Source organism: Drosophila melanogaster, chromosome 2R (assembly GCF_000001215.4).
Source record: "Drosophila melanogaster chromosome 2R".
Lineage (NCBI taxonomy): Eukaryota > Metazoa > Arthropoda > Insecta > Diptera > Drosophilidae > Drosophila > Drosophila melanogaster.
Genome location: NT_033778.4, coordinates 1,327,823 through 1,472,001, shown reverse-complemented (window position 1 = coordinate 1,472,001; position 144,179 = coordinate 1,327,823). Strand labels below are relative to the sequence as shown.

General features: G+C 38.4%; 2 protein-coding genes and 2 long non-coding RNA genes across 6 annotated transcripts, besides 4 other annotated features; 3 read left to right on the top strand and 1 right to left on the bottom strand.

Moving 5' to 3' along the window:
- Window positions 1-28,066: 28,066 nt before the first annotated feature.
- On the bottom strand, window positions 28,067-122,610 carry l(2)41Ab (lethal (2) 41Ab). 2 transcript variants are annotated; one of them, NM_001110887.2, is made up of 7 exons: window positions 122,504-122,610; window positions 103,603-104,502; window positions 103,393-103,535; window positions 33,609-34,168; window positions 32,845-32,989; window positions 29,025-29,233; window positions 28,067-28,973 (listed from the first exon to the last, which is right to left on the bottom strand). In NM_001110887.2, exons 2-7 carry the CDS (start codon window positions 104,412-104,414, stop codon window positions 28,170-28,172), a joined length of 2,673 nt encoding a protein of 890 aa, NP_001104357.1. In that variant the 5' UTR covers window positions 104,415-104,502; window positions 122,504-122,610; the 3' UTR covers window positions 28,067-28,169. The 2 variants fall into 2 exon arrangements, with proteins under 2 accessions (NP_001104357.1, NP_001104356.1); NM_001110886.2 differs by lacking the exon at window positions 122,504-122,610 and having other exon boundaries at window positions 103,603-104,230; window positions 104,289-104,490.
- Window positions 47,353-48,460: a mobile genetic element.
- Window positions 61,208-62,316: a mobile genetic element.
- Window positions 74,474-75,524: a mobile genetic element.
- Window positions 97,319-97,741: a mobile genetic element.
- Window positions 100,534-103,081, top strand: lncRNA:CR44043 (long non-coding RNA:CR44043). Its single transcript, NR_074072.2, has 2 exons — window positions 100,534-102,851; window positions 102,919-103,081. It is a non-coding gene; the product is annotated as a long non-coding RNA:CR44043 (long non-coding RNA).
- A 224-nt stretch (window positions 122,611-122,834) lies between the features above and the next one.
- Window positions 122,835-123,835, top strand: lncRNA:CR44042 (long non-coding RNA:CR44042). The gene has a single exon (NR_074071.1). It is a non-coding gene; the product is annotated as a long non-coding RNA:CR44042 (long non-coding RNA).
- A 3,047-nt stretch (window positions 123,836-126,882) lies between these two features.
- Window positions 126,883-128,599, top strand: Yeti. Of its 2 annotated transcripts, NM_001300707.1 has the most exons (3): window positions 126,883-127,551; window positions 127,621-127,944; window positions 128,017-128,599. In NM_001300707.1, exons 1-2 carry the CDS (start codon window positions 126,917-126,919, stop codon window positions 127,709-127,711), a joined length of 726 nt encoding a protein of 241 aa, NP_001287636.1. In that variant the 5' UTR covers window positions 126,883-126,916; the 3' UTR covers window positions 127,712-127,944; window positions 128,017-128,599. The 2 variants fall into 2 exon arrangements, with proteins under 2 accessions (NP_001287636.1, NP_001137537.1); NM_001144065.2 differs by lacking the exon at window positions 128,017-128,599 and having other exon boundaries at window positions 127,621-127,850.
- The last annotated feature ends 15,580 nt before the right edge of the window (window positions 128,600-144,179 follow it).

Genomic DNA, 144,179 nt, shown 5'->3' with positions numbered 1-144,179 from the left:
AATACTAATACTAATACTAATACTAATACTAATACTAATACTAATACTAATACTAATACTAATACTAATACTAATACTAATACTAATACTAATACTAATACTAATACTAATACTAATACTAATACTAATACTAATACTAATACTAATACTAATACTAATACTAATACTAATACTAATACTAATACTAATACTAATACTAATACTAATACTAATACTAATACTAATACTAATACTAATACTAATACTAATACTAATACTAATACTAATACTAATACTAATACTAATACTAATACTAATACTAATACTAATACTAATACTAATACTAATACTAATACTAATACTAATACTAATACTAATACTAATACTAATACTAATACTAATACTAATACTTATACTAATACTAATACTAATACTAATACTAATACTAATACTAATACTAATACTTGTACGGATTATGAGCGGAGTCACCCGGTGCTACAGCTGTCATAACAGCGGATTAACATTCTATGTGTCGATGCTAATTGAACTCAACTGTATTCTTTCTAAAGGGAACTTGTAATTTTGCGGTCATAGCGATAAGACGTAGATTTCATGTGTACAAAAAAAGGGAATTTAACTGGAGAAATAAACTGAAGATAAATCGTGCGTATATGATTTGTATTTGCGAACCCCATTACTATGATGCCAAAGCAGTGAGGCATCACAACTAACCATTGGTGGCCCATGAGGGGAGCTTGCTCATAAGAATCATAATTAATAATTGCTAAAAGCTGTTTGGCAATTTTATCTTCGTTGTCGGCTTCATCCAGATAAATCAACGTGCCTACGTTTTCTATCGCGCTCGCTCTCATCACGACAGAGCAGTATACGCAAACATTCGCGCTCGCTCTCATCACGACAGAGCTAAGTCCCGTTGCCCTTCGATTCCGTTAGATTTGCCGAAATCTCTTTCAACTCAAAAACAAGACGTCAAAGAAGAACATAGATCACATACGAGCATTTGTGCACATTACATACAGTGGAGCAAAGTCAGTATAAATAATGTCGAAGTTTGATCAACTGGTGCGAGTTCAAACTGACCGCATTGAGTCTTTGAAGCGCTTGTTCAGTAATGTGAAAAAGGACTCGAGTGTGCGGAAAACGGAAATATATTTCGAAAAACGTTTGAATCAAATCGACGAATATAACAAAGAATTTCATCAGACGCATCACATACTTATATGCATGGCAGACTACGAAGAAAGTGTGTATAAGCAACAAAATACAATCAGCCAATTCGAAGACCTAGGCATGGAAGTTTACTGTTTTGTGGCAGAAGAAAAGAAACGAATCTATCCAGTTACAGTGACGCACAACGAATCAACTAACTCCACAATAACAACACAGGTAGAGGAAGTACGGATACCATTGCCAAAATTACCCGTTCCGAAATTCTCTGGCAACTGCGCGGACTGGCCAAGTTTTCATGATGCATTTTTATGCTTGATTCACAATAATGAACGTCTGGATAAGATTCAAAGGTTCCATTTTTTAAAGGAAGCATTACCAGTAGGCCTGGACAACGACATTCGCCAAATCGCTTTAACTGAAGCAAACTATGAAGTCGCTTGGACCACACTCCTACAACGGTATAACAACCCACGCATTGTGTTCGCCAGCCACATGAACATGCTCTACAACTTACCGAATCTTTCTAAAGAAAAATCTGCTGACATACGGTCTATGGTTAGTACAGTCAACGTCTGCATTGCCGCTTGCAATACCGTCAAGGCGTCACTACAGGGAGGAGATTTTTGGCTGACTCATTATCTAACAACCAAACTACCTAAAGACACTCACACAGCGTGGGAGCATCATCTGGGCAGCAAGATTGACGTTCCTTCATACAAAGATCTGCAACAGTTCTTCAATGATCGACTTGTTACGTTAGACGCTATTGAAAGCCGTAACGCGTGCAGCGGCATGAAACAGTCAAATGAAACTTCAGACGGTACTAAACGCGTGCGTGTGCACAGCTTCTTCATTGTGGTCAACGTCATCACACGATGTTACATTTTCCAGTAACACAGCCAACGCTGATAGCCTCCTCGACATCATGCCAAAGTTCGGCAGCCAGTTCAGAGGCCAAGCCGACTCTACAGTGCATATCAACTACAACTTCACCTATGACTCATCGAAAGGTACTACTAGCAACAGCTCGGGTTGTACTCAGTAACACACACACAGGATGCCAGGCCACGGTAAACGCGCTTCTTGACCAAGGATCAGAAGCAACTATCATTTCGGAGCATGCTGTACAGTCTCTTCAGCTCTCCCGAAGCACAACTCGCACTTCAATCACCGGAGTCGGTCAAGATTCAGGCCGACGCCGCAAATTCATCGTAAGTTGTTCGGTGCAAACAGCAACTAACCCAAATTTCTCGTTAAAGGTCGACGATGCTTATGTTCTGAACACGTTGACATCACACATGCCAAGTCAAAGTTTTCCAGCAGGAAACTGGATTCATATCCATGGTCTCATGCTCGCAGACCCCTATTATTATAGATCCAAGCGAATCGATATAATTTTTGTAGCCGACGTTATGGCACAACTCTTGTTACCTGGAACTAAGATCGGCTTGCCAAACGAACCCATAGCGCAGAATACTCAACTCGGATGGGTTCTGTTAGGCAATGTTGGCAACACGCATATTACACGCCACATTCGTTGTAATCATGCCATAATAAACTCCGAAGAGCTGCTTAAAGTATTCTGCGAGGTAGAATCAGTTCCAGAACGCCCAAAGCTCTCCAAAGAAGATCAATGGTGCGAGTCTTTCTTTAAACAGACCCATCAACGTCAACCAGACGGCAGTTATCAAGTCCGTTTGCCATTCAAGAGGAACTTTGATCCCAGTATGACGCTCGGAAAATCTCATCAGATCGCCCTGAACAGATATCTTCAACTCGAAAGGCGCCTTCAAAGGGACCCAGACAAATGGAGCAGATACTGCAAAGGAATTGAAGAATATTTTCAACTTGGTCAAATCACGTTAGCAGAGACGAGCGAAAATTCAACCATAACCACGGATTCCTATGGTCAGCATGTTGCATCATGCGTGCTACCACATCATGCAGTTTTCAAAGAAGAAAGCCTCACCACAAAACAACGTATCGTTTTTGACGCATCGGCCCGGACCTCAAATGGCAGATCGTTAAACGATGTACTATGTGTAGGTCCCACGCTGCAAAATGATCTGCCAGCCGTTCTCTTAAATTGGAGACAATATCAGTTTGTTTTCACTGCCGATATACAACGAATGTATCGCTGTATCAATGTCCACCCTGATGACACGCAGTACCAGAGGATTTTATGGCAGGCGGCGGATGGAGTCATCAAACAGCATTGCTTAACTACCGTCACGTTTGGAACAGCGTCTGCACCTTATACAGCTATAAGAGTCATCCATCAAATAGCTGAAGACACACAGACAAAATATCCTATGGCATCCAACGTTCTCAAAAATGAGATATATGTCGACGACATTCTCTCAGGCGATCATTCACAAGAGGCAGCAATACGAAAAAGTTTGCAAACTATGCTAGCTTTAAAATCCTCTGGCATGGAGCTACGGAAATGGGCTAGCAATGACCAGGATCTGATGGCAACGATACCTCTCGAGCATCGATGCAAGCAGACATCCCTCAGTTGGGAAATAGCTGAAGACACACAGAGAAAATATCCTATGGCATCCAACGTTCTCAAAAATGAGATATATGTCGACGACATTCTCTCAGGCGATCATTCACAAGAGGCAGCAATACGAAAAAGTTTGCAAACTATGCTAGCTTTAAAATCCTCTGGCATGGAGCTACGGAAATGGGCTAGCAATGACCAGGATCTGATGGCAACGATACCTCTCGAGCATCGATGCAAGCAGACATCCCTCAGTTGGGACGATGCGGACACCATCAAAACACTGGGTATGTACTGGTTGCCCAAGCAAGATTGCTTCATTTATAAATTACAAGCAAATCCTCCAGCCGGTATAACAAAACGGGAAATCCTATCGACCATAGCACGTTTATTTGATCCTCTTGGATTAATCGCTCCAGTTGTAATTTCAGCAAAGATTATATTGAAAGAAATTACACTAGCGAAGCAATATCGCGAGGACGGATCGAGTATCATCAATGGCAACAATTTCGACAGCAACTAATGAATGTTAACACGATCAAAATACCACGCAGCGTCAAATTTATACCACAATTTAGTAGAGAGATACAACTGCACACGTTTTGCGATGGATCCTCCAGTGCTTATGCAGCAGCAGTGTATGCACGCACCCAACAGTCAGATGCGTCTTTCTATACAACTCTCATCGTTGCAAAATCAAAAATTTCGCCAACCAAGCCGTTAACAATACCGCGCACTGAGCTATGCGGTGCAGTTTTAGCTACCAAACTCACCAAATGGGTGCTGGAGAATAACCGATGGACCAATGCACACATATCTACCCTTTACTGGACCGATGCTACCATTGTTCTGCACTGGATTAAAGGAGACATTACTAGGTGGAAAACGTTTGTAGCCAACCGGGTGTCTTACACTCTCGACCACACCTCAGCGTCTCAGTGGCACCACATAGACACGTCGGAAAACCCAGCAGATTGCGCAACCAGAGGCTTACCACCCAGCCAAATACCTGATATTTGGTGGCATGGCCCATCCTGGCTATGCAAACCCCACAATATTTGGCCAAACACGCAATCACAATTGCTCAATCCAGAAGAACGGGATCTGGAGGCCAAATCCATAAAAATTAGAGCCTACACTACCTTGTCAGACACAAAGGATTCTATTATTCACCGATTCTCGTCTTATACAAAACTGCTACGTGTCACGGCATACATGTTACGATTCTGCCGCAATGCTCATGCTCGAGCACAACGAAGTCACGGATCACTCTCTCCTGACGAACTGGATGAGGCCCTGTGCTGCATAGCTCGCCTTGCACAATCCGATACATTTCACGCCGACATCCAAGCGCTTAAAAGGAACAAGCCGTTACCACCCCGTAGCACACTTTCAAATCTTACACCGTTTCTTGACAACAATATCTTGAGGATTCGTGGCCGTCTCAAGCATTCAAATCTCTCTTTTTCTCGAAGACATCCAATTATATTACCTCATTGTCACCTATTTACAGATTTGGTAATTCAACACTCTCATCAGCTCACTCTACTGGCGGCGCTCAATTAACACTGGCTCACATACGATACAAATTCTGGATTCCCAGAGGCAGACAAGCAGTCAGGCGAATCATCCGGAAATGCGTCACATGTTTTAAAGTAGCTCCAGTCGTAGCGAAGCAATTAATGGGTGACTTGCCATTACATCGAGTCAACCCCCCAACTCGTCCGTTCATTACAACAGGAGTTGACTACACCGGTGCGATTGAACTTCAAGCCGCGCGTGTACGAGGATCTACTACCTACAAAGGCTATGTAGCCATTTTTATATGCTTAGCAACCAAGGCAGTCCACTTGGAAGCCGTCACTGGACTTTCAACCGAGCACTTTCTGCAAGCATTTACGCGATTCACCGGACGTCGAGGACAAGTTCAACATATGTATAGTGATAACGGCACAAATTTTGTTGGCGCGAGTACATCGCTTAACCAACCCATCACTTCCAAAGCAGCCCTAAATGAATCGACATGCCAACATGGGACAAGGTGGCATTTCACACCTCCATATTCTCCCAATTTTGGTGGCATCTGGGAGGCAAACGTGAAAGCAATGAAGCATCATCTTAAACGGATCGTCGGCAGCCACAAGCAGACGTATGAGGAGCTTACTACAGTTTTGATCAGGATTGAAGCATGTTTGAACTCACGTCCACTTTGCCCGCTAACCGCCGACCCTGACGATTTAGAAGTGCTAACTCCAGCACATTTCTTAATTGGTGACGCACTACTGGCACCGCCACAAGGTCGGCCGAATAATAAGCCTTTGCGTGAACTATTTCTTGCACAACAACACATGACGCGACAATTCTGGTCCTCGTGATTGGTTGTCACACTTGCAAACTCGTCCTAAGTGGTGCCAAATCAAAGGGAATCTTCACATCAACGACTTAGTCATTATAAAGGATGATAATTTACCATCAGCTAAATGGACTACAGGCCGAGTCGTCGAACTGCACCCTGGGTCGGACTCGCTAGTCAGAGTGGTTACATTAAAGACGAAATCTGGCATTCAAAAGAGGTCAATCACAAAGCTTTGTCCACTTCCTATTTCAACATAATTATGATCACCACACGGATCAAGAATAACAAGGAGCCTTCATGCTGGACGACGCATTGGCGGGCGGCATGTACGGATTATGAGCGGAGTCACCCGGTGCTACAGCTGTCATAACAGCGGATTAACATTCTATGTGTCGATGCTAATTGAACTCAACTGTATTCTTTCTAAAGGGAACTTGTAATTTTGCGGTCATAGCGATAAGACGTAGATTTCATGTGTACAAAAAAAAAAGGGAATTTAACTGGAGAAATAAACTGAAGATAAATCGTGCGTATATGATTTGTATTTGCGAACCCCATTACTATGATGCCAAAGCAGTGAGGCATCACAACTAACCAATACTAATACTAATACTAATACTAATACTAATACTTATGCTAATACTAATACTAATACTAATACTAATACTAATACTAATACTAATACTAATACTAATACTAATACTAATACTAATACTAATACTAATACTAATACTAATACTAATACTAATACTAATACTAATACTAATACTAATACTAATACTAATACTAATACTAATACTAATACTAATACTAATACTAATACTAATACTAATACTAATACTAATACTAATACTAATACTAATACTAATACTAATACTAATACTAATACTAATACTAATACTAATACTAATACTAATACTAATACTAATACTAATACTAATACTAATACTAATACTAATACTAATACTAATACTAATACTAATACTAATACTAATACTAATACTAATACTAATACTAATACTAATACTAATACTAATACTAATACTAATACTAATACTAATACTAATACTAATACTAATACTAATACTAATACTAATACTAATACTAATACTAATACTAATACTAATACTAATACTAATACTAATACTAATACTAATACTAATACTAATACTAATACTAATACTAATACTAATACTAATACTAATACTAATACTAATACTAATACTAATACTAATACTAATACTAATACTAATACTAATACTAATGCTGAAGGTTATGAAATTTTATGGTGTCAACCCAATAAACACGACTTACAATATAGGGGGACGCTCTGTGGACAGACTAACACGTGTTGATGGCCTTGGTTTTTTTTTTGCACCCTAAACTTAAATTTTCAAACCGTCTTTCGACTGTTGTCAATAAGGCTTGGTTTTATAAAAAGGTGGTCAAAGGAATTTGATGATCCCTACACGACCAAAAATCTATTAATTTCGCTAGTCCGTCCGATGTGTCCGATCCTCAATGTCTACCTTGCGGCGCCTAATAGGAATGCAAACCTTATATTTGCTCCTTATTTCAGTAGACTACTTTTAATTTATTAACCTTCCCTACCTAACCGTAGAACGATGCTTGGAACAGTCTTTATTTGTAAACTTATTCGTGGTGATGTTGATAGTCCCGGCTTGGTTAGGAGGCAAAACTTTTTTTTTCAAGTAAAAAAAAACTACATACCCCTAATCTTAAGTCACTATAGATCTTATTATGAGTTGCGTGGCCCCTACAGAGTATCTATCGAGATCCAGGAGCTGACGGAATCTAAAGTCTAGGTGCTTTATATGCCATCGCCGTGACCAGAAGGTAGCATACATCTAGGGCTGCTGTCCAAATCCTTGGCAGGAGGTGTCGGAATCTGGGTGAATGTCACACCAATGCACTATGGGGCATTTGGCCTGTTTTTTTTTTACAATAATGTGTTTTTCACAAGTATGCAAATTTGAAGTATTTTAGTATTAATACATTGGATATACATTGTTATGTTATACCCCGCATAAGTTAATTTAACAGTGCACCGTAATAATAACAGCTGTTAAAGTCGGCTGTTGCGAGCATATACCACGTGCCTGCATTGCGCGCACAATTCAGCTTAACGTTCAAAGTGTTATAATTTAAAAAGAAGAAGAAGAAGAGTATAATTTTGAAATGGATAATCAATCTTTAGGTTTTTTTTTATGTGTTGCTATTAATATATGGTTTATTGTGTGCGCCTATTTCTAACAATTTGTACATTTAGCAAGTGGTGTCAACATGTAGTTGTTTGAAAAAAATTTCAACTTTGAATAGAGCTACAACAATTTGTTCAAATTTGTTCAGTAAGTCCATGTCCATGTTGAAGTGTATTCAATTCCTAACTCATGTCAGGTAGTCTCTATGTGCGTTTTTTGAGAAATTTAATTTTTTAGGGAGGAATGTCTCGATTGCTGCCCTGCTGGAAGTGTTGGCGCAAGCAAAAGGGTGTTCGTCAAAAGGAAAATTCTATTTGCACATTTATCAGTGGGCATTTTTCTGATAGCAAGCTAGACTTTAATGAACGTTTAACGAATAATAATTAGAACGAATGTTATCTTTTGCGAAATTGGAGAAAATGCTATCGAAAAATAAATGAATTTTAGAAAGTTTTTTCAAATTGGTTAGAATATCACCTAGTCCTACAGGATGGTAGTTAAGCGCATCCATGCGGGCATCCATGCCGTCATCCAAGCTTCTTCCGACTCCACTAGAAAATATCGTCCACGTCCTGTTCCACAGGTCATTCCCACAGCAGATTTGGTCAAGCGGGGACATTTCCCGAGATTGTCCCGAGACATTGCCCGAGATCCTGGCTGTTGCGAGGAGCCTTAAAGCTAAAAAGGCACCAGGACCTGATCGGATTCCAAACAAGGCAACCAAGCCGCTGTTGTCAATACACCCGAAGGAGGCCGCCGATTTATTCAATAAATGTCTAAGTGCCAGAAACTCCTGCTCCTGGCCAGGCAAGCCCCCGGGAGAACCTCCTTCGTTCAAACCCATCTGCCTGCTGGATACGATTGGCCAGGTATAAAAGAAGGTAATTGCGGCGAGGCCCGACGAATCAATAACGACAGCAGGTGGACTTTCTCCCAACTAGTACGGATTCCATACGATCACCATCACGACTGCCAGAGCCATTGCAGACTCCAGGTGGAAGGGTAGTAAGAAGAATTACTGCCTGGTGGTGACGTTTGACATTTGGAATAAGTTCAATACGGCTGACTGGGCCAGAATTCTGGAGTCACTCAGGGTCTATAAGATTCTAGGCTCGTCCTGCAATCGAAATCGTGCTCTAGGGAGTTCGAGGCTACAGCCGGAGTCCCACAAGGTTCTGTCTTGGGAGGGCTGTTTTGGAACACCATGTTTAATGGTGTTCTAATGGTGTTCGCCGATGACGTGGATCTAGTCGCTAAGGAGTTGGGCGGCACCGTCGAAGCATAGCTAGCTGTGACAGGCCTGGAGTTGGTCTCTTAAAAAGCTGAAGCTGTCCTAATCTCAAGTAGGAGAGAATACGCTGACAAAAAGGCCAGCCCTTCTATTGGGTCTCTCCCGAGAATGCTTCTAAATACGAGAGGCCCAAAACCAGCCACCCGGGACCTCGGGGTCGACTTCTTTTTCCTTGTCGGACAAGATATCTCCGAGGAAAAAAAAGCACTTCTCTCTATTCAGTAGGACATAATTGTCCTGGAAGATCTTGCACACTTCTTTTACAGCAGAGCTAACTCCCATAGTCCAGAATGAGAGGTATCAATTATGTCTCGAAACAGGGCTTTTCTGAGTTTTTCCATGTCCTTGTCCTCGAGAGCTTCCGGAACTCGTCTCACTGGTTGCTGGACGAGTTTTAAATCATAATTGGTTTTTCAATTTAGAGAAAGGCGTCATTTCTTCAATGTTTTTCCGAATGGGTTCTTACGTAAAAGACTGGCTTTTCCCGTTACCATCTGACCACAGTCCTCGTGGCTAATAAGGTTAAATCTGCAGCCCGAGTCGATGATTAGGGGAATTTCACGGTCTCCCACTCGGCATTGTATGAACTCCTCTTCATCCTCGCTTGAAACTCTAAAGCTGTGTTCGTCATCTTTTTTATTTTGGGGCTGGTGGCCTCCTCCTCCACACGGCGTAAACACGTACGATGCCTTTTGAGATGTTTTCTTTATTTTCGACGGTGGGCTCAACTAGCGCATCAGGTAAAGAGTATACTACTAAATGTAGCTTGACTACTCCCAAGAGTAGTAGCTTATTCCTCTTCTGCTTTTCGGTTTCAATAACCTCGGCCTCGAGGCCTATTGCATGTATATGTTGGCTTGTAATTTTTACCCAGCCGTAGTTCAATAATATCTCCAACTTACATTTGGGGTTTAGTTGTTTTCGTTTGTTTATTTTTCCTTCATTGGCCTGTGGAGGGCAGCTTGCTACTCCCGACCTTTATATTATATTTTTTTGGGTTTTAAACTCAGATTAATAACCTAGCTCCTTTCTTAAAAGCTTTTAATAATTTCTTCTCTCTTTTTATACAGATTCGTTGAAAGGTTTTCGAAGCGTTTCCGACTATATAAATATAAGTTAACACGAACCAACGCACTATGGTTCAGAATTCGTTTTTTTTTTTTGGCATAAAGTATTTTTATGTCCGTACATAGACCTTTAGCAATTATTTTCTCAAAAAACATTGGCCATATAAAAGTGACCGAAAGCTTCACTAAAGCTTTTTATGCTGTGTATGTTTTTTTGTGTGTGTATGTTTTTGTGCTGTGTAACATCCAATTTATGTGTATTTTAACAGAAAATTCTAAACTGGCATCTAATCTGGCAAGTGAAAGTGATTACGACACAAGTCTTTTCATTCATGCAGCAACTGTTTCTGCTAGAAAAGAATACAAGAACGACGTTGCCTCTGTTCTTAAAGAATCTTTTAAAATACCAGAACTTCCAAGCGAATCGAGGATGCAAATTCAATGGCAAAAACCAACTCCTCTTTCAGCAAATGAAGCTCTATCTTATCTCCTAGAAAACACGCTGACAAAACAGCAATATATAAAAATTTCGGTCTTATTGCGATATAACTTTTTAACTATACAGTACAATGAGCTTAACAAACCCAGCATATTTGCGAGTCGAGTCTTTTTTTAGCATTTAAGTTCAGTTCCATTTTATATTCAATAAACTCTATTATTTCTTCGGTACGCCAGAAGGCTAGTGATTTAAAGAGGAAAGTTTCTCTCAACATAAATTCTAGCTCTAGCATACTGGACACTGAGGTTGCAAGAGGCAGCCGCTTCCTCTCAGCAAGTGCAGCAGCGCGTCTAGCTCCTCGCACCGCTGAAGATCTGGAGGAAGGAAATTTAATTAATTTATATATTCTAGATCAGGATCAATAGCCGAGTCGATCTGGCTATGTCCGTCTGACCGTATGAACGAGATCCCACGACCTACAACCGCCCAAAACGGACACGCCCACATTTTTGAAAAAGTTTTGGATATTTTTTATAGTTTTATTAGTGTTTTAATTTTTTAGTAGTTTCATTTGAAATGGGTACAATTTCTTGTTCCTTGTCCAGTTGGTTCTATAGCTTGTAAGCTCGTAAATGCGCTTGATAATAATTAATAAACAAAATTAATAATTATAGCAAAATCACTAACGCTTTGCAGCCAGTATGGCCAGCTTTCTTTACGGCTTGATAATCACAATAAAAAGCTACTTTCCCGCTGTGGTAACAAGACCACGTGCTTTGCATTGTAGTCGCCGGATGCAGTAATTCTCTTACCTAATGAATTAAAGAACTTAAAAAAATTTTCCTTAAAGATTGGGAAGTAAAGTGTACAAACCGAGTGAGACCGCTGCCAGACTGGACTCTTAAGCATTTAAAAGAGTGAGGGAGAGCTCGGGAGAGAGGCAAGCTTAGATAACGAAAGATAATGGTGCACAGCGGAGGTGCCGTAGAACTAAATTGTGTCTCCAAAGTTGTCATGTAGCCGTTGAAAGCGTGGCTTTTGTCACTGCCCTCTTCGTCAATCTTTTTGGTGACCTTAGCGCACCAACTCGAATCCATCTCTTCATAATGCAGGCTGCGGTTGTATGTGCTGATGCTGGACACACATCGAGCTTGCCGCCCGCTGGTCTGCAGCTCATCGTCATCCGCATCTTCCGCCACCAGAGCTGACTGCTCCTCGTTTTTCCATTTGCTAAACTTCTCGGCGAGAATGTATTCCAGCGGCAAAGTCAACAGGCCAGGCAGGTTTAACAAGCCAAAGAACTGGATCGTTAAATCCTCAATATCCCTAATAGTGCCCAAGTGCCATCAGTCAGCCGACCAGATCGCACAGACATAAAGATGCGCCATCCACCGCGCATACGCCCGAGTTACCGCCTCAGCATTCACCCCGGCGGTCCCCCACCAAAGTCGCCTCGACAACCAGAGGTCTAAGGGGGTGTGATAGGTTCAACAAGTAGTACGGTATTTTGGTAGTTGATGAAATAGACTTGGCTCTGGAGCTCAGAGCTTCTGCTCTGCTTGAAATGGTTTATTCGAATAATCAAAGTGTGCTGAAGTTGGGTTCAGCTAACCCGCACATACATTGCTTATATCTATGTATTCTTACTTACATTTATACATATACATATGTATGCAGAAGGCATTGACCACTTGAGCTGCAAAGTGCATGCTCAGCATTCCCACGCTCCGCGATCGGCTTATGTATAAGCGTTAGATCGTATTACTGGGGCGCTGGAGTGCTTACGTAGTTTTTGGTGGTCTTTTTGTATATTTGTATATTTATATTTATTATGACAAAGTGTCACAATGTATTGACGCTATGTTATACCCAATCATTTATTGTATTCTTAGGGTAGATTAGTCCAATATCCTACACCTCCCTTTTTAAAGAAATGACGTAATATATGTAGTCATTGAGTTCTCAATATTAATATTGTGTTTAGAAAGGAAAAATTTTTTTTGAAATTGATTTTTCTTATTAATTATTAGCAATGTTTTGTCTCAAAGCATTTTTGTATAATGACAGAATAATACAAAAAATGTATGTTGAATTACGATGTTTTTGGATTTATGTTTAACTTTCTTAGAAGGAAAAATAATTAAATTTTTTTTTGTGGTTTTTTTTTGTTTTCAGGTTGATCAGACCTTTTCTTAAGTGAAATGAAACGTTTCATTGATTATATATTTTTAGTCTATCCTTATGTACTTTTTGCTTCTTTTGTTTTGTATCTCTAATTACTATGTTATCTCTGTCTTCTATGGTTTCTACAGTATAAGGGCCTATATATACTGGATCTAACTTATGAGCCGATTCGTTCCTTAGTATAACTTTATCTCCTATTTTTAATTGAAAATCTGAAGTTTTCTTATCATAAAGTTGTTTTCTATAAGACTTAGCTTTTTCTAACAAAAGTCTAGCTCTTTTATATGCTATTTCTAATCTAAATTTTATTTCCTTTGAGTAATCTTCTATATTATACAGTGGTTCTATTCTATCTGTTTTATTAAAATTTGCGAACTGCCTTGGTAATCTTCCAAAGACTAGTTCATATGGACAGTAATTATGCATGACTGATGGTGTTGTGTTGAAACAATATGTAAAGTATTGTATCCAAACGTCCCAATCAGTTTTATCTGCAGAGATGTATGAACGAATGTATTCATTGAATGTTCTATGACTTCGTTCGATTGTCCCTAAAGTCTGGTGGTGATATGCAGTGGATGTAAGATTTTCAATTTTCATATATTTACACATATCTTGAATTACATTGTTTTTATACTCGGTACCCATGTCCGAAATGAACGTCTTCATTGGACCGTACTTTAGTATAAAATTTTCGAATATAGCTTTTGCGACAGTATTTGTGCTCTTATTCGCAACAGGTATGGTTACTAGATACTTCGTCAAATCACATATTAGTGTGACGATGTATTCGTTGCCATATTCTGATTTCGGTAGTGGACCAACTGTGTCCACTATCACTATATCAAAAGCATTTGTTGGGGTTTCTGTGTGAGTCATTGGGGTCTTTGTATGTGTCGTTGTTTTTGACATTTGGCATTTATGACATCTACGTATATGACGAGTCATATTTTTCCAATGATAGTGTCTTTTTATTTTCGCTAGCGTTCTTGTAATGCCTGTATGACCTCCTTGAATTGGATCGTCATGATATGTAGACAGTATCGATTGTATCTCTTTTTCAGTTTTTATAATGGTCACCGGCTGGAGTAGCGCTACTCTTAATGATTTCAATTTTATATTGCCCATATTTTTGAAATTATCTATTGAAATGGTTTCAAAGATTTTTTCACTCGGTGCCAATTTGAGTTGGCTGATTTTTAGTATACCGGCTTGCATTTCAAGCCTTTGGAAGAACTGACCTAAATCAAAAATTCCATTGGTATATAAATCGTCAACATCAATTCTTGCAATAACTTTATTTCCTCGTTTTAGTAAACAAATAGATTCAGTTATTCGCAAGGTCACTACTTTTCGTACTTCATCATTTGTTACGACTTCGTGTACGTTGGGCTTAGATACATTTTGGATACTTTGCCTAGGCAATAGTTCCTTGTTTGTTACTGTACAGTTTTCTTGTCTACTTTGTTGCCTGGTAGTGACTTTCAGGACTTTATGTTGCATGTCTTTGAGTTCCTTTATATTTATACGTGAGAGTGCGTCTGCTACAAAATTATCTTTCCCCCTTAGGTATTCTACTGTGAAGTCGTATTCTTCAAGTTCTAGCCGCATGCGAGTTAATTTAGAACTGGGATTAGTCATAGAAAATAGGTACGTTAATGGTCTGTGGTCCGTTTTAATGGTGAAATGTTTGCCATAAATGTATGGTCTAAAATGGGTAATTGCCCAATGAATTGCCGCTAGTTCTTGTTCCGTTGTACTCTTATTGCTTTCTCCTTTTGTAAATGAACGTGATGCATAAGCTATTGGGAGCTGAATCCCGTTTCGGTTCTGAGTTAGAACCGCTCCGCAAGCTTGTTTACTAGCATCCGTTATAATGCAAAATTCTTTGCGAAAATCAGGATATTGTAATAGTGTGGGGTGCATAAGATTTTCTTTTAGGTATTCGAATGCGTTCTGGCATTCGCTTGACCATTCAAAAGGGACATTCTTTTTACATAATCTAGTTATGTGCCGTGAATAGTCGGCGAAGTTCCTTATAAATCGACGATAATAGTTGCAGAATGCTACAATTATAATAATTTTTGATGACGTCATATTTCTTGTCATCTGGCAATACTCCTTTGTCTGTGCATTTGCGACCTAAGAATGTCACTTCGTGCATGAAAAATGAACATTTTTCTGGATGCAACTTTAAGTTATATTTCCTACATACATTAAAAACGTAAGTTAAGTTTTTAATCATGTGTTTTTCGGAACATCCTATCACCATTAAGTCATCCATGTAAAGGAATGCCTGAGAGGGTTCTAATCCCGAGAATGATATAGTCATCATCCTCTGAAATGAATTTGGTGCTATTTTAAGACCAAATGGTAATCGCGTGAAGCGATATGAGCCATTGCTCGTTGAAAAAGATGTTATATTCCTAGAGTTTTCCTCAAGTTCTATTTGATGGAAGCCTGACATCAAGTCAAGGCATGAAAAGTATTTAGCCCGACCTAGTTGATCTAAAATGTCATCAATTCTAGGGAGTGGAAATTTGTCAGAAAGAAGTTTTTTGTTTATTTGACGATAGTCAATTACTAATCGCCATTTTTTCTCTTGTGAATTTGGTAATGATTTTTTTGGAACTAGCAAGAGTGGGCTGTTATACTCAGATACAGACGGTTCGACGATTTTGTCGCTTATTAATTTCCCTACTTGTTTTTGAATTTCCTCAATATGGCTATGCGGGCTTCTATAGTTTTTTATATAAATGGGTTCATCATCTTTAAGTCTTAATGTTTGTTTATAAAAATTATTTGTTGATATAGGTTCGGTTTCCAGTCCGAACACATCACTATACTGTGTGCATAATTCTGTTAATTGATTTTTAAATTGGTCTGGAAAATTTTTCTTTAGTTTTGAAAGTATTTGTTCGCTTCTATTTCCAGTGTCGGTATTATGAATGTCATAATCTTTTAGATTTTCATATTGTATTTTATTTACTTTGACCACTTGGTCGAAATTAGTTGTATTTAGAAGTCCAACGTATACATGTTCGGATGCTGCTATTGTATTTCCAACATAAATCCCATTGTGTATTTCTTGATTAGGAACAAATATGAAATCATTTACAACATTAATGTCTATTTTCCGAATAACTTGTGATCTGGCTGGCAGAAGAACTGTATTGTTGCCAGCGCTATATGTTATCGGAACATATATTGGATAATTTAAATTTTGGGGTCTAATTATAAACCAGTCTTCACTTGGTTTGAAATCTAGTTGACAATTGAATTTCTTTATAAAATCAATGCCTATTATTCCATCACATGGTATTGCAAAATTTGGGTTTACCAAATGAAATTCATGTGGGATAATATATTTTGTTGATTGGAGTTCTATTAAGGTTGTTCCTTGAGACTTTATCACACCTTGGCCTATGCCTTCGATGTTTATTATTTTTTCATTTTGAATTACGAAGTTATCAGAATTTACTTTCAAAAGTGAGATATCTGCACCAGTATCTATGAGAAATGTTAGTTTATTTTCAGTGGAATGATTATAGAAGGTTACGAATATATTAAGACTATAATTGATGGAATGAACTTTTACATTTATTGGTTGTTTCCTAAAGGGTTCTGTTAGTTTTCCGACGTATTTTGCGCGATTCTCACACTGCTATTATTATTATTACCATGGTTGTAGTTTCCGCGGCCTCTCCCTTGGTTTTGGCCTCGCCTACCTCCACGGTTATTATAGTTATTATTATTGTTGTTATTGCTGCCTCGGTTGTAATTGTTGTGGTAGTTATTTCTTCCACGATTATAACCCCGGGCGCCTCTATTATAATTATTTGCATTTGGCATCATTCATGTTTGTGAATGTGCCTGCTTGCATGATAAGTTTTACCTTATCAATGGAGCAATTCTGTGTCATTGCTTTTACAGCTGTTGTAGTGCTGTATTTATTTGCTAAGGACTGGCTGAGACCTTCACTGATATAGGCACCTTCAAGGGCCTTTGTCAGTTTCTCCACCTCTTGGGTGTATTGGTTAGCCGTTTTATTTCTCTGTTGTAGATTCAGAAGCTTGGCAGATATCACTTCTACTGATTCTCCTTTTACTGCACTTGACAGTTGGGTAATGATTGCAGCAATCGTCTGCTCATTACTTATAAGGTTTCTTACATGGCCTTTAAGTTTAGTTTTTATTAGGCTTATTGCTGTCGTTTCATGTGTGCTCTTTAAGCTATCTAGTAGACCTAGAGCATCCAAAAAACTTTGTAGATTTTCTGGTTTACCATCAAACTCTGGTATCAGAGATGTGGCTAGCCTGATAAATTCTATCAATGTCTGTGCCATCTCAGAAATTTTTATTGGTTCAGATTTAAATTCAATTCGGTCGCTTCCTTCTAGCGTTTCAATGTCACTATCGGACTCAGCGCCGCTTGATTGAACAGATTCGTCTAGTTCTTTGAACTAGTCTGTGTTGAATTCAACCAATTGACTTAGACTTTCTGGTACATCTATCAGAATATGCCTTCTTTTTCTGATGTTATTTAATCTTGTGTTTAGGGATTTTATAACCCTCAAACATTTGTTATTATGTTCAGATGTGAGCCTATTTGCATATTTATTTACTAATGTAACTATATTATTATATTCTCCTACTAATATCTCTATATGATTTTTCAAAGTTTCGGATTTTATTACTGCCGGTCTATTGATACATTTATAAGACTTATCGAACCTGAAGCGAAATTTGGCTATTCGTATCGCTATTTCGCGCCATTCCATTCTTGTCGTAAAAAAAAGTTTTTATTAAGCTTTCTTCTAATCCATATTATTTTTTTTTTTAAATCTGGTCTAAACGATTTGCCCTATTTATATAACGTCTTTTGATGATCTTGTTATGCTTAACATAAATTGTAAGCAGAAATTGTAGAAGTAGTACTATTGTAATGATCAGCAATAAGATCCACAACGCATTTATATCGTCTGTGTGATCTATAATTTTTACGTTATTAACTACGTTGGCAGTATTGTCCTTTGCCTCACTAGAATCGCTAAACCATCCCATAATTTTTTTTGTTTATTTTCAATGAAATGTTTTTTTTTTCTATTTATGAGTTTTTTCTCATTATTATGATATTAATTTATTTTCTAGAAAATCAAAAATAAAAAAAATGTTTACGTTTAATGAAGATAAGAATTGTTATATTCTGTCATTAAAAAAAAATTTTTGCAGCTGAATATATATATACTCAGTAGCGGAGACGTGGAAATATTAGTTGTTAATAAATGTGGTTGGCTCACATATTTGTTTACAATATAAAAAAAAATTGTCCAACCGCATTGTTAGTAAAAAGCCTAACAGATATTAGTGTTTTTCAAGCAGCGGTTTCCCGCATCGGCTTGGGTTTAGAAATTAAAATTAAGGCAAATTGGGGCATTGGCATTTATTTATGCAGCCCGTTTGCGTTGTTTCGCACCTTGCGAAATCTTGCTTTCGATGTCCTCAAAACGCTCTTTGTAGCGTTGTCGGGATGCCTCGTCTCTGGCCAACTGGGTCATTTCCTTAACCAGTCGGCGTTGTTTAAGTAGCTTTACCCTTTTTCCGGAGCGTTTGTGCTTCTTTGGTTCCTTCCTTTTCTGCCTTGCCCGGTACTCAGCTATTGTGAGTGGGCGTGGTCCATCTGCAGGATTTTGCTGCAAAGCTTCTTCCAACGTTGGCAAGTCCCTTTGTGTCGTGGGCTGTGCGTTTGAGAATTGTGGCTCTTCCGCCATCAGTTATTATGTTTTATAATGTTATTTGAATTTATTAATTTATTTAATTTATAGTCGAACTAAGATCAGTCGACTTTAATTATAAGCACAATACTTTAAACACTTCGTGTGCGTCCTGCAATGGTCCTGTCACGGTCGCCATGTGATTCAACAAGTAGTACGGTATTTTGGTAGTTGATGAAATAGACTTGGCTCTGGAGCTCAGAGCTTCTGCTCTGCTTGAAACGGTTTATTCGAATAATCAAAGTGTGCTGAAGTTGGGTTCAGCTAACCCGCACATACATTGCTTATATCTATGTATTCTTACTTACATTTATACATATACATATGTATGCAGAAGGCATTGACCACTTGAGCTGCAAAGTGCATGCTCAGCATTCCCACGCTCCGCGATCGGCTTATGTATAAGCGTTAGATCGTATTACTGGGGCGCTGGAGTGCTTACGTAGTTTTTGGTGGTCTTTTTGTATATTTGTATATTTATATTTATTATGACAAAGTGTCACAATGTATTGACGCTATGTTATACCCAATCATTTATTGTATTCTTAGGGTAGATTAGTCCAATATGCTACAGGGGAACCAAGAAATACTTTGTTGTACTTTGTTGCGGCTCACTTAAAACGCTGAGACATAGTATCAACTAAAAATCCGAAATGCTTCATCGGCGACCACTTGAAACGCTGAGTCTTGGATCGATTACCATTGGAAACGCTGAATCGATCCAAACAACGGGCCACTTGACAACACAAAACCGCATCCGCTCCACTTCAACTTTTCGGTCAATCAGCATATAAGAATAAGCATAAATGTACCAAGCCAAAACTATAAAAACAAGGAGAAAGAAATAAAACATTCATTCAGAATTTCAAACTCAACTTCAACGGACTTTTCTTTTGGGATCAATACCACCAAATCTTCACTACTCAAACTACCGGACCTACGTTAGGAGATAGCTGGCGCAGTCGGCGGCTTAGCGTAGGAATGGCTGGGAGTAAGATGCACAGTACTACGAGTAAGGGAGAGGGTGCAGGACTGTCCGCAATTGGCTCCGAGGCTGTATCACACAGCCAAAGAGCTAGCTTCAGCATGCAGGGTGGTAGGTAGGTAAAGGTAGATTCGGGATACCATCGCACTGACTGTCCGCAATTGGTTGGAAGGCTGTATAGCACAGCCAAAAAACTAGCTTCAGCGTGCAGGATATTACAAAAAATATAAATAAATGAATAAATAAATAAAGAAGTAAATAAAGAAAAGAAAAGCCAGCGACAAGATTATTAAACCCCATTTTGCTAAGTAATATTGGACGTTAGAATAAAGAAATTTACTCATAATAATTCATTACAGAACTCCATTTCACACACGGACACTCGGGGATCCACTTTTAGATATTTAGATATATGTTCGGCAATTCAACACATATCTTATAAACTAAATCACTAGAACAAGTACACTGCTTAAACACAAGCAACACACATACACGTGGGATAATTATGTAGAACCCAACGGACGGACAGGACGTTAGAATGTCAACAACTGCAAGCGTACTAGAAGCCATCAAGGCGATAGACCTGGTGGAAATTATTCCGAGATATGAAGGTGAAGGGGGAAAGTTATATGGTTTAATATCAGCAGTTGAGCAGGTGTTAGTTATAGCGCTCCGGGCAGTCCGGAGCAAGATAGTAGGAGCAGCGGATAAAATCCTATATTTGGACGAGGCAGAGTTAAATTGGGATCAAATTAAAAGAATATTGATCTCCTACTTTAAAGACAAGAGACCAGAGCAAGACCTGATAATGAAATTGACCCATATCAAAGAAAAGAAGCTGAACGTAGAAACCCTTTACTTTACGGTTATGACTCTGAAAAAGGCATTGGTGAGTTTGACCGAAACAGGCGAAAACAGCATACTGTTGAGGAGCGAGAAAATTAAATGGTATGAGAAGATGGCGCTGAATGCCTTTATTTCGGCCCTAAAGGGACCGATAGGAGTAATCATAAGGAACATGGGGGTCCTGAAAATAGCCAAGGCTTATGAGATAGCTTGTAGGGAGGAAAGGTTAGTTGCCTTGGAAAGCGTCGACCCAGATTCGAGAACGCAGAGGTCGGAGTTGCGAGACAAGAGCACTGACGAAATTCAGAAACAGGAGCATGAGAAGGAGGAGCCCCAGGTGTTGGAGACGGGAATTTGGTCGCAATACAATTATAATAACGGGTGTAACAACAACGGTTATAGAAGCAATGGCAGGGGACAGCTACCGATCGAACCACCAACAAACACAGAAGGCAGCGGCCAGTCCAGGATGTCCAAGAATTCAACCAATTCGGGACAGTCCAGATAGTCGTATAACTCGAACAATTCTAAAGGATCGTTTAATTCAAGCGGCACTGCAGATAAAAACGACAGTAGAACCTCGGTCAGGGGTCAGCTGCATAACATTCCACAGTCAGCCGCGAACAACCCACAGGATATTTATGAACAAGGAAAAGTCATTCGACATTGCCCTATTTGTTAGTAAAGATGACGCCGGGAAGATCAATAATATTATTAATCGACACATGATCAACCTTTTCATTTATTCGACCAGAGTTAGTACAACCATAATTTATTAGGAAACTAAAAGACACAATAGCCATTAAAACCATCACACAGTCGCATGAGGTTCAGAGGGAAGCATTTATACCAATGTTCGCAGAGTTAGGAGGAGTTGGCAAAATAAGAATGCTTCTCTTTTAATTTCATCAGTTCTTCGAGGGGTTGATTGATATACAGAACGAATGGTTTGAGTTAGCAAACATGAAACAGAAGATTCAGTCTGAGACCTACAGACCATCAGAATTTTATACAATAGAAGCCGAATCGAAAAGAGTTATATCTCTTCCGGTGCGGCTAAAAGATGGGGATTTCCTGATAAACAGAAACATATTAAAAGAAGATATGGAGATTTCAATAGGTATCTAAAGGGCAGTGTCAGGACAAAGCCTGATAGAGGTGATTAACTACGCCGAGTCAGATCAGGAGTTATTTTTAGATGAACCAATAAATGTCGTTGAATTTAAGTCCACAAAACATTTTGAACTAAACATTATAGAAGAGGAAAGGAACGGTAATAGTAGCATTCCGTTTGACAAGATCAGAACAGACCATTTGAACAAAGAAGAACTCGGAGAACTTCGCAAAATTTTTAGGAAGTATCCGGGAGTCTTCCACAAGGAAGGAAACAAGCAGTCAAACATAAAATTAGAACAAAAGATGTCAATCCCATTTTTGCCAAGCCTTATAGATATGCGTTTAAAGAAAGACAAGGGTGAGAAGACAGCTGGAGAAATTGTTAGACCAAAAGATAATTAGACATAGCCATTCGCCGTGGAGTGCTCCGGTTTGGCTGGTGCCTAATAAGAAGGATGCCTCAGGAGAAATAAAATGGCGAATGCTGGTTGATTATAGAAAATTGAATTAGAATGTGATAAAGGATGGATACCCCTACCTATAATAAACGATGTATTAGAAAACCTAGGTAGAGCGAAGTACTTCTCGACGTTAGACTTAGCAAGTGGTTATCATCAGATTGAGGTTCAGGAGGAGGACATTCCGAAAACTGCTTTCTCTGCAGAGGGAGGTCATTTCGAGTATGTCCGGATGCCGTTCGACTTGAACAATGCTCCCGCAACCTTTCAGAGGCTGATGAATAACATCTTTGGAGAATTGTTGGGTAAATTTTGTCTCATTTATATGGACGACATCATGGTGTTCTCAACGTCCTTGCAGGAAAATATTACCGATTTGGGAAAAGTCTTTAAAAAACTCATGGAAGTTAATTTTAAACTGCAGTTGGATAAGACGGAATTTCTGAGGACAGAGGTGGAATACTTAGGACATGAAGTGACCCCACAAAGAATCAAACCGAATCCGGGAAAAATTTAATCGATTAATAAATTCACCGTCTCGAAGACCAGGAAGCAGATAAAATCCCTCCTAGGGTTATTAGGTTATTACAGAAAGTTCATTAAAGATTTCGCAGCAATAACAAAGCCGCTGACGAATCAACTTAAAAGGAAGAAGGCAGTACAAATAGAAGAGGAATACACAGAAGCATTTGAAGTGTGCAAAACCCTCTTATGCAATGACCCGATCTTACAATTCCCCGACTTCGAAAAAACATTCATCCTGACCACGGATTCAAGCAATTATGCCATTGGGGCGGTCCTATCACAAGAAAACTTGGGAACGGACAGACCAATAGCATACGCAAGTAAAACCCTGTCAACATCAGAAATAAACTATGCTGCGATAGAGAAAGAAATGCTTGCCATTATTTGGTCAATAAGGCTTTTCAGACACTACTTATTCGGCACGAAGTTGAAAATAGTGACAGATCATATGCCATTACCCTGCCCAATGAGCATTAGGGAACCCGGCTCTAAACTTGTAAGATAGAGACTCCAGATGTTGGAATATGACTATGAAATAGTATACAAGAAGGGCTCCTTGAACGTGATGGCGGGCGCACTGAGCAGAATCCAACCAAAGCTCAACGTATTGGAAAACGCCTCGGAAGTGGCAACAAACGGGGAGACGATGCATTCCGCGAGGGAAGACTTACAGTTGGGATTTTCAATTTCCGAAAAACCACTGAACGAATATAACATTCAGGTGGTTATAGAGAACGGGAGAACGGCTAATGTAGAGAAGCAAGTTCCATTTAGGAACAAAATGCGGAAAACTTGGACAGAAAATAACTTTGACGACGAGACAATATCGACAAATTTTGGAGATATGCATGGGGAGTAACTATTCCAGCCAAGGAACACAATATTTACGAAAGAGAATCGGAGAGATAAACTCACTCCTAGGTTCTCTAAACAGAAGGTGTTGGAAGATAATGAGCTAACAATAACAACAACCAAACCGCAGGAAATTCACAAGATCCGACGAATTAACAAACCAAATTAATAACATTTCTTTTTACAGGTGATCGATTGCCGTGGCCGAAGAAAGCAGGTTCGAAATAATACCCTTGAAGGGGAACGAACCATTGGCTCAGATAGAAATGAGGACGGCAAGGGTGATACAAACGTACTAAAACTGTATCCACATCGTAAGGCTGGAAGAACATAAGGAAATAGTAGGTGGGATAGAGAGGACATTTGGAGATATTGTAGATGAGCCAGCAACGAGAGGCTTAGTTAGATCACTGAAAAATAAATTACAGATGGTGAAAACTAGGTTAGAAGGAATGCCCAAGCAGAGAAGAGCGAGAGGGTTGATCAATGGATTGGGATCGGTAGTTAAAGCGATAACAGGGAATTAAGACGCAAACGACGCGGAAAAGTTGGAGGAGGAGATAAGGAAGATGAGAGAGAAAAGGCTAAGAGAGAGCATAAACTCACAAGAGGAAGCAGGCAGCAAGGTCAATTTCATGTTTAAGAACTTAACGAAATACATAAACGAAGAGCAGAGTAGGGTAAACACATTTATTAATAACTATAATAATGGGATAAGTAAATCATTTATAGAAGAAGACAGGAGGATTTATAGGTTAGAATATATCGACAGAAATTCACTTACTATAGATATATTGGCCTTGAACCTGAATGACGTTGCCGAGAGCCTGTTGTTGGCTAAGTTAGGAGTAATTTCTATTCGACAAGAAAGAAACGGACAGGTGTGTCCACGAATTAGAGAGTCAAGGGATACAATTATTATCCGACGAAAATATGTAGGAATTTTAAGATTTAAGCACTATCATTAATTATATAGACTACTATTTTTAATTAAATTGCCGTTATTTAAGAACGAAATATTTTCGTTCCGAAGATTAATACCACTTCCCATGAACAACACAGAACGAAATACACTACTATAAAGAAAAATGTCACTTAATAAGGAACATTTATATATGTAAAAACGATAAAAATATAAAGTCAAATCAATTCTAAATGTATGAAAAGACTGTTAAGAGGAAAGGAAGCGGAGTGCGAAACGAAGGATGTCGGATTGGTCGCAACGATCTTCGAACCGGAGGCCGGCTAAATCGCAATTTTCAATGGAGGATTGTAGCTTGCTACAGACGGATTGCGGAGTCGACAAAACATTGAATGATCAGCCCTTATAAAATTCACCCATTGCAAGGCAATGGTAAACAACGTGCAGTACGAAGCGGTAGAGAGGCTTGGCACAGCAGAGTTGAAGTTGTACATACCTCGGTTAGAGACGAATAAGAGAAACAGGACAACCCAGGAGCTGGGAATACACGAGCTGAGGATTGAGGATCTGGGAACGAAAATAAAGATCAGCAGGATACAGTGGGGAGCCACGATCCATACAACAACAACTTACTCGATGCTCGGTATACTACTGATAGTAGTATTCGTCGTGTTCTCAAAGAAGACAACAATTTTCACACCAGAGAAAAAAATCCACAAATCCCCAAAGTGAATAACATATCTCTTCAAGCTTTCGAGTGCACGGAACACGTAGAACCGAAACCCAAGTGTTACTAAATCCATTTAATAATCGGCAGTCTGAGGGGGGAGGAGCTACCGCCACAGCATTCACCCTCGGCGGTCCCCCACCAAAGCCGCCTCGACAACCAGAGGTCTAAGAGGGCACCAAGAAATACTTTGTTGTACCTTGTTGCGGCTCAATTAAAACGCTGAGACATAGCACAACTAAACATTCGAAATGCTGCATCGGCGACCACTTGAAACGCTGAGTCTTGGATCGATTACCATTGGAAACGCTGAATCGATCCAAACAACGAGCCACTTGACAACACAGAACCGCATCCGCTCCACTTCTACTTTTCGGTCAATCAGCATATTAAAATAAGCATAAATGTACCAAACCAAAACTATAAAAATGAGGAGAAAGAAATAAAGCATTCATTCAGAATTTTAAACTTAACTCCAACGGACGTTTTTCTTGTGATCAATACCACCAAATCTTTACTACTCAAACTTCCGGACCTACGTTGGGAGATAATTAGCGCAATGGGCCTACCCTACAGAACACTGACGAATTCTAGATTTAAGTTTGAAGACCTTCCCACTGTCACTCCTAAGATAAAAGCCATTCTTAATTTACGCCCTTTTTCTCCGCAGTCTCCAGATCCCAGCGATTTTGGAGCACTTAGAAGGAATATGAAATCTTTTCGTCACGTCAAAACCTACAAATCTGGAACGATTTGACGCCGTGACCGCTACTATACAACAGGTTTGGCGAAGGGTCAGCCGACAAGCTTCGAGGACGAACAGAATGGACGACACCATCATCAAACATTAGAGAGGGCGCAATGGCACTCATTCATGACGATAATCTTGCGCCCCTGCATAATACCGTTAAACTTCCACAGGAACCTTGTGTTCCTTGTGTGATGTTGTTTCTATTATTCACCACGGGCCACAGTCAACAAATTCAAATAAGCAACCCAGTTTCCGGCCTTGGCTACTTACTATTCTCAAGCAATCCAATTCAAATACCAGTAGTATCACTGTTACTGTCTAAGAATCAATATAAAGGAAATCGTGACATTGATTGATTGATCAGTGATTCTTTTGGTAACAAATTCCTAGACCCGCCCAGATTGAAATGAAATTGATTGAAATGGTTTCACTATTCATCAGCAAAACATAGTCTATTTGACATAATAGGTTCATCTTTTAAATTTCTTTTTGGCACACTTGATTAAAATGATAGGGTAAAAATTAACAAAAAAAAAATATAATTGCAGAAAATTCAATCCAACTTCATACACTAAATGATGTAAATTTTGTGAATGAAGGACTGCAAAAGCTTACTAACAACGAAAATAGCCGTTAAAGTATTTACACAATCGTTTATGAACTTATGCAATTTATTGAATACATAGACATAGAAGACATAGAAATGTGCATGCAACTTTCACGTGGGGCTTTTGGGATTTTAATCCGCAATTACTTAATTACGACACGTAATAAAGCATAACAACCAAAATATAATCTTGACTTGACTTGACCACAAAAATAACGAATAACTCATTTCATATTTCCCTATTAGTCAAGAAACCATCAACTCCATTAAAATAATTCCCTATCCTAACCATATCAGTTAGGCATTTCAGATCAACAAACATATTTTGAAGATGAGAATAAAATTTATAATCAAGACAAAAAAGAAGTTAATAATTAAAGACTTACTTACTTTAGAGGCTTACAGCCTTCGCAAGTGTTTCTGTGGCTGATTTAGTTTTAGGCGGTTTTTCGGAAAGGCATACGCATAAGAACTTAACCGATGTCTTTAAAAACAACATAACTTAAAACTGCATCCAAAAAAGTGTACTTTTGTTTATGTAAAATAACTCTAATAAATATTATTGTAAGTAGTATCTAATTATGTATTAATAAAATTAACATTGATTGCTTTGCGAGCGGCAGAGAGTTAACTCGCGCCTTCTCCTTCTTCACCAGCTGCACTCCAAGTCCGGGAATTCCTGAAGAATCGTATCCTGCGGTACGAAATCAGATGGCTGTCCTTCCTCGTTTTGAACTAGAATAATAAATCTTTCCTCAAATAGCTTTATCAGGCCATTGCCTTAAAGCATACACTAAAGAATTATTTACTGTTATGAAGCCAGATATTCGACCACCGAGGCAGTGTTAGACATAATTGATGGCTTCATAAGTGCAGAGTAATTCCCGATAGCATCTTTTCACTGTCGGTTAGTTTTCATGTCATAGACAAAGGCTCAAAGCTCAAAGATTGTGCCTCGTGTCTATAGCTTGAAACGCTACTAAAAAAGCTTTGAAATCTTTAATGCTAGAGTTATGTTTTGCTCTAAAAATTGCTCACTAAAGTGCTTACCGCTGAATTGCTTAGTAAAATGGCAAATAGTACAAAAGTAGCCAAAAAATTCCAGAATTTTCCGTTATTTTGGATAGGTTTTTTAAAGTTGCTTTAAACACTTTTCAATTAAACGCCCAATTATTAAGCCAAACTAATGTTTTGAAAACATTTGTATTAAAATGTTATACCAAGTTCTGCATTTTCGATATAATATAAATAAAAAATTCTTGAAAATTTACAAACTTGATCTGAGTTTTATTTCATACCAAACCGCGAGCTGTCAAACATCACAACACTATTTTTATTTGTATTATCACAATTTATAGTTTTCATTTTATCTCTAGTCATTAAGAACATGAAGTACTTTAAAAACATACGATTTCTTTTTAGGATAGTCTAGTAAAAGAGCCTTCGCTATTTCTGTGAGATCATAATTTAGCTCGCTTTGCTTTTGAGATAGCTGTTGAACTGTCAACTCTGAACGGAGTATTACTTGCTGTGATTTTAATGTATTAAGCCTTTTATAAGCTTTTGCTCTCATCTGTTTTCGTATTATTTGTTCCAAGTTGGCATGCTTAGCTAATATTCCTTCTTCTATTCGATCCTGAATATTGGCGTCCTCCTTAATGATATCGTTAAGATCTGACTGAATTCTACGGAGCATATAAATCATGCGTTCAATTTTATTAATGTCATCAATTAATTGCTTTTCCGATAAAAACGTTATTTCATTACTTATTAGCTTAGTCCTATTGTGAACTTCATCAAGCCTAACCTGAATTTGAGAAGTATTTTTTAATTGCTTAAATTTGGCTTGTAAATGCTCCTTGACCGATGCATTGACAAAGATTTGTTCACGATGCATAACGCAATGTTCTAGATCTAAAACCAGACTTTCCTGTGCTCGTTTTAGTTGACTATATCTTATATTCATGCGGTGTATTTCAGTTTTCATAAGACCGATTTCACCTTTTACAGAGCGCTCTAATTTCGCCCATTTAATAGTTTCTTCAATCATTTTGTATTTTGTTTCCCACGATAATGTTTCCCTATGTTTATCTATTACATAATCTTTGTGAAGTTCAATTTCGTTTTGTAGCTCAACAATTTTTCCTTCCAATTTAAGTATTTCCAGCTCCGCAATCTAAAAAACAAATGGCATTTATACAACGAATGAGTAGGGCGTAAAGCATACCTTTAGTTTTTGAGTTTGCTCAGCCTGTTCGTGGTCGAACTCAGTCTCCTCTACGTCATGGTGAATCCTTTTCTTATATATTTTGTCGTTAAGTAGTTCCAATTTCGATGTAAATTTTTTAATGAATATTTGTAATTCCTTTGCTTTTCTATGTGATATCTCCAGCTCTTGGTCACTTTTTAATGACTTTTGCCTAATAATGGATAGTTCTAGGGCAAAAGAAAATAATTTATTAGTTGGTTTAGTTAAAATTAAAAAATCGGCTAATTACCGTAACCATCGAAACATAAATAAGAAAAACTTATTGTATTTGAGAAGTTGACGGTTTACGATTGCTGATCACTCTTAATAAATAAAAAATAACCAATTCAAAGAAGTTTAGATGAGTATTGATTAAATTAATTGTCATTTCCATATACTTTTGATATATGCTTGCCGAAGGCGCCAGACAAATTCCGGTGTTATGGGCGAGTCTGAGACATCTTGTGGGCATCGTTACCGTGTAGACCAAACGACGATTTGAAAATAACGCTTAGACGTCAATAGAATATGCATGACTGAACATTGTTTCTAGATTTTGTGTTTATACCCGTAGTAAGAGGGTATGCTATTGTATATTTATTCAAAAGTATGAATTTGTAACCAATCTTATAATGTCTAGTCAATCTGGTCACGCCCGTAAAAACGTCTCGATTAGGTATACAGAATCTAAATACAAGACGCAGCACGCCTACTCTAACGCCCACAATGAAAAAGTTTTTGATGTTTTTTAATTTTTGTATTCGTTTTGTAAGTTCCTTTCGATTTGCCACGCCTACTCTAACGCCCACAAGCCGGCCAAAACTGCCACCCCCGCACTTCTGAAAAATGTTCCGACCTTTCTTCGTTTTATTGATTGTCTTGCCAATTTCTATCGGTATACCAAAAACTCTTTAGCCAAGTCCCTCCTCACACCTACAAAACGGTCACTCTCATACTTTTAAATCATTTTTCTCATTTTATTCCCCAATATCTAACGATATCACTGGATTCGTTGAAAAGTATGTAACAAGTAGAAGGAAGCGTTTCCGACCAAATTAATAAATATGAATATGTAACCGGTAGTTGATAAATTAAAAAGATAAATTAAAAAGACTTCTTTAAAAAAATAAAAGTCAAGGCATTAATTTCTATATTACATTTTTTTCTTCTAGCACAAGTACGCATACATATACATTATTCTTTTAACACACACAGCAAGAGCATTCTATTATTAAATTTTTACGCTCTCAATTTTACGCGAGCGGATTGAGAGCAATTTTGGTCGTCACCAAAAATGTGAATGCATAGTGCAAAATCGATGTATGGCCGTTATTCTAATGTATTAGCCCTACCACTGCGCTTGCTCTGCACCGAACAGGTTGTTCGCGTCGAAAAGACACATCGAACTTGTGCGCTTGCCACAGACTTGCTGCTGTGTGTGAGCGCAAGGTCAGACACTCATTTTATTGTTTCCGCGTGAATTCATTATTTTATTCATTCTTTTCTTCTGTGTATGTTGAGCTAATAATCTTTTCTATTAGCTTTTTTTCGAGCAATGAAAATACCATTTTTATTTAGTGATTTCGAATGATAAGATTTTATTGGTTCCGAATAATTAGATCATGATAATTAGAGACTTAATTGCAGAGCGAACAGCCGAACAATAAGCAAAAGGTGTACTTGCGAGAGGGGGGCTTAGATAACAGAGACATGGCTTCACAGCTATCTCCAAAGTTGGCTTATTTACATAGAACAAATCTCGGAATTGGTGGCTGCGTGACCCGACAGTGTATACGAGTTGGTTTTTATATTTGAATTATTCACATTATGTCTTTGTTTTTTGTACATTTATATTCTATTCCATTCATTTCCTTTTTTACACTTTGTACAACCACTTCGCATATTTTTCACAGCTACTGTGTTCCATTGATTTTGTCATTCCTCTGGGATTATTGTAGAGTTGTTCGATTACCGACTGCACCAGTTACCTGGTTCGGACGTGCAGTTGGTATTTATAGTAGGTGTCGGGTAAGATTAACGTAAATCAATCATTGTTTTCTTCTTGCGCTTTTATTTTGCCATTTATCTAAACAACCGTTTGCATACAGTCTAATCTTTATAAAGAGCGTCCGGGGAGACGAACTCTCTCAGTTTTGTATTCAGTCGTTTTACATACTTCGTCTGCATACAAGCGTTTTTCTCGCTGAACAAATTTTGAACAATAAGTGTTGTCATTTCAAAGGCGATCTATATACTCTGCATATTGGGTTCGCGCTAGCCTCAGGGAACAGGGTAGGGGTAATATGCATCGATTTGATCCGGACCTGGTGACTTGCCACTTGCTCCTGATGAGCATGGCTGCTCCTCCGCGTGCTCAGCCAGATGGATGGTTGGTATGGATCAAGTCATACCCTCTGATGTTAAAATTAGATCTGCGACAAACTGGGATTCCGATACCAGTACTACCTCGATGTTGTCTATTTTTATGAGATGCTCAACTTCAGTTTGCTCCTCTGCAGGATATTTCCGTTGCTGTGTCATCTGCGAGAACATCTTCTCCATCATTCCTTGCATGATGGCAAACATCGGTTCAAGCTGGTTGGGTTGTGGGGCTTCGTGTAAGATTGTGGGGTTTGTTGGGGATTCTTGTTGTTGTTGTTTTCCTTTTAGTGCGTCCCTGTAGCTCATACTATTCTGGATGGAAGATAGCTTTTGGCTACTCGCGACTGGTCTAGCTTTGGAAGCTTTGTTCCTTTGCCATTTTGTAGTCAGGGCATCCTTTGAACGATGCAGGGTAATCAGTTTGTCAATGTAAGCAGCATGCTTTCTCGTCGTCCTTCTTGGTGCCTGCTTTGGAGTCTTGAGGACCACCACATTTCTAATAGCGATATTCAAGGAGGCAATAGCGCTCGGTTTGTCCGAACCCTTTGCATCTGAAATACAACAAAACGTCGTTGAACTTCAATGGCGGCTCTATGGTGTTGACCAACCTGCAAATCATCATTATTTTACTGACCTCGGTGTTGTTGCTTGCTAGTTCGAAATTTACAAAAAATATCCCTATTTCCTGCCAATATAAATGTACAGATGCCTCACAGCACTGTTTGTTCAGTTCCTCTCTCCTCCGTAGAATGGTGAAGTCCCTTGATGAAGGGTGCGCTGTCTTAAAACTACTAGCTCCCCATTCTGAATCGTGCGTTACTCTGCGAGTAACGGGTATACAATTTATAATTGCCGGGTATATGCATTAAAGTGGGTCGCGAGATCTTCGGATTTTGCAGAATAGAACGCCAGCCGATACGCTTAAGATGTCAATAGACGCATCACCGACCAACAGAAAAAAATAAATAAAGGGCTCGCTGACGCACTACCACATTACACACAAGGGGGCTTTGAGAATCGAACGTTATAACGCGTTAGGTAAAGTCTTGGAGCTCGCTCGCTAATAATACATATTCCAGTTCCCATAGTATCTGCTGGTGTGAGAAAGTTTGAAAACGCCGCAATTATTTTTACGCTTATGTCATCCTTTTGGTTTTGGTTCAAATGCTTAAGGCCATGGCTCTAGAGCTCTCCCCTTTCTCGCATTTAGACAAAAACTCGAAAGAGCCTGGAGCCAGTTCAAGAGCCATCACCAAAAATCGAGTTACTCATCTTGTTATTCTAATGTATTTGACCCGACATTTCGACGTTCATACTCTACGAGTAACGGCTATAAAAACTATGTTATGCCCAAAAAGCGGAATAGCGATTCCATTGTAAATATTTTCGGAGACATAAATATCGTTTAATGACTTACGTTTTCGAGTGACTTGAATTTCATTTAGCTGATCGTTTCTTTTTTGGGACAGATTTACAAAATGGTTCTGCAGCATTATCCAAAACTGCTGATGTTCACGAACTTGCAATTCTCCTATATGAATGGATTTTTCAAGTTGTTTAATCTGAAAAATATTTTAACCAATAAATTAAACACGATCAAAAAACTAGAACTAATAAAAACGTATGAATAAAAAGCGGAAATAAAAATATTTTAAAACAGGATATACTTTATAGTCGAAGCCCGTTACTCAGCTACGAAATGAGAAAGCAAAATTTCATTATTTTCCTGGCATATCGATAGCTATTGGGGAATAAAATGAGAAAAACTGTTTTTGGTATACAATAAAACTAAAATAGGTAGATGGAAGCTCTTTTGGAGCGATATGATTACATCAAACTGTCTATATATTATTGTAAGCGTATAATTTTCATGCCAATTTCCATCGGCATGGAATAATAATTTGGCACGGCCCATTTGAGCTCTCCATAAATTAAGATTTTAAGACCTACCATGGCCAACGCAGTCTTAAGCATTAAATTAAATGGCTAATCGCTTTCATACCAGACGAAGCGTCCGCGATTTCGCCGTTCATACGGAAGGAAAATGCAGGATCTACTCAGATAATGGTGACGTTTAAAAATATATATACCTTAAGCTTCCTTCTACCTTTAACATACTTATCAATAAATTTTTTAGTCTACGAGTAAATCTAACTTAATAGGAGAGTTTTATTATTTTACCTTTAAGTCTGTTGGATTTCCGGACGCATCGCCAAATAAATGATCCATTTCCTCAATTTTGCAGTTAATCTTTTCGTATAATTTCATTTTAATTTCAATTTGAATGTGTATCTTTTTTAAACCATTTTCCAACGTAGAAGATTTATTTTCTGCACTTTTTAATTTTGTTTTCGTACTATCATTATAGGCTCTTTCATTAAAAACTACGCATCTAAGTTTTTCAACCTCAAGCATTGATAGAGACAATTGATTTTGAACTTTAGATAATGATAAATCGACATTTCGCCGTTTTTCCTGAGATTTACCTAATAGTTTCAAACGGTAAGCGGTAGCCTTGTCTGTTATTAAGTGATCCTGCGCTAACCGTAGAATTGTTTCCTCAGTGCGGAACTTTTGCGTTAAATATTTATCCAAGGCGATGTCTAGTTTTCGAACTTCTGTGAATAGATGACTTCCCTCTCGTAAAGCATCTTGTAAATCAGTTTCCGTTGTATTCAAAAACTCTGGCAGGTCATCTAGCTTTGCTTGCATCTTCAAAAGAGATTCGCTTTCATCCTGACCTAAAAATAATGTATAAAAAACTTTTTAGAAAAAAAACTTTTAAAAATATTCGTATGTATAAATTCAGGAACTATCCAAGATAGAGGCTGGTATTTAATAATTGATGAGGGCCTCCTGTTGATCCAGAAGTAAAATACAATATTATTAAATGCTTTCATTAAATATAATCATTCATTTAATTGCTTTTCATTTAATTTCTAAGTGCATATCATTCATAAGCTAATCAACTTCCCTCATGTTTCGGTTTAGACAATTCTCATCGTTCTGCAGAATATTATCTAGCAAAATATTAATTATGATGGCACACTGAGTTACTAATATATATTGTATAATACTATTCCACATGGATCCTTTGAAATGAAAGCGACTATCAGATACCCGTTACTCAGGTAAAGGTAAGGCGAACGCGAAATGTCATCATTTTTCTGAGATATCGATAGATATTGGGAAATAAAATGAAAAAAATGAGAAAAGTGAGTGCGCGACCAGTTTGGCGGCTTTAGGGCGTTAGAGTGAGCGTGGCAAATAGATTTTTTTGGAATCGATAGAAATTTACAAGACTATTAAAATTATTTTAAAAAAATATATGTGGGAAATGAACCAGATCAGCGAACTAAAATGATCGATAACACAGAGAGCAAGAGAGTAACGCGCAGTGGCAACGCTTATTAACGGAAAGAACAAAAAGAGGACTTCGAGTAGAATGGTGAACGAGAGCAGTCGCAAGTTTTTCAATCGCGCTATATACTTACGCAACTAGAGCCAAACAATTGTCATCAAACAATTAAATTATAATAAGCGAGAACTATTGTCATCAAACATAATAAAGTGTACTATAACCAATTGTCATTAAACAATAAAGTAACACATTATAATAGAAACTTGCTACAATTTGGAGGCTCGTCCGGGATGGCCCAAGTTGTGCATGCATAAGTGCGAATTTAATGAGTGCGAGCGAGACAGAACGTGACGCCGCATCAATTAAAAGGAAAACGACAACGACGCAAGAGGAGTCGCGGTGAAGCTGAAGCAATTAGAAGTCAATCGACGACGGCGAGCAAAAGGTGTTTGTGACGCAGTGTCCATTGGAAGACTTCAGAAGACGGAGGCCGAAAGGTGTTGGAGATTCCGTATCTAGTGCTCGAAGAAAAACGGCAGCAGCCAAAAGGTGTTGGAGACGCTGTGTTTATTCAAAAGTGCAACGGCGGTGACCAATAGTTGAAGGCCACGCCTTAGAAATTGCAAGCAGGCTATTGAAAAAAACGGCAGCAGCCAAAGGTGTTGGAGACGCAGTGTTTATTCAAAGTGCAACGGCGGTGACCAATAGTTGAAGGCCACGCCGTAGAAATTGCAAGCAGACAATTAAAGAAGAACGGCAATACGACGGTTACGGTGTATCAGAAGAAGAAGAACGGTGAAGCAATCAGAAAAACGATGGTCGCTTCAGTGGCATAAGAAGCAGAAGAAAAATAACGGCGCAACGAAATACGCCGCCACATATACGAAGGCGATCGAGCGGCAACAGCGACGAGAGAGGCGAAGCAACAGAGAAAGAGGCGAGGCAGTAGGAGCGAAAGAGGCGAGGACAACGAAGAGGCGAAAACGACGCGGCAAGTTGTGTTTACTGTTAACATAGATTTAACAGAGTTGGCTAAGTAGTTTTGAAAACTTTAAAGAGAGGGTATGTTAAGTAGTTTTGCAGCTTGACGCAAAGAATATACAGTTGATTTTATTTCGTATTAAGAATTTTGTACTGATAAATTTTATATTATTTAGAATGGATCGGGTTGAAATTCTTGCGCTGCGCGTTGATGACCTACGAAATAAGCTGTCTGAGTTAAATTTGCAGACAAGTGGTACTAAAAGCATGCTGCAGCAGCGGCTCCTTGCTCACTACAGATTAAACAATGAAAAACAAAACATTTCGGACGATGAGTCAGTAGCAACTGCACCAATTATGACAAATGAAAATAATAGGTCATGGTTTACTCTAAAAGATGTCGAAGGTAGTATTTCTGAATTCTCAGGTACTATAGGTAGTGTTGATGTTGACCAGTGGATAAATGAGGTAGAAGAATGTGGGAGTACAGTTCAGTGGAACCAATTACAAATGTTTGTCTATGCGAAGCAGCTTTTACGAGGTGCTGCTAGTTTGTCAAAAGTCAACAAAACATTCGAAGTTGGAATATATTGAAAACTGTATTGCTAGATGAGTTCGAAGTTAAAGTGTCATCAGCAGAAATACATCGAAGATTAAATAGACGGCAAAAGAAAAAAGATGAGAGTTTACATGAATTCTTGTACGCACTGATGGAAATAGCTAAGCCAGCAAAGCTTGAAGATGAGAGCATTATAGATTATTTCATTAGTGGCATTCAGGATTCCCCTGCAAACAAAGAAGTGCTGTATCAAGCAAAAACATTAAAAGAGCTAAAACTTAGTTTGGATGTTTACAAAAAAGTTTGTAGTTCAAGCAAGTCATTAAACAAGCCTGGATCATTCGTCGATAAACAGATTTCTGAGTCCAAGAAGATTAACAGTGACAACAAGACACGTAAATGCCGAGTGTGTCGGAATACGCATCACCAGTGGTGCTTGTTTCGAAAAAGAATGGGAAAAAACGATTGTTTTGTGACTATCGGAAATTAAATGAAAAGATAATTCGTGATCACTTTCCAATGCCTCAGGTTGACGTTGTTATCGAAAAGCTTCAGAGTGCTTTGGTGTATACGACTTTGGATTTAACTAACGGTTTCTTTCATGTGCCCGTTGAGTTGGAATCCCAGAAATATACCTCCTTTGTAACACAAAAGGGACAGTACGAATTTCTGTATGTGCCCTTTGGTATTACAAACTCACCTGCAGTTTTTACTCGATTCATAATGGCAGTCTTAAGGGAACTAATCAACAGTGGAGATGTAGTAGTATACATGGACGATGTGATTGTGCCCAGTAAAAATGTGTGTGAAGGATTGGTAAAGCTGGAGAAGGTGTTTAGTGTTGCCAGTGAAAATGGATTAAAAATAAATTGGTCGAAATGTCAGGTGTTGCAAAAGAAAGAAAACTTTTTGGGGTATATAGTTGAGAGTGGTACTATTAAGCCTTATGGAGAGAAGACAAGTGCTATCGTTAATTTTCCGTTGCCAAATGATAAAAAAGGTGTTCAAAGATTTTTAGGATTGACGTCGTATTTTCGTAGATTTGTCAAAGATTTTGCAGTGACTGCTAAGCCTTTGTCGGACCTTTTAAGGCAAAATACTAAGTTTAAATTTGATGTGCTGCAGAAGGTAGCGTTTGAACAGTTGAAAGTAGCCTTAACTTCTAATCCCGTATTGAAATTGTACAATCCCAAATTAGAAACGGAAATCCATACAGACGCTTCAAAATATGGTTTCGGTGGTGTATTGTTACAAAAAGACCCAGAAGATTGTTTGTTTCATCCAGTTCAATACATGAGTCGTAAGACTAACCAATGCGAAGAAAAGTATCATTCTTATGAGCTTGAGGTTCTTGCAGTTATCGGAGCATTAATGAAGTGGCGTGTGTATGTGTTGGGTTTGATTGTGTTGGGTTTAAGATTGTGACTGACTGCAACGCGTTCACTATGACGATGAAGAAGAAGGACGTTCCTTTGAGGGTAGCTAGGTGGGCATTATACCTTCAAGACTTTGATTATCAAATCGAACATCGCTCAGGGACGAGAATGAGACATGTTGATGCGTTGAGTAGAGTATCGTGTTTTATGCTGAGCGATACTGTTGTACATCGCTTGAAACAAGCACAATTACTCGATGAATGGACGAAAGTAGTGAGAAGCCTTGTAGAAAATAAAGGGTATGAAGATTTTTATATAGAAAATCAAATACTTTTTAAAGATCCTTATCGCGAGCTTATTGTTGTACCGTCGCAGATGGAAAATGAAATAATTACGATTGCTCATAAGCAAGGACATTTTGCTGCGAAGAAAACGCAAGGTTTAGTTGAGAAATCTTACTTCATACCAAAACTTAAAGAAAAGGTTGTTCGTGTTGTGGACAGTTGTGTGGAGTGTATTATATTTAATTCGAAAGCTGGGAAGAAAGAAGGTTTCTTGACCCCGATTGAAAAGGGAGATAGACCGTTGATGACGTATCACATTGACCATGTTGGGCCAATACAGATGACGAGCAAGCGCTACAACCACATTTTAGCTATAGTTGACGGTTTTTCGAAATTTGTATGGTTGTATCCCACCCGTAGCACAGGAGCAGAGGAAGTTATAAGTTGTCTAGAGCGTCAGGCTACTAATTTTGGAAATCCTTTACGGATTATCTCTGATAGGGGAACTGCGTTCACTGCACAGGCATTTAAGTTGTATTGTGAGGAGCAGAAAATTCAGCATCTAGTGATTACAACAGGTGTACCACGTGGAAATGGTCAGGTTGAGAGAATGCATAAGACAGTAGTGTCGATGTTGTCGAAGTTAAGTCATGAAAGTGCAGGAGACTGGTATAAGCATGTCAGTAAGGTGCAGCAAATAAATAATAGTACACCACCTAGAAGCACTTTAGTGTCGCCTTTTAAAATCTTGACTGGCATTGAAATGCGTCTTCCGAATGATCTAGAGCTTAATTTGTTAATAAAGGAATCCTTAGTGATGGATTTGGATGAGGAGAGAGAGCTGGTGCGCGCAAGAGCTTCCGAAAACATAAAACAGTTGCAGACAGAAAATAAAAGGGGTTTCGATTTAAAGCGCAAAGGTGAAATAATTTATAAGATAGATGATCTAGTAGCTATTAAGCGTACTCAGTACGGAACTGGGTTAAAGGTGAAAGGAAAATTTCTAGGACCTTACAAAATTGTTAAGCTAAACAAGCACGGAAGGTATGACGTAGAAAAACTTGGAGACGGCTATGGACCTTTTAAAACATCGACAGTCGCAGAATATATGAAGCCGTGGGGAAATTCATTCGGGTCGAATGATGTATCAGGAGGGCCGATTGTGGGAAATGAACCAGATCAGCGAACTAAAATGATCGATAACACAGAGAGCAAGAGAGTAACGCGCAGTGGCAACGCTTATTAACGGAAAGAACAAAAAGAGGACTTCGAGTAGAATGGTGAACGAGAGCAGTCGCAAGTTTTTCAATCGCGCTATATACTTACGCAACTAGAGCCAAACAATTGTCATCAAACAATTAAATTATAATAAGCGAGAACTATTGTCATCAAACATAATAAAGTGTACTATAACCAATTGTCATTAAACAATAAAGTAACACATTATAATAGAAACTTGCTACATATATATATAAAAAATACATGTATTAAACGTGTGGGCGTGGCAGTTTTGCGGCTTGTGGGCCATAGAGTGGGTGTGGCAACATATGTCAACAAACTTGCGCTGCGTCTTGTCTCCAGAATCTGTATGCTGAATCTCAACTTTATGCTGAATCTCTAGCTTTTATAGTTCCAGAGATCTCGGCGTTCATACGGACAATGTATGCTTTTCGCATCCTTCCGAACTTGTTTTACGTTACGTGTTCCACACGGAAGGGATTACAACCACGACACCCTATATACCAACAAGTGAGCTTACACCTCCTCCGAACCACCCGTGCCCTGTAAGCAGGAAAGACGTCCTCCACGAGAATCCAAAACTTTGATATCGATAAGCGAGAGTGACGTCTGCTCTGCCAACTCTGCAGTCAACACTCCTTTAGACGAGTCTTCCTCGGCAATGTCCTCGCTGTAAAGCCAGTCATTCTCCACCAGCGGGTATCCACGCTTTAGCTTGTATTTGACCGCTTATAACTTAGCCGCCAAGTCAAGCGGGGGAGCTCCACCAATACCTGCAGTGCCACTGTGGACACTGTTCGGCATACCGAAAGGCATCCAAGCAGGATTAGCTTCTGGCAGGAGGCTGTCGGCTCTAGGCAGCTACTTGTTCCGCGGTGTCATAACATACCGGGGCATCAAACAGGACACATGGTGCGATGGTCATATATGGTCCGCCTGGCTCGAGGACTGAAGCCCCAGTCGGCTCGAAGCACACGCGCCAATGATCCAACAAATCAGGTCATACGCTGGAGAAGCGAAGCTATGTGCGTGAGGAATTTCATTCCTTCACTGAGCGTGATGCCAAGGTACCGACAGCTCCGCACAAACCTCACCGTAGGCGCACGTCTCAAGGCACCTTTCAGTAGCATTATTACCGTCTTGCTGGTCGAAACGGCAACTCCAAGTTCCGCTCCCCACGTTTCTACGATGTACATCAGTTGCGCTCCTTTTTCCTCTAGCACTGCTCGGGAATTTCCCTCGACGAGAAGCAGCACGTCATCAGCGTATGCACTCAGCTGGCAATACGGCTGGAGACGCTGAAGCAGTACATCCATCACTATGTCCCAGATAAATGGCCCGCTGATTGACCTCTGCGGGCAGCCTCTAATTAGCAGTACATCCACAGTACCGGAACTGCTTCGAATCACTGCTCTTCGGCCGGAGAAAAAGCTCTGCCACAAGCCCATATTCCGGCATTCCAAGACGGCTAGTCGGCGGAGTGCAGCACTCTATTCGACGTTGTCGAATGTTCCTTTGAAGTCCACGAATGTGCCAAGCACGTATTGCGCCGGGCTGGCGACAACACTGCTCTTCACGTGACTCCAAGCATCTTCCACACATCGTCCTTGGCGAAATCCAAACTGGCATCTGCAGCCGGAAGAACTTCTCCCACATGATTCACCATGATGGCCTCGATCACGTTAACCAGTCTTTGCTAACAAGCATATTCCTCTATATGAGGAGGACTCACACTTGTCCTTCTCTGGTTCTTTGAGCAGCGAGACAACTCGTGGGCACTTCCACTCGGCGGAAAGTATCACAATCGAATGCATCGGGAAACAACGATGCTAGGTGCTCAGGTATGGCTCGCCAGACTGCATTGCACATAGTGCCATTGATGCCGTCCAAGCCGGGAAAGCGCCTGTTCATACGGACAGTCGGACAGACGGACAGACGGACAGACGTACAGACGGACATGGCAAGATCGATTCGGTTATTGATCCAAATTGTATTCACGACTGAAACTGTAAAACAATACACTTTCCGATAGACAACCTTTAGGAACTTTGCGTTCAGCTGTGACATTCTAATTTAGGTTCATACTAAATGCAGTATTTTGCATCGGGAATATACTAAACGAGATGCACCTCTCTATCAGCTGCACCCGGAAAGTTTTGGGATAATTTGGTTATCGTAAATAGAGTGACTTTCAGCTGATCGTGATTTCCGCCGATGGTCTTGAGTGTCCGTTCTATTTCTTTTCTAATCAAATCGTTGTGAAGACAAGTCGTGAAAAGTTCGTGTCGTTGAGACATCATAACCTGCGGGCGTAAAAATTTTGATTCGCGATGAAAGATATTATTAGAGTGAGTTTTCCTCGTCACAAAACGGCTAAAAAGCTTCGCTTGGCGCAGACCCCAAGGTTCGACTGGGGCTGCCACAGGTTAGTGAATATCGGTCTGTTAGTTGACGCGAAGGCTCTAACTTTTTAGGCGGGCAGAAATATAGAAAAGAACCTATCCAGGCCCACTAGGCGGGTGAAGAGCCCTTCCCATCCAGTGTCGGAAGAAGAAAAGCAGGCGCACCGGGACCGCATCCGCCAAATAAATCGAGACCCTGGGATGTGTATTTAAATTAATTGCCAGAAAATGTATTAATGAAAATAGAACTCCAAAGCAAGGTTAAGCGCGCTGGAAAATATAGCTAGTTAGGAGTCAAGAATAAACAGTGAGAAGTTCCTGATGAAGTGAACATATAAGAGATCTTAAAATATATATATAAAAAATGCTTGATGACCCCCTGTCTAACCTAACCCTACATCGGAAAAATTAAAATTCACCGAACCGCCATTCTGAACTGAGGGAAATGAAGTCATATTTTTAAATTATATTTTACAAAATTTAAAAAAAAAATTATAGAAATGTGTACCCGAGGAGAAGACTTAGTTTATATCACTTTTGTGTTTTTTAATTTCATTTAATTTTTTTGTATTTAATGTTTTATATTATATAAGCAAACCTAATCTAATTATTTTTCTAAGATGAGTACATTTGCGTCATTTCAGTTCATCTGCGCCGGGGATCGATCTTTGGCCGAGGAGTAAAAAAAAAAATTGAGTGAGTTTTATTTACAAAAAAAAATTTTTTATTACGATAAGTTATTAATGTAAAAGCGAACAAATTTTAATTTTTCAATTATACACCGGAAAAAATCATGGAAGATAAATGGCAAAAGTAAATAAATTTGTTTTATTTATTTTTGAACTTTGCTTTCAATGTGATTTAAAAGAAAAGGAAAAATTCAAATGAATACACTACTAACATTTTATTGGTCCCTAAATAAATAAATAAATAATTAAATATAAAAGGAACAAAATCTTACCGAACTTACTCGCAACCCCCTCTTTTAGTTTTTTTTTCTTTTTCTATTAAATTGATTTAAGAAAAATAATAATTCATGGAAAAAGAATATAGAGAACTGAAAAAACTTAATTATGGAAGAATTTAAATTAAAAATTTGTTCCTCCTAATTATAACTTACTCAAATAACTTTTATAAAAACTTTATTTTAGAATTTACGATAAAAACAAAAACCCATTGCCTTATATTTCTTCAACTTACTTTAGTTGGTATTTTGTAAATATAGTAATTAATTATAAGTCACCACCAAAAATACAACAAAATTAATGTGTAAAATCTTAAATACTAAACTCGGCTGCTGTTTCTGGTCGTAAGGTACCAAAGGGGCCACTAGAGCCATGCTCTGAAGGAGCATAGGAAGGCCAATCCGCGAACACGATTACACTGGTGTTTCGAAGGCAACAAATTCTCCAGCTTTTTCCACTCTTCTAGAACTGTCTCATTCCGAAAATATTAATTTGCTTCCTCCGATTTTGTATACTATCTCCACTATTCTGTTGTTGCAAGCACGCTCAATTCTTGATCATATTCATTTATATCTGTAGCGAAAAGGCATCTGTAGAAAAAGACCACCACACACAACGCAAGTACAGGTTCCCTTGCCTTCCATCAATTTATTTCGTTACACGTTACAGTTTAGTTAGGAATAATAATAAATAAGATAAAGTGTCTCCCAAACGTGTGGGGCCTTAAATTTTCCGTTTCAGTTTCATACTTCCAACATTTTTGTGTTCAGAATTAGTTGTGAAGTCCACGTCAAGTTGCTGACTGGCCATAACTAAGACTTATCCCAAAAATAGGGATTATCCTAGGTGTAGCAAACGGAAAGGTGCATTTTTCTGAGGAAAACAGTGTAACACGGAACTCCGGTTTGGTTTCTGTCCCAGTTAAATCTACTTCCTCGAGTCAACTTACCGCTGTCTTAGAAACAAAAAAAAAGATCATCAATGTTACATGACGGAAAATATTGGTATCACCCCAGAGAAATGGAGTATAGTTGACGATATTCTTCTTCTTCACTATTCTCCTAAAATAAGAGAGATTTCCCTCCAGGTTGGAATACTCGTGCAGAGGAAGAGTGCACGGACCAAGACTTCACTACAAATACCTATTGGTTTTGTTTTTGAAATTTAGTCTAGCAAATGAGAATCTTAAGAATTCTTGAGAATTCTTTAAGCTGAAAATAATAGACAGCCCCATGAAAGGAGGACATCAAGCCAAGTTTGATAATCTTATCTCGCATATTATCGTTGATATTTTTTTATATTATTTTATTTTTATTTTTTCTCTCAATTTTGAAACGTGGTGTTTTTCTGAAGTATGATTGGGTTAGGCAGATCACCAACTAGGAAATCTCTTAGTGTCTCAAAATCTGTTTGCGCTATATGAGCAGCAGAGATCAGCACACCAGACTCTTACATAACTACGTGCAAGTATGAAGTGGAAACTAGCCTGTAGACCTCCAGTCGAACCAACAGAAAGAGTAGGACGAGACCTTCGACATCAGATCGCGGGTCTAAAACCAATAAAACCAGTTCAAGCAATTGTTAGTCATGGAGCGTAGGCTTCTATCAACGTTGTCAGAGAAGATGACAGATTTGATACAAAATGCTATTACCGCAAGCATGCACCGAGTAATGTTCAATCCGAGTCCTGCGGTAGTTGTTACTGCAAGGGAAATGTTCGCTCATAAACCAAGTACCCATAAGAGGCAGTATTTAACAACGCCAAATCCTGATCCTTCTCCACGAAGCGCTACTTTCGATTTTTTTGATCGGCCGGATAGGAGTGTCAGTAGACAATTTTATATTCAGAGTCGAGGCACTTACAAGAAAGACTTTAAATGGAAATTTCAACATATTATGTAGAAACAAATGTGTATTATATGAAGGCAAGTCTAATGAATTCAAGCCAATGGGGATTCTGTGGGATACCTCTACGACTTGAATTTCGACAGAGTCAGAACGATGGTGACATGAAGGAGTTGATTAGGAACACTAAACAAAAACCGAATGAAACTTTTAATAGTTTCTATGAGAGTTTCAATCAGAATTAGTTGATCAGCTAGAGCAGCTCTGGACAGCCAACAAACTTGTTGAGAAGTAACCTTCGTCCCGAGATTCGCCACAAAATTCGGAATGTTAGAACGGTATCGAAGTTGAGAGAAATCTGTAAGCGACGCGAGGCATTCCTGGCTGACGTCAAAAGATATAGGGGCTATACGAAATGTTCTCCGTTTAAACGTGAGATATCCTAGGTCTGTCAGAGGGTTGAAGATGAGGTGAGGTCAACTTTCGGAAGTGAGAACGACATAGACGATTTTTCTCTAGTATGTTGGAATTACCAAGTCGAAGGACACCGCTACCAGGAATGTCTATCCGAAAGACGAGTTTTTTGTTGTGGGTGCAGCAAACACCTATAAACCAATTTTCAACAAGTGTTCAAAAAACTTCAAGGTCGGCATGTCGAAGTCGCCAGTCAAACCGAAGACTTTGAATGCCTATCGAAATCAATCAACCGTGACCGATCACTAGAGAACACCAATACCAGTGTGTCTCTATCCCTCCCAGACGAACCAATTAAACTTTCTTATTCTCTACTTCACAGCAAAATTTTTGAGTTACGGAATGTCTGCATTCCCAATCTCAAAGAATCCCCATTAATTCTTAATCGGAAATCTCGTAGTTCTCGTCGATTGAAATATTTTTGGAAGAACGTTAAAATATTGTAAAACCAGTTTGGATTACATCAGTTCTATCCCGACAGGTCCTCGAGATCCCCGATCGCTCTTACCGATTGGTTTTGAATCGCCTGGCTTATGGCTTGTTGGATTCAGGCGCGTCGATTAGTTGTATTGGAGGACAGTTGGAAAAAGCTGCGACAGAATTCGAAAATTTTAAGTCTTTAACAATAGAACTTCTAAAGGTGGACGTGGAATAAGCACACGTTGACCGCTGTTCAGTCGCCTCAGACAAACTATTTTGAGCGTGTAAACCGGTCGGTAATTGCTACAATCAGGGCATATCTTCGCCTCGACCAGAAGGATTGGGATGAATTCCTTAGCCGAATATGTTGTGCATTACGGTCGCCAGTATAATTTAGTATTGGTCCTTATTATACGGTATTTGAGCAACACATGATCACTTCAGGGGCGACATACTCGTTTTTTAGACGATTAAATCTTTTGGACGATCGTCCTCTGAAGATTCTTTCGAAATAATTCGGAAGCAAGCTGATGACCAGATGCGAATTAAGCACGACGAGAACGATATAATTTGCGTTCTCGTATGGTATCGTTTGTCGAAGGACAAGAAGTTTATCGCCGTAATTTCAAGCAAAGCTGCTTTTTTCGGGAAATCCCGATTTCGTTAGAGGATCGGCAACTCGTATTACGAGCTGGAAGACTTCCAAGGACGAGTTGTCGGTACATATCATGCCAAGGAGGTTCGGCAATAAGGTGCCATCAGTCGGTCTCAGCCTGGGGTGTCTTTATGAGTGAGGTGGTTTTGTTGTGGCGACTGAAACTATTATGTTAAAGCACTCTTAAAGCTCGTGATAGACAAACTTCATGAAGCTTGCGCTTAGCTTTATGATTCTAAGTCATATTAAATGCAGTATTTTGCATCGAGAATATACTAAACGAGATGCACCTTTCTATCAGCTGCACCCGGAAGGTTTTGGGATAATTTGGTTATCGTAAATTGAGTGACTTTCAGCTGATCGTGATTTCCGCGGATGGCCTAGACCTCAGCTTGAGTTTTCGTTCTATTTCTTTTCTAATCAAATCGTCGTGGAGTCAAGTCGTGAAAAGTAAGTTTTGTTGTAAAATTATAACCTGCGGGCGTGTCAATTTTTTTAGTGGGGAAATATATTATAAGAGTGAGTTTTTTTCGCCACAATACGGTGCGCTTGTGCTTGTGTTTTCTTGGCGGAGATGTAATCTGGAAAAATCTTCGCTTGGCGGAGCCATCGCGCAGCAGCGCCACTGCCCAGACCCCAAGGTTCGACTAGAGCACCCACAGGTTAGTGAATATCGGGGGAAAAGTCATCTGTTAGTTGACGCGAAGGCTAGGCGAGCAGAAAGATAGAAAAGAACAGAACCATACCTTCGAGTGGAGCACCAGTAAAGCGCCCTTCCCATCGAGTGGCAGAAAAAGAGAAGCAGCCGCAGCGGGACCGCACCCGCCGAATAAATCCTGACCCTGGGATGTGTATTTAAATTGCCAGAAAATTTATTAATTAAAATAGAACCCCAAAGTAAGGTTAAGCGCGCGGGGAAAATATAGCTCGTTAGGACAAAATAACACGGGTTGATGATCTTGGTGTTCTTCTGGACCCTAAACTAAAATTTATTTGTAAGCTTATTCGTGGTGATGTTGAGAGTCCCGACTTGATTAGTCGGCTTAACTTCTCGGTTCCAAGTAGATTCACTAGAAACTATATACCCCTCATCTTAAATCATTGTAGATCTAACTATGAGTTTCATGACCCTTACAGAGTATTATGTTCTGACTCTAAAGTCTATTATATCCTATTATCTGTAATCTTGACTCTCTGCCGATCTTAAAGCAATCAATTTTAACTTTTTTAGTACATAATTAGATCCTACTAGCACTAATATTTAATACAGTAATTTTACATTATATTCATTTCCTCGTTTCTGTTCTCTTTTCTATATCGCGTCTATCTTCCCGCGAATCGAGCCGTACGATACACGGTGGCGCCAAAGACACTAGAATAACAAGATGCGTAACGGCCATACATTGGTTTGGCACTATGCAGCCACTTTTTTGGTGATGGCCAAAATTACTCTCTTTCCGCTCACTCCCGCTGAGAGCGTAAGAAATCTAAAAATAGAATTTGCTTGCTTGTGTGTGTAAAAACGCGTATAACGTGTAAGAACGCGTATATGTGTGCGTGTTGTGCCAGAAGACGATTTTCGGGCCGAAATCAATTCTGATCGAAGAAACGAATTTACATTGTACATATTAGGGTAGTTTTTGCCAATTTCGTAGCAATATGATAAAATAAAATAATTTTTAAAAATTCGCGTCCTGACTATTATAATTTTAAAGCTTTTTAAATTTGTTTGTTAAAATCGCCGCTCGAATTAGCTACCGTTTACACATTTATATTTATGTTTAATTCTAATTTGTCTCTCATCTGACAATTTTTTAAAAGCGAAATATTTTTTTGAAACAATTTTAATGTTAATGTTACATCATATTAAATCAAATGACTTAATAAATATACTAAATAATTAAATATGATAACTGTTTATTACAAAAGTCATATCAAAGACACTAGAATTATTCTAGTCTTTGCTTTGTTCATATCTTGAGGCACGAAGTGCGGACATAAGCACTCAACAATCATTGCCTTATTAATTTTTCACACGACGCAAGATGAATACTCTAATGACAAATATTCTTATATAAAAACATTTTTGAAATTTATTTTTGTGATAATATGTACATAGTTTTGGCTATTTCTAATCTATTTTCAAATAATAATAACATTAAGGCAATGCAAAACAAGAATTTTTCGCATGGTGCCAATTGATCAAAAATAACATAGATTTAAAGTCTAAGAACTTCTGAGGTGAAGGGCATATTTTGTCAAATTTACAATGCATCAGCATACGTGTGCACACATAAAGTTGTCTGCTATCACTTTGTGCGTTGAAAAGAGCTGTTCGCTGTAGCGCTCTTCGCTCTCTCGCTCTCTAACAAAAATTCGAGAGAGCCTGGAGCCACCTCTAGAGCCACGGCCAAAAAATCGTGTGCCAAAAAATCGTATGGCGTTACGCATCTTGTTATTCTAGTGTCTTTGGCGGCGCCCCTCGGTCGGTTGGTCGGGAGGTGTGGCGTGGGACCCGTGCGAAAAAAAGAAAATATTATATAAGCTTACCTAATCTTTTTTTATTTTTCCAAGATGAGTATATTTTCAGAGAGTCTGCGTTTGAATTTTCGGTAAAATTTAAAGAAAAAAAGTCTGTTTTAGTCGTTTGATTCCAAATTCGAGTGAGAGTTTCTTTGTGTTCGTAAATTTTAAAATTATTCGTGGAAAATGCCACGCTTTCATTTCAGCTCATCTGAGCCGGAAGATCAATATTTTGCCGAGAAGTAAAAAATAACAAATTTAATGGTGCTTTATTTACAAAAAGAAAAAATTTTATTGGAAATGACCCACGAAAAACACTGAGAAAAATTACGATGATATATCAATGTAATAGCAAACAAAATTTAATTTTTCAATTATACACCGGAAAAAATCATGAAAGCTAAATGGCAAAAGTAAATAACTTTTTTTTATTTATTCTTGAGCTTTGCTTTCTATATGATTTAAAAGAAAAGGGAAAATTCGAATGAATACAATACGAACAATTTATTGGCCCCTAATGGTGTTGTGGAAGTAGACAATTAAATATAAAAGGAAAAAAATCTAACTGAAATTACTCGCAACCCCCACTCCTTTAGAGTTTTTTCTTATAGGAATACGGAGGGGACCATGATTAGATGCCCGAAAGGCAACGCGAAGGCAATTTTCAGTTAAATATCTGTGTGTGAAATTATTAGGAAACAGTGAGTTCAAAGACTAATAAGATATATAATAAAAATATCCAAAAAATGTTAAAAAAAATCGCTTGGCAGTTTTCAGCAGTTTAAGGGCGTTATATGGGCGTGGAAAAAAGCTTTCCAACAGATTTTTTAAAAGTGTGGGCGTGACAGTTTTGTGCGGCTTGTGGGCGAGGCATTATAGGTTATAGGTCGCACCTTCTAGCTTTTGTAGTTCCTGAGATCTCGACGTTCATACGGACATGGCGAGTAACGGGGAAAAAATAAGGAATTACACATATGATAGAAAACAAAGATTCTGAACTAAAGTCTTGCTAAAAAAAGAGACTGGTCACAATTTTTTATTTTTTTCTTTAAATTACAATCTGTTTTTTTTAAACAATATGTAATTGGTTGACTAGATGTGAAAAATAAAAGAAGCGGCCCAGTGCAAGGATACGCTAATATATTCATAATTTAATAGTTTAGTTCTGTTGGAGCTCTGCGTTTTAATCTTCTCGGTTCAGTACTACCCAGTTTAAAGCCTCGCTTCGCGTAAGCCAAAAACCCTTATCAGCAAAATCTTGATAAACAAATATCAACCACAAAGAGAAAATAAAAACCTCAACAACAAAAACAACAATACCGCTAACCCGGGCTCAAGCCCTTAATCAACAATCATGACAGACCCACAAAGCATTTACAAAATTACTTCAACAACATACCAATCCCAATTAGGCGAACCTAAATTTATAATTATTGAAAGGAAAGACAACAACTCTTCGAAAGAACATCACCATTTGTCATAAAAAAATCGGTGGACTTTGCCTGTGGAGGAGAAGTTGAGGGATGCAAACAACCCAGGACTTGACCATCAACACAGCCCAATTGACCGCAAATGCCCTACGTTCATAAAAAAAACCAGAAATTAACAGCCATTAAAACTTCACAAAAAGTTGACCATAAAACTGCCCAACACATATATTTCGAACTTCACGGTTTCCAAACGAAAAACACCTATGCCAAAACACTTACAAACGGCATAATCCAGAGGACAACAAACACTCTGTTACCTTATATTCACACAAAAATACAACCCAATCACAACACCAAAATCCGCACCACACACCCACATCAGCAGCACAAAACACTTCACCTAAGACAGCAACAACTGGACCAGCCAAAACAACCTTACTATTCAACCAACCACACCAACACCATCACCACCACAGCTACGACAAACTAGAAGACATGGATACCGACTACACACCTACCAGAAAACCATCTACGCCATACTCATCAGAACTCACAGAAAACCTAAAAATAAATATCTTCCCGAAAGATAGACCAACAACCTATCCATAAACCTTAAAGCATCGAAATTAAAGACCAAAGCTGTAAACAAAAACAAGCACACTAACAACAGCGACAGCGAATCCATATAGAACCTTAAACTCTACACCTTATCATGGTAGCGACCATTTCCCTATTATCACAACACTATTCCCAACAACCAAACCACAAAAATTTAACAGACCCTTTTTTAAACTCAAAGAAGCCAACCGGGAACATTTCCACTTCCCACAACGTAAACAAAGAAGCCGCTCTAATCAATAGAATTAATCTTTATAGCGCAAACCTCTCCATCCCACAAACCTCACCTAACACACATCCATACAGGGGTCCATGGTGAAATAAACACCTCAACCAAGTCAAAAATGCACACATCCCTCGTCACTCTTGATTTTTCATGAGCCTTTGATCGAGTAGGTGTGCACTCCATAATCCAGCAATTGCAGGAATGGAAAACAGGCCGCAAAATAATAAAGTACATTAAAGACTTCATGAGTAACAGAAAAATAACTGTCCGCGTCGGTCCGCATACATCAAACCCATTACCCCTATTCAACGGAATCCCCCAAGGTTCACCCATATCCGTGATACTATTCCTCATAGCATTCAACAAATTATCCAACATCATATCCCTACATAAAGAAATTAAATTTAATGCATACGTCGACGACTTCTTCCTTATAATAAATTTCAACAAAAACACAAATACAAACTTCAGCTTAGACAACCTATTTAATGATATAGAAAATTGGTGCTCCTACTCAGGGGCATCGCTATCCCTGTCCAAATGCCAACACCTTCACATATACAGAAAACACTACTGCACATGCAAGATAAGCTGCAACAACATTCAAATTCCAACCGTTACTTCCTTAAAAATTCTAGGAATGACCTTAAACAACAAATACAAATGGAACACACACATAAACCTACTTCTACCCGAACTACACAATAAGCTAAATAAAATAAAATGCCTATCTAGCCTTAAATTTAATTGCAACACGCATACACTACTTAATGTCGCAAAAGCAACAATTATAGCCAAACTAGAGTATGGTTTGTTTCTGTTTCATACTCCCAAAAGCATTTAAACAAAATAAAAACACCATTTAACTCTGCAATCCGTCTAGCTCTCGGAGCCTATCGCTCTACACCAATAAATAATTTACTTTACGAATCAAATACTCTCTCTTTAGAAATGGAACGAGACCTTCAAATAGCCAAACTATCTCAAAACCTAATCTTCTCCAAAAACACACCAATACATAAGTTCGTCAAGCATAAAAAAACTAAAAAGAAAAAAACAACAATAATAGACCGAACAATCAAGCTTAGCGTAGAACTTAATCTACCCTACAAACCAATAAAACTCCATAAATACAGGCCATCATGAACCCTCCCCAATCTAATAGAAACTTCACTCAGAATCCATAAGAAAGAAAAAAACATCACCAGATCAATACAGAAAATTATACGAACACACAAAGAATAACCTTAACACTCATAATTTCATATTCACTGACGGTTCAAAAATTAATTACACAATAACATTCGCCATTACAACGGAGGCAGTTGTCTTGAAAAAAAAAAATTAAAATAATGTGGATTCCGTGGCCATTCAGGAATAAAAGGAAATGAACTAGCCGATCAAGCTGCAAAATCAGCAAGCAATATGCCACTTATCCTCACCCCAAACATAAATACCACACATATAAAAACAGCTTAAAGCCGACCTTGCGACTAAAAATAAAGAAAACATAATAAACTGCACTCCATGGTACCAATCTATTAATAGGAATACCTCACACACATACGATTACCTCAAACAATCTCACACAAATTGGACCAGACTCGACCAAACAAAAATAATACGACTTCGACTAGGACACACAAACATAACCCACTAACACTACCTAAATACCAATTCAATACCAACTTGTGCGTTTTGCCAAGGTGATATTTCAATAAGCCACATATTAAACTCATGCCCATCCCTCCTACAAACCAAACAAGACATATTTAACAACACCAACCCTCTAGACCTTCTTAGAAAACCCAATCCAGATAATATACAAAAACTCATTCTTTTCCTAAAAAAAAAAAACCAAATTATACCACAAAATCTAAAAACAAAACAGGCAATTGTACATAACAAGCCAGCAATTAGTTAACAAATTAGATATTAACTAAATTAAGATATAATAACATTGTAAAAAAAAAGGTAGCTGTAATCCACGTAGCTAATGCTATACTATTTAAGTTAGTCTAGTTTTATAAACTATTCTATCTATCATAATAAATAAATAAATAAATAATCTTCTTGGTTCCAAATCTGTCATCGGTATTTGTCTCAAGTTTGAGTTTTGGTGGCTAAGTAGTATATTTGTGTGTTTTTTTCTGCTTTTTTTAAAGTTTCGTTGACTGTTTCTATGTTTAAATCATTATGCATATCTTCGTTTCTAATGTACCATTCGGTTTTTGTGATTATTCTGAACATTTTTAATTTCGTTCGCTGAATTAGCTGTAAGTGGGATTTACTGGCAGTTCCCCAGAGTTATATTCCATACGTCCATATTGGTTTTATTAACGCCTTGTATATTGCTATTTTAATTATGTAATTCTAGTTTTGAGTTGTAGTATGTGCCTATGTTATATTAAGAAAATTTAAGTATAATAGCATACTAACACATAGCAGCACTTTGTTGCCATGCAACCAATAAGGCTCAAGGCGGATGTAACATGATCGTTCACTCGAAGGCTACAAAGTATAAGTGCATGGTCAGCATTTCCACGCCGACCAAATGCATAATACATAAGTACACTGCTCGCTCTCTCGATAAGCCTAGATATATAAGATATACATAAGGAAGCCGCTACGCCGCTGGCGTATCCGGCAGCGCAGTTACGCGGCTTAGCCTAAGACGAAATTTATTTAAGACTCACAACACAGACACTGTGGAGAAGTTGAACTGGCAGAACCATTTCTGCCAAACCAGAATTAGATAAAATTAAATAAAAACCTAAGGAAAACTAAAAACGACCATACTCACTACAGAGTGTTTTCCTATTAGCCAGTTAAGTTGTTGAAATTTGTTTTTTGTTTCATTTCGGTTATTTAGAGTGTGCTGTTTCCATGTTAGTTTTGAGTCAATAGTTAGTCCAAGGTACTTGGGATATAGGTGTAATAATAGTTGATTGTCATTGATTTTAATTGCGAAGTTTTTGGGTTGTCGTTTTGTGTGTGTGGGCCAAGGCCCAGTTCCTTGTGGAACACCCGCTGACACTGGCATAATATCTGAGCATTCATTGTCGTATTTAATATTAAAATAATATCTGTCCGTTATATAGCTTTGAAGAATGGTATATAGGTTATATGGTAGTATATTTCTTAGCATATGCAGCAGTCCTTTGTGCTATACTTTATAGCAAAATTTCTATTTGCCAAAATCATCTGTTATTTTGTTAATTACTCGATTGACCTGTTGGTCTGTACGGGCTTACAGTATTGGCGTTTTTGTTTGGTTTTGGAATGGCTTTAATTTGGCCTACCTTTCAAGTGATGGGAAAGTACTGCAATCGAAGGATTCTGTTAAACAAGTTTCTTATATAGGTGATAGCTTCCGGTAGTTCCATAAGAATTTTTCCTCCGATTAAATCATATCTGGGGGCTTTCTTGTTTTTAATTTGTTTTATTTGAGATTTAATTTCTGCCTTTGTTATAGTTTTAATTGCACAATTTAAGTAGATGATTTGTCTTGGAAGCTCAGCATTGTCGTTGTCCATGTCATTTTTTTTTGTTTGATGTGTTTTTGTTTCTTTTTATAGGTGGCTTGTGTATAGTTGAGTTCGTCAATTTTTTGGTCGCTTTGTAGATAAGGAAGTTCCAAGTTTGCTAAGGTAGTTCTGAAGCCGGTTATCTTTGTCTTCCCTGAGAGTTCTCTTCAGCTCGTCTGTTTCTCTATTTAGTTTGTTTTTATCTTCTGGACGCCTAGTCCTTTGCCATATCCTCCGAAGATTACGCTTTTGCTTGATTTTCTCTTTAATAAAAACGGGAGTTTTCTTTAATGTGATCATTTTTATAGATGGTGTCGATTGCGTTGCTGCATATATGATATGATATGATATATGCTAGCAACAACAAGGAGGTATTCCAGATCAGGAGACTGTGCAGGTCGGTCGTCACCATCGAGCCTCCGCTCAAATTTAATGACGTGCCGCAATGCTTCAGATGCCAAGGCTTCGGACACACCCAGCGCTACTGCTTTCTAGAACACCGCTGTGTAAAATGTGGTGGACATCACGACACACGAGCATGCGCGAAGAAGGAGAACGAGAAGGCATGCTGCCTTCACTGCCAAGCCGACCACCCTGCCTCGTTTAGAGGGTGCCCTGCTTATAAAAAGGCAAAGGCACAGCAAGCCCCCAAACCCAGACCGGCCACCCCTTTCAGCAAGCCCTGCACCATCAAGCTCCCAAGTATCTCCAATATGAGCTACAGAGATGCGCTCATGTCTACCCAAGTGCCTCAGCAAACCAATCCCAACCAAACCCGTCAAACCCCACGTGAATCTCCGCAACCCAGTAACATGGAACAAATGTTTGCTCGCTTCGAAGGAATGGTCGAAAGGATGATGGAGAAGATGTTCTCGCAAATGACGCAGCTTGTTGCTTCCATCCTCAACGCAAAAGTATGCAAAGCCTAAAAATAGTTATTTGGAATGCTAACGGTCTGCAGAGGAGCAGAGCCGAGGTGGAACACCTCCTAAAAACAGATGCCATCGATGTACTACTGGTATCAGAAACCCACTTTTGTCGCAGATCCCATTTTAGCATTAGCGGCTACGATGTCATCCCTGCCAACCATCCATCTGGCAGAGCGCGCGGAGGAGCAGCCATGCTCATCAGGAGTGGCATCCAGTACACGGAGCTACCTGCGTTTCAGGAGGAATGGGCCCAGTGTGCCCTGGCCAGAATCTCCAGCCTACATGGAGACCTCACCGTTGGAGCGGTCTACTTCCCCCCTAGACACTCGATCACCGAGACTCACCAACAAGATTTTTTTGAGTCCTTTGGACCTCGCTTTATAGCAGATGGTGACTTCAACGCCAAACACTCCTGGTGGGGGTCCCGCTCCATCAACCCCAAAGGCAGAACGCTCCACAGATTCCTGCAGAGCAGAAGACTGGATTGCCACTCTTCTGGTGAGCCTACCCACTGGCCTTCAAACCCTTCCTTGCTGCCCGACCTCCTGGATTTTGCCATCTCCAAAGGCATAGGGCAAGACAGACTAACTTGCTCCAACTATAACAAGCTGATATCCGACCACAGCGCTATAAAAATGCTTCTCAACATCCCCGTCCTCAAAAAAGAGTTGCCCAGAAGACTCACCGGGAAGCACACTGACGCCTCCAAGTTCACACTCTGGATGCTGTCCTCCCTGCACCCGGATCCTCCACTCTCCACTCCAAGCAACATCGATGCGGCAATCAAAACTCTCACAGATGAGATGTACAATGCTGCTGAGTTTGCCAATCCTCCTCCTTCAACGTCCCCAAGAACTCCTGGTAGAGACCTTCACCTCTGGTCTCCAGAAATTGCGGCCTTCGTAGCGGAAAAAAGGCGCCTCAGGAGAATCTGGTTTTTCTCGCGCAACCCAAGGGACAAGGCAGCACTCAACAGAGCCATCAAGGAACTCAAGGACAAGCTGTGTACCCTACGGCAAGACTCCTTCGACAGATTCCTTGAGGAGCTGGAACCTGGTGACCCGCAACATAATCTGTGGCAAGTCACCCGTCATATCAGGAGGCCTGCAAAGAAGGCGTCGCCGGTGCGCAAAGCGGACGCCTCTTGGTGCCGCTCTGAAGCCGAAAGAGCTGAAGCGTTTGCAGATCACCTCCAGAATGCATTCACACCATTTGACAGATGCACTGGCGAAGAGCGTGCTGCAACCACCAGGTTCCTAGAGAGTCCATGTCCTCCTAGCCTGCCCATAGAGCCCGTCACCCCAGAAGAGGTTGCGCAAGAGATCGCCTCCCTAAAGGCTAGCAAATCCCCAGGACTGGATCGCATCGACGCCACATCCCTTAAAATGCTGCCACCTCCCTGTTCCCAGTTGCTGGCCAACATATACAACAGATGCTTCTCACTAGGGTACTTCCCGAGATCATGGAAACGTGCAGAAGTCATTCTCATCCTCAAACCTGGAAAACCTGAAGCCAATCTTGCCTCATATAGACCGATTAGTCTGCTGGCAATCCTCTCCAAAATACTCGAAAGAGTATTTCTGCGCAGAGTGTTGCCAGTACTGGACGAGGCTGGACTGATCCCTGATCACCAGTTTGGCTTCAGGCGATCCCACGGAACACCCGAGCAATGCCACCGGCTCGTAGCACGCATCCTAGATGCATTAGAGAACAAACGATACTGTTCGGCCGTATTCCTGGATGTCAAGCAGGCGTTCGACAGAGTGTGGCATCCTGGACTCCTCTACAAACTCAAGTCCCACCTTCCCAGTTCCCACTATGCCCTACTCAAATCGTATACTGAAGGAAGAGAGTTCCAAGTGCGATGCGGTTCCTCAACCAGCACGACAAGGCCTATACGAGCCGGAGTACCTCAAGGCAGCGTCCTTGGTCCCATCCTCTACACCCTGTTTACAGCAGACCTCCCTATCATACCCTCCCGTTACCTCACAGCAGCCACCTATGCAGATGACACGGCGTTCCTTGCCACCGCAACAAACCCTCAACGAGCATCAGCCATCATCCAGAGGCAACTGGATGCATTGGATCCATGTCTGAAATGCTGGAACATCGTGATCAACGCTGATAAATCCTCCCACACCACCTTCTCTCTGCGCAGAGGAGAATGCCCCCCGGTTTCACTCGACGGCGACACCATCCCTACCTCCAGCACCCCCAAATACTTAGGGCTGACCCTGGACAGAAGGCTGACTTGGGGCCCCCACATCAACAGAAAGCGTATCCAGGCCAACATACGCCTAAAGCAACTCCACTGGCTCATCGGTTAAAAGTCCAAGCTGCGAGAGAAACTTAAGATTCTCGTCTACAAGACTATTCTCAAGCCAAGCTGGACGTACGGAATTCAGCTGTGGGGTACTGCAAGCACATCACATAGAAGGAAGATCCAGCGATTTCAAAACAGATGTTTGAGAATAGTCTCCAACGCCCATCCCTACCACGAAAATTCCGCCATCCACGAGGAGCTCGGGATTCCATGGGTAGACGACGAAATCTACAGACACAGTGTGAGATATGCTAGCAGACTGGAGAACCACCACAACCACCTGGCCGTCAACCTTCTAGACCATAGCCAATCCCTAAGACGCCTGCAGAGAACGCACCCGCTTGACCTTACTCAACATACTTAATCATACTTAGCCCCTACCCAAGTACACTCGGCGTACTCCCCTTACGTTAATGTTTCCCTCCAAAAAATTTAATTATTGTCCACTAGGACAGATTTTAAATAATAAATAAAAGGCTACACAAAAAAAAAAAAATAAAAATTTAAATATGCTACTGCAGAGTCCAGTTCGTTGTTTGTCTTTAGAGAGATATTTATTTTATTTCTTTATTATGTTCTGTTCCAAAATGTCGCGAAACATGTTTCAATTTGTTATGTGGTTAAATAAAGGGGAGTCGTTGTCGATTTCTTCTAGCCCACCATCTAATGTAATTAATATTGGGGAACGGTCGGAAGAGAGGTCTAGGCATGATTTTATTGTTAGGTTCTTTCATGTTATATTTCTTGGAATGCAGAAGTCAATTAAATCCGGTAGTTTATTTGTGTCAGTTTGCCAGTAAGTCGGCTCTCCTGTGCTTAGAGCACGGCCATTTTTGATTCTTATTGCTTCATACAGTTGACGTCCCTTTGCAGTGGTAAGTCTGGACCCCCAAGTTATGTGTTTGGCATTATAGTCACCTCCTGCCAGGTACCGATTTCACAGTGATTTTATGAAATCGAGGTCTTTTGTATTATTAAATTTAGGCGGGCAATAAACTGCAGATATATTTATTTGACCCGTTGGACCCGTTTTCTCAGGTCAGTGTGTTTCAAAAATGAGCATGACGTCAGTTTGCTTTTCATTTAAGAATGTTTTTAGTTTAAGTAAATGGCGTGAAAGTCCGTTAGCATTCCAGATGGCGATTGTTACATGTTTATTTGTCAAGTTTAGATAATAAAAGCGTGAAATTGTTCATCATATTTCTCATTTGGGCTACTAATTGTTTCATCATTTGTTTAAGTTCGTCCAAATCATTTTGTGCGATTTGGCTTCATTGAGTTGAAGCAGGCTGTATATCAGGTACAATAGTAGGTTGAGTTGGTTTGATGGCTAGTTACTTGGTTTTTATTTAAGACTTCGGCATAGGATAAAGCTGGCGTATTTATGCTTACTACATTATGTGTTGTACTGTGTTGTGTCGTTTGATGTGTTGTTTCTCTAACAGGTATTTCTATTTTTCGAAGAGTTGGGTTTTTTTTAATTGCAGTGATTTGTACACCATACAACCTTTATAGTTTGCAGTGTGGTTTTCACTGCATAGCGCACATTTAATGCTTGTTCTGTCCAATCTTGTGTTAATAGTACAGGATAATTTTTTGTATGTCCATATTTTTGGCAGGTTGTACATTGAGGAAGTGTTCGCTTTGGTCGCGGTGGTTCAAAGATTACTTTGCGATGAAGTATGTGCTCAATTTTATAAATGTCTTTATTATTGTCTTTCATGTTGAGTTTAATAGAGAATAGAGGCAATGGTTGTTTGGAGTCGTAGCGCTGGATGTTGTGTAAATTTATAACTTCATGCCCTTGCTGAGCATTGAATTGTTTCTTGTTGTTATTTAAGAGATCTTTGGAACTGTTTGGAGACTGATTGTTTCGGTGACATTTTAAGTTTTGTTGGTTTGGAAGAGAGGATTGAGTTTTGTTTATTGTTGTTTGAGCGGGTATTGAGGTTGTGGGCGTTATAATATTCGATGAAGAAGAGCATATCGGCTTTAAAGCATAGCAAACTGTAGTTGTTGTTGCTATAGTTGCTGCCGTTGTGGTATTGGTTTCTGAAGTTGCTGAGAGCGGAAGAGTTGAGAGTGGGAGAGCTAAGAGCGTAACTGCTGTGAGCGAGAGAGTTGAGGGTGTGTTTATTGTGGAAGTTGTTGTTGGTGTACGTGCAGATGAATTTGGCGCGCATTATGCGCTCCTGTGCTGAGAGCAATTGTTGGGTCTCTCTTGAGGGTGTAAGCTTTGATAATTTTGTGTGTAGTTTGATATGTGGGTGAATGAAAGGTAGGAGTTATTTTTGTTTTGTTTAGCTTGAAGCTTTTTCACTTGTTTTTTTTTTTGCTTATCTTGCCACAAATTAGACATTAAGTACACAGGACCATATAAAATATAAAGTTTAATTACTCCTATTTTTCGGGAGCTCCTATCTTTACGTGAGAATATACGTTTATAAGTTTATTCTGCTAATATAAACGCAAACATGTCTCCATGTGAGAGTTCAGTACTGAGTACACTATCAATCACGAATAGCCCTGCTAAGCCCAATTCAACTTCGAAGTCCATTATCCAACATAGTGACAATCCAAGGGCTCTAGTTCTTCCTTTATTGGAATTAATAAAATCGTTTAATAATGCATAAAAAACCAACTGTGTTCTTTTAATTATTAAACCCTGGTTCTGAATTGAAATATTCTGTGAGTTGTTTACAACTATCAATCTAGTGACAAAAGATCCTTGTACGACCAAGCATATCTTTCAAGATTGAACCATGCGAATCTGCTAAAGTGAACATAAAATCGTAATAAAATGAACTCTTTTTTATCCGCAAAATAACTAAGTATAATCGGTGGTTGACACAAAATAGTCAAATCTACTGCATACGGTCAATAAAAGTGTAAAAACAAAAAACTCTGCCAAAGCAACCATGGCAACCGAGCAAGTCAAACTGTTATCGGAACCCCATCTGAATCAAGCTTTAAGCCACGTTAGGAAAATACCAACATTCAGTGATAATACCCAAGAGCTCATTGCCTTTATCCGAAGGGTCGAGTTCATACTTCAACTTTACCCATCAACCGACACTAGACAAAGACAAATTGAGATGCAACTTGTAGGGGATGCCCAACGAGTATCCCAGTTATCCGGAGCAACAACCTGGTCAACCCTAATGAACGCACTCATCAGCGAATATAAAACCCAAACATCACGTGAAGAACTTCTCCGTCGTCTCTACAACAAACCCTTCAGCGGAAGTGTCCGTAAGTTCGTCGAGGAGTTAGAAATTAAATCATTCACAATATCGAATAAACTTATGCTAGAAAATAATATCAATAATACCGTAATACACAATATAATCATGAGAAAATTTCCCGATAGGTTATTTATGACTCTTTCTAGACATTACGACAGTATCTAAAATCGAACAAAGAGCACAACAATAAGGTATATACGAAATAACTTCCAATGACCGATCAAAACCCCAAAATAGTTCCAACCCTAACACAATCCAAACCCAAACCTCTAAGAATAAGGGAAACTATCAAAATTTCGTAAACAATGCTATGCATAATACAAATAAATCAAATCCAAACACTACTCCAAGACCCTGCGAACCAAATCCAAGGTTAGCAAACGAATTCGCACAAATACCAAAGACCCTAGAATAACAAGATGCGTAACGCCATACGATTTTTTGGCACACGATTTTTTCGCCGTGGCTATAGAGGTGGCTCCAGGCTCTCTCGAATTTTTGTTAGAGAGCGAGAGAGCTGAGAGCGCTACAGCGAACAGCTCTTTTCAACGCACAAAGTGATAGCAGACAACTTTATGTGTGCACACGTATGCTCATGCATTTGTAAATTTGACAAAATATGCCCTTCACCTCAGAAGTTCTTAGACTTTAAATCTATGTTATTTTTGATCAATTGGCACCATGCGAAAAATTCTTGTTTTGCATTGCCTTAATGTTATTATTATTTAAAAATAGATTAGAAATAGCCAAAACTATGTACATATTATCACAAAAATAAATTTCAAAAATGTTTTTATATAAGAATATTTGTCATTAGAGTATTCATCTTGCGTCGTGTGAAAAATTAATAAGGCAATGATTGTTGAGTGCTTATGTCCGCACTTCGTGCCTCAAGATATGAACAAAGCAAAGACTAGAATAATTCTAGTGTCTTTGATATGACTTTTGTAATAAACAGTTATCATATTTAATTATTTAGTATATTTATTAAGTCATTTGATTTAATATGATGTAACATTAACATTAAAATTGTTTCAAAAAAATATTTCGCTTTTAAAAAATTGTCAGATGAGAGACAAATTAGAATTAAACATAAATATAAATGTGTAAACGGTAGCTAATTCGAGCGGCGATTTTAACAAACAAATTTAAAAAGCTTTAAAATTATAATAGTCAGGACGCGAATTTTTAAAAATTATTTTATTTTATCATATTGCTACGAAATTGGCAAAAACTACCCTAATATGTACAATGTAAATTCGTTTCTTCGATCAGAATTGATTTCGGCCCGAAAATCGTCTTCTAGCACAACACGCACACATATACGCGTTCTTACACGTTATACGCGTTTTTACACACACAAGCAAGCAAATTCTATTTTTAGATTTCTTACGCTCTCAGCGGGAGTGAGCGGAAAGAGAGTAATTTTGGCCATCACCAAAAAAGTGGCTGCATAGTGCCAAACCAATGTATGGTCGTTACGCATCTTGTTATTCTAGTGTCTTTGCATTCACCTTAGAAGTTCTTAGACTTTAAATGTGTATTATTTTTGATCAATTGGCACCATGCGAAAAATTCTTGTTTGCATTGCCTTAACGTTATTATTATTTGAAAATAGATTAGAAATAGCCAAATCTATGTATATACCATCACAAAATAAATTTCAAAAATGAATTTATATTAGAATATTTGTCATTAGCTTGCGGCGTGTGAAAAATTAATAAGGCACTGATTGTTGAGTGCTTGTGTCCGCACTTCGTGCCTCAAGATATGACCTAACCAAAGACACTAGAATAATTCTAGTGTCTCTGATGTGACTTTTGCAATAAACAGTTTTCATATTTTTATTTATTTTACAAATTTTTATTTTCTACTTCGTATTATTTTTATGAAATATTTATTTCTCAATGTAATGTCTTCCTTTTGTTATAAGTAGTTATAATAATTTATATTTTACTTCCTTTAATTATTTAGTATATTTATTAAGTCATTTGACTTAATATGATTTATGTATGTTAATGATCCATTTTTATTATTTAAAATGCACATTAGATTCAGTTGTTTTTCAGTATGTGTTTTTTTTTTTTTTGTTATATTCCAATTCAATAATTTTAAAAAGCGCGCCATTTCAGGTGGGAAGAAACGCGCGCCAATTTTTCTGTTTTTCCTTTTAATTTCTCTTAGCCCGTTTGCTTAAAGTTGGCTATACGCAGAGCTCCTCAATTTTTTTTTTTATTTTCGCTATATAATCGAATTTATATTGAACTAAAGTCGTTTTGCTGCAAAAGTAAAGTACGGAAATACAAGCGCAAATAATAGTGATGATAACTATTTGCGATAAATAGTGAATAGTGAATATTGTTTACGTATTTTCGTAATTTGACGCGCTAACACAACGTGCTGCTGATTTTCGACAAACGTTTGAGTCGCAACTTATAAATTGTAAGAAGTGAAAAAAAAAACATTTTAATGCCCCATTTGAATAACCTTATGGATATGGCCAAGAAATGAGAAGATACATAAGTGGGAACAAGTGCAGCTTATCCCACTGTCGGAAATCTACGCGCGATTTCCCCGCTCTTAAATTGTTTAGATTTCCTGAAAGGGATCCAACAATGCTAATAAGATGGGCGGAAAAATGCCAATTTACAGAAGATTTTATGCCAAGATCATTACTCCCCAGATGATATTGGGGTTAATTATTTGAAGAAAGGGGCAATTCCAGATCGCAATCTTATAAAATATAAAAGTTGCAATAATGCTGTAGGGGTATTATATATCCTCTTAGTTAATTAAAACACAAAGGCAGGAGTTGGACTCTTTGGTTTATTTGTTACTTTCCGTGTTCAGCTTTAGCATTCGACTGACTCCCTCTCCGTTTGCGATCTGCCTATATGCTTGTTGCTACAAGGCCGATGTTGCGAAACAGAGAGAATGCCACCCGAAAGCGAACAATGACTTAATGTTTATATACTATGTTGCTATTATGAACTGAACTTATGTATGTGTACCTCTAGCCTACTACAATGCCGATATTAATTTAAATGATTTATGATGAATGATTTCCCCTGTTGAAGTTTGTCGGCAGTGCCATAAAAACGCGAAAACATTAAAAGTGTTTCAAAAAAATATTTCGCTTTTAAAAAGTTGTCAGATGAGAGGCAAATTATAATTAAAATGCTGAGGAAAGAAAACTCAAATCTAAGAAGATAATTAGTTAGGTTGGAATCTAAGACCGAAAAGAACATATATTCTGAAATAGATAAAATTAATTTAACGGGAAATGAAAAAATATTAACGAAAATGCTTCTTAAGGAAAAAAGGGCACAAATACAAGATGGAATGATTGCGAAAAATTGTATGCTCAGAGCATATATACGTTCTTAAGAGACTCGCTGAAATTAAATTTTCCAAGTCCATCATCTTTGCAAAAGTGGAACAGCATCAAAAAGGTACAGCCAGGAGACAACGAATGTTTGTACTCAGCCCTTAATGAATCTATTAAAGAAATGAATGCATCTGATAAAGAGTGCATATTGGCTAAGTGATGAAGTAGCAATAAAAAAAACCTAACTTACAATGTGTCAGTTGATATTATAGATGGAATAGAGCATTTACTTGACCGCTCTAATAAAATCGGAAGCCATATTTGCGTATTTGTTGTTCGGGGTATTAAAAAAAATGGAAATTTATATTAAACTATTTCGTGGCCGAAACGAATATAAAAGGCAATTGCTTAAAAAGTCTTATTTATAAAAACATTATTATTGCTGAAACAATTGGGTTCAAAGTAAGGGGTGTTGTGTACGATCAAGGAGGTAACAATAGAAAATTTACCTCACTACCAATGAGAAACCTTACTTTACCTTAAATAATAAAAAATATTATATGTTTTATGACATTCCGCATCTTTTCAAGTCTATAAGGAATAATTTTCTAAAAGCTAATTTTGAAACCCCTGACGGACTAGTTAACTTTGATGTCATTCGAGAGGTTTACGAATTAGATCATGGATCAGTAACGAGAATGACTAAATTAACAAGGAGTCACGTTAATCCAACTAGATTTGAGCTAATGCGCGTATGTTTGGCAACTCAAACACTTAGCCACACTGTTGCTTCTACTGCTGCATTTGTCCAAAAAGTTAATGATTACTTTGATTGCCTGAATGGCAGAGGGTGGGGTTTTTACCCCATGAAATGCGCGCTCCAAGTTAACAATGGAGTTTGGAACAAACTAAAGGAAATGCAGGAATACCTAAAGAGCGTTAAATATCACGGGAATAAAATATATTGTGTTGATGGCTTGATCAAAACTACTGAAGCTATATTTGGACTTGTCGAAGATCTCTTTAAGGATCACACAGACCACTTTTTCTTTTTAACTAGTAGAGTTAACCAGGATCCCCTTGAAAATATATTTGCGCGCGTTCGAGCAAAAGGTGGTAACTGGAGAAATCCTTCAGTTAACGAATTTAATATAGTAATTGCCAAGCTCATATGTCTCCACATTTTTAAATTTTCACAAAAGTCGAATTGCGAATCAGATGTTGATGTTATGTTGCCAATAGATTTCGATTCGATAATATATCAGCCTTTCATTGAACAAAAAAAAAGAAATACAGCAACAAGAATACTCTGTATCATTTTCCAAAATTGTGCAAGACAATGAGAGGTACTTTGACCAAAATATAGATAACTTTTTGTGCAATGATGTACCCATTGAATTAAGATCCAAGATATTTTGTTGGATGTATTGCTAAGGGATCCAGTTGCGATAAATGCAGATCGGTAATTTTAAAAGAAACCGAGCATTTAACAGCTCCATCAGAGCTTTTTATACATGAGAAAAACTACTAAATAGACTCGGACTTTAGGAAATTAAAGGCACCATCTGAATTATTTTTTAATATTTGCAAAATACACACTAAAGCTTTCGAAAATATTTTTAAAACTAATAAAAAACAAATGTGTATAAAAAAATTTTTTGTTGAGCAATGCATTAAGTGCACAAATGAAAGTAGTGCCTTCTCATTATGATTTTATGAAAATAATGAATGTTATGCACATAGAACAGATCTATTAAGTTTTGCTTTTTAAGCATTGCAAGTGGACTGTGATTGCTGAAAGACAAAAAAAGCAATCTAAGCTCAGCATTCTATTTCATAAATAAAAAAATAGCGATATTTAAATAATTGACGACTGAAAAATCGAGCAATATATAATAAAAAACCATAGTTAGAAAAAAAAACTTAAAACCATTGAACATGGAAATGTTTTAATGTTAAACATTCAAATATTTCAAGTCGACTTGATATATACGTAAATATAGGACCCCATTAAAATTGTAATGGCCTCCTCGTGGTGTTCCCTGGGTACCGATTATTACGCATATGACACATAATTAATTATTAACATAAATATAAATATGTAAACGGTAGCTAATTCGAGCGGCGATTTTAACAAACGAATTTCAAAAGCTTTAAAATTATAATAGTCTGGTCATGATTTTTTAATAATTATTTTATTTTATCATATTGCTACGAAATCGGCAAAAAACTACCCTAATATGTACAATGTAAATTCATTTCATCGATCAGAATTGATTTCGGCCCGAAAATCGTCTTCTAGCACAACACGAACACATATAGGCGTTCTCGTCTCTTGTTTTTACTCGCACAAGCAAGAAAATTCTATTTTTAGATTTCTTTCGTTCTCAGCGTGGCGAGCGGAAAGAGAGCAATTTTGGCCGTCACCAAAAAAGTGGATGCACAGTGCCAAACCAACGTATGGCCGTTACGCATCTTGTTATTCTAGTGTCTATGCAAATACTAAATACAGGTAGTGTACTGAATCTGTCGTCAAACGACAGAGAGTATGTACTAGTGCCCAATACAGAATGGACACAGGATGCAACAATTTTCTTCAATCAGCCTCGGAATCAAAAATTAAAATAGACACGGGTTCGTCTATTAATATTATGAAACAAAATTTCTTTAATTTCCCAGTCAAACCTCCTAAAGTAAAAGTCCACACTATAAATGGTATTATAACATTGAACCAAAGTGTTTCATTTCAGTAAAGCAAACTTTGTCCCAAACATTCTATATTTACAACTTTTCAGAAAAGATGACTTACTATAAGGCAGAAACTATTTAGAGCCAACCAACACTCAAATTAATTATTCAACACAGTCACTCTAAACGGCTATACATTCAAAATGTGGTACGACTACATCCAAACAGATAAGTCCAAGGCTACCAATGAGTGCCCCAAGTCTAACCCAAAGAAACCGTATACATACCACAAAAAAGGAGTAAACCCTCCGGAAAATTATTAGGTAACCCTACTTAAAACCAGTCGAGTTAAAGGTCTTCAATCAGTGCCACAGATCGTCTAACCGAGAAGAGTCCAAGACTACCTATGAGTGTCCCAAGACGTCTAAATCTGAGGAAAACCCTCTTATTACCTTATCTTATTCAGATAAGAACATCTAACATCCCACGTTTTGCTTGAATACAGTGATATTCAGTACAAAAGGGGTGAAAATTTGACTTTTACAAGTACGATTAAATCTATTCATACAAAACACAAAGACCCTATCTATAAAAAATCATATAAATACACCCAAGCGTTTGATAAAGAAGTAAACAAGCAAATTAACGAAATGACAGAACAAAAAATAATTAGGAAATCTAAATCCGCATATTGTTCTCCAATTTGATGCTTCTGGTAACCAAAATTTCGATTAGTCAAAGACTCTCGTAGTCTCAACGAGATAACCATTGACGACAAATTCGCTATTTCTGTAATGTATGAAATATTAGACAAGCTTGGATGCTGTCAATACTTCACAACCATTGATCTAGCTAAATGTTTCCATCAAATGGACCAGCAATCAATATCCAAAACAGAATTTTTAACCAAACATGGACATTACGAATATACGAATATTATGCCCTTAGGTTTAAAAAATGCACCAGCAACATTTCAATGCTGCATGAACAATCTTCTAAACCTTCTTCCACTTCTTTGGAAGAACACATATTGTCATTAAAAAAGGTATTCGATAAGCTACGATCAGCTAATCTAAAATTGCATGTTGATAAATGTGAATTTCTGAAGAAAGAAACAGAATTTCTCGGTCACATTATCACGACAGACGGTATTAAACCAAACCCTAACAAAATAAATGTAATTATAATTTTCCTTTTCCTAAAACTACAAAAGGAATATAATCTTTCCTTGGACTCAGCGAATTCTACCGTAAGTTCATACCGAATTTTGCAAAAATAGCAAAACCCTTAAATTAACAAAAGATAATGATTACATGTCCGCTTTGAGAAACTAAAAGTACTCATCACGTCCGATCCAATCCTAATATACAAGAAGATCTTGGTGTGAAAAACTGGATTTACACCGACGCAACCACGTTTGCGGTTGTTCACTGTAACCGTAAAATAATTGCAGGAGGTAAGCTCCCGTTATAAAACTCCATATTCAAAGCCGAAGCTTTCGCCATTCTCAAAGCATGCCAATTCACTTTCAAAAAAGCTGGTAAATCTGTTATCTGCACAGACAGTCTCTCCTCTCTCTCATCATAATGACCCCACAACACAAGAAGTTGGGCACATTCTACAATAATTTCTCATCAAACAAAAATCACCTTACTCTGGCTTCTCAGTCATCAAGGTATTCATGGGAATGAACTCGTTGACAAAGCTGCCCAAGAGATGAGGCTTACACCATCAATCCTTTTTACTCCGTTTATCTCCAAGGATTTACAAAGTCGAATCAAGCAATGCCTCAAAGAAAAGAAACTCTCCGAAAGGAGAAGGATGCTTCATACACAGGTACCAGTCTATTGATCCGAATTGCATCATGTCCAAGCCACCAACGAACGTACATAAACGGGAATGCGCGACCTTTATCCGCCTCCGCATCGGGCACACCCAATCCACACATCAACACTTACTGAAGAGAGATCAGTAACGCCGACGATGGAGCCGATCATCTAATGGTCGGGAGTACAGAGATAGCTCCGGTGAACATCCATCGCGCCAAGGCGGCTCCGGCCGTGCTGGCAAGGATGTTCACCAAAAAACATCTTGGGCTAGCCCTGGTACAAGAACCCTGGTATAACCAGGGAATAAAAGGACTGTACGTGAAGACCGCCAAGGTAATGTGGGATCAACGGGCTTCTAGCCCTAGAGCCTGTATCCTGGCATGTAGAAGTAGTAATTTATATATATATACCGGCATACGTTGCCGGTGACGAGACGTGCCCACCGCCCGAAATCACTGCACTGGTTGACCACTGTAAGAAGATGCACTTATCCATCATCATTGGATGTGATGCAAATGCACATCACGTGATATAGGGCAGCAGCGACGTCAACCAAAGAGGTGAGTCACTCTTAGAATTTATCTTAAATAATAATCTAGAAATCCTAAATGTCGGCAATGTTCCGACATTTGTTACCAGGGTAAGATCTGAGGTTCTGGACATTACCCTTTCGAGCAGATCAGTGGCTTCGCATGTAAGCGAGTGGCATGTATCTCCTGAGGAGTCAATGTCAGATCACAGAATTATTCGTTTTAACATAGCGCTAAATCTAGAATGTAGCGAGCGTAAGCTCGTAAGAATACGAACTGGGAAGGGTTTAATGCCTCCTTACTGCGAGATCCAGTTACTGGGGAATATCCGTAACACTCTAGAACTGGTGGCCGCCGTAGAAGACTCGTGACTTACTAACGCGTTCAGAGAAAACTGCTCCCTTGGCCGAGCCAAGAGGGATAAAGATGCTCCATGGTGGAACGACCAATTGGAGAAGTTGCGGAAAGTGACCAGGCGTCTCTTTAACAAAGCAAAAAGAGAAGGGACTGGGATGCCTAGCGGAATAAGCTGACCATGTATAACCATGAGATCAGGAAAGCCAAACGAAGGAATTATAGAACCTTCTGTGAGGCAATAGTAAACACATGTGAAGGCGCTAGACTTCACAGAGCAATCTCCAAAGGAGTGCAAGAATCAAATCTGGCACTACGAAAGGAGGATAACTCCTATAATATAGGAAGTAAGGAGAAACTTGAGCTACTACTGGCAACTCACTTTCCGGGAAGCACGCTTCAAACGGATGGGAATACCCCAGTAACGGCACAAAGTAGACCGCGTGCTATTGATTAGGCTAAAGCAAAATCAATAGTAACAAAGGAGAGATTGAAATGGGCGATTCGTACATTCCAGCCCTACAAATCTCCGGATCCAGATGGCATTCAGCCAATCCTGCTTCAAAGTCAGCTCGCAACACCGATCACGAACATACTGATCAGCAGCCTAGCATTAGGACACATACCTACTGCCTGGAGTATAGCCAAAGTGGTCTTCATTCCGAAAGCTAGAAAGAAAGACATCACTGATCCGAAGTCGTTCAGACCCATCATCGGGTCTGACATCGTTTTTGCTAAAAACGTTGGAAAAGCTAGTGGATGTCAGCATTAGAAGCATTCTGCCTGTGGAGCATCCGCTTCAACGGACGCAGCATGCCTACAGGACGGGCAGATCAACTGATACTGCCCTATATCACCTGAAAAGCCTTATTGAGGATTCACTGACTCATAAGGAAGTGGCGGTATGTGCCTTCTTAGACATACAAGGTGCTTTCGACAATACCTCCCATGAGGCTGTCAACGCATCCCTGTCAAGAAGAGGACTAGATGCGAAAACCAGCAGATGGATCAAGTCACTACTGGCATCTAGGCGAGCCATGGCCACTATAGGAGGACAGTCGTCCACAGTGTCTACCACAAGGGGTTGCCCTCAAGGGGGTATCCTCTCACCTCTGCTGTGGAGCCTTCTGGTAGACGAGTTGCTAGAAAGACTGACCCGCAGGGTCATAGCTAGAGGTAAATATGAGGAAACACTCTGCGATATCATTCAACTGGGCCTCAATATGACCAGCTAATGCTGTTAGCGAATGCTGTTCTTGTTCCTTTCACAAATAGGTATCTACAGGTCTACAGAGAAAAATCTACAGAGAATGAAGGCAATAACCCTGTCAGGATGTCGCATAGAGGCCAGCAATACCTTGGGATAACCCTTGACTCCAAACTTAGCTTCAAAACTCATGTCGATAACGCAATTGATAAGTGCACCAGAGCACTTTTCACGTGTAGAAACATTGCTGGTAAGTCGTGGGGAACCTCACCACGCATAATAAGATGGCTGTACCTCATGGTAGTCAGACCCATACTAACCTATGGGGCAATAGCCTGGGGTGATAGAGCACGCCTTAGCACCACTAAGGCCAAACTCCATAAGCTGCAGAAAATGGCCTGCGTATGCATGACAGGAGCAATGCGTACCTGTCCCACTGCAGCCCTAAAAGTGCTAATGGAGGTGACGCCGCTTCATATCGTCATTGAAATGGAATGGAAATCCACCCTATTAAGAATTGAGGGAGCAGGAAATGACCGCAACCTCAAAAGTAAGGATGCTGAAAGCCTAAAAGGGGATATCCCTTTGCTAATGCAACCAAGGGATGAGATCCCAGCTGAGCATAGGTTTGCTCAGAACTTCAGCACTCATCTCAGTAATAAAAACAGTTGGACATCCCTGGGGAAAGTACACCCTATGAAACCACAAACAATAAAGTGGTATACAGACGGATCCCTCACTGACGAGGGAAGTGGGCTGGGGGTTGTAGACCCCAGGTAAAAATACAATGAATCAATGGATGAAGTCTGTGTTATTGGACGCTGTGCGGAGTTTAATCTGCAAAGGAACTTTCGTGGCAAGGACATTGCTATACTGTCTGATAGTCAAGCAGCCATAAAGGCGCTCAGCAAAGCTAAGATAACATCTGTGCTAGTAAATGAAGTGAGGGCAGCGCTAGACAAACTCACAATAAGGTGGGTCCCGGGACACAACAACATCCCGGAAATGAGCTAGCGGACAACATAGCCAGGAAAGGGGCAGAGAACCCACTAATTGGGCCCGAACCATTCTGTGGTGTTGGTCACCACAGAGTGCAGGGCTTACTGAAGTCAAACACCGTGTGCATTTTGACTGGCCTTCTTACGGGACATTGCCGGCTTCACAGCCATTTGCATAAAATTGGCATTGCAGAAAGTGAACTCTGTCGCTTCTCCTGCATGGAGGAGGAGAACTCTGCACATATTATATGTGATTGCATGGCGCTTGCCATCAAGATGAACAGACTCCTGGGCATGTATGTAGTCCCACGGGGAACAATTGCAGCCCTGAACCCCAACAAAATTCTGGCATATATACAGTGCATTCCACTGTGGGGGGATCTTTGAGTCATGAAGGGGTAGTACAATAGATCCAACTGGGTCGCAGTACACCTACAAACCCACTTAATAATAATGCAAGCAGGACTTTAAACGAACACAAACTTAACTATTCTGCAATAGAAAAGGAACTTTTAGCTATTAGAACTATTAAAACTATTAGTATGGGCAACAAAATATTTCAGGTCCTACCTATTCGGCAGAAAGTTCGACATATTAATCGATTATAGGCCACTTGTATGGCTAAGTAACATAGTAGATCCGAATATAAAATCACAGAGATGGAAGATAAAGCTTAACGAATACGATTATAATATTCAATATCCACACGTTAAAAAAATCATGTCACTGACGCTCTATCTAAAGTTCAAATTCAAGAAAACTTCCTACTGTGCTACTGTGCATAGTGCACCAGAAGACAACCAAAATCACATTTCAATAACAGAAAGACCTCTTAATTATTGTAACAGACAATTCGAATTCATAAAGGACAATTTTGACGACGTCCAAATAATTAAATATTTCCATAAAACTACTATAAAAATTAATGACTGATACCCTTGCTAAGGATCTAATTAAAGAATACTTCTGCGCTAAGAAAAGTGTTATTTACTTCCCTAATAAAATCGACTTTCAAATATTTCAAAATCATAACTGCCGACAGTTTCACTATGAAAACCAGTAGTAAACTAATTGGCATTCAAAAATACGCCCAACTCAGGGATATTATTCTCAAAACACAAAGAAGTATTACACCCTGGTATAGAAAAAATCACACTTCAGTTCAAAGAACTTTACTGTTAGCCTGATTATCAAAAACTTATCCAAAACAGCATAAACGAATGAGAAATACGCCTCCCTGATAGAAGTAAAAAGTAGGGATTGGCTTGAAGCAAAATAAGAGCTATTTTACGCATATTCAACGATATTGGTAAGCCAAAGAATGCGCCTTTATGTGCATTGCACTTAAACCGTGGTTAGAATCAGAAGGAGTAACTCAAAATATAACAACAAGTAAAAATAGAATTTCTTACATCGAGCGATTTCATAAAACCGTTAATGAAAAATTAAGAAAAATAACAAGCGAATGAACAAAATGGACACTCAACAAAATAAAGTATACAAAATTGACAAACTCAACGAAAATAGGCACGACTTTAACATAGACACAAACTTCAAAGAATCCCCTCCCTCTACTTAGATCAAAAACGACTAACCCATTCAAAAAGACAGGAAACTTAAGACAAATAGATGATAAACATTTCGAAGAACCAAATATAGGTAGAAAGATAATACACTATAAATCTAAGTTTGAAAAGAAAAAGAAAATTAATAAAAGTAAGTATAAAACCGATAATTCTACTCCCGAGCATGATAGGCATGTTATGCCTTCCATCGACAATTAACACACGATACCTAGAAGTAAGTCCTATCCAGGCCAAAAACGGCTACCAAATCTTTCAAACCGGATAAATAGACTTGCCGATAAACCACGAATATCATTATTAACTATTAACTATTATAATCTATTAACTTAACTACAACCGAAAATACTTATAAAGAACTCATAAAACAAACTCAACCTTTTTATAACTTACCACAAATACAGTATCTGGTAGAAAAACTTAACAGAGAAATGAACGGTATAAGAATTGTAAAACGTAGTAAACGCGGTCTTGCTAACTTTGTGGGGACAATTTACAAATACTTATTCGGTACTTTAGGTCAAGAAGACAAAGAAGAATTGCAACAACAAATAGCCGACGTCTCTAAAAGTAATGTAGACGTAAGCGAACTTAACCACGTAATGGAAGTCATTAACCAAGGAATCGAATTAACTAATCATTAAAGTAATAACTTTGAAGGAGAACAAATGATAGCTTTAATAATGTTCAACTTTCAACAATTCATTGAATACATTGAAGACATGGAGCTTGGTTTTTAACTGACACGCTCAGGTATCTTTAATCCAAAACTTTTAAAACACGATTCATTAATCCACGTAAATTCTGAAAAACATCCTAATATCAAAACTTATCTTGGCTTAAATCTGATACGAACTAATAATATCTGATAATATTCCACATTCCAAAAGAAATAACCAAAACACCAGCTTTTGCAATAATACCATAATACCACCCAGACGGAAAAAGTAACATACTAACTGAAACAATACATGACAAATATTTTTCACACAATAATCAAACATACACGGCAAGTTCTCAAAGCTTGGTTATAAATAAATGTATAACTGATTTAATAAACCAGGTCCCTACACAATGTAGATACAGTAAAACACATTCTGATTTTGAAATAAAATATGTAGAGCCTAATATAATCACAACGTAGAACCAAAGACACTAGAATAACAAGATGCGTAACGGCCATACATTGGTTTGGCACTATGCAGCCACTTTTTTGGTGATGGCCAAAATTACTCTCTTTCTGCTCACTCCCGCTGAGAGCGTAAGAAATTTAAAAATAGAATTGGCTTGCTTGTGTAAAAACAAGAGACGAGAACGCGTATATGTGTGCGTGTTGTGTTAGAAGACGATTTTCGGGCCGAAATCAATTCTGATCAAAGAAACGAATTTACATTGTACATATTAGGGTAGTTTTTGCCAATTTCCTAGTAATATGATAAAATAAAATAATTTTTAAAAATTCGCGTCCTGACTATTATAATTTTAAAGCTTTTTAAATTTGTTTGTTAAAATCGCCGCTCGAATTAGCTACCGCTTACACATTTATACTTATGTTATATTCTAATTTGTCTCTCATCTGACAATTTTTTAAAAGCGAAATATTTTTTTTAAACAATTTTAATGTTAATGTTACATCATATTAAATCAAATGACTTAATAAATATACTAAATAATTAAATATGATAACTGTTTATTACAAAAGTCATATCATAGACACTAGAATTATTCTAGTGTCTTTGCTTTGTTCATATCTTGAGGCACGAAGTGCGGACACAAGCACTTAACAATCATTGCCTTATTAATTTTTCACACGCCTCAAGATGAATACTCTAATGACAAATATTCTTACATAAAGTCATTTTTGAAATTTATTTTTGTGATAATATGTACATAGATTTGGCTATTTCTATTCTATTTTCAAATAATAATAACGTTAAGGCAATGCAAAACAAGAATTTTTCGCATGGTGCCGATCAAAAATAATATAGATTTAAATTCATAGAACTTTTAAGGTGAAGGGCATATTTTGTCAAACTTACAATGCATGAGCATACGTGTGCACACATACTATCTGCTATCACTTTATGCGTAGAAAAGAGCTGTTCGCTGTAGCGCTCTCCGCTCTCTCGCTCTCTAAAAAAAATTTGTGTGCCAAAAAATCGTATGGCGTTACGCATCTTGTTATTCTAGTGTCTTTGTTGGAATCTTCCAAAGACTATTCTAACACAAAATTATATAAATAGAGAAACTATAATAGAAGGCAATAACACTTACTTAAGCACTTAATTGTTCTGTTAAATTAGAAGAAATATTATTTACCAACACAATGTTAGACTATACTTAAACTATCTATGTAAACAATACATAGAATAAAAAATAGAATAAAAATTAAGTTATTCCTCCGGCCCGAATGTCTTCTGCGTCTCCACACGCTGGGAATGTCATCCTCCTGAGTCCTCGGTGTGTCCGGCTGCTAAGCCGTGACTTAAGCGTGACTTAACCCCCTTAGTCGATCGCTGACCTGTTGGCTCAGTGAGAATGTTCAAATTAAACAAATGATATTTTTTCGGCCAAGTGCCGGAGTAGCTGTTCTTTATTGCTAAAGTACTACCTTAAAAGTGAATACAAAGAAATGGAACAAATATGGATCTACCCTAGCTCCAATGCATCACGCCATAAACCCATGGTCGGCAAGCATTTATGCAGCGCAGTTCGGAACCCTGGATAATGGGTGTCGGATTGCCGCTGCTGACCGTTCTTAGCGCAGAGCGCTGAACTCAGTTATGGCGCATCGGCATTGTTCGTGTGATGCTACTTAGTTGCTTGGGTATTTTTAACGTAAACTTATTTAGCTGCTGACTCAAATATATTGAGCGCCCTTTCAGTTGTTAACTTACATTCAGACAAAAGAAATAATCGAAAAACACAATCAGAAGAATAATGTCTTTTAAATAATAACACTTACAACATTAATAATATTAGGTTTTATTGTAATACTGTACTTTATCTGTAAATATAAAACTATACCCCAAAAGTTAAATGAAAAATTTTAAAATCAAACCGTAAAAAAAATATTATAAGTTCTGAAACAGGCATTGTACACCCAACAGGGTGCAGTTTTCCCGTGCCACACAGCTCGCAATATCGATAACTATCGACGTCTCACGACTATATATACGATCTCTACCAAGCTGATAAGCAGAAAAAGGTAAACAAACGAATTAATTTTACAAAAACGACATAATTGTAAGTTCTGGAAGTTCCCGCCGCGGAAACTTGCCCCGCAATTGACGTTTTGTCACCTAACCCTGAGTAGCTCCAAGGGATCAGAATGGACTCGCAACTAAACGCAGATGTGTGTTGTTTACCAGCTTTTCGTGACCCAAAGTTGAACGGCACGACGGCGACAATTCGAACTCGCGATTGACACCGATACAAAATAATTTACACAAAAATTAAGCCTAATTGAATAAAATATCTTAGCACCAGCAGCTTATGGCCTCTGTGAACAATTGTGGCTGTCGACGCCTTGGGACTGTCCAAGATATAAGCGGGAGTCAAGGGAGGTTGTCCTTGAAGACTCCTACTCCGAGGAACACGGACCACCCTGCGCTCGACTATTCGAAGGTTCGCCCTGGGACAGATGGTGACTTCCTAGAGTAGTGGACAAGTAAGATTCCAAAAAAAATATAGCTGAAATTCCGGCGGCGAGGTTACGGCAGACTGGCTCCACGGAATATTTATTTCCGGAATTCAAATGTAATATTACCCGGGGCCCTTTATGTCGGCACCCCGGTTATTCTAAGGAAAATTAAAACAAAATAGTTTTACGTCAAACTAAACCTTTGAACTCCCTGTTTCTAATAATTTTAACTGGAAATTGCCTTGGCGGTGACCTGTAGGCATCTAATCACGATCCCGCCATATTCCTAATCCTATCCAACCTTGGGCCATCGGACATATTCCGGGCCATTTAAGAGTAATCCCGGAGCGAACCGGGATAATTTAAACGGTCAGATCACCCAACATGATTGCCAAACGGGGGAGGGGGGGAAAGTGGTGTGGCCATTTATAAACAAATTAAATGTATAATGTTTCAAGTAATACTTCAGTTTTATTTCAATATATTTTGCCACACAGGGCTGTAATGTATAAAAATAGCGACGGCAGTGCCCGTACCGAATCGATTAAGAGTTATAGTGCATCACAGTATTACCGGTGTGATCTACACTTAATTTGTAACTGACTTTGCTATGCAGAAGGCAAATGAACAAGTTTCAAAAAATAAAGATTTAAACAGTTGTGCTCGCTCTCTATTGAGAGAGAAGAACATAACACAAAGGGAAATGCAAAATATATTGCTGCACAGAGTAATGTATAAGAGTGATGAAATAAATTTATGATGAGCTTCTGCTGGCTGCAGGCTGCATAACCAAACAGAAACATTATAAAAATCTATAGTCTTGTCCATATAACCTTACGAACCTACGTAACCTTCGTACGTATCTCGTAGAAACATTGTTGGTACTCCCACAACGATAACCTATATCACTTCAAAAGATACATATATGTGGGAAATGAACCAGATCAGCGAACTAAAATGATCGATAACACAGAGAGCAAGAGAGTAACGCGCATTGGCAACGCTTATTAACGGAAAGAACAAAAAGGGTACTTCGAGTAGAATGGTGAACGAGAGCAGTCGCAAGTTTTTCAATCGCGCTATATACTTACGCAACTAAAGCCAAACAATTGTCATCAAACAATTAAATTACAATAAGCGAGAACTATTGTCATCAAACATAATAAAGTGTACTATAACCAATTGTCACTAAACAATAAAGTAACACATTATAATAGAAACTTGCTACATATATGTAAATGGACTGGCAAGCTGGAGACAAAAACGACATTTGACATTTATATCTGAATGGACAGATTCAAGAGGGCACCATAAATAAACATGCCCGGATATAAGTAGACAGTTTTAATACCGCAAAAACACTTATGTACGAGCAGAGGCACAAATAAGAAAAGGTCTAAAGTATCAATATTTTTGCTCAGACTTCGATCAAATTTAATAGCAGTAAAAAATACAATTTAGATATAACAGTCCCGACTATTAAAATACCCAATCAACATAGGGATCAAGCAAAACAGAATCAGTTGCAACAGAAACAATTTACTCAGAAGGGCAAGAAGGATCGGACACTGATACTATACATTATGAAATAGAGGAAAATGATCTTGTTGAAAATACAAAAGTCAAACTTATGCAAAGTTGTGTGTATGTGAGAGTGATAAAATTAAGAGAATCGTGAAACGAGACAACGCGCTCTATTATTGTTCTGTTATAAATGTTATAAAGTAATCGTTTTTATTCGCTGGCAGACAAAGAGAGAGTGCGGTTCTATCAGTTGGTTAAATAAAATATTTATTGAACAGTAAGAACAATAAAAGTGTTTTACTATTTGGTTGATGGGCTGGCTTATAATGTACATATAAGTTATTAAAGTTGGTGGTGGCAGGGGGGATCCCTCGCTGCAGTCCCAGATATTATGTTGAGAGGAACTTTCCTCTTTTAACTGCCAGCCTTGTGGTCTGGCACAGTAATTAATACAAATATATTATACGACGTTCAGTCGGAGTAATAAGGTTGACGAGCAGCCGCTCTTTATTAATGTCAAAAATCAACTGAACTTAAAAATAAATCTTACAGCTAACAAAAGACTCGCAGCGGCCATGCAAATATGCTGTGTTTGCCGGCTGCGCACGGGTTTCCGGCCCGATGCTGGGTCAGCACTTTAACGTTATGACATTATATTTCGTGCACTGAGCCAACTGGTCTAGCTCGTTGGCTCGTGTTAACTACTCCCCCTTCAAGATTGCGGTCGTCCACGGTTGGTCCTAATTCGGCGATCATCCCGTTTAACTGGATTGCAGATCTCCGCGCTCCGATGTACCGTAGACAGGTGATGCCGATACAAACCAATGCACAACAAATCGCTGCTGCGATAAATATTATGCGATGAGAATGATTAGTATCAATTTCTCTCCCGAACTCTTTGATGAACTCCAAGTTACGTTCACTTAGTGGTGAAGGTAAGGGAGGCTCAGAATATCTCTGTTGGCGGTAATATTGAATGATGGGGAACTCGCTAACCCTGGAGCTCTTGTTTGGGCCTTGTCATGCTTTACAAAGGTGGTGTCATTTATCACGACGCGATCGTTGAAGGTGATGAGATGTGTGCCGCGTAGGTAGACTTCTGTTTCGTTGTCTACCGTGACCCTGGCTGGCCGGTCATTGATGATGATGATACCCTCATCCACGCGGGTGAGCGGGTGTAGGTCGCTTGGTTGCGACTCGCAATGCGCTAGGACGCCTGCGTGTAGTTCCCTGGCGCATGAGCTTTCCGTTGATAGTTGGCAAAAGGTAGCCCCCGGTGTTGGGATGCAATTTTTGAGTGTGTGGACTACTTCACCACACTTTGCTACCATGTTGTCGGTTATCCGCAGCATAACTCCTTTGCAAGTGACTGAGAAAATAGTGACCTTCTTACAAGATAATTTTATTTTGGGAAATTTGATAATAAAGTGCATCATGTTAGAGGATTGCAGTATTTTTACAGACGATGCGGACATAAGATCCCCTATGGGGGTATCGGTGGGTTCTTTCAGCCAAACTGATTTTAAGTCTGCATGATCTAGGATATTTGGACTGACAATATTGTGTTTTGCCAGCGTTACAGCCAACATTAAATTCTGTAACTATTTCTAGCCAGCAGTTTCTCGTATAAATGGCCGGTGTCAATTTAAGTATTTTTATGTGTTTGCAGGATTTGATTTACTGTTGTTGTTAATTGGTTGATTCGACTTTGTATCCTAGTATTAATTTTGATTTGCCTATTGTTTGATTGTGTCAACTGTCACTCTGTGAACCTAATTCTTTCTAGATCGCCGGCATCCGGCGTCCCCGCTACTTCATTTAGCATTGAGCCTAGAAAATCTAAACTCCTTGCTATTCTGTGGTGGACTTTTAACGAATCCAGCGTGTCTCGAAGGTGCGAGGTATCCACTTCTAGCAATTTCCTCATATGAGACTGCGGAAACATCTCGTTCATGCTGCTTGTTTCTTCTATTACGCGCATGTATTCCGAGAGATTTGCCGAGTGGGTCACATATGCGAGATCCTCCCATACCAGGATCTCTCCATCTATGATGGGGATATACCTTGTTTGCGAATAGTTAGTGAAGTGCGCTGACACCAATGCCAGTGAGAGGAGGATGAAAATTCTGCACCTGTGGAAATGTATTTTTTAGTAGCTTTTTCTTGTTCGCTGAGGTTTATCCCATCACCAATTAAAACTAAAACATCGCGCCTTTGGCAACGTACTTAATGTCTATTAAATGGAAGTTTGCCAAATGGCTGATAATAGGTAGTGATAATAAAAAATTAAAAATTAAGGGAGAGAGTCATTTTAAATTGTCTTTGTGGACCACCCTCCCTTCAATGAGGACCGTGGTCCCCAGGTCTGCTTGTATGGCTTTTTCCTCACACAAGGGAGTGAGTTTATTGCCAAGTCTTCTATTAGTTTTGACCAAAACTTTTTCGCCCATTTCGAAGACTCTATTTTGCCGAGAAGCATTCTATCTAGACCTTAGCGCGTCTTGGGCACTCTTAATTTTGTCAGCAATCCGTTCTTGTGTGTCGTCCGTGCATTCTTGTATTGCGTCGACTGGCCTTTTATCGATGACCGAATGGATTGATTTGTTATATTTGGTCGTGGCTAACAAGATTATCGCCACGGTATCGCTCATGCCCTTGTCAATTTTTAGGCACCTGGCGAGCTCTTGAGACACTGAAGGGGCGGCGCATTCGTGATGCTGACGCCAAAATGGTTGTCTAGCATGGCCGTGATCGTGTGCGATTTTAACGATGGCTCGTTATCGCAGTAAATCACTTTGGCCTTTGGGAAGAAATTCATGACCTGTAACAAGGCCGGTTTCAAGTCCTCAATTGTTCTTGACGGTACATGCTGTACGACGGCGAATTTCGAAAACTTGCAAGTGACTGGGAAAATAGTGACCTTCTTACAAGATAATTTTATTTTGGGAAATTTGATAATAAAGTGCATCATGTTACAGGATTGCAGTATTTTTACAGACGATGCGGACATAAGATCCCCTATGGGGGTATCGGTGGGTTCTTTCAGCCAAACTGATTTTAAGTCTGCATGATCTAGGATATTTGGACTGACAATATTGTGTTTTGCCAGCGTTACAGCCAACATTAAATTCTGTAACTCCATCATTAGTATTCTATTTCTAGCCAGCAGTGTCTCGTATAAATGGCCGGTGTCAATTTGGGTATTTTTATGTGTTTGCAGGATTTGATTTACTGTTGTTGTTAATTGGTTGATTCGACTTTGTATCCTAGTATTAATTTTGATTTGCCTATTGTTTGATTGTGTCAACTGTCACTCTGTGAACCTAATTCTTTCTAGATCGCCGGCATCCGGCGTCCCCGCTACTTCATTTAGCATTGAGCCTAGAAAATCTAAACTCCTTGCTATTCTGTGGTGGACTTTTAACGAATCCAGCGTGTCTCGAAGGTGCGAGGTATCCACATCTATCAATTTCCTCATATGAGACTGCGGAAACATCTCGTTCATGCTGCTTGTTTCTTCTATTACGCGCATGTATTCCGAGAGATTTGCCGAGTGGGTCACATATGCGAGCTCCTCCCATACCAGGATCTCTCCATCTATGATGGGGATATACCTTGTTTGCGAATAGTTAGTGACGTGCGCTGACACCAATGCCAGTGAGAGGAGGTTGAAAATTCTGCACCTGTGGAAATGTATTTTTTAGTCGCTTTTTCTTGTTCGCTGAGGTTTATCCCATCACCAATTAAAACTAAAACATCGCGCCTTTGGCAACGTACTTAATGTCTATTAAATGGACGTTTGCCAAACGGCTGATAATAGGTAGTGATAATAAAAAATTAAAAATTAAGGGAGAGAGTCATTTTAAATTGTCTTTGTGGACCACCCTCCCTTCAATGAGGACCGTGGTCCCAGGTCTGCTTGTATGGCTTTTTCCTCACACAAGGGAGTGAGTTTATTGCCAAGTCTTCTATTAGTTTTGACCAAAACTTTTTCGCCCATTTCGAAGACTCTATTTTGCCGAGAAGCATTCTCTCTAGACCTTAGCGCGTCTTGGGCACTCTTAATTTTGTCAGCAGTCCGTTCTTGTGTGTCGTCCGTGCATTCTTGTATTGCGTCGACTGGCCTCTTATCGATGACCGAATGGATTGATTTGTTATATTTGGTCGTGGCTAACAAGATTATCTCCACGGTATCGCTCATGCCCTTGCCAATTTTTAGTCACCTGGCGAGCTCCAGTAGGGTGCTGTGAAAACGTTCCACTTGCCCGTTTGAGACACTGTGAAGGGGCGGCGCATTCGTGATGCTGACGCCAAAATGGTTGTCTAGCATGGCCGTGATCGTGTTCGATTTTAACGATGGCTCGTTATCGCAGTAAATCACTTTGGCCTTTGGGAAGAAATTCATGACCTGTAACAAGGCCGGTTTCAAGTCCTCAATTGTTCTTGACGGTACATGCTGTACGACGGCGAATTTCGAAAACTTGTCGATGCAAATGAGAAAATATTTTTTGTCTGTTGAGAAAATGTCTACGTGTAGCATTTCTCCTACATGAGAGGGAATCGGAGGCTCGCCAATCTCTTGCTTCCTAGGATGCCTATCATATTTAACTTTAGCGCACGTTTTGCAGTTTTGGACAACATTTTATTGGCCAGTTTGGCCATTTTTGGAACCGATCTTGGGCCGATCGGTGGGCCCTATTGTATTCTGCCAATATGATTTCCCTTTTTTCCTCGACCCCAAAAATGTCAGTAACTCGGTTTTTGCAGTGCCAGAATTTTGTAGTCGGGAATCTCCGGACTAAGTCGTCCTGCACCGTTGCTAGCGTGTGCAAATCGCAATGGAGGGCGTTTACGCCCTTGGGGACTATTGCGTCCGCAAGGTCATTGAGTAATGATTCCTTGTCAGTGAAGTTGATTGTATGTCGTTTCTTATTTTTAAAGAGAACGAAAGAGCGTTTTAGCGGAAAGCGGGCCTCTTCCAGAATTAGTTGGTTCTGGAAGCAATTTAGGGGCTTATCCGTAGTTTCTATGGTGTGAGTGAGGGAAATCTCACTGTGAATGGTCGCACCACATGATTCTGCTTCCTGTTCTTCTATGGCATTAATTTGCTGCCTAGACAGGGCATCAGCAACCAAATTTTCTTTTCCCGGTTTATAGACTACCTTCGCACCTGTTTCCTCGATGCGACCCTTCCACCTTTTAATTTTCGCGTTAGGGTTAGAGTCTGATACCGAGAATGACAATGGTTGATGGTCGGTGAAGATAATTATATCTTTCACCGCATATAAATAGTGTCTCAGTTTGGCCAAAGCCCAAACGATGGCTAATAATTCCCTTTCATTTGTGGCGTAGTTCATTTCCCTGTCCTTTAATGTCATCGAGATCATTGTAATAGGACGGTTCTCCTGTGAAAGCACTGCTCCAATACCGTAGGCTGAAGCATCCGTCGTTAGATGGAATGGCTTCTTGTAATCCGGGTATCGGAGCATAACATCTTCGGATGCTAAAATGTTGCGCAGTTTTTCGAAAGAATTTTTTTGCGCCTAATTGAATTGTACTTGGATGTGTCGCAATCTGTATCTGCTTACACTTCCGTTTTCGCCCTTTAAGATGTCCGAAATAGGCCTTGCTATGGCTGCAAAGTCCTAAATGAAGCATCTGTAATAGCTCGCGAGACCTAGAAATGATCTAACCTCAAATACTGTTTTTGGTTCAGGGAACTCCTTTATGGCCCTGACCTTTTCTGGGTCGGTGGTAGTGCCATCACTGGTGAAATAAAGCCAAGAAAGTTGACCCTTTTTTTAAAAAAACTTGACTTTTTCACTGAGAATCTCATATTTGCATCGCTTATGGTTTTTAAAACCCAATCCACGTGCTTGACATGAGCATTCTCGTTTTCTGAGAAGATTATTACATCGTCGACGTAGACATAACAAGTCTTGCCGATTTGCTCTCTGAGAATGTCATCAATGGCTATCTGGAAGATGCTGGCAGCATTTCTCAAGCCAAAGGGAAGCCTCTTGAATTCGTACTTCCCTCCGCTTACGGAGAAGGAAGTTTTTTCGCGGTCATTTTCCGCTAAGATGATCTGGTGATACCCGGACTTGAGGTCCAGTGTCGTGAAGAATTTGGCCTTGCCCAAGTTGCCCAGTATCATGGAGATATCTGGCATAGGGTATTTTTCTGGGATAGTTCTTTCGTTTAGCTTACGAAAGTCTATGACTAATCGTCTATTTTTATTGCCGGCCTCGTCGGTTCCTTTTTTATCAACCACCCATATTGGTTGTTATGGGTTGCTATAAGGAGACACCGACTTTTGAATTATACCATTTTTAAGCAGGTCTTGGATTTCGTTGTTGACGAAATCTGCTGCACCCATGGGGTATGGATATAATTTAGCGTAAATGGGCTCTTCGCTAATAGTCCTAATCGTGGCCACTACCGATGTGTTATATGGCAGGGCCTCGTTGGGATCTGCGAAGGCGTTTTTTCGGCTCCTTATCATCCCTAGAAATGCCTTCTTCACCAAAGGTGGTGCATCTGCGCACTCCACGTTAGTGAAGTTGACGTCAGTGCATTTATGGAATGAAATCTTCTCAACTTCCTGACCCCATTTGAGTTGGGCGGAAGCGAGGCAAAGTGATGCACCGGCCTGTGTTAACACATCGGCCCCGATTATACCGTCGAATATTGTAAAATCTGGTAGCATGAAAAAAGTCGCTTTCAAATTAAAAATCGAGACGAAGCACTTTTTTGTAACGATGGTGGTGCCGTGAATTGAATGAATTTCGAAAGGAGAGTCCACCGGGCGGACACCCTTTAGCTCTTTGCGAGGCCGGATGAAATTTTTTGACGCGCCGGTGTCTAAAAGGAATTTCATTGGTACCCCCTGCTACTCTTCGTCTGATGACGGGTAACAGGGATTTTCTCCTAAAAACTTGAGGTAGTTAGAATCATACTCGGTAATGGCATCGTCGTCTATTTTCGATTCCGCTTTGGAGGCGGCGGCGGCATATGCTCCTGTCTTTTCTTCCGCATTCTGCGTAATGAAGTTAACTTTTTGTTGTTTCCTCACGGCGCCTGTGCGATCGGAGGTGGCTGGTCTACTGTTCCAGTAGGCATTTGTCTGGGTCGGCTGCATCAATTAAGAAAGTGAGGGATCGACCTCCATAGGCTCTGGTGGGCCGTCGTCTTTGTAATTTTTGGTACTTTGCGGGTCGGCGTGAACCTGTGCCTTATGCTGCCTATTAAAATACGGGTTTTTGGTATTACTAGGTTGTGGGTCATGGCGGTCGTACTTGTCAAGTTGACGACCGACGCTTTTGCAGTAGGTTTGCGATCTTTGTCTTCTTGACTTCTTGCGAAACTAGCTGCAAAAACGTACCTCTCGTGGTTAGATTCCACTTCTTGCGCTAAGGCCAAGGCTGACGGCAAGTCTTTCGGCTTTGCCGCGAAAAGCACGTCAGTGAGGTTGCGTTTAAGTCCCGAGATGAAAATACGCGAGGCGTCCTCTCGGAATTTTTCGCACAATATATTTGCCGCCGATGGCTCGTGAGACATATGGGCTTTATTTGTGAGTAAGGTGAGTTTTTTCTCGACCTCATCATAATACTCCAACAGGGTCATGTTGCTTCCCTGTCCTACGCAGCAACCGCCGCTTGTCGCCACGAAACATATGATTCCAGTGACCCCGAGATTTAGGCAAATATTTAACGGCGTCTAAAGTCATGTTACATGGTACACCACTAGTTATGTCTATGGGTTCGTAAGCTTTGGATTAGTAATTCTTTTATTATTATATACTTTTTTTTTTAAATATTCACAGACTTAAAATGCGTTTAGCATCGGTTCCCACTCACATAATTTTTTGTTTTTGGTGTGTGTGTTATTTTGTCACTAATTCCCTACACTTTTCCCGCGCCGCTGTCTTTTGCTTTGCCGCAAATTTAGTAGCTGTGTGGGCGGTGTTGGTGATGGTGGTGGTTGGTGGTGGTTTTTACCACTGGTTGGGCGCCAGTTATTAAAGTTTGCGGTGGCAGGGGGGATCCTTCGCTGCAGTCCCAGATATTATGTTGAGAGGAACTTTCCCCTTTTAACTGCCAGCCTTGTGGTCTGGCACAGTAATTAATACAAATATATTATACGACGTTCAGTCGGAGTAATAAGGTTGACGAGCAGCCGCTCTTTATTAATGTCAAAAATCAACTGAACTTAAAAATAAATCTTACAGCTAACAAAAGACTCGCAGCGGCCACGCAAATATGCTGTGTTTGCCGGCTGCGCACGGGTTTCCGGCCCGATGCTGGGTCAGCACTTTAACGTTACGACATTATATTTCGTGCACTGAGCAAACTGGTCTAGCTCGTTGGCTCGTGTTAACTACTCCCCCTTCAAGATTGCGGTCGTCCTCGGTTGGTCCTAATTCGGCGATCATCCCGTTTAACTGGATTGCAGATCTCCGCGCTCCGATGTACCGTAGACAGGTGATGCCGATACAAACCAATGCACAACAAATCGCTGCTGCGATAAATATTATGCGATGAGAATGATTAATTTCTCTCCCGAACTCTTTGATGAACTCCAAGTTACGTTCACTTAGTGGTGAAGGTAAGGGAGGCTCAGAATATCTCTGTTGGCGGTAATATTGAATGATGGGGAACTCGCTAACCCTGGAGCTCTTGTTTGGGCCTTGTCATGCTTTACAAAGGTGGTGTCATTTATCACGACGCGATCGTTGAAGGTGATGAGATGTGTGCCGCGTAGGTAGACTTCTGTTTCGTTGTCTACCGTGACCCTGGCTGGCCGGTCATTGATGATGATGATACCCTCATCCACGCGGGTGAGCGGGTGTAGGTCGCTTGGTTGCGACTCGCAATGCGCTAGGACGCCTGCGTGTAGTTCCCTGGCGCATGAGCTTTCCGTTGATAGTTGGCAAAAGGTAGCCCCCGGTGTTGGGATGCAATTTTTGAGTGTGTGGACTACTTCACCACACTTTGCTACCATGTTGTCGGTTATCCGCAGCATAACTCCTTTGCAAGTGACTGAGAAAATAGTGACCTTCTTACAAGATAATTTTATTTTGGGAAATTTGATAATAAAGTGCATCATGTTAGAGGATTGCAGTATTTTTACAGACGATGCGGACATAAGATCCCCTATGGGGGTATCGGTGGGTTCTTTCAGCCAAACTGATTTTAAGTCTGCATGATCTAGGATATTTGGACTGACAATATTGTGTTTTGCCAGCGTTACAGCCAACATTAAATTCTGTAACTCCATCATTAGTATTCTATTTCTAGCCAGCAGTGTCTCGTATAAATGGCCGGTGTCAATTTGGGTATTTTTATGTGTTTGCAGGATTTGATTTACTGTTGTTGTTAATTTGTTGATTCGACTTTGTATCCTAGTATTAATTTTGATTTGCCTATTGTTTGATTGTGTCAACTGTCACTCTGTGAACCTAATTCTTTCTAGATCGCCGGCATCCGGCGTCCCCGCTACTTCATTTAGCATTGAGCCTAGAAAATCTAAACTCCTTGCTATTCTGTGGTGGACTTTTAACGAATCCAGCGTGTCTCGAAGGTGCGAGGTATCCACTTCTAGCAATTTCCTCATATGAGACTGCGGAAACATCTCGTTCATGCTGCTTGTTTATTCTATTACGCGCATGTATTCCGAGAGATTTGCCGAGTGGGTCACATATGCGAGATCCTCCCATACCAGGATCTCTCCATCTATGATGGGGATATACCTTGTTTGCGAATAGTTAGTGACGTGCGCTGACACCAATTAAAACTAAAACATCGCGCCTTTGGCAACGTACTTAATGTCTATTAAATGGAAGTTTGCCAAACGGCTGATAATAGGTAGTGATAATAAAAAATTAAAAATTAAGGGAGAGAGTCATTTTAAATTGTCTTTGTGGACCACCCTCCCTTCAATGAGGACCGTGGTCCCCAGGTCTGCTTGTATGGCTTTTTCTTCACACAAGGGAGTGAGTTTATTGCCAAGTCTTCTATTAGTTTTGACCAAAACTTTTTCGCCCACTTCGAAGACTCTATTTTGCCGAGAAGCATTCTCTCTAGACCTTAGCGCGTCTTGGGCACTCTTAATTTTGTCAGCAGTCCGTTCTTGTGTGTCGTCCGTGCATTCTTGTATTGCGTCGACTGGCCTCTTTTCGATGACCGAATGGATTGATTTGTTATATTTGGTCGTGGCTAACAAGATTATCTCCACGGTATCGCTCATGCCCTTGCCAATTTTTAGTCACCTGGCGAGCTCCAGTAGGGTGCTGTGAAAACGTTCCACTTGCCCGTTTGAGACACTGTGAAGGGGCGGCGCATTCGTGATGCTGACGCCAAAATGGTTGTCTAGCATGGCCGTGATCGTGTTCGATTTTAACGATGGCTCGTTATCGCAGTAAATCACTTTGGCCTTTGGGAAGAAATTCATGACCTGTAACAAGGCCGGTTTCAAGTCCTCAATTGTTCTTGACGGTACATGCTGTACGACGGCGAATTTCGAAAACTTGTCGATGCAAATGAGAAAATATTTTTTGTCTGTTGAGAAAATGTCTACGTGTAGCATTTCTCCTACATGAGAGGGAATCGGAGGCTCGCCAATCTCTTGCTTCCTAGGATGCCTATCATATTTAACTTTAGCGCACGTTTTGCAGTTTTGGACAACATTTTATTGGCCAGTTTGGCCATTTTTGGAACCGATCTTGGGCCGATCGGTGGGCCCTATTGTATTCTGCCAATATGATTTCCCTTTTTTCCTCGACCCCAAAAATGTCAGTAACTCGGTTTTTGCAGTGCCAGAATTTTGTAGTCGGGAATCTCCGGACTAAGTCGTCCTGCACCGTTGCTAGCGTGTGCAAATCGCAATGGAGGGCGTTTACGCCGTTGGGGACTATTGCGTCCGCAAGGTCATTGAGTAATGATTTCTTGTCAGTGAAGTTGATAGTATGTCGTTTCTTATTTTTAAAGAGAACGAAAGAGCGTTTTAGCGGAAAGCGGGCCTCTTCCAGAATTAGTTGGTTCTGGAAGCAATTTAGGGGCTTATCCGTAGTTTCTATGGTGTGAGTGAGGAAAATCTCACTGTGAATGGTCGCACCACATGATTCTGCTTCCTGTTCTTCTATGGCATTAATTTGCTGCCTAGACAGGGCATCAGCAACCAAATTTTCTTTTCCCGGTTTATAGACTACCTTCGCACCCGTTTCCTCGATGCGACCCTTCCACCTTTTAATTTTCGCGTTAGGGTTAGAGTCTGATACCGAGAATGACAATGGTTGATGGTCGGTGAAGATAATTATATCTTTCACCGCATATAAATAGTGTCTCAGTTTGGCCAAAGCCCAAACGATGGCTAATAATTCCCTTTCATTTGTGGCGTAGTTCATTTCCCTGTCCTTTAATGTCATCGAGATCATTGTAATAGGACGGTTCTCCTGTGAAAGCACTGCTCCAATACCGTAGGCTGAAGCATCCGTCGTTAGATGGAATGGCTTCTTGTAATCCGGGTATCGGAGCATAACATCTTCGGATGCTAAAATGTTGCGCAGTTTTTCGAAAGAATTTTTTTGCGCCTCATTGAATTGTACTTGGATGTGTCGCGATCTGTATCTGCTTACACTTCCGTTTTCGCCCTTTAAGATGTCCGAAATAGGCCTTGCTATGGCTGCAAAGTCCTAAATGAAGCATCTGTAATAGCTCGCGAGACCTAGAAATGATCTAACCTCAAATACTGTTTTTGGTTCAGGGAACTCCTTTATGGCCCTGACCTTTTCTGGGTCGGTGGTAGTGCCATCACTGGTGACTATTAAGCCAAGAAAGTTGACCCTTTTTTTAAAAAAAAATTGACTTTTTCACTGAGACTCTCATATTTGCATCGCTTATGGTTTTTAAAACCCAATCCACGTGCTTGACATGAGCATTCTCGTTTTTTGAGAAGATTATTACATCGTCGACGTAGACATAGCAAGTCTTGCCGATTTGCTCTCTGAGAATGTCATCAATGGCTATCTGGAAGATGCTGGCAGCATTTCTCAAGCCAAAGGGAAGCCTCTTGAATTCGTACTTCCCTCCGCTTACGGAGAAGGAAGTTTTTTCGCGGTCATTTTCCGCTAAGATGATCTGGTGATACCCGGACTTGAGGTCCAGTGTCGTGAAGAATTTGGCCTTGCCCAAGTTGCCCAGTATCATGGAGATATCTGGCATAGGGTATTTTTCTGGGATAGTTCTTTCGTTTAGCTTACGAAAGTCTATGACTAATCGTCTATTTTTATTGCCGGCCTCGTCGGTTCCTTTTTTACCAACCACCACCAACTCCACGTTAGTGAAGTTGACGTCAGTGCATTTATTGAATGAAATCTTCTCAACTTCCTGACCCCATTTGAGTAAGCCGGAAGCGAGGCAAAGTGATGCACCGGCCTGTGTTAGCACATCGGCCCCGATTATACCGTCGAATATTGTAAAATCTGGTAGAATGAAAAAAGTCGCTTTCAAATTAAAAATCGAGACGAAGCACTTTTTTGTAACGATGGTGGTGCCGTGAATTGAATGAATTTCGAAAGGAGAGTCCACCGGGCGGACACCCTTTAGCTCTTTGCGAGGCCGGATGAAATTTTTTGACGCGACGGTGTCTAAAAGGAATTTCATTGGTACCCCTGCTACTCTTCGTCTGATGACGGGTAACAGGGATTTTCCCCTAAAAAATTGTGGTAGTTAGAATCATACTCGGTAATGGCATCGTCGTCTATTTTCGATTCCGCTTTGGAGGCGGCGGCGGCATATGCTCCTGTCTTTTCTTCCGCATTCTGCGTAATGAAGTTAACTTTTTGTTGTTTCCTCACGGCGCCTGTGCGCTCGGAGGTGGCTGGTCTTCTGTTCCGGTAGGCATTTGTCTGGGTCGGCTGCATCAATTAAGAAAGTGAGGGATCGACCTCAATAGGCTCTGGTGGGCCGTCGTCTTTGTAATTTTTGGTACTTTGCGGGTCGGCGTGAACCTGTGCCTTATGCTGCCTATTAAAATACGGGTTTTTGGTATTACTAGCTTGTGGGTCATGGCGGTCGTACTTGTCAAGTTGACGACCCTGCGCTTTTGCAGTAGGTTTGCGATCTTTGTCTTCTTGACTTCTTGCGAAACTAGCTGCAAAAACGTACCTCTCGTGGTTAGATTCCACTTCTTGCGCTAAGGCCAAGGCTGACGGCAAGTCTTTCGGCTTTGCCGCGAAAAGCACGTCAGTGAGGTTGCGTTTAAGTCCCGAGATGAAAATACGCGAGGCGTCCTCTCGGAATTTTTCGCACAATATATTTGCCGCCGATGGCTCGTGAGACATATGGGCTTTATTTGTGAGTAAGGTGAGTTTTTTCTCGACCTCATCATAATACTCCAACAGGGTCATGTTGCTTCCCTGTCTTAAAGTGCTCATGTCCTGCTCAATGACATGCATTGGGCGTTTGTCGCTGTAAGTGAAATCGAGCCGATTTATAATGGCATCGAAATTCATTACAGTAGGATAAGACGTTATTGGACGCGCCCCTAACGCCATTGCCTCGTAATGGCGAGAGGTGCCGTTGTAATCTTTAAATATGCGATACGCAGCAACCGCCGCTTGTCGCCACGAAACATATGATTCATGTGACCCCGAGAATTCAGGCAAATATTTAACGGCGTCTAAAGTCATGTTACATGATACACCACTAGTTATGTCTATGGGTTCGTAAGCTCTAATTGCGGGGGCCACACTGAGGTGGGCGCGACCTGTGTTGCTGCCAACTGGCTGGCCAGCTCCTGAATTTTCTGACGCATTTCATTTTGTGCGAGTTCGTTTTTGGCAGCCTCGTCCGCTAAAGTATTGGCCACCACTGCCTGTATTACAGCTTTTAGTTGTTCTGGGTCTATCGCCATTGCAGGGGAATTCGCGGTTGCACATCTTAGAGGGGGAGGTTGATTTTCACAATCGGACTCTGAGTCCGTGGAGTATGGTGTACTATTCCTATACTGTGAGGAACTGGGCTGCATGAGCAGTCCAATTCGCTTAGGTATGCAAAAGCTGCCTGTGTGGGCAGCAGTTGACCAAAGCCAAACAAACAACAACTAAAGACAAAGGCTGCAGCGTCGAATGTCGCGCTTGAATCGAATGGAAACACAAAATAACAACAATAAATGAAAAGTAAATATGCTCTGTTATAAAAAACAATTATATGATTTTTGTTTTTATTCACATTGTGTGGGCGGTGTTGGTGATGGTGGTGGTGGGTGGTGGTTTTTACCACTGGTTGGGCGCCAGTTATTAAAGTTTGTGGTGGCAGGGGGGATCCCTCGCTGCAGTCCCAGATATTATGTTGAGAGGAACTTTCCTCTTTTAACTGCCAGCCTTGTGGTCTCGCAGAGAAATTAATACAAATATATTTTACGACGTTCAGTCGGAGTAATAAGGACGAGCAGCCGCTCTTTATTAATGTCAAAAATCAACTGAACTTAAAATTGAATCTTATAGCTAACAAAAGACTCGCAGCGGCCACGCAAATATGCTGTGTTTGCCAGCTGCACGGGTTTCCGGCCCGATGCTGGGTCAGCACTTTAACGTTATGATATTATATTTCCTGCACTGAGCCAACTGGTATAGCTCGTTGGCTCGTGTTAACTTATATATATAATATAATAATATATAAATATATATATATAATATAATATACTTAAAAGTATTTTATGAAATTAAATTCAAAAGGTTATGGGTCCAGTCACATTTTCGGCCAAGTGGTGAATTTAATTGTACAAATAAGAATAAATAAAATAAAAATTGTGGGAACCTGTACCAAACAGCGACGCTACTGGAACAAGCAGCGACGTCACAGACGCGGGAGCGGGAGAGACGCGGTGATGAGTGGTCAGCAAGAGAGGGAGGAGTCAGTCAATTGTGAACCACAGGATTGATAAGTCATATTACCGAAGAACGAATAAAACGGATCAATAACAGAAGCTCAGCGTGTATCAATTGTGTATTTTCGGGGTCTGTACAAATAAAAATGAGTTTTCTTGTTTAAATATATGCATTAATTGAACACAAGTGCATATAAGTTTTACGAAATACATACATGCATACATATGTATGGATAACTATACACAAAAACATTTGGTTGTATATAAGTGATTCTAAGGAGCGCAAGACAAACGGAGAAACAAAGAATAAAAATAAGAACGTATTGAAAATAGTAAAAAGTCACACTTATGCAAAGTTACGGGTATGTGGAGAGTGATGAAATTAAGAGGATAATGTAAGAGAAAACGCGCTCTATTATTGTTCTCTTTGTACTCTGTTATTGTTGCCTCTCACATGCATGTTAGAGAGTAATTGGGCTATTCGCTTGCAGACAACGAGAGAGTGCAGTTCTATCGGTTGCTTAAATAAAATTATTATTGAATAGTTAAAACAATGAAAGTGTTTCACTATTTGGTTGATGGGCTGGCTTATAATAAACATACTTAAACGTATTATATTATATTAAATTCAATAGAACGGTTTTATCATCGCGACGACGCGTAGTCAAAAGTCAAAAATAATATAAAAGGAAAGAGGAATGTAATGTAACGGTGAAAAATATTCAATTTGGAAGTTCCGAGTAAGGGCACTGTTAGAGGAAAACGATTTGTTAAATGTAATTGAGAAAGAACAAACAGAAGAAAGCGAGGAAGTAAAACGGGCAGAAAGAAATGCAAAGGGGATCATAATAGAATATTTGAGTGATTCTTTTTTAAGTTTTCCCAACAGTGGAAATTCGGCAAAGCAGATTTTTGAAAAATTGGATACTATTTATGAGAGTAAAAGCTTGGCATCTCAACTGTCACTACGCAAGCAATTATTCTCTTTAAAACTGAAAAGTGATACTCTTCTAGTAAACCATTTTCATTTATGTGATGATTTGATAACTGAGTTAGTTGCGGCTGGAGCCAAGTTGGACGAAATGGACAAAATTGCTCACCTATTTAATACACTTTCGACTAACTATGAAGGAGCAATAACAGCCATAGGAACTCCTACCGAAATCAATTTGACATAAGACTTTGTAAAGACACGGCTACTCGATCATGAAATAAAGTTTAAAGGAATTAACAAAGACACAAGTGCTAAAGTGCTGCAAGCTATAGGCAATCGAGAGTCTAGGGAAAGACACACAAAAACAAAGCTATGGAATTTATGAAGAAACCTTTTAAGAATAAGTCCAACCTAAAATGTTTTCATTGCAAGAAATTGGGTCATATAAAGAAAAATTGCTTTCTATTAAAAAGGCAGGCAGTAAACCGGAATGTTCCTGATGGAAATAATGTTAGAGAGAGACAGGCTCAGATGGCGACAGAAACACAGCCAGAACGTGCGTTTGCATTTCTGATGAATGCAGAAGTTAGAGAAAGACAGACTCAGAAGGTAGAAACGCAGCAAAAGTGCGCATTTGCAATTATGGTGAAATTAGTAAATTACACTGAAAAGCCAGACGAAGTAAATTTTATATTAGATTCGGGGGCATCAGATCACCTAGTGAATAATATTAATTTATTTTCTGAGTGTGAAAATTTAAATTTAAACGTGGCTGAGATTGCAAAGCGTGGAGAATTTGTTTATGCTACTGCATAAGGACAAGTTAAACTTAACCATTCTGGAAGCAACATTACATAACACAACGTGTTGTATTGTAAAGAAATCCCGCACAATTTGCTATCAGTAAAGAAGATGATAGATGCTGGAATGTCCGTCGAGTTTAATAAGGATGGCATTAAAGTAATCAAGAATGGTAACTTGGTATTTGAAGGAGTATGTGAGTATAATGTACCGACTGTTAAATTTACTTTAAATAGTAAAGTATATACATCTGCAATATCAAATGATGCAGAGTATCGCTTGTGGCATGAGAGGTTGGCACATGTAAGTGTTGGAAAATTCTTAGAAATTAAACGAGATGGCTTGTTTGAAGATAGTGAACTTATAAAAAACGTACAAGTAAAAAGTAGTAAATTATGTGAGGCGTGTATTAACGGAAAGCAATCAAGACTAAAATTTGAAAAACACAAAAATAAAGAAAATATTGAACGCCCACTATTTGTAATTCAATCGGATGTATGCGGTCCGATTACGCTCTCAACTATTGATAATAAAAACCTCTATGTAGTATTTATTGATCAATATACACATTATTGTGTGACGTATTTAATAACGTATAAATCGGACGTGTTCTTCGTATTTAAAGATTTTGTAGCAAAGAGTGTGGCTCATTTCAATTTAAAAATGGTTAATCTATATATTGATAATGGAACAGAATATAATGAAATGCGTAAATTTTGTGTCAAAGAAGATAACAGCTATCATTTAGCGGTTCCTAATACCCACAACTACAGTATAAGCACTAAATAAAGTTCGAAAGCGAAAATTTGACGAGAAATCGATCAAAACTATACTGGTCGGATATGAGCCAAATGGCTATAAGTTGTGGAATGAGAACTCGAGAAAATTTATGACAGCTAGAGATGTAGTGGTGGATGAAATAAACAAGAAATCGGTGACTTCAAATGAAAATGACTCTGTGGAAAAACATGATTTTTTTGGCCAATACAGTGATTCTCTAATTAAAGAGAATGAAGAGTCGAATTTTCCATTGCAGGAAAATTGTGAATCTACGATCTTCGAAGTCTGATGAAAATCCAAATGAAAATTCCACGTGTCTCGAGAATACAATTCCAGTGGCTGAAACTGGTGATAAAATAAAAGAAAATAAAAATCAAGAACAAATTAGACGCAGTGAGAGAATTAAAGATAAATCAAAGTTATCATATAGATTTTTAGAAAAGTGTCTGATGAATACCCAAATGTGTTTAAATGATATACCCAATACATATGAAGAGATTAAAACTCGTAAAGACAGAACCTTGTGGGAGGATGCCATTAAAATCGAACTGAATTCTCATTTTGTAAATAATACATGGTGCTTAGTGCAAATGTCTAAGGATAAAAACATGGTAGATTGCAAGTGTGTTTTTAGTATACAACAAGATGAAAATGGTAATTTACAATACTTAAATATAAGGCAAGATTGGTAGCCAGGGAATTCACCCAAGAATATATGATGGATTATGATAAGACTTTTGCAACAGTTGCACGAATTTCTAGTTCATATCTTTTAGCTTTTTCAAATCAATATAATTTACTGATCCATCAGAAGGATTTCAAACAGCTTTTTTAAAGATTCCAAAAGGTTTAATACAGTATGATGGAAATAAAGTATGTAAACTTAATAAAGCCATTTATGCAAGATGCCGGTTTGAGATATTTGAAAGTGCACTACAAAATTTTGAATTTCGGAGTCTAGAAGTAGGCAGATGTATATATACCGTATATATCGTCGTATATATATATATATATATATATAGTAGCAGAATATGCTTTACATATTTCGCTTATATAAGCATTGAAAATACAATCTTGCACCGCACATACAATCTTGCACATGCATAAACACATGAAACATGAAACCAATTCACATTTTTGTTTACACTTAGGCGCATGATTTGTTGTGCAACCATATCTAAAAAACCAAACCCCACAAATATGCTGGCTAGACACTTTCGTTTCTCGCGACTCACTTCGAGCCGATCAGTCTTAACCTGACATTTTTAAAATAAAGACGTTCACCAAAATTGTTCGTGTTTCGATTTATAGTTGTTTCAGCGTTGATCTTTGTCTTTGTTATTGACGGATAATTTATTCGACTCACAAAAATTAATAACTACGTAAGTATATATATATAAATAAATATGTACAAATGTACTTGTCGAAGAGTCATCAGAATGCCCTTCTTCCTCTTCACTACTCTCGTTATGGTTCGCGCGACGTTTTCTGGCGCTTGAGCGAGGCATGTCTGTTACGAGTAACGATCGAAAACTGACTGACTGATCTCTTCTTCACAAAATCAGAATTATGCGTAGTTCTTGACTTTACATGCAATACCAACACAATTATGACAGTTGTTCTAGTCCGCATACACCAATACTTATGCACACCGCATTTTTCTGTATGCTTCCTCGTTTTCGTACAGACATCTACTTCCCCCCCGCTCCTACCCGCGACCAGACTACGTTCGGCAGAAACTCTAACGGTTGTCTGCCGCGCATCAGAAAAATAAAAAGAGGCGTCTGCATGGCGCGTGCCAAGCAGAAACACGAAATTTCGTTTCATTTAAATGATCTGCGACATACTCTTTTATGTTGACGATCTAATAATTTCTACTAGCGATTTCGAAAGAATGTCTAAATTTCAAACATATCTTTTAATAAGTTTCAAATCACCGATTTAAATGAAATAGGATTTTTTATTGGCATAAAAATTTAAAGGAAAAATGATCCAATTTGTCTCAGTCAATCTGAATATATTAAAAATGTTTAAAAAAAATTCGATATGGAAGATTGTAATCCAGTTGGGGGACTCCTCCTCTTAAGTACATCGATAAGTATCTTAAGTCGATATACTAACTACAATAATAGAGTATTATGGCAATGTCTTAAAAGAATTTTAAGATATCTAAAGGCAACTGTCAATTTAAGGTTATCATTTAAAAGGAATTTGAAAGTAAATAAAATTCTTATGGGGTATGTTGATTCTGATTGGGCCGGAAATGAGACCGACAGAAGAAGTACTACAGGGTATATATTTAAAATGTTTGAAAATTGTTCAATTTGCTGGAGTACTATTAAACAAAAATCGGTTGCTGCTTCATCTACCGAAGCTGAATATATGGCCTTATTCGAAGAAGTAAGGGAAGCAATATGGCTAAAATCATTAACAAATGAAATGAAATTATAATTAAATGATCGAATAGTTATTTTCGAGGATAACCAAGGTTGTATAAGTTTAGCCAATAATCCTACTTGCCACAAGAGAACTAAGCACATAGAGTATCTTTCCACAGACTTACAATTTTCTAATATTTTGACAAAGCCACTACCAACTGCCAGATTCACTGCACTGCGAGACCAACTGGGGCTAACCGAATCTTGAATGATGAAAATAATCTGAATGAGCAAAATGAATTTTTATATGAAGTTTGAAACTTTTATACATATATAACTATAATCAAATCAAAGCAACTACTAGTCTAACCATTCCTATGTTTATCTAACTAAATCTTGAATGATGAAAATAATTTGAATGAGCAAAGCCCCCGAGAAAAAGATAAGAAATAGAATGCAACCATTACAAAATTTCATTAAATTTTTAATCAATTATTATCAGTGTGATACTTGAGGTGAAATACAAAAATGAAAATACAAAAGTCACACTTATGCAAAATTGTGTGTATTTGAGAGTGATGAAATTAAGAGGATCGTGGAACGAGAGAACGCGCTCTATTATTCTTCTCTTGGTACTCTGTCGTTGTTGGCTCTCACATGCATGTTATAGAGTAATCGTTTTTATTCGCTTGCAGACAGCGAGAGAGTGCGGGTTAATAAAATATTTATTGAACAGTAAGAACAAAAAATAATTAACAATCAAGAATTAACAGATTCAGATTTAAGCACTATTGAAGAAATAAACGGCACAATGGCTAATGAAGTAATAGCCCAACGAGCATGCTTAAAAGACATTTCATACAATGGTAAAACTATTCATTTAAAAAGATTTGTTAACGCACTAGAACTAGTCATTTTAACAAAAGGACCCTACGAAGCCATACCAGTAGCGGTAATAAAATGTAAAATCGTAGGAGTAACACATTACAAAATACAAAATGAAAATAAGATAACCGGAATAAATAAGAAATTGCAAGAAAAATTAGTAACAATAACCCAAAAGGGAAAAACAAAAGCAAAATTAATATCTGAGGTTTATATTTAAAAAACGAGACTTGAAGCATGGTTCATAAATGAAGGTTTAACAGCCGAACATTCTGAAAAATTCAGTACAAAGGAAGCCATTAACACGATGGTTAAAAATTGTTAACATGGCAGACTGAAGACAATACTAAAGTTAGAAATTTTTCGACTATGAACGAAGCTGTCGCAAAATATATTCAAAGCAGCAACGACACGACAGGAAAATGAAAAAAATGTACATATATGTACTTATAAGGAATGTATATGTCGGAGTTTGAGTAGATCTAACGTATTATTTGAATTAGTATTTGAATGTAACAGAATATATGTTATTAACCCGTTATGTTAAGAATGAACAACAAATAATAAAATTCACGGAAAGCGATCCATTATTGTTCTCGAGCGATCAGTGGCGTGCATTATTAGAATCGCAAAGTAAAATGGAGATTAAATGTATGCAGACTTCCAAAATGAGGACGCAACCCTCAAAGCAAAGTGACGCTACCGAAGTTTAACCCAGACACTGTAAATGTAGATGCAGCTGGATGACGCAAAACTGCCGATATAATTATGACAGAAAATGTTTTGAAGGAAGCGCTTTGGTTATGGCACCAAGCAACTCATTAGAAGGAAGAGCATCCCAATGGTTATCCCAGATTTGCTACGGCGGAATTAAGTGGCCAGAATTCAGAGAACTATTTACACAACGATATCATAGACGCCGGCAGCCATTTTGTTAAACATGTAGAACGATGGCCCAAGAGCGAATGAATATGCCAGCAAACGAGTAACGGCATTGCTCTCGAAGTAGAAAGAAATAAGCAATGAAAAAATTGGTGTATTGGTCGTGCTCGCACATGTAGCTCAAATAGAGCACCGAGTGCAGCGGATATTATTCACAACGAATATTCATTATTCGTTACACAACTGAGACAGTTTATTGGCTTATCTTTATATTTTCGACAGTTTAATCTTCGCTTTTCTGAGCTAATGGAACCATTATACTTACTTGGATAAAAAAATAGCCAATTTGAATGGCACGAAAGACATGAGCAGGTGCGTCAAGTGATAATATCATATCATATTGATGCACAAAATTGTTGGCGAACCGAGAGTCATAGAGTATTATAGTAAGAGCACTAAAGGTGTAGTGTGGAGATACCACTCTTATGAGTTAGAAACACTGGCTGTATACAATGCAGTAAAACATTTTTGCCAGTACCTACATGGCCGCCCGTTTGTGGTTTATACAGACCTCAAGTCGCTTAAGGCTACATCTACCTTATGGCATTTGTCACCAAGAGTCCATCGATGGTGGGCAAATTTACAGGCGTGTGAGTTTAAGATTGACTATAGAAAAGAACAAAGTATGGCGCATGTAGACTTTCTGTCTAGAAACCCACTACCAGATCCTAGACTCTTATATGTCGCTAAGGTAACTGAAGTTCGTGTAGAGTTGTCTGAAATAACTGGTTGCTTGCGGAACAGCGTAGAGATAAAGAAATTTCTGAACTAGTTACAAAGCTGCAAAATAACGAATTGGAATACGAATTAGCAAAGACTTACGAACTAAGGTCTGGCATGTTGCATATAAAAAAACAGAGAAATGGCTGAAATAGATACCTGCCAGTAAGCTGTAATGCATTTGGGCTGGGAAAAGACCTTGGATAAAGTATACACACAGTATAGGTTAAATATATGTCCAAATATGTGAGAAAGTTTGTAGAGAATTGCAAATCATTTTACCAGTAATGATTTTAAACAGTTCTGTTTATTTCAAAAGATTGAGTTACACCTAATTGCTACGGAAGCTAGCCGCGCAAACGGTCAGGTTGAGCGCGTAACGAGCATTTTGAAGGCTATGCTAACCGCTGTAGAGACGAGTAGTAGATCGTGGCAGGAAGCTTTAAAGGAAGTTCAGTTGGCTATGAATTACACAGCTGATCGCGTCACAAAAATGAGTCCTTGAGAACTATTGATTGGTAAGGAAGCTAGACCAATGGGCATGATGCCAATGATAAGGAAGTAAGGAAGCTAGACCAATGGGCATGATGCCAATGAAGAAGAAAAGATTGATGTAGAACATGTTAGAGATACGGCCTTGCAAAATATAAAAAAAAATGCTGAATATGACAAGCAAAAATTTAATGAGAATAAAACTAAGATTGTCCTATTCAATGTATTCTCAAGAGTGAAGAACGGCATCAAACAAAGTTAGACCCAAAGTTTAAGGCTCCATTTATGATAACGGAAAAGCTTGATGGTGACCGATATGTGTTGACATCTTTGGCAAGCAAAATAATGTATAATTACGCCCACGAACAGTTACGGTCGATGCCTGTTGAGGTAGACACAGACCAATGCACTCGTAGAGACCATAGGCTCTAGTTAAATTATTCACAAGGCTACAGTTACACCATATGGTTATCTGCGCAGTGACCATGTGGCGGGGGCTGTGAGGGTCCAGAGGGACAATGACGTATGAGGATGCGTGAGATCGTTGCAAGGAGTGTAGCAAGAGCTTGAGAGTGTGACATAATAGAAACAAAGAGAGAGAATGGTAAAGTAAGGAATGAAATGGAGAAAGAGGTGTGGCAAGAAATACGATTACTGTTTGATCAAAAGAAATGAAGTCAGAAAATGTAAACTGCGAAAACAAGCTGGAGCAAGGCAAGGGATGCCCATATGTTGATTAATAAACATTGATTGGATATTGATGAAATATTAAAATAAAATGAATGAAGATAGAAAGTGTTATGTAAAATGTAAAGAACTATGTAATGCGATACAACACACGAGGTCGTGAGCATGTCAGGAAGGCCGTGTCGGAGATTGAGTAGATCTATAACGTATTATTTGAATGTAACCGAATATATTTTATTAATCCGTTATGTTGAACATGAACAACGAATAATAAAATTCACGGAAAGCGTTCCGTTATTGAGTGAGCATCATTTGTGCGTGTATTTAATGAGCATGGCGCCATTTGTGCGTGTATTCAAGTGAGCATGGCGCCTGTTGTTGTTTTGGTAGAGTTTCGCAGAAACGAAGTAAGAATGATGAAATGAGTGAAGTTGAGGAATAGAAGAAAAGCATCGAGAGAGCGACGCTTGAGTTAATTAGTCTGGTGAGAGCGATAGAAGAAACAACACGCAGGGGACTGGCTGTGCTGCACAATATGGACGCTAAAGTGGAAGAAAAGACGGGCTCTGCTTTTCCGAAATATACTTATAAAGGAATTAATACCCCATATATAGGGGTATATCTATCACTTAGTATTTTGTTCTTGTAATATATAATTAGGAGCAGTGTAAATTATCTGTTTTTGTGAGTAAATTAATTAGTATAATGGTTTGCATGTAAAATATGTTCCGATGTTGCATACATATAAGGTTAATATATTAAAACTAATATATTTGAATTTCTATGACTTTTTAGGTACTCTGAATGAATTGAAGCCTGTGATTGGTAAACTGGAAATCTATTTATTGGCGTTGAGTATAATATATGGTTGTAAGTTAAAAAGAAGACTCATGGAACTAAATTTATTCTATTGACAGACGACAAAGTTGTTTGGACACTTATTCCCAACCAAATTCTATACTTGGACACATTTTAGGATTAAATGAGATTGGAAGTACCCAGATTATATATAGTAAATATAGAATATGTAAGGGAAAGGATGTAGATATAAAAAATGAGGATATATTAAAACATTTAATTAAAAAAATTAAAAAAATACATTACATTACATTTTATGTTTTGGGCGGATTAACGGCGTGGCAACATCAGTAACGTTTAACTTGGGCTGTATCTCTTTGAAATATGGATATATAATCTCAACTTTTTAGCTTGAATTTTTTCAGTAATCACGAAGTGTATACGGACAGAACGACGGACATGCACAGATATGAAAACGATCACCTCCTTACCTGTTAAATACTTTTCAACGAATCTGATATACCGTTTAACAGGTATTTAGATAACTAGAAATATACATACATAAATACATACATATACAATGAAATACTTACATTCCCTTCTTAAGGAACTAGTTTCATCTGCCAGTCGTTGCTTAAAGGAATCCAATTTTTTATTCAGTTCCATTTCCTTTCCAATTTGTTTTTTGATAGCTTCTATCCCAGCTATATTGTGTTTCATTGCCTCCCTGTGTTTTCTTAAAATCAATGTTAAAAAACATAACATAACATAAAACATAATACCTTTTTATTTTCTTAGCTTACCTTGCTGCGTCTTGTACTTGAAATAAAATTTTATCTCTCAGCTGAATGGCTATAATAACCTCGTTCCATGCCTGTGTGAGGCGTTTATGTTCATTTTGCAATACCTCTAAATCTGTATTGGCATTTGCTATACTCATATTTAAAATATTAATCACTTCTTTCATTGTAGCTTCTTCTTCACAAATTGACAGTAACTCGTTTTCTCTCTTTTTTATTTCTATATCTAGCCGATAAAAGAGTATATCTGATTTTCGTTTTTCCTGTGATAGCTGGTCTTGCAACTGAGCGTCTCTACTAACAATGCGTTTAGCATTTTTTACTTCATCCTCAACGGAACACGCCCATTTTTTGATGTTACTTCCTAAGCTTTGCATGTCCCCTAGTTCTGCCATTCTTTCATGGTAAAGAGTTTTTTGTGACTTAGTTAACTTAATTTTTTCTTCGTTTTCCGCTTTTAAGGTTTTTGTGTTAAATTCTTCATCTTGCCGATTTTTTAAATGTTTTTCTATAACAGCGGATAACTCCATAATTTGTTTTTCTTGAAATTTCATTTTTTGTTGCATATCATACAATGTCAGTCCTTGCTCCTCTCGTCGCTGTTCTCTCAGTTTAACATGGTGTTTTATTTCTGCAATTTCATTTTCTATTTCACGTTTAGTACGTATTAAGTGACCCTTTAAGCAGACCTGAAACTTGCTCAGTAGTGGGTGATTTGGGGGAAGAAGGGCCAATTCCTCTGGTTCAGGAGATGCCTCAGGATTAGGCTCAAAGCTAATGGGAAAATCACAATCAATGTCTTCAGGATCAGACATTTTGTTATATATGTAATATTTGGTGTTGAAAAATAAATATATATTTTGGACTTCGTAAAGTTGTATATTCTTCAAACGTCACATATGTCTGAAAAACAAACAAAGTGGTTGCTATGATCGATATATGTAGTTAAGGAACAGAAAGGTGTATTTCACCTTACATACTGATTTTTAGTTTAAAATACTAAGTATCAACAACCTAGCCATTTAAATTAAAATTAAATTAGAATTTAACTTAATTTGGTCAAATCCGTTCAATAGTCATTTTGAGGACCGTATGTTAAGGCAAAACCGCAAAATTTCATCATTCTTCTATCGATAGATATTGGGGAATAAAATGAGAAAAAATTTTAAAATTGTTTAAAAGTGTGGGCGTTACCGATTTGGCGGCTTTGGGGCGTTAGAGTATGCGTGGCAAGGAGTTTTTTTGCAAATCGATAACAATTTGCAAGTCTAATTAAATTATGAAAATATAACAAAATATAGTTCTAAAATGTGGGCGTGGCAATTTCGGGCGGTGTTAGGGCTTTATAGTGGGTGTAGCAGTTTTGGGCGGTTGTAGGGCGTTAGGGTGGGCATGGCAAATAGTTTTTTTGCAAATCGATACAAATTTACAAGACTAATAAAATTATGAAAAAATATCAAACAATTGTTTATAAATGTGGGCGTAACAGTTTTTTTGTTGCAAAAAGATTTTTGCAAAAAATGTGGAAAAATATAAAAACAATTTTTAAAAGTGTGGTCGTTAGAATAGGCTTTGCAACATAGGTCAACAAACTTGCGCTGCGCCGTTGTCTCTAGAATCTGTATGCTGAATTTCTAGCTAATATATTTCCTGAGATCTCGACGTTCATACAGACAGACGGATATTGCTAGATCGACTCGACTATTGATCCTGATCAATTTATAGTCGGAAACGCTTCCTTCTGCCTGTTACATACTTTATTAACCCGCTTAGGTAATAAAGTTTACAGTTTGTTTTAGGTTTATAAATCATTTATTTAGTAATTAATTGGATTCACAATGCGTGCGCGTCTGTCTCTCACGGGGGTTGATTTTTTATTGCCCATTAGTGTGATTGGTCCAAAAGAGAACCATTGCCCCTCTCGCTGCTTGGCTGACAGCTCTCTCGCACCGGTTCCCACATCCCTCCATTGTTTATCAGCTTGAGCTTCAACACAGGTCCAGAAGATGTGCTATTTTGTGGTGTAGTCTATGCCTTATGGTGTTGAAGTGACATCTCCGACATCTCTGGTATCTTTTTGAGATGACTAGCATTTCTAATTATTGTCTTTCCTTCACCTGAAGCTTTAACAACATTACCTTCACGCCCAATTACTTCATATGTTGCTGTGTCATAGTTGAGCGTTAACATGTTTGGGAAAACGACATTTTTAATTAAGATTTGGTCGCCCACCTTAATATCTATCTCCTTCGCCGCTCTCCTTTTATCTGCCGCTACTTTCCCCTTATATTTCTTCAAGCAGTCAATATCTTTTCCTCTTGAATCGTGGACTTCGCCAGCAATATCTTGGACGTTTGAAATTTTGTCCCTGATCATACGGATAAACATTAGCTCAGAAAGAGAGGTGTCTGTATGTGGTGTCACATTGTGCATTAATATAAAGTCTTACAATTTTTTTGATAATTGGCTTTATTAAGATGAACAAAGTAAAGTCTCTTTACTAGGGATCGATTCATATCTTCGACCTCGCCGTTCGCCTGAGGCCAATATGGAGGGGTCCTTATTAATGTTATGCCATTAGTGTCGCAGTATTTTTCAAAAATGGTACTTATGTATTGTCTTCCATTATCTGTTCTTAGATATTTTGGGAAACCCAGTCTGCAAAATATTTCCTTCATTGCCCCGATAATCGATTCGGACGATATGAACTGTAAGAATTTTAATTCCATATACCTGTAAAAATCGTCGATGAACACCAGCACGTATTTCCCGTTAGGAAGTGGGCCTATTAAGTCACTGGCTGTGGAATTCCATGGACTTGTTGGAAAAACTGTTCCTTGCACTGTAGCTGGATGGGGTGCTTGTGAAACAAGCATGCAATCTTGTCTTAACGAAATTTTCAGCACCTCTACCAGAGAGTATATGTAGAGAGGTGATGAGTCGCTCATTTGCTGCTAAGCTTCATTCTATTTGTAGCTTTGTGGTATGTGGCCTCGCATGTGTATCTATGATCTACGCAGCGTCAGTCGATTTATGAAAGCGAGAGTGTGCAGTTGTTCTTACAATAAAGAGACATAAAAGGAAAACAACCACGTGCCTATTTAATTCATGCTGGCCTGACAATATTTAATAATTGTATTCCACAATAGTATTAGAAAATAACAATAGGTTATGGGCCCAGACACAAAATAGCATTGAATAATATAGGTCTTCGATTGTTAAAAACAAGCTGAAATAAAAAGTCAAGAATAATACATGTGTACATATGTGTACATACATATATGCAAATATAGTAAAATTAGTTTTAAAATTTTTTTATTTGAGTCGAATAAATGTCACGTCAGTTGACTAAGGACAACGCCGAGAAGAATTATTTAAGGAAGGTTTTTGTTGAACTTCTTTATTCAGATATCAGCTTAAGACTAAAGATCAAATGTAAATCGGATTGAGGAGAAGTCTCAGTATTTGAACAATATTTCTATTTCGGGAGAGCATCGCTCTTGGATTCTTAAGATTAGGAAAAGGTTCAAAGAGAGCAGTCAAATCTGCTTAGGTCAGGCTTTAGGATGTTTACAAGAACGGCTGAGTGCCGCTGCCAAAGAATTCTTTATTAGAAACAGATGCTGCGCAGCTGTTTTCTTTGAAAGTGAAGTGTTTGGGTTTGGGTCACCCAAATACGTCAGTCCCCTATCTTAAAGAGAAGCCTGTACTTGGGCTAGGATTGATGGATATAGTATGGGAAATGGAGTTTCTTCTATTTTTATTTGTTGTGGTGTGTTTTGATTTTTCCTTATTTTATGTTTTGCATACAGCATCATAAATGGCTTAAATGATACATATCTTAAATATAAGTACAACAAAATTTGTGCAATTAATAAAATGATCATTAGTATGTAATATTGTTCTCTGAAATCATCTCAACAATGTCGTGTTTTACAATTTTTATTTTTGTTATATTAAGTGGTGTGTATAGTAGGGTCAAATCTATTTCTGGTTTTAACAGATTTTCACTTTAAATTATACTATTGATTTCTATTTTGCATTGCGTTACTCTTATCATTTTGTTTCCTTCTATTTTTATATTATTAATTTAATTTTGGCAATTTTGGTTAAGAATTGTTTTGGCTAAGTTCCAGGTTACAATTGTGTTTGGTTCTATGATTTTTATTATTTCGTTCGTGTGCACTGGATTAAAATTACAAATTGGGCTTAAGTGTTTAATAAAATTGGTGACACATTCATTTTTTATTTCTTTATTTTCGGTATTATAAACTTTATTTTCTTATTCAAAATATGATTGTGTGATCTAGCTGATAGCCGTTGAAGTCTGGATAAGGGATTATTTTAATTGTGTTTAGTAGTGAAAAGTAAATGGATATGTGGGATATGATTAATAATTGGTTATCATTGTAGTTAATCCAAGTTGATGTTTTAATGTTTAAATTATTTTGGCTGTTCACATTCTCAAGTTTGTCATAGTTTAGTAATTTGTGGTTAAAGAGTCCAAGTCTGGAAAGCTGCATAGCCATTTCCAAATCTTCTACGTATTCCGTAAACTGTATTAGTTCGAACAAAAGACTGTCAATGATGGTGTCATTTATTCCGTCATTTATCAATCGTATAGTGTCGAGCTCATGTAATTTTACTGAGTTATGGGCGCTGATTTCAAGTTTTTTTGTATTTCGACTCGATCATTTTCATCTAGTGTCCCAAATAGGTATTTAAAATTGGTAATTGGTTCGTAGTCTTTGCTCAAAATAGTCAACCACGATGTCTATTTCAGTTAAATTGATTTTTAAACAATGATGTTCAATGGAGGATGGTATCTGGACTGGCTTATCAGAAAAAAAGGAGATATCCGTGGTAGGTGTCAATATTAATAATTTGAATTTGCTGTCCATGAACCGCTGTAATCAGTACAAGCAATAGTGGTATCGGGTACTAGGTGCCTGTGAAATTGAAAGTTTATTATTTTTCTTTTGTTTTTTGAATTGTATTTTGTAGTAGTGCGTAACTCTATTTCTATTAGTGATTTTGTAATGGTCAGGGTCTGTCTGTTCTACATATTTGGTTGGTTTAAATTGGTTTTCTAATTTGCCTTTCTGTAGTGGAGCTTTTCTGTAATTAGTGTCTATATTAAGTTCCTGTCTTCATTTATTTTATCTATTTTCTTCTCTTTAATTTTATGAGTGTCTAATATTGGATGCCCAGCGTATAAGAAAATTTGAGCAGGTGTCTGTCCACTAGTGTCATGTTTAATTCTATGGTTGTATGTGTAAAGGATTGTTTCCATCGTGCTTAATTTTACTTCTTCGTCTTTATTTATTGTTTTGTGTAATCTTTCGATGTCTGCTACCCCGTTTTTTGCTGTATTGAACTGTAATTCAATTTCTTCCTCTTCAAGCCATCGCTTTAAAGCTAAACTGGAGAAAGCTCCTTCTCTGTCTGCCTTTAGTAATTGGGGTTTACCTAATTAATGCGTTTCTGCATTCTATCCAATCATTAGCAAGTGTAGCGAATTTAAAATAAATATCAATGCAACTGATGTAATGTTTTCCCTCAGATGAATAAATATATACTACAAATTTATCTCGGCAATGTTCCAGTTTAGGTGTGTTTTTTAAAGGCATTTTGGTGTTTCTATCTTCTGTTTTTGCCAAATTGCATATGTTGCATTCGTTAATTATATTCTGAATTAGTAGTGGTCTATTTGGAAAGAAGTGATTTTTTTTAAATAATTTTGTCATTTTCTGTATACCAGGGTTTAAAAGTTTTTCGTGTGATTGATGTATGATTTCTTTGAATTCGGCGTATGAACCAATGTTCTTTAATAGGAAAAAAATGAGAATTACTTTTGTGTTGGTGGTATTAATAATTTCTATGTGTGCTCTTTGAATAATTTCAAAATCCACATCGCTCTCAATATACATAGTAATTTTTCTGTTCACACTATAAACTTGTGCGTACACTTAATATGTTCAATTCGGGTGTTTGAATCTAACTGACTCGCTGCTGCGAGGGCTTCGCCTTTTATTCATTCTTACATAGGTTTTTATCATCTAATTATGCAGCGCTTGTAAGACGCCGCAGTCTGCGTTGGTAAATGCAGCTGAGTTTTATTCTTAAATCTATGTTTAAGGCCTATGACCGCGCTAATCACCTCCCGCGTGGTCATATCTCTTGACACTTCGGCACTAGGTCGCTGCAATCGTACTTATCTGTAGTTGCCACTTATGCTGTCCAGTGATATGTTTATTGCAGCCCATAAATAGAACATATTTATAGTTTGCCTACTTATCATGTCTAAACACATATTTAGACATTCTCCGGGGGGAAAAGAGTACGGCCAGTAGTCGTCTCTCATTTATGCGTTGCAGCTCCAGCTGGTTTTGCTTCGCTAACAGGAAGTTGACAGATCTTGTTTAGCGATCTTTTTACTTCCCCATTGTTTGTTTTAACCGTGACTACCCTGACTTTATCGTCTTGTCCTTTAGTCGTACTAATGATTCTTCCCATTGGCCATTTTGCAGGGTGAGTGTTCCCATGTTTTATAAGAACCAGCTGTCCCTCCTTCAGATTCGGCTTTTCTTGGCGCCATTTGGTTCGCTGTTGCAATGACACCAGATACTCCTCTTTCCATTTCTTCCAAAAATCACCTCTGATGCGTTGAATAAGCTTCCATCTCTCCAAAGAGTTGATTGTCTTACTTTCGTCAAAATGTTCAAGAGCTCCAATTAAAGGTCCTCCCACCAGAAAATAACCCGGCGTTAATATGTCCTCACCATCGTTTTCGCTCCTTACAGTGACTAATGGACGCGAGTTTAGCACTGCTTCGATTTGACATAGCAGCGATGCACATTCTTCATATGTAAAGCTGTTTTCTCCAATAACTCGTTTAAGGTGATGCATCACAGATTTTACACCGGCTTCCCATAAACCTCCCATGTGGGGGCTTCCCGGGGGAATAAAGTGCCACTTGATGCCTTCTTTTTCTAGTGTAGGTGCTAACTCATTATTGTTTTTAATGGCAGCTACAAATTCTTTGTCCAATACTATAGGTTCTCACTCTTGCCTCTTCTTGCAAAGAACCGTCGAAGAGCATCCAGGAATTTGTCTGACGAAACGAGTAATCAGCCATCACTCGATAAACTGGTAAATTTTCCATCAGTTGACTGGACATCTCTTGCTTGTATCGTATGCATACAATACATTCCCTTAAATATTTCTTTAAGGAATTTTGTATGCCAAATATCCAGAACTCCTTCTGAATATAAGTTCTCATAATGTTAATTCCGCCATTCAGAGTTTCTTTATGAGCATCCTTTGCAATTAACCAAGTCAAATGTGACTTTTCCAGTATAATTGGGTGTTTTACATTATAGGGTATCATTGCGTTTTGTATTCGTCCACGAACTCGAAGTACGCCATCATTATCCGAAAACGGATTTAGCGCCTGTAACTTACTCTTTTGGCCTAATGGTCTTTTGTTTTTGAGTAGTCTGACTTCGTGTCCAAAATCCAGCTGTTGTTGTATCTTTACCACGGAAATCTTTGCTAGCTTTAATTCCTCAGCTGTAAGATGTGACGGCTGTTGCGATTTTCCTCTTAGCTTTGTTTCTTTGTGGAATGGAATTGAAACCTCAAATCTGCCTTCCTCGTTGGTGACAGTTGATTCTTGGAATTTTCTTTCGCATTCTGCATTGTCTGTAATCGTCTCATCGGCTTCATCTTCCAATTCCCAAAAGGGTTCCAGGTTCTTTAGATTTATTGTTGTAGTGGGACTTATAATTTTTTATCTTTACTGCTCGAGTTATATTTTCGGACGCAATCCATCCAAATCTGGTTTTTTGTCCCAAGATTCCATTCACGGTTTTTATTTTCTCCATCATAGTCAGGAGAAATAGATCCACACCTATCACCATGTCAATTCTGCTTGGCTCGTTGAATCGTGGATCTGCTAGCCTGTAGCCCTTCCACTCTTTGTTGATATCAATATCAAACTTTTTGCTGGGAAGGGCTCTATGGAGCGTTGGTAAAACCAATGTTTCCGTTGATGTTTTGAAGCTGCTTGGAATTTTTGGTTTGATCGTCAGGTGGACGCTATTTTTTGATAATTATCTAATTGTCTAATTGTAGTCTGGGAGATACCTTCGACCTCTATAGTACTCCTTACTCTGGGAATCCTTAATATTTGTGCTGTCTGCTCTGAAACCAGCGTCTTCTGGGATCCACCGTCAATAATCGCCCTCAACTCGCTGTAAACTCCAGGTTTGTTTTTCACTAAAACAACAGCTGTAGCCAATAGTGTGTCTTGGCCTTGCTTGAGGCTATTGCTGTTGACACTGCGTTTTGTGTCTTCATGAAGAAGGCTGTTGTGTCCTTTGGAGCATCGATTGCATGTAATTTCCTTTCTGCAGTCGATAGCAGTATGCTTTCCAAAGCATCTAAAGCACATGCTCTTCTTTTGAACGAATTCTTTTCTTTTTTCATTAATTTGTTGAAGTGTTGGGAGAATATTTTTCTGCTATTCTCATAGCGTTTGCAGATAAGCTCCTAAGCTGCTGTATAGCTAGCCGCTGATCCCCTTATCAAATGGCTAACCAGCATTTGAGCTTCTCCTTTTAAGCAGGCTCTTGAATATCCCAGCTTCCTTGTGTTGCTGAGATCCTTCCTGTTGTCTATTAGCTCAGAGAACAGCTCGTTAAATGCTGGCCATTCCTTCGCATTTCCATTGAACGTTGGAAGGTCCACTTTTGGGAGTTCTGGCACGTCGTTGTTGGAACTTTTGAACTGTTCCATCTTCATTTGAAGTACCACCTCTAGTGCGGCAACTTCAGATTGCAGAATGTCTGCCTCATCTTGATCAAAGGCAGTTCTGTCTTACCTGTTCAAACAGTTTCAGTGTGTCCGTCACGTTGGACCAATGACTTTTCATCATTGCCTGCTTGACTAGTTCAATCTCACTTGAACTATCTAGGGTTTCGTAGATTAGGCTCATCTGTTGCCTCACCCTGTCCGCTCTTCTATCCACCAGTTGAACCAGATTATCAACTGGACTGGAGCTCCGAGCTGATGCGGTATAAGAAAATTTTGATCCGCTTGGTATATTTATCTCTTCAAGTGTTTCTACCTTTAATAGTGACTCCTTTTAATAAATATTTTATCATTAAAATATTGATGATCGCCAACTCCCAATTTCACCAGCGCATTGTGATTGATCAGCCAAGGAAAAGCACGAACACAATGTTTCACCTTATAGTCCTAGTACTTTAAGCGTGGTCTTTTATTCTGTGTTTCTTACCACTGGTGGGGGAAAACAACAGAATCCGGCTCGAAGGACCAAAATGTTTATTATGTGTTTCTTACCACTGGTGGGGGAAACAACAGAATCCGGCTCGAAGGACCATAATGTTTATTCTGTGTTTCTTACCACTGGTGGGGAAACAACAGAATCACTCGAATAACCTTTTTCTTTTTACTTTGAGTTCAATTCGGGTGTTTGAATTTCACTGACTCGCTGCTGCGTGGGCTTCGCCATTTATTCATTCTTACATCGGTTCTTATCATCTAATTATATAATGCAGCGCTTGTAAGACGCCGCAGTCTGCGTTGGTAAATGCAGCTGAGTTTTATTCTTAAATCTATGTTTGAGGCCTATGACCGCGCTAATCACCTCCCGCGTGGTCATATTTCTTGACACTTCGGCAATAGGCCGCTGCAATCGTTCTTATAAGTAGTTTCCACTTATGCTGTCCAGTGACATTTTTATTGCAGCCCATAAATAGAACATATTTATAGTTTGCCTACTTATCATGTCTAAACACATTTAGACAGTTTCTATGGATAAAGTGATCGAGTAAAATTTGTTTGGCCTTTTCAAGTGTCATTACATGATATTGAATTGTGGTAATGGAGTTACCGAATATTATTGAATGCTCTATTATTTTTATCGGATTCAATAAAGATTATTTGTTTTTTTGAAATAATTTATTGGTTTTTCTGTTAAATGAATAAGGTTGCTATTGTCTGCTTCTGCACTATATTGAGTAGCTTCACCATGATAATTTTCTTCAATTTTAATTCTTGATAATGCATCGGCAACTGAATTTTCTTTCCCTTTAATATAATCTATTTCAAAATGGTATTCGCTTAATCTAATTCTGCACTTAGCATTCGGTTTCATTAAAATATGAAGCCATCTAAGAGGTTGATGGTCACCAGCAATGAGAAATTGTCGCACGAGTAGATAATGTCGAAAAGTTTTTGTGGGCCAAACTGTGGCGTGTAATTCTTTTTCGATAGCACTGTAATTTAATTCGTGATCCTTAGGTGTTCTACTAATAAAAGATATAGGAGTTTTGAGTTTTGAGAAAGGACAGCCCCGATGGCCAAGTTTCGTGCGTCTGGGTAAAACAAATTTCTTTTCAAAATCAGGTAATTGTAAAATTGGGTCTCGAACTATCAAAGCCTTAAGTTTTTCGAATGCCTCTATGTACTGAAGTTTTTGCGTATCTATCTTTGCTCCTTTTTTTTAGAAGCTGGTCATGGGCTTTGCTATGTCTGCGTCATTTGGAACAAATTTGCGATAATAGCCAAAGAAAACTCTAATCTCTTTTACTTTTGTCGGAATTGAGTATGAAACTATGGCTTTAACTTTAATAGGATTTGATTTATTACCATCAGGACCAAGAAAGTTAGCTTCTTTTTTAAGAACTCACATTTGTGTAGTTCCTATTTTAAATTTACTTCTGCAAGCTTTGAAAAAACTAATTGTATTGAATTCAAATGTTCTGTAAGGGATGTTGAAAAAATTATAATATCATCAAAAAACACCAAACAGTTTTTGTTCAAACGATTATTATTCATGCACCTTTGAAAAGTAGTAGGTGCATTCCTAAGGCCAAGTGGCATTCGAAGGTATTCATAATGACCGCTTTTGGTGGAGAATGCAGTTTTAGGAATTGATTCCTTGTCCATTTCTATTTGGTGAAATCCTTTTGCCAGATGGATTGTTGTAAAATATTGGCATTTACCCAGTTTGCAGGGAATTTCGTCCATATTTGGAATTGGATATCTGTCAGGTATGGTTATTTCATTTAGCTTTATATAATCAATTACTAGCCTGTATTTCATTATGCCAGAAGCATCCGGTTTTTTGGTACGACCCAAGTAGGACTATTGTATGGTAAATTATTTTCCCTAATTAATCCCTGATTTAGCATTCCCTGTACTTGGTTTCCTACTTCAATTTCGTGCAAGTGGGTATTGTTTTGAAGAAATTGGGGAATTATGTGTTGCATTTAGTACGTGTTTAATGGTATTTGTAAATGTTAATTTGACTCCTTCTTTATATTCAAGATTTCTAAATTTATTTAATAAGCCTCTTAAATTTAAAGTTTCCTCCTGGTTTAGGTGATCTATTGATTCCTGATCTGAGCTTGAAATTGGTTCTGATGTCTTTTGGATATCAACATTTTGTTTTCTTTCGGATTCTGAAGTAATTAATTTGTATGTTTGATCATCAAAAAGGGTAACTGTATTATTTTTGTAATAAATAACTGATTGTTCATTTTTCAACAATTGTCTGTCAATTAGCATATAGTAATTATTAGATAATTTGTGCATATAAAATGGTTCGGTTTTTTTGAAAATACTATTTCTGGGTAACATAATCAAGTTGTTCAAGGTAATAGGGCCATTTGATGTTAAAACTTCACATCTACTACTTTGAATGGGAAGACAAAATATATTTTCGTTGATCATATTAATTGTGGATACTGTGTCTAGAACACCCTGTATGAACACCATTTTTTATACTATTTTTATGTATTCGTTTTGTACGGGGCTGTTGCCCTTCATTAATGAACCCATGATTTTGACATGGATTGTAATGATTTTGGTGATAATACTGTTGTTCGTTATAATTAGGTTGGACTTGTTCGAATTCATGCGCGTCTTGGAATCTCATTTCGTCAATAGACATTTTAGTTTAATTACTGTCCCATGGTCTTAGTCGTTTAGTAATCGGGAAGTTAGTATTTTTAGATGTAGAGGGTTGTTGTAGTCGGGGGTATGTATTTCCTCTAAAATGTGTTGTTTGGGGATTTGGAGCTTTGATTTTTTTTTTATAATGGGTTGTGTGTTTATGTATGGTTGGGTCTGCCACATTGTTGGGTTGTTAGTCATCTGCTGTGTATAGCTAGGTCTAAATGGTTGCATGTATTGATTAAAATTAGGTTGGAAGGGTTGGGAATATTGTGGGTTATTAAGGATCTTAAGTCTGTAATATCGTGATGAGGTAAAATATTAAATAATTGTATTGGTCTTTAATAGCCTGAATATAAATAAGTAAATCCTATTTGTTACGTTCCAGGTGTAGTTTCGAAATTAATAATTGAATGCTCTTAGGTTTCTTAGGTTTTGAAGTTCTCCAGAAGTTTGTAGTTTGGTGTTTGAGTTTTAAATTCAATTAATTTAATTAAATGAGTCTTGCTTGGAGGGTAGGCCAATCTTCAATGTTCGGAAGTCCCAAAGATAGTGTAACCTCTCCGTCCAAGTTCCTTTCGATGGCTCCCATCTCCCATCATTTGTTTGGTAGAACGAAATTACGTAATCCACTCCTCTGACGAATGCGGGAAGTGTTTCTGGATCACCCTTGAGTGGCATAATGTCTTAAAGCTGACGACGGGGTTTGGCAAGGTTGTTGTCGCTGATTGATTTGGGGTGCGGCAATAATTGGTTGTGACACTTTTATTGTAAAATTTTAAATATTGTGTTTTATTTTTTTGTTTCTTATCAATGTTATTATTATTTTTAAGTTTTCTAGTTTCACTTTTTTTTATTGTAAATTTTTAATTTTTGTGTTGTATTATTAAACTTTTATATTGCTCTTTTTTTTATATGTTGGTTTTAAAACTTAATTGCCTTTGGACTTAATGTTTTTATTTCGTATTTCACTTCCACTTTTTATTGGATAACCGAATTGGAATTATAATCCAAGTTACACGAATTTATTTTGGGAAATGTTTTGAAGGTTCTTTTTCCGGATACTTCTTGTATCCGACTGCGCCAGTAAAATTAGTTGTAATATTTTTGTATTTGAGTCGAATAAATGTCCCCTCAGTTGAGAGAATAATTATTAATCGAAGGTATTTGTTGAACTTCTTTATTCAGATATCCGCTTAAGACTAAAGATCAAATGCAAATTGGATTGAGGAGAAGCCTCAGTATTAGAACAATATTTGTATTTCACTCTTGGATTCTTAAGATTAGGAAAAGGTTTAAAGAGAGCAGTCAAATTTGGACCACCCAAATACGTCACTATATATGTCGCCAGTCAAACCGAAGACTTTGAATGCCTATCGAAATCAATCAACCATGACCGATCACTAGAGAACACCAATACCAGTGTGTCTCTATCCCTCCCAGACGAACCAATTAAACTTGCTTATTCTCTACTTCACAGCAAAATTTCTGAGTTACGGAATGTCTGCATTCCAAATCTCAAAGAATCCCCATTAATTCTTAATCGGAAATCTCGTAGTTCTCGTCGATTGAAATTGTTTTGGAAGAACGTTAAAATGTGTTAAACCAGTTTGGATTACATCAGTTCTATCCCGACAGGTCCTCGAGATCCCCGATCGCTCTTACCGATTCGTTTATTGAATCGCCTGGTTTATGGCTTGTTGGATTCAGGCGCGTCGATTAGTTGCATTGGAGGAGAGTTGGAAAAAGCTGCGATAGAATTCGAAAACTTCAAGACTTTAAGAGGAGAACGGCGACCGCAGACGGTAGTTCCCAACGAACAATAGAACTTCTAAAGGTGGACGTGGAATACGGCGACCTCAAGAAGCTTTTCAAATTGTATGTCGTACCAAAACTGAAACAGGACCTCTCTCCCGCTGTCGAAAAAGCGATGTATGCCGAAATTGACAGGAGGTTGCGATTAGGGGTAATAGAAGAGTCTGAGAGTGCTTGTTCTTCTCCAATCGTAAAGGTAACTAAGCCAGGTAAAGTGAGAATTTGCCTCGACTGTCGCAAGATCAATTGTTTTACAGAAAAGGATGTATATCCGTTACCCCAAACAAACGGGATATTTAGCCGTTTACCAAAAGCCGAGTATATATCGAGTCTGGATCTAAAGGATGCATATAGGCAGGTCCCTGTGGATCCTCAATCTCGGGACAAAACGGCTTTTACTGTCCCAGGCAGACCGGTATATCAATTTACAGTCATTCCTTTTGGGCTATATAACGCCACGAGCACTATGTCTCGATTGATGGACAAAGTAGTGCCTGTTCATTTGAGAAATGAAGTTTTTATCTATCTAGACGCCCTGTTGATAGTATCTTCCAGTTTTAGGGCCATTTAAATGTACTTAGGGTTAGCCTACTAGTTAGCCCTGCACATAAAGCACGCGGGCTTAACGTTAAACATCGCCATGCAAACAGTTCTTTGGCTGCGCATAGCGACATTCACAAAACTATAGAAAGAATACAACGTTTTTATTTCTGACCTGGTCTCGTTTCTGACGTCAGGGCTTATATTAGCGCATGTGAGGTTTGTAATATTGCCTAAGGCGAACGCCCCGCAACCACGGGCAAATGATCTACATGACTCAACAACTGATCAGCTGTCAACCGCAGCAAATCCGCAAATGTTGCTAAGATCGGCACCTAACAAAGATTCGGAGCAATCCGTTCAATGTGCTGTGGAGGGAGACCACCCTGGGATTGCTAAAGATTCCGAATTGTCTGCACTGGTTTCTCAACCAGTGATTCCACCTGTCCCAATTAGTTTACCACCACAAGGGAACATTGAGTCCGGACTACCTGCACAAGTTGGCACTTCAGAAATACAATCTGCATGGCCAAATCCCCTGGATCTAAAACCGGTCTTTCTACATATCATGAATTTCAAAGCAATCGACTGCGATACTAAAACATCGTTGAATGTTTTGTTTCTTTAGGCGGGAAATCAAAAATTGTTTAACATATCGATAAAAACAGCTAGACAAATAATAAAATAAAGAAATGCATATCAATTTTCACAAGCGTTTGGCTGTTTTTGGCGGCTTGTGGGCATTCAAATCAAATAAAATTACACAAATTTCACTTAAGTGTGGGGGTTCAATTTTTACAGTTTGTGGGCGTAAGACTGTCAGTGCATAGGCGTCAAGGCGTCATATGCGTAAAGCTGTCATTTTCCAACAGATCAGTTTATATTACGTGCTCGTATATTCCGTCATCTTTTGAATTCCTAGAATATCTGAATCATCTGTCCGCTATCCAATCCATCTCAAATAAACTGTCTGACAGGGACCAATTGGTCGTTCTAGGTGATTTTAATATACCTGGCAGAACGTGGTCCCCAGAAGAAAAATCGAATATCCTTCTCCCTTTAGCACAACATGACTTTATTGACGGCTTGCTGGCCTTATCGTTGTCGCAAGTTAATTATTTTCGAAATTCTCTTGGTAGACTGTTGGATCTATGTCTTGCGGGCAGCCACAGGTAAGTGTATTGCAGAGGAAAAAGTGATCTGTTAGTTGACGCGAAGGCTCTAACTTTTTAGGCAGACAGAAATATAAAAAAGGACCGAGCCATGCCGTTTAGTGGACCACTAGGGAAGCGTGTCTTTAAAATTAATTGCTAGAAAATTTATTAATTAAAAGAGAACCCCAAAGTGAGGTTAAAAGCACAAGAGGGAAATAGCGGGGTTAGGAGGCGAGAATACACAGTGTTCCTGATGAAGTGAACATATAAAAAAATATAAAATATATATAAGAAAATGCTTGATGACCCCTGTCTAACCTAACCCTACCTCGGAAAATTAAAAATCAACGAACCGTCATTCTGCACTGAGAAAAATGATGTTATATATTTAAATTATATATTACAAGGTTTTACCATAAGTTATAAAAAATGTGTACCCGAGGAGGAGACTTAGTTTATATCACTTATGTATATTTCTTAATTTTATTTGAATCGAATTCCTTTTAGTATTTAATATTTTTCCATATTATATAAGCTAACCTAATCTAATTATTTGCTTGGGCAGTCTGCTCGCGACAAGAGACAATCCCAGTTTTCTGTGGATACCTGGGAATGCGCTAGTGCTGTTAAACACCCCTGAATCGTGGATTGTAGCTCTTTTAGAGCATGACCAGATTCTTGCGAAATTGAACTCAAGTTAAAAAGGAGCTTGAGCTGGCTGTGGACTAAAAGTCGCTTGTTTTGGAACCGATCTCGCAGCGCCTCCCACGCCGAAGCAAACCCATCATTCGTGAGAGGAGATTTCGCCACGATGGCTTTTGCTTCGCCACTTGTTTTCGTAAGGAGGTGGAATAGCTTCTCGACCGGAGTCAACCTGGGGTTGTTTACGTAAATTGCCGTGAATAGGTCCCGGAAAGTGGGCCATCGGAGGTAGTCGCCATCGAAGACTTCCGTGTCGCATGGAGGTAAGCGGCAGCCGGACGAAATTACCGGCTGAGAGGGTGCTTGCGCGACTTGAGGCGTTGCTCTGTCGATTGTTTCGCCAATTTGTGCTGCACATGACTCGTATACTGAGTAGCAGTAGTCATATTTGGCCTGGAGAATAGGCACTGTGTCGAGGGATCCTTCTTGGGCCATTAGGTCAGAGGTCATGTTTCGTACTCTCTTTCCACTTTGTCCCATAAGGCTCGCACCTGTTGCAGACGGACTTGTAACGTGTGTAGGGACGGAGAGGCTTGTTCAGGAGTGTTGATCTTCGCTTCGAATAGGCTTACGCGATCGCTGACGGCGATGAATTTATGCAACGCTGCGGTTGCGGGCGTTGGCTGCTCAGAGGATGCCATTTTCTTTGTGGTAGAGCGTGTGACGCGGAGGAAATCAGTCCCGACAGCGGAGGGACTCTCGGATTTTCTCGATAGAGAAGACTCACTAGACGCTCGCGTCACTGGTCGGGAAATGACCAACCTAGGAGTTGTCTTCGAACTGGTCGATGGCAAAAACTTTGCTTTCGGAGTGGGAGTCGCGGTTTTGACCCTGGGACTAACGGACTTGGGTGCTGGCTTACCGCGAATGGATAGCGGAGATTGCGAGTTGAACTTTTGTTCTTTTCCAGGTGCGGGTGTCTTTTTCTTGTCTCCCTCTAGGGGCATGCTCAGCTATGCCCTAGGAGAAGGAAGTCAAGAAGGCCTGCACGCCGCAAAAAATGTGGAATTGAAAAAGAACCAGACACAGAGGGCACCCAAATCTGGATGGACAAAGGATCGCGTCGGAATTCGGGAGAAAGTTGCAATTGGGATCTGGAGATTGGAGCACGAAAGGAAAAAAATCCCAATTTTTGTGAAATAAGGCCCCAATAGATCTTCAATCAACTGGAAAAAAGCTTAAATGAAGCACAACATAGCTAAAATTCAGTGTGAAAAAATAGCTAGGAGGATTCACAAAAAAAGCTAGAGTGAAGTCCACAAGAAGATATAGCTATATTGGAGTCTAGAAAAACAATAGCTCAAATTTATAAAAAAAAACTATGAATTGCAATTTCTGGAAAAAATAGCTAAAAAAAATAGCTACCAGCTGGAGTATAAATTTGAATTTATGGAAAAATAGCTAAATAATAGCTACCAGATGGTGTCTTTGTAATAGCCAATAATTTATAAAAAATCGCTACCGACTGGAAATCCCGAAAAAAGTAGCTAATATATAGAAAATAGCTATAAATTGGAATTTATGGAAAAATAGCTTAAAAAATAGCTATCGAATAGAGTTCGGATGAAAGCTAATAATTTATAAAAATAGCTACCGGATTTAGGACCACAACGAAAAAAAAATCGCGACAAACGGATGCGAAACATAAACACCAAAAAAAAAAAAAAAAAAAAAAAACCAACAAACACGCCAAAAAGCCAAGTTGGGAGGCTGATAAATTTGGGTGGAACTGATAAATAATTATTTTAATTTAGGAACCAGAAATAGGAGCCAGAAATAGCTTGTAAAAAATTATTATTTGGCTTAAATAATTATTCAATAATCGGGTCAGTTTTTTTCTTAAATTTTGTCGTCGGACTTATTTATTTTATTTTATGTTTCGATTCTAGGGTATTCTCTCGTCGCTATGCGCCGGTTTTTTGTCAGGGCAATAAAGAACAAAGAAGAGACGAAAGAGCTTGCACTTGGCAAGCCTATGTAAGTCGCGACTGTGTGTATGTATGTATGTATTATTTGGAGTTTAATAGGAGACGTGCAATATGTATTTATGTATGGAGAAACATATATATGAAATGTAATCTCGGAAGAAAAAGTCAGGGTTTATTTTATTCTGTATGTCGAGATTTGTGTTTTATTTTGAGCCAAGAGATAAAATTTGTTCTCAGTTCGGCTTCGATATTATTTATGATTTTTGGTAATATATTTCATTTGTGTATTAAATTGGTTAAATCTATGGAGTGATTCTTATATATGTACATATGTGGATGTAAATTTTATTGGAATATATGTGGATATGTATGGATATGTATATTTATGGGTATGTATAATTTTGCTGAATATATGTATATGTATATTTGATTTAATTTAATTGAATTTGTGGTTTGTATATTTTATTGCGGCAAAAAAACAGCAGTTTAGCAGCGGACGATAATAGTGAATTTTGGACAGTGTTTAAAAAAAATGTATGTATATATATGTATATGCGCTTGGATACCAGCGGATCACCGTGAGACGAATTAGGGGGCCGGTATTGGCAAAGTGCTTGTTTATGCACTTAAAAAAAGAAGTAATCACGGTGGCTGGGCGCATGTACTTATATATTTTCACTTAATTTTCACTTTTCACTTGATACGGATGGACGGAAAGAATAAACGCCGTTGGAAAAACGAGAATGGTGACCACGGACGGAATAGGATTTAAAGCCGTACTTATCTTGATTTTTCCGCAAGGAGCGCTGGCAGGATCAGGATGTATCGCGGACTCGAAATATCCGGCTCGAAGGACCATGAAGTGGAGTGGGCGGAATTGTTTGTTGTTGCGGCTAATTCCTCCAGAAATGAAACGTCCGGAATCGCCTTCAATTGGTTGCACTTTATTCTCGCACTTGTAAATTAAGACTAACTTAAACCTAACATCGGAAATACCGCGGGACCGCGGAGTGGTGAAGACCTTGCGGGAAGGGAGGAGAGCGAGAGGAGAGAAGGAGAGCGCGAGCAGCGGTGCTTGCGAGCCGTGGAGGAGCTTTGAGTACAAGCATTGGCCGCTTACACTGCCGCTCAACTGTTTGCGCCCTTCTGGCGTGAACATTCTAAGATAAGTACATTTTCAAAAAGTGCGCATTTAAATTTTCGGTAAAATTAAAAAAAAAAGTCGTTTGATCCGAAATTCGAGTGAGAATATCTGTGTGTTCATAAATTTTCAAAATATTCGTGGATTATGCCACGCTGCGCCGGGAGAGATCTTTCGCCGAGGAGAAAAAAAAAATTGAGGGAGTTTTTATTACAAAAAAAAAAATTAATTGGAAATGGCCCACGAAATACACTGAAAAAAATTACGATAAGATATCAATGTAATAGCAATGTAATAAAACACGGTAAAAACCAACATGCGCTGCGTCTTTGTCTCTAGAATCTGTATGCTGAATCTCAACCTAGCTTTTATGGTTCCAACAGGACTCGGTTATTGATTCTGATCAAGAATATATACTTTTCCATACTTTTCCATACTTTTCAACGAATTTAGTATACCCTTTTACTCTACGAGTAACGGGTATAATTATATACCCAAGTACAGACAGTCATTTCTGTCAAGAATTGGCCAAAGGATAGATACTGAATGGAAAAAGAACAGACCCAATACCGTTAACAACAGAAGACAGAAGTATATAGAAAAGAGAACCGAGGAACTATGAGAACACCAAGATTTTTAAAACACACCGTTAAGCACGGAATAACTTTTGAATAAAAGAAAGGACAAAAAGTCCATAAAAAATAAGTAGAAGGAAAATTAAAGATAGGCAGTTTAGTCAGTCGAAACAAAAAGATAAAAAAACAAGCAAATTAGCAATTAACAAATATTAGTCACGCACTCATTGTACTCAATTTCCATAATATTACACGAAAGAACAGGATTATAAGGAGTAATATAAATTAAGGACTAGTATGTAAGGATTAATATAATATAAGGACTAGTATATAAGGATTACTATACTAATGTTAATAATAATAATTATACTTACTACGAACACCTAATTACACTAGCTACGACGCAATTCGACCCGCGTTCCATTTTTCTGGCTGTCATTCTAGGAAGGGCGGTGTTACCACTTCAGGTGTCAGAAGAGGCATATTTAGCGGAAATTCGGAACTGAAACCAATTATTTTATATTCCTTCCTTTCTGCGTGGCCTTTATCCAATGCAACTGCGAAAGCCAAAAACTTTAAAGTGAGAATTTTATGGTTTTTTCCATTCCATGCTTTCATTGGTGTCATATTTTTCAGAGCGTTCGTAGGCTCTCTGTTTCTCAGATATACAGCTGTGTATATATGTTCTCCGCATAAAGACCCATAAAGACATCAGATCAGATTGCGTCAGCAAGCATCGGGCCGTTTCCACTAACTTACGATTGGACCTCTCCGCTTCTCCGTCTTGTTGTGGGCTATACGGGATTGTCAATTGCGCTTTATCCCATTCGCTTTCAGGAAATTGTCAATATTTGCTTTTACGAGTTTTTTTTTCCGTTGTCACTGTGTATGCACTCTATAAGCTTTCCAGTTTGCCTCTCTTAAAGTTTCTTAAATTCAACTTTAAGAACATCTCGTCTTTGCCTTTCAAAAATCAAAAACAAAAATAAAACTAACATGCGACAGAACTTGTCATCGATAAGCTTGAGAAAATATACCAGCATCGGGAAATTCTACTGTTTTCACATATCTGCGAAAATTGCCCACCGTACCTATTTCTCAGCTTAGACCCGAAACAAAAAGAAATCCTTGATTGGTTAACAAATTCGAATCAACCGGGTCAGTAAACAAAAAGCCGGTTAACGTAACGCGAGATCTTCCGAGAAATATTGCCGCTGTGCGCGACAGTGTTTTCGAAAACCCGCGGCAGTCAATTCCGCACTTTCGCAAGATGGCAACTTGGCGAATTATACGTTGGGACTTGGGCCTGCACCCGTACAAGATCCAGCTGACCCAGGAGCTTAGGGTTAATGACTATAGACAGCGCCGTGTGTTCGCTGACTCGGCGTTACAGTAGTGTAAAGTTGACGCCGATTTAGGCAAATAATCGCATCTTTTTTGGATGTATGGCTATGTCAAGAAGCGAAATTGCCGTATGTGGGACGAGACCAATCCACACGAGGTTCACCAAGTGGGTTGGTGATACCGCTCGATGATAACCAACTGCTTTTAGCCTTAAATATATAAATATGGATCTGGACAACATGTTAGATCAACAGGGAACGTAGCGCCACACAGCACACGCTACGATGGATGTTCTGCATGAGCAATTTCCGGATATGGCGCGCGGAGGAGACGTGAACTGGCCACCGAGATCGTGCGATTTGACCTTTCAGGACTTTTTCTTGTGGGGTTTTCTTAAGTCGCAGCTCTATGCCAACAAGCCCAAAATACAGATGTTCTCGAAGTCAACATTCGTGGCCAATTAAAAACCCTTTAGTTATAAATTGCAAGTCAGTTCTCGAAAGGCAAGTACGACAGACATCTTAAGAAACAGTGGATCGGGGAGTTAATACCCTCTCAGGTGGGAGTAATGCTTCATATAGACAATTTTTCCAAAATAAAAACTACTTTCTTACTTGCATTTTTGAAATTCGCCATCGAACAGTTTGTGGCCTCAAAAACTATTTAGGATCTAAACCCGGCCTTTCTAATATCATGAATTTTAAAGCAATCTACTGCGATACTAAAACATCGTTGAATGTTTTGTTTCTTTGGGCGGGAAATGACAAAAATTTGTTTAACGTATCGATAAAAAAACAGCTAGACAAATAATAAAATAAAAAAATGCATATCAATTTTCACAAGTGTTTGGCTGTTTTTGGCGACTTGTGGGCTTGTGGCTTGTTCAAGTGAATGTGTTCTAAACGTATTTTAAATCAAACGTATCGACGTAAAACAGCTAGACAAATAATAAAATAAAAAAATGCATATCAATATTCACAAGTGTTTGGCTGTTTTTGGCGGCTTGTGGGCTTGTGGCTTGTTCAAGTGAGTGTGTTCTAAACGTATTTTAAATCAAATAAAATTACACAAATTTCACTTAAGTGTGGGGGTTCAATTTGTACAGTTTGTGGGCGTATGACTGTCCGTGGCCATTTTTTGAAACAAACTTGTAGATCATAGGCGTCAGTTGATCCGGCTTGCTTAATATTAACTTTGTAGGTTGTATAGATCACGACTTGGATCTATGGCTCCCTAAGCGTATCTTTTTTCGTTGTTTATTTATTTATTATGATAGACAGAATAGTTTACAAAACTAGACTAACTTAAATAGTATAGCACTGGATACATTGATAAACAATGATATTGTATCTTAATCTATTTAATAACTAATAGGCTAATCAATTGTTATGCTTGTTATGTAAATTTGCCTTTTTGTTTGTCTGGATCGGTTTTGCTTAGAAGGTCTAGAGGGTTAGTGTTGTTAAATATGTCTTGTTTGGCTTGTAGGAGGGATGGGCATGAGTTTAATATGTGGCTTATTGAAATATCACCTTGGCAAAACGGATAAGTTGGTATTGAATTTGGACTTAGGTAGTATTGGTGGGTATGCTTGTGTGTCCTAGTCGATGTCGTATTATTTATATTTGATCGAGTCCGGTCGAATTTGGGTATAATTGTTTGTGTGTGAGTTATTCGTATGAATTGATTCCACTGCTGCAGTTTATTATGTTTTCTTTCGTTGTTGTTTATATTTTATTATTACTTATTATTGTTATTTTGTCCCTAACTGTTACAGTGAATTTGGCACCGCTTTTGAGCGGCTGACATTTTTTTCTGTACCTATAAGTGTAATTCTGTCTACATATGTAAAACAAGTTGATCTGCGAAAAACGCAACCACTGTTTAAGAAGACCATGAAAACTATCTATTATTAAAATTTTTATTACAATGTCAATAATTAAAATATAATGATTTGACTGCAAGCACGGCTTGGCCAAAAGAAGATTTTATCGGGCTATCCTTGAGAATATGGCATAAAACGAAAATGTGTGGTAGTGGAATTCAGACATAAAAGTTCATCCAATTATCGAATAAGGGATTTTATGTTGCTTAAGATCGGGTCATATTTTTTGGTTATGAGGAACAGACACAATGAACTCACAAAAAGAATACGTATCGGACTGCGAAACCGACGATGATTATTATGTCGATTTGTTAACTTCAGGCAAGGGCAGTGATAAGAGTGAAAGTGATGTGTCGGACAAGTCTGAAAATTATCCAGGCCTAAAATCAAAGCATACTGCGAAGGCATTGCGGAAAACAAGGCATTGTGACGGCGATAATAGGGAATACAGGTCTAAGGAGTGCGACGACCTTCATTCCGAAGAGGAGTCTGAAAAATCGCGGTCGGATGCTTTATGGGCCGATTTTCTTGGCGACATTGATACTAAAAGCGTAATCAACCAAAAAACAGATTATACGGAGGGAAACGCAGCAAGTGCTACCAATACCAATACGCATGAGACTTGTAATAAATATGATAAAAACGATACGGCAATAATAAAAACTGCACAGCAATACGATTCCAAAAGAACCACGCTTTCAGTTTCCACACTCGGAAAAATTAAACGATCATCCGCTGAAAAGAGTATCGGTACCATGATAAATAAATTTGAAAAGAAGAAAAAATTGACAGTGCTTGAAAGGTCACAATTGGATTGGAAAATATTTAAACAAGACGAAGGCATAGACGAACTTCTGTGCTCGCATAACAAAGGCAAGGACGGGTGAGTTTGGAAGAAGAAGAAGAAGAGTATTTAAATGGATAAACTTAAATTTATTACCCAATGATTTAGGTATTTGGACCGTCAAGACTTTTTGGAGAGAACCGATCTTAGGCAGTTTGAAATGGAAAAGAAGTTGCGGCTGTCTCGCAGGCCATACTAACGGCTTAACCAACGTCGACACGGTAGCGCTGACTTCTTTGAATAACGAATATATACATATAGTCTATTAAATATATTACATTTTGTTCTATAACAAAATAATAAAAAAATGGTTGGGCTTACACCAATTCAATCAAAATACGCCAAATATGACATTAGCTAAAAGAAGCTGTGTTCCGAGAAATCGATTTTTTTTGGCATCGCAGTAACATCGTTTAGTTACATTCAATGTATGTAAGTGCATTTTTAGGATAACTGCAAATTCATGCTGCAATTTTGATCATCATTTTTTGGTTGTTATTATAGATCGTCACTCTTTGCTAGTAAAGTGAAAAAGACGACGCCACCGATAATAGTGTTCGTTTTGTGATTAGATTTGCTTTTTTTTTGTTGGCACTATACTATACTCGCTGGGAGCGTTGCATATCTGGCCATTAACTGCTGAGTCGCGTATAACCTGTCAACGGAGTGTAGAGAGGTCGCGAAATAATGGGCAATCAAAGAAAAACCATCAATAATCGAACAAGTAGTACTGGACCATCACGTGTTGCTAGGGTAAGCAAGAGTTCTTTGATCAATTCAAAGTAGATGACATTTCAGATGGTAACTGGTTGTGGCGTTGGCGTAAGCACCACAACATTGAACATGGAAAAATGCATTGCGAGTCTGCCGAATGTGACGAAATCACGACTCTGGAACAATTAGGAATGAAGTATAATTGTTCTGGGTAACTTAAAGAGCTTTAGAAATTAGAGGAAAAGCTATTGATAATAAGGGCAAATAACGTTGTTCAAAAAAAGATATCAGATTATTTCAAGTAAATAAGTATTTCAAGTAATAGGAACCATAAATTCCACCCATAAAAGTACATAAAAATGAGAATTATAGCTGAATTGAGTGAGGCAATTAAGCACTTTAAACTGCATTAGTTTTTATCGTTTGCCCACCCTTAAAAAAACCTTTGAAAAAATTAAAAAAAACATCCAAACGCTAAAAATACATATAATTTCGTTAGCCCAATTAAAAATAAATTATTGTTTGCCCATCTTTTAAAATTAGTTTTTTTCGTTTGTCCACTCTTAAAAATAAAAAAAATTAATAAAATTATATGTTTTCGAAATTCTAAAAGGTGGGCAAACGTGGGCACGATGTTATTGTGATAAAAAAATTGTTTTTTTTAAGTCAATTTTTGATATTTGAAAATTTTTTAACTTTTTCGAAAAGTTATATCTCAAAAACTGGACGTGGGCAAACATGGGCAAACGATTCCAGCTTTCAAATTTCAAAAATTCAAATTTTTCCGAACCCAGCTTTATTGAGCTAAAAGTTTTATCTTAGACTATAATAGTACATTTAATAAATTTTTAACATCACACACCAAATAGGTAAAATAACTAATATGTGTCTTTGCTTAATATTTCCATTTGTAGTTGGTCACAGATTTAGAACTTAAGCATTGTTTTTTTTTTATAAACTAAAAAAATATGGTTTTGCCGTTCACTTTTCGAGCCGACGAGAAATATGTTATTGTTTGTGGGCCAAATTTCTAGCTAGGTGTGTCTGCTCGAAAACACTACAATTTTAGATAACTTGAAATTCTCAAAAGCTGACTTTCTCGTTGTCGAATCTATAGTTAAAAACAATAAAATTCTATAGTCGAGTTTCCCGACAATAAAATATCCGTTGCTCAGTTAGTGGAAAAGTGTACGCGTTGGAGTTTTGTTCGATTTTTGGGCGTGTCGAACATAATTTGGCAAATCGATAGAAATTTACAAGACTAATAAAATTATGAAAGAATATCATATTTTCAAGAATGTGCGTCGCAAACAGTTTTGGCAAATCGATAGAAATTAACAAGACTAGCTCACATATGAAGAAATATCAAAAGATTGGAGCTGGCAGTTTTGGGCGGTTTGTGGGCGTGGCAGCATGGGTAAAACAAATTGCGCGCGTCTATGTCTCTAGAATATGTATGCTTAATCTCAACCTTTTAGCTTTTATAGGTCCTGAGATCTCGACGTTCATACGGACGGACAGGGTCAGATCGACTCGGCTATTGATACTGATCAAGAATATATGTTCTTCGTACGGTCGGAAACGCTTCCTTCTGTCTGTTACATGCTTTTCAACGGATCTAGTATACCCTCTTACTATACGAGTAACGGCTATAATAACTAACGTTTCTATTATATTTTAGTATTATATCGGTTTTGGCCTTTTCTAACATACTTTTAGCCATTCTATAAGCTATTTCAAATCTTATCTCTACTTTTTAATAGTAATTATCCATGTTATATATAGGTTCTGTTTTGTCTAAATTGTTTAAATCTGTTAACTTTCTTGGTAATCTCCCAAATACTAGTTCATATATCCCAATCAGTTCTACAGAAATGTACGAGCGGACATACTCGTGAAATGTTCTGCGACTGCGTTTAATTGTACCTAAAATCTGGTGGTGATGTGCAGTTGAAGAACTGTTTGAAATTTTCATATACTTGCACAAATCGTTTATTTGATTTTTAGACTAGGTTCCCATGTCCGTTATCATCGTCCGTACTTAAATTTACATTTTTCAAAAATAGATTTAGCAACTGATTTTGCACTCTTGGTCGGTATGGGTACCGTAACCAAATACTTAGTTAATTCGCAAACAATAGTGATAGCATATTCATTTCGATTTTCTGATCTAGGATCAAAACTGATCAAAACTATTTCAAATGCTGTTACTAATGTAATAAAACCCCACATTTTGGGGGCTCGACCGGGATTCAGCAAATGTGAACCGGTTTGAGCAAACGCGAACGGATTTGAACAAATGTGAACGATATTGAACATATGTAAACAAAATTGATGACATTAAACGAAAGTTAAAGGAGTAACAAAAAATAATACAGTCGAAATTTTTTTTACTGCAATGGAGTGTTTAAATAATTTCATAAGTGCTAGCTTACGCTCAATCAAGAAAGAGAGCATTGCTGCACTGCATAAGTTTGTGTTTGAAAATGAAGGAGACAGAAGTAATCGTCAAAGATTACGGGAATTTACTGGTTTCGATTTTGCCGAAAACGACCACAGATATAGTGCAAAGAGGAAATACGCAGTTAATAATTTGACGTAGGCTGACCTTGTTTCAATATGCAACGTGCTAGGCATAGGGTACAAAAACGAAGACTTGCATGTACACATTTTTCGCAATTTGAAGATTATCAGTTTACGGGCGTCAACCGAAGTCGAAACAGACGATGAAAGTCGAAACGAGATGAATACCAGGCGCAACGTATGTACAGAAAACGACGGAATGTCGACGCCACGCTTTGCGATCAGTTTTCGCGACGTAGAATAGAGAGCATCGTAGTTATGAAGGCACTAAGACTATTCCAGTCGAAGTATGGATAGAAGAATACGAAGAACAGGCGACGCTCATGTGTTGGAATAACTTCCAGAAATTTCTGTTTGCAATAAAAGCACTAAAGGGAAGTGCAAAACTGTTTGTGTTGAGCGAGAGATGTCTAATTTCGTGGAATTCTCTCAAAATAGCATTGCATTTAAGTCAAGTGTAAGCAGTAAGCTAAGTTTTCGAGTACTTTTATAGAATGAAAGACATTGCTGCTTTCGGTAAAATTGAAGATGACGCTCTCATACCGTGTTTAATTGACGGTATTGACGAAAACAATATTATATGGTGCCAAAAATATGAGTCAATTTAAAGACAAATTAAAGTGTTTTGGAACAGTAATTGCAGAGGAAAATCAGTGTGAGAAAGACAAGTCAAAGCACAACGAGAACAGTGAGAAAGAAAAAGACATAAAAAATCAGATGTTCATCAAAAACGCGAAAAAAAGGTAGAAATGCTACAACTGTGGTTTAAAAGGGCATGTACTGAATGATTGTAACAATAAAGGAAAAGGCAGCAAGTGTTACAAATGTAATCAGTAAAAAGTGCGCAAAAATTGACAAAAAATTTTTAAATAACGATACCAGCAGTTTGGTTTCTAAAAATTATTTAACTAGCAAATAAGTTTATGTTGCAAATAAAAAGTGTACGGCGTTATTCGATACAGGCAGTAAGTTCAATATCATACGGAAAGATTTTTATTGTGATATTGGCAAGCCGAAGCTGGAATGCTGCAATGTCGTTCTAATTGGATTCGGTAGTGACCGCGACTCTAATAAAATAAAACCAATTGGACAATTTAAACAAACAATTATGATTGATGATGAAGATTATGTATTCGATTTTTGTGTCGTACCAATCAAATTCCTTGATATGCAATTAATAATAGGAAAACAGCTATGTGCACACGCAGAGATTGTTTTTAATTGTTTTGGATTGCAAGTGCGAAAAAAATAAAATCAATGACGAACAAAATATTTTAAACATTTGTGTTGAGTTATTTGACTTTAACCACGATGCGAGCGAATATGCTAAGCATGAGGTGCGTGAGCTAATTTCGAGCTATGAACTAGAGGGCTGCATAACACCATTCAAAACAACAGTCGTGCTGAAATGAAGGAAGTGAATTCGGCTCGTTTCGCAAATGATCGTGCATTTAAAGTCGCTCGTTGCTGACTTCAATTCATTCAATTCGATCGGCACATTCTGAAAAGAATTAAGTGAAGTCCAAGTAAAGTGAATGGGTGTTTGTTTCAATAAAAGACAGTTATGGTATGCTCAGTTCGTGTTTTCATATTATTATTTATTATTACTTAAATGATTATACATTATATTCTTATTTTATAAATATACTAATTTTTAATTTTCAATATTATTATGAAGAAACATTATTTTTTTAATATTCTCTGAATTTAGAGAGATAGCAGAACGTTTGTCTGTTATTAAATTTCGAGCGTCTGAAAATGCTCTTTCAGAGTCAGCGCTTGTTGCTGGTATGTAAAAAATTTTGCAACTGACTTTATATAAGTTTGGGAACATATTTTTATGATCGTTCCAACAAACCTCGATAAACAATGCGTCGCCTGACGTTAGCTGTACAAACGATTTTATTTTTATTAATATGCTTTTTAAAATATTTGTAATTGACAACACAATTTGACAAGATCGCTAAATAATTTATATTAGACAAATGCTACAATATTATTAAATAAGACGCACACGCACACACATAAGCATAATAAAACACAAACTTTGACTTACCTCCGCGCTGTCCGAACTCATTTTACCTAATGACAACATAAAGAATTCAGAGTATTCTGAAAATTGAAACATCGAAAATTCATTGGCTTCATTCATTTTTTGAACACATTCAGTTAGTTCATTTCGATCGGACGCCTAAAAGTCCGAATACATACGAAGTGAATGCAAAGACCAACTGAATGGCATGTATTCTAAATACGCAGTAAAACGAATGAATACTCTAATTGCAAAGGAAGAGAATGGTGTTATGCAGCCCTGTGAACCAGTCAAAACAAAAACAACAAATGTAGAAATGCGGTTGTGTGTAGATTATCGCAGTATTAAGAAAGTAATTGTGAAAGACCATTTCCCATTATCGCTTATCGAGGATCAGTTGGATCGTCTGCAAGTTGCAAGTATATTCAGCACAATCGATTTGAAAAACGGATTTTTCCACAAACCAATTGCTGAATCGAGCAGAAAATGTACGTCGTTTGTGACACATCGAGACTAATATCAGCTTTTGAAAGTACACTTCGGATTTTCCAATTCGCCAGGCGTGTTTCAGAGCCACGTCAATGCGATATTTCGGGATCTGTCACGCAGAGGCATTGCATTGCCCTATGTAGATGATATTATTATCCCCTCTAAGACCGAACAAGACGCTGTGCAACACTTGAAGGAAGTTATTGCGACATGCAAAGAATATGGACTGCAGCTTAATTTGAAAATATTCAATTTTTTGAAGACGCGCATTCTTGGCGCATTTTGCGAATTTGTTGGCCATGTTATAGGAAATTGCAAAATTTACCCCTCACCCGAGAAAATCAAAGTTGTATCCAAGTTCAAGATGGCACAAACTATTAAGCAGGTATGAATTTTTTGGGCCTGACGGGCTAATTCAGGAAGTTTATACCAAACTACGCATAGCTAGACCTTTAACTGGCAAAGGCACAGTTTAGATTTGATTTTGACGAAGAAAATGCAGTTAATGTTTTGAAGTTGCTAACTGAGATAACTGAGATGAGTTTTAAGTATTTATAATCAGTCTTATGAAACAGAAGTGCACATGTTGCGTCTATTGATGAGGTGATTGTGAAACTCAGCAACCAAAGTGTTAACTATGGCAACCCAGCATTCATTATTGCGGATAGAGGCTCAGCATTTACATCGCAAGACTTTGTGAAATATTTCGCCGACGAAGGAATAAAGCTAGTGAAGACAACTACTGGCTTACCAAGGGTAAACGGACAGGTTGAGCGACTAAATTCCATTATAATTTTAGTACTCTCAAAGTTACGTGTCGGTGACCCCACGAAATGGTATCGCAATGTTAACAGAGTGCAGCAGGCGACGAACTCAACGTTTGTGAGAAGCATTAATACGAGTCCTTTTGAGCTACTGGTTGGTGTCAAAAAGAGAACGAAAGACGATCTTCAGATTCGAGACTTGTTAAACAAAAAGGCCATAGCAGTTTTTAATGAAGATCACAGCGAGTTACGAACGAAGGCGAAGACTCAGATATTGAAGATACAGAACGAAAACAAGAAGGCGTACAATCTTCGTCGCAATCAAGATGTTGCCGACCCAATAGCTATTAAACGTACCCAGTTTGGTAGTGGCCGAAAGCTGAAACCTAAGTTTTTGGGTCCTTACAAAGTTTTAAAAGTGAAGCGCAACATACATGATGACTACAGATGAAAAAGGTGGCGTATTTTGTATGGTGATGGCCAAAATTGCCCTCTGTCCGCTCGCTTTCGCTGAGAGCGTAAGAAATCTAAAAATAGAATTTGCTTGCTTGTGTGAGTAAAAACAAGAGACGAGAACGCGTATATGTGTGCGTGTTGTGCTAGAAGACGATTTTCGAGCCGAAATCAATTCTGATCGAAGAAACGAATTTACATTGTACATATTAGGGTAGTTTTTGCCAATTTCGTAGCAATATGATCAAATAAAAAAAATTTTTTAAAATTCGCGCCCTGACTATTATAATTTTAAAGTTTTTTAAATTTGTTTGTTAAAATTTGTTATGTTTAATTCTAATTTGTCTCTCATCTGACAATTTTTTAAAAAGCGAAATATTTTTTTTGAAACACTTTTAATGTTAATGCTACATTATTTTAAGTCAAATGACTTAATAAATATACTAATTAATTAAAGGAAGTACAATAGAAATTATTATAACTACTGTAATTTCATAAATTTCATAAAAATATGATAACTAGAATTATTCTAGTGTCTTTGCTTTGTTCATATCTTGAGGCACGAAGTGCGGACACAAGCACTCAACAATCATTGCCTTATTAATTTTTCACACGCCGCAAGATGAATACTCTAATGACAAATATTCTTATATAAAGTCATTTTTGAAATTTATTTTTGTGATAATATGTACATAGATTTGGCTATTTCTATTCTATTTTCAAATAATAATAACGTTAAGGCAATGCAAAACAAGAATTTCCCATGGTGCCAGTTGATCAAAAATAATATAGATTTAAAGTCAAAGAACTTTGAAGGTGAAGGGCATATTTTGTCAAATTTACAATGCATGAGCATACGTGTGCACACATACAGTTGTCTGCTATCACTTTATGTGTAGAAAAAAGCTGTTCGCTGTAGCGCTCTCAGCTCTCTCGCTCTCTAACAAAAATTCGAGAGCCTGGAGCCACCTCTAGAGCCACGGCGAAAAAATCGTGGGCCAAAAAATCGTATGGCGTTACGCATCTTGTTATTCTAGTGTCTTTGGTACCACCTGGTGGTACGCCCAACTGCAATCTCCACGCGAGGGCGACTCGAAACAGGCTCTTAGTTAGGTCATGTCTCTGCTAAGAGTGCTGGATAATCGTAATTGGGCTGGAGCTGAAAAAAAGCTGTCATTCGACCCGCTAACAGAGAGTCCGGGCAAGTGGCGTTCGCCTGGTCTGGTTAGCCTTACCTGGGTACTGCGGATCTCTGCCCGGGTGGACCGCTTATTTCTCTGCAACTTGTGGGAACCATGAAAAATAGGCCCAAAAGCGTTAAAATACCGCAGTCCTTGACTGCGGAAAATGTCGCAAGACAGTTCGAGGACCGTCTCCTTGACGGGGTGAGGCCTACTTCGGTGGTAACACGAAAAAATACTCCTAATCGTAGTGTGCCAACGGCACAAGTACGCCCAGCTGCGGGAGGGAAGAATCGGGCAGCCACACCGAGTCACCCATCGAGTAATTAACAAAATAACAGACGATTTTGACAAAAAGAAATTTCGCTATGCTGTTTACTTGGACATTGCTAAAGCATTTGACAAAGTACAGTAAAGTGGCACAAAGAACTACTGCATAAGCATTCAGGGGTTGTTTAATGTCTTGGGTTGCTCGTGAATTGACTATTTTAGCTTGTGCGAATTTAGAAAATTTATCTATTGCTGTGAGGACTACTTGTTTACATGTGAGATAAAAGTCGACGTGAATAATTTGCCCTGGGTATTGTGGTATAGGTGTGCTTTGTAGCTCTGGCTTATTTGGGTGTCTTTCCTATTTTTGTTCTTTGCAGATCTGACATTCCTTCTTTATTTCTGTGATTTTCGCCCTCATTTGTGAAAAATATACTTTTTCTAACAGCTGCTGTTTGTTTTATCTGCTATTGCGGTGTGGTGTCCTGTGTTCCGATATAATAGCGTTTTCTTGGTCACTTTCGTCGGTCAGATCTGTAACCATTTTATTAGGGAATCTTGTTTTGTAATTATTAAAAAGTGGATAAATTTCTTGTAGTTTCCCTAAGGTTTCCTCGTCGGTGTAGATTCCATTTATGACGGACGATTGAGTCTTTCTTTTAGAATTTGTAGAATGTTGTCTGAATTGAGTATTGGTTCTGTAATAGTGTGTCTGTGATATGTTGGAAAACCAATATCCAATATGTAAGATTTATTTCCTAAAGATAGCAGTATTTGATTTTTAAAAACATTTATTGGTTCTTCCGCCATAGGTATTAGTTTTTCGGGAGAGCTGAAGCTACTGTGCACGGCCTCTGTCATATCATTTAGTTCCCCATGCGTTTGCAAGGGAGGTCTACTCAATGCATCGGCAACCACGTTTGCCTTGCCAGGTGTGTGCAAAAGTTCGTGGTTGTATTCTTCTAAAATTGCTTTCCATCTTTTCATTTGATCGTTACGGCTTTTTGGATTGGTTGTGTGTGTGAGAGACTCTTGATCTGTGAATATCTTTATTTTGGTCGGACCATACAAAACATTTCGAAGAGGTTGTATTGACCAAATTACGGCCAGCATTTCTTTTTTGTTCGGTGAGTAACTTTCTTCTGCCTTACTTAAAGTTCTAGAAATAAACATTTTTGGTTTGTCCTCCTGAGCTAATACCGCTCCTATGGCATAATCGGAGGGATCGGTGGTCAATTGAAATTCTTTACTATAATCTGGATAAGCCAGCATGACTTCATCGAAAGCTAGAGTTTGTTTTAGTTTATTGAATGCTTCCCTAGCGTTTTCGTCCACCTGTGATTTCTCTGTCCTGATGCGTACATTTTTTTTTGGGACAATCCATTTTTGGGAATTGTATGGGGATCGTGAGGGTCTAGTTATGTCGTTTTTCTACTTCTGGTCTAAGAGCCTCTGGGTACGGGTAGTGTCTTGAGTATATTGGGCTCTCGTTTGTAGTCCTTATAGTCGCTTCTACTCTTGTTGTGTATGTCAGTTTTTCGTCCGGATCTCCAAAAAGATTTTTAAAGTTTAAGCAAATAGTTCTTAAATGTTTGTATTTTACTTCGCGTAGTGTATAGTTTCCGATAATGGCATCGAAGGTCTTTAAGGAGGCTAAATTAAATAAAAGTATTTTTTAGGTCGAAAGGATTGGCGATTGTATGGTGTATAAGAATTTTTCCGCCCACAGAGTTAACGAAAAAGGGTTGGTTGTTTTTGATTGGTTTCTTAGCTAATCTGGGTTGGATGTAATTTTTGTTGGATCCGGTGTCTATCAGAATGTTGATCATCTCTCCATTACCTTCTTTGGATTGGAAGTAGGGTTACGAAGAGGGTTCTACTCTAAAAAATGTAATTCAGTATATTCTGCCTCGTCTGTATCCTGCTCGAAATCTGAGATTTCTGAATAGTATAGTACACATTGAGTGTGTTGCTTCATCAGTTTCTGTTGGTTCGTCTATAGTTTGTTTGCTAGCGGTGTCTATATGAAAATTTCTCTGTTTTTGTCTGGCGGTCCGTTTAGTCCTTGTGGTGATGGTCTCTTTTCCTGCTGTCCAAACCTGGGTCTGTTCATGTAGTTAACTTGTTTTGTCTGCATACTTTTGTCCATAGGCTCTGGCCTAGGGTGTGGCTTTGGGTCGATGGTCTTGGTGGCTGTGTTGGTAGGTTGCCATAGTGTTGTTGGTAATTCCCTCCATATTGTTGCTGTGGTACATAATGAGTTACTCTAGGGGTTTGTGGAACATAAGCCAAGTGTGGAATGAATTGTTGTACGGATTTCCTTGTTCTTAAATTTGTTTGGCTATTATTTGCGTAATTGGTCCTCAATTTTCGGTTTCCCAATTTCTCGCATAGCTAAAGTGCTGATGGGAGATCTGCGGGCTCTTTTTAATTTTTGTTTTATATTTTATATTTTTATATTATTTCTCATATGGATTTTTGTCTGTTAAAAAAAATATATATATTTTCACTTTTTGTATAGATTTTGTATGTTTTTCAGTTGTATTTTCTCTGATCCCACACAAAATCTAAAATTTCTGAGCGTGCAGACTGCTCTCTTGCGGTTCTTTTAACAGCTCTCCTGAAAGTTTTAATCTTGTGTTTTTGTGCATAGTAGTCTGATTTTAGACAAACATGGAAATAATAAATGTTGCTGCCAGGTTATAAAACCTGAGCAGCCAAAAATGATATGTTGGCTATGTGATAGAATGGTGCATACTAAGTGCGTTGGTTTTAATGGCCGAACAAGTGACGACCTAGCAAAGGGTAAAAATCTAAATTACTGTTGTGATCCTTGCCTTGTGGTTGCGAACGAGATGAAATCGTTTATGGGCCAAACTAAAGGTGACTTGAAAGAACTGATCAACAGTTTTGTCGTAGCTAGAGATAGTTTTCGTCGAGCCGATGATCTTCTTTCCGTGCTAAATTCACAGTTTAATGGCCTTAAGCTATTAGAGGAATCTCCAAAGCGCGAAAAAGCCGCTGGTGGTAGGCTGCCTAAGGCGAACGCCCCGCAACCACTGGTAAATAATGGGTAGCACCTCTTACTCAACCTGAAGATCCATATCATCCTACTTTCCAGGTGGCAATCGGTGGTACGAGGTTGTACGGTATTAAAAGTAAATTCAAAGAAGTCACCAAAGCAAATTCACTGTTTTCGCAAGGCAAATTGTCGGAGGCTAAACAATTTTATAGCTGGCTTTAATTGGTCCGATCTTTACTCCTGACGGATGCCATTAATATGTTTTATTTCTGTTCCGATGTACTATCTGCCAATCTCTAAACCTTATTGGTTTAATAAAAAGTTGACAAACCTTAGAAATGTAAAGTCCAGACTTTATAAAAAATTTAAAAATACACCCTTTGTAAATATTTAAGCGCTTAATGCTCAGCCAAGAATTACAATTATAAAAATAATTATTTAAACCCTTGTAAGTTCCAGTTTGCACAGGATCCGAAACAGTCTTATAATTTCGTTAACACTATGCGAAAAACAAGTTCTTTCGAAAACACTACGGTAACATCGGATCAGGCCGATCTATTCGCCTAGTTTTTTCAAACTACATATACAACTTTACCTTATTCCGAACAGCCATACTCTTATGCGGTATCTAAGTCAAATCTAATATTTTTCCCCATTGTAAACGAATGCTCACTGCTTCACGATGTTCAGCGTGTTAATCCGGTCTTTTCCCGATGGCTGTGTGCTCAGATTCTGTGCGGAAGCCTTGTGCAAGCCTCTACTAAAACTGGTTACCTTATCTCTGGAATCTTCACAGCTCCCTTATATATGGAAGGAGTCCTTTGTGATTCCTCTTCATAAAAAAGGTCGCAAGCTGGATGCAAGCAATTGCAGAGGAATCTCTAAATTGTCGGCTATCCCAAAACTTTTTGAAAATGTTATCACTCCTCATTTGCAGCACCTTTGTAGATCAATCATATCAACGTGTCAGCATGGTTTTATGAAACGCAGATCAACAACCACTAACCTCTTGGAGCTAACTTCTTTCGTAATACAGGGTTTCAAAAATAATCTTCAAACAGATGTCATCTACACTGACTTCAGTAAAGCATTTGACTATGTTAATCATTACCTGCTAGTAAGGAAACTTGATCTTTTAGGTTTCCCTTTTGATCTTCTAAATTGGATTTCAAGCTACAAGTCCTCTTTAAAAATTCTCTATCTTGTATTCTCCGAGTCACATCCGGTGTTAAACAAGGGAGTCATCTTGGTCCGCTTCTTTTTACCTTATTTATTAACGACCTCCCCTTAGTAATATGTACGTAGACTATGTTAAATAGACAGCTTTCAAATATGGTGCCGTAATAACGTATTAAACTTGAATGGCTCCAAGTGAAAAGTTATGACCATTTATCGTGTCAACCCAATACGCAGTACTTACACTCTAAGTGGGTGCCCGCCCTTTGGACAGAATAACACTGGTTGATTATCATAGTGTTCTTCTAGACCCTAAATTAAAATTTTCTGGCCGTAATTCGACTATTGTCAATAAGGCCGGGGGTGTGCTTGGTTTTATAAAAAGGTGGTCTAAGGATGATCCTTACATAACTTAAACCTTATTTATTTCGTTAGTCCGTCCGATTCATGAGTACGGATCACCTATTTCGAGTCCACAATACGTAATTCACTCGGGCCGGATTGAATCGGTAAAAAAAAAACTTCTTACTTTTTGCCTTACGGCGTCTAAAATGGGATGCAAACCGTATATTTCCTCCTTATTCCAGTAGACTGCTTTTAATTAATTTGCTTTCCCTGGCTAAACGTAGAACGATGCTTGGAACAGTTTTTATTTGTAAGCTTATTCGTGGAGAAGTTAAGAGTCATGACTTGGTTAGTCGGCTTAACTTCTCTGTTCCAACTATGAGTTGCATGACCCTTACAGAGTATTATGTTCTGACTTTTATAGACTAATTTCTGTAATCTTGACTCTCTGCCGCTCGGAAGGCAATCAATTTTAATTTTTTTAATACAAAATTAGATACTACTAACAATAATATTTATTAGAGTTATTTTACATAAACAAAAGTACAATTTTTTGGATGCAGTTTTAAGTTATGTTGCTTAGATCTTTTAAAAACATCGGTTAAGTTCTTATGCGTATGCCTTTCCGAACAACCGCCTAAAACTAAATCAGCCACAGAAACACTTGCGAAGGCCGTAAGCCTCTAAATGCAATTGTCATCATTCTCTGGAATGAGTTGGCCATTTTTGCCGAACTTAAGAATGATGTTATATTACTTGATCTTTCGTTAAATTTGCTTTCTTGCCGTCAAACTCAAGAATTGTGGACGAAATTTGTTGCACATATTCCCTTGAGGTTGCAGCTGATTAGTCATTTTGGTTTTCTACTGTACTGGAATCTGGGATTATGTACTTGTACAACTTATCGAAAGTCGTTTTTATTTCTCTAAGTTTCTTTCGTAAGTCTTGCCAGTCCATTTATATATTAATATAAATGCACCTATGTAGAAGAACATTAAAAATAATTTTTTCTCCTAGATATGTATTTTAATCAATTATTTGTTGATTATTAAATAAGGTAAAATTGATAATACCCTAGCTGTTTCGAGTTTCGAGCAATAAGTCAACGGATTCGTATTTAAGTCAGACGTGTTTATGTACTGTTCCTCAAATTCGTGTACTCTGATAAACGTACGAAATTTGTTCAAGATCTGTACTCAACTTAACATAAGCAATTGTTTCCTTCTTAATGTGTTCTCCACTATTTCTTCTATATCTCTTAATAGGTGTTTATTTTCGATCCTATATCTTATCCAAATGGTTCGCTCTGCTTATGTAACGTCTTTTTAATATTTTATTGTGCTGAACATATAGCGTTAAGATGAACTGAGCGAGTGTTACAAAAGTTTTAAATTAAAAGGAGCAACCACAGTGGCTGAATGTCTGTATGGCCGAGTATCTTACCATTATTGACCACTTATTGACCCATTTATATGTAATATTCTTTATTTTAATATGTAATGTAATGTAAATGTTGTGAATTGATTTTATTGAGTCGAACTAATATCCCGTCAGTTGACTAAGGACAACGCTAAGAAATAAAAATTATAGGAGAGAACACTAACGTGTTTATACTTTTCATCTTAGATTAAGACTAAATGTCAGTGGCAAAAATCTTTCTTTTAAAGCCCTTTAGTGTACATTATTTCTGGAGAGAGATCGCCCGCTTGGGATATTAATTGTATACAGCTAGTGGATGTGGGTCTTTTAGTTCTGATTAGTTCTCTGGCCTCTCTTGTTCGTACAATACCATAACTTCTGGGGCATGTCTCAGGCTCAGGCGGCGTAGAAGCAAACGCAGCTCTATGTATACTTTGCGTTCTTGAGGTCTCCTGCGTTCTTGAGGTCTTCCTTAAAGCTGAGAACCGTATTTAAATTAAAAGAGTTTTCCAGATGTTGTCTGAAAACAAAAAGATCAGTTCGGCAGTTTATTAACTGAAAGCTTGGCCTAAAATAAGCACCTTCTGTTGTAGAGTAGCAACAAGGACAAGGACATGATCGGTGTCTAGATCCCAGTTTTCGCAAATACTTGTTCTGTCTAAGTTTATCCCATGGTACAAAGCAAAATTAATACAGGTACGTCTGTGACTGGGCACATGTGGGTATCTAGTTGGTGAACCTGTTGCAAGGATATAAGCACCTCTGGCTAAATTGACTACTGCTAGTTCTCGACCCCTGGGTGAATTGTACGTATCACCCCATAGCCAATGTCGGGCGTTCCAGTCCCCACCAACTAGATACCTTTGGCCACAAGAGTGGCCAATTATTTTTATATCGCCATTTAGTTCTTGACAATATTGGGAGACTGTCGTTTCAGTTAGATTTATTATAGAAATTATATTTGGTTCAACGTATTGGATAATTTCCCTTGAGGGCGTCGGCATAAAATGACGAATTGGAGTCTTACGCTTTATTATATTTTTAATGCATTAATTATTAACTTCTTTTTTGTCTTGATTATAAATTTTATTCTCATCTTCAAAATATGTTTGTTGATCTGAAATGCCTAACTGATATGGTTAGGATAGGGAATTATTTTAATGGAGTTGATGGTTTCTTGACTAATAGGGAAATATGAAATGAGTTATTCGTTATTTTTGTGGTCAAGTCAAGTCAAGATTATATTTTGGTTGTTATGCTTTATTACGTGTCGTAATTAAGTAATTGCGGATTAAAATCCCAAAAGCCCCATCTGAAAGTTGCATGCACATTTCTATGTCTTCTATGTCTATGTATTCAATAAATTGCATAAGTTCATAAACGATTGTGTAATTACTTTAACGGCTATTTTCGTTGTTAGTAAGCTTTTGCAGTCCTTCATTCACAAAATTTACATCATTTAGTGTATGAAGTTGGATTGAATTTTCTGCAATTATATTTTTTTTTGTTAATTTTTACCCTATCATTTTAATCAAGTGTGCCAAAAAGAAATTTAAAAGATGAACCTATTATGTCAAATAGACTATGTTTTGCTGATGAATAGTGAAACCATTTCAATCAATTTCATTTCAATCTGGGCGGGTCTAGGAATTTGTTACCAAAAGAATCACTGATCAATCAATCAATGTCACGATTTCCTTTATATTGATTCTTAGACAGTAACAGTGATACTACTGGTATTTGAATTGGATTGCTTGAGAATAGTAAGTAGCCAAGGCCGGAAACTGGGTTGCTTATTTGAATTTGTTGACTGTGGCCCGTGGTGAATAATAGAAACAACATCACACAAGGAACACAAGGTTCCTGTGGAAGTTTAACGGTATTATGCAGGGGCGCAAGATTATCGTCATGAATGAGTGCCATTGCGCCCTCTCTAATGTTTGATGATGGTGTCGTCCATTCTGTTCGTCCTCGAAGCTTGTCGGCTGACCCTTCGCCAAACCTGTTGTATAGTAGCGGTCACGGCGTCAAATCGTTCCAGATTTGTAGGTTTTGACGTTGGACGAAAAGATTTCATATTCCTTCTAAGTGCTCCAAAATCGCTGGGATCTGGAGACTGCGGAGAAAAAGGGCGTAAATTAAGAATGGCTTTTATCTTAGGTGTGACAGTGGGAAGGTCTTCAAACTTAAATCTAGAATTCGTCAGTGTTCTGTAGGGT

What these genes read in the sequence shown, in the direction of transcription:
- Yeti (NM_001300707.1), top strand. Translation starts at nt 126,917, where the DNA reads ATGAACTCACAAAAAGAATACGTATCGGACTGCGAAACCGACGATGAT. An exon ending in CATAACAAAGGCAAGGACGG is followed by an intron (nt 127,552 to 127,620) that starts GTGAGTTTGGAA and finishes CCAATGATTTAG; the next exon opens with GTATTTGGACCGTCAAGACT.